Source organism: Epinephelus lanceolatus, chromosome 17 (genome assembly GCF_041903045.1).
Source record: "Epinephelus lanceolatus isolate andai-2023 chromosome 17, ASM4190304v1, whole genome shotgun sequence".
Lineage (NCBI taxonomy): Eukaryota > Metazoa > Chordata > Actinopteri > Perciformes > Serranidae > Epinephelus > Epinephelus lanceolatus.
In genome coordinates this window covers 30,415,498-30,557,990 of record NC_135750.1, presented here as the reverse complement: position 1 = coordinate 30,557,990, position 142,493 = coordinate 30,415,498, and the positions used below count along the sequence as shown (strand labels likewise).

At 40.5% G+C, this 142,493-nt stretch overlaps 9 protein-coding genes across 13 annotated transcripts; 3 read left to right on the top strand and 6 right to left on the bottom strand.

Moving 5' to 3' along the window:
- Positions 1-39,574: 39,574 nt before the first annotated feature.
- Positions 39,575-43,794, bottom strand: emx2 (empty spiracles homeobox 2). Its single transcript, XM_033612709.2, has 3 exons — positions 43,087-43,794; positions 41,746-41,930; positions 39,575-40,356 (listed from the first exon to the last, which is right to left on the bottom strand). Exons 1-3 carry the CDS (start codon positions 43,475-43,477, stop codon positions 40,189-40,191), a joined length of 744 nt encoding a protein of 247 aa, XP_033468600.1. The 5' UTR covers positions 43,478-43,794; the 3' UTR covers positions 39,575-40,188.
- A 2,728-nt stretch (positions 43,795-46,522) lies between these two features.
- On the bottom strand, positions 46,523-59,185 carry eif3s10 (eukaryotic translation initiation factor 3, subunit 10 (theta)). Its single transcript, XM_033613331.2, has 22 exons — positions 59,013-59,185; positions 57,513-57,703; positions 57,289-57,425; positions 56,635-56,798; positions 55,202-55,401; positions 54,728-54,936; positions 54,469-54,640; positions 54,141-54,245; positions 53,877-53,975; positions 53,656-53,772; positions 53,187-53,372; positions 52,660-53,007; positions 52,454-52,558; positions 52,265-52,378; positions 52,023-52,145; positions 51,685-51,838; positions 51,153-51,334; positions 49,534-49,625; positions 48,976-49,415; positions 48,732-48,864; positions 48,345-48,616; positions 46,523-47,418 (listed from the first exon to the last, which is right to left on the bottom strand). The coding sequence occupies exons 1-22, from the start codon at positions 59,059-59,061 to the stop codon at positions 47,246-47,248; spliced, it is 3,765 nt and encodes a 1,254-aa protein (XP_033469222.1). The 5' UTR covers positions 59,062-59,185; the 3' UTR covers positions 46,523-47,245.
- A 2,459-nt stretch (positions 59,186-61,644) lies between these two features.
- Positions 61,645-67,007, top strand: dennd10 (DENN domain containing 10). Its single transcript, XM_033613659.2, has 10 exons — positions 61,645-61,800; positions 61,886-61,940; positions 62,196-62,392; positions 62,515-62,594; positions 62,681-62,829; positions 63,925-64,036; positions 64,121-64,221; positions 64,359-64,466; positions 64,572-64,666; positions 64,764-67,007. The coding sequence occupies exons 2-10, from the start codon at positions 61,895-61,897 to the stop codon at positions 64,929-64,931; spliced, it is 1,056 nt and encodes a 351-aa protein (XP_033469550.1). The 5' UTR covers positions 61,645-61,800; positions 61,886-61,894; the 3' UTR covers positions 64,932-67,007.
- Positions 65,343-70,068, bottom strand: sfxn4 (sideroflexin 4). Its single transcript, XM_033613660.2, has 14 exons — positions 69,906-70,068; positions 69,720-69,785; positions 69,578-69,634; positions 69,458-69,484; positions 69,143-69,197; positions 68,642-68,667; positions 68,514-68,567; positions 68,361-68,423; positions 68,205-68,273; positions 68,005-68,095; positions 67,699-67,814; positions 67,523-67,608; positions 67,329-67,446; positions 65,343-67,253 (listed from the first exon to the last, which is right to left on the bottom strand). Exons 1-14 carry the CDS (start codon positions 69,945-69,947, stop codon positions 67,176-67,178), a joined length of 948 nt encoding a protein of 315 aa, XP_033469551.1. The 5' UTR covers positions 69,948-70,068; the 3' UTR covers positions 65,343-67,175.
- A 1,020-nt stretch (positions 70,069-71,088) lies between these two features.
- On the top strand, positions 71,089-78,887 carry prdx3 (peroxiredoxin 3). Its single transcript, XM_033613139.2, has 7 exons — positions 71,089-71,230; positions 74,163-74,274; positions 76,721-76,862; positions 77,120-77,255; positions 77,501-77,604; positions 78,284-78,449; positions 78,717-78,887. The coding sequence occupies exons 1-7, from the start codon at positions 71,195-71,197 to the stop codon at positions 78,765-78,767; spliced, it is 747 nt and encodes a 248-aa protein (XP_033469030.2). The 5' UTR covers positions 71,089-71,194; the 3' UTR covers positions 78,768-78,887.
- A 252-nt stretch (positions 78,888-79,139) lies between these two features.
- On the bottom strand, positions 79,140-97,204 carry tm9sf3 (transmembrane 9 superfamily member 3). The gene is made up of 15 exons (XM_033613138.2): positions 97,008-97,204; positions 95,764-95,959; positions 95,504-95,626; positions 93,072-93,232; positions 92,886-92,963; positions 92,305-92,436; positions 91,931-92,097; positions 91,420-91,514; positions 91,165-91,295; positions 90,106-90,245; positions 86,543-86,611; positions 86,309-86,455; positions 83,939-84,022; positions 83,731-83,807; positions 79,140-80,788 (listed from the first exon to the last, which is right to left on the bottom strand). Exons 1-15 carry the CDS (start codon positions 97,107-97,109, stop codon positions 80,721-80,723), a joined length of 1,770 nt encoding a protein of 589 aa, XP_033469029.2. The 5' UTR covers positions 97,110-97,204; the 3' UTR covers positions 79,140-80,720.
- Positions 97,205-100,558: 3,354 nt separating this feature from the next.
- LOC117248049 (lysophosphatidylserine lipase ABHD12) lies at positions 100,559-109,476 on the bottom strand. Of its 2 annotated transcripts, none has more exons than XM_033612771.2 (13): positions 109,277-109,476; positions 105,451-105,566; positions 105,252-105,357; positions 105,007-105,126; positions 104,825-104,855; positions 104,675-104,720; positions 104,233-104,362; positions 102,754-102,791; positions 102,582-102,661; positions 102,391-102,473; positions 101,584-101,662; positions 101,328-101,449; positions 100,559-101,223 (listed from the first exon to the last, which is right to left on the bottom strand). In XM_033612771.2, the coding sequence occupies exons 1-13, from the start codon at positions 109,366-109,368 to the stop codon at positions 101,202-101,204; spliced, it is 1,065 nt and encodes a 354-aa protein (XP_033468662.2). In that variant the 5' UTR covers positions 109,369-109,476; the 3' UTR covers positions 100,559-101,201. The 2 variants fall into 2 exon arrangements, with proteins under 2 accessions (XP_033468662.2, XP_078016787.1); XM_078160661.1 differs by lacking the exon at positions 109,277-109,476 and adding an exon at positions 107,542-107,678.
- Positions 109,477-115,861: 6,385 nt separating this feature from the next.
- Positions 115,862-124,886, bottom strand: mocos (molybdenum cofactor sulfurase). Of its 3 annotated transcripts, XM_033613478.2 has the most exons (15): positions 124,502-124,886; positions 124,324-124,413; positions 124,150-124,216; positions 123,398-124,042; positions 123,212-123,288; positions 122,884-123,083; positions 122,659-122,775; positions 122,202-122,573; positions 121,933-122,095; positions 121,728-121,815; positions 121,225-121,346; positions 116,873-116,969; positions 116,586-116,727; positions 116,389-116,490; positions 115,862-116,264 (listed from the first exon to the last, which is right to left on the bottom strand). In XM_033613478.2, exons 1-15 carry the CDS (start codon positions 124,611-124,613, stop codon positions 116,160-116,162), a joined length of 2,499 nt encoding a protein of 832 aa, XP_033469369.2. In that variant the 5' UTR covers positions 124,614-124,886; the 3' UTR covers positions 115,862-116,159. The 3 variants fall into 3 exon arrangements, 2 of the variants coding, with proteins under 2 accessions (XP_033469369.2, XP_033469370.1); XR_004500913.2 differs by lacking the exons at positions 115,862-116,264; positions 116,389-116,490 and having other exon boundaries at positions 116,676-116,727; positions 116,873-117,082; XM_033613479.2 differs by lacking the exons at positions 115,862-116,264; positions 116,389-116,490; positions 116,586-116,727 and having other exon boundaries at positions 116,827-117,082.
- Positions 124,887-128,534: 3,648 nt separating this feature from the next.
- On the top strand, positions 128,535-142,169 carry LOC117248712 (poly(rC)-binding protein 3). 2 transcript variants are annotated; one of them, XM_033613938.2, is made up of 14 exons: positions 128,535-129,140; positions 130,471-130,511; positions 134,016-134,126; positions 134,306-134,329; positions 134,458-134,490; positions 134,591-134,707; positions 134,937-135,068; positions 135,492-135,620; positions 136,434-136,523; positions 137,147-137,188; positions 137,602-137,677; positions 138,621-138,673; positions 140,363-140,532; positions 141,812-142,169. In XM_033613938.2, exons 3-14 carry the CDS (start codon positions 134,049-134,051, stop codon positions 141,846-141,848), a joined length of 981 nt encoding a protein of 326 aa, XP_033469829.1. In that variant the 5' UTR covers positions 128,535-129,140; positions 130,471-130,511; positions 134,016-134,048; the 3' UTR covers positions 141,849-142,169. The 2 variants fall into 2 exon arrangements, with proteins under 2 accessions (XP_033469829.1, XP_033469828.1); XM_033613937.2 differs by having other exon boundaries at positions 140,865-142,169.
- Positions 142,170-142,493: the final 324 nt, after the last annotated feature.

Here is a 142,493-nt window from a genome sequence, read left to right as displayed (position 1 = left end):
AAATCCCAGAATGCATCACTCTGCGGAGGATTGCTATACTGATGTAGAAAATAGACAGCTGTTGGGACTCTGTGGCACACTGCCCAGATGGAGCCTAATCCTATCTATACATCAGCATAAGTTAACCATTTCATTAACCCTGCTGTACTAACCAGTGCTGTGGGAAGGCTGTGCGGCTGCATTGTTTTGCCATGACACCACTGTATGGGAGTTTAATTGGCTATTCCATTAATAACACGGGCAAACTAATTTAGTAGAACCTGTCCTCTTTAAACCGCGGGAACAAAGAGTAGGAGGGTGGAAATCAATCTCAGCTTTGTGCCTGAGCCACTGACCCGTTCATGCTTTGAAGATTGCTGCTGTAAAAAAAAAAAAAAAAAAAAAAAAAAAAAGCATCTGAGAAGTTATTTAACTACAAACAGAGCCTACCTTGCCCATTCCAGCTGCATAATCAGGCATAATAAGTGACTGCAAAGGTCCACTTAATGTATTTCTAACACTGGAGACCTGCTAATCCTGTCAGGGGGAGTGAAATGGAGGGGGGAACCGTGCAGAAGCCCAGCCATGGAGCTGAGCATTTAACTCCATAACCATGCAGGCAAATGCCTGGGCGCCTTTCACACAAAAAGAGAAAGAGAGGGAGAATAAGCCCAGCTTCATATTTCAACCCAAAGTGGGGATCCATTTTTCCGCTTTAGTGGCCATCGAGGAACAGTGGGAATAACAACAACAGCAGCCGCAGCAGTAACAGCCTGTCTCACTGGGCTGAGTCCTCATAAACCTATGCCATTATCACTCTCTTTATGAGCCTTTAAATAGAGAGCCCTTCAGATCAGCCATGTGTGCTCGGCTAGGTGAACATCAGCCCCCTCACTTTTCTGCCATTTGTAACAAGACATTTAATGCTTTTTTGGGTTGGCCTCTTTGTCAATAATCATTTTTAAAAATGTGTTTCTTGCAGACATTGTGTACAGTATCCATCATAAGTGTGTATGTATTTGCATATCTATCGTTCATGCACACATTTTATGTAATCAAAATTTTATTCAATAGCTTTTCCAACCTCTTCACAAACTGTTTATTACTCCTTCGTTATTACATTTATTTACCTAATGTATGGACCAGCAAGTTAAATAAAATTATGCCGCAAATGATAGAAAGCAAAATTGAACATAACCAGAGGAAAATGTTGAGCCTTCCAGCACGGATGCCCTGTGAATAATGGAAGCATAAAAGGGAAGAAAACAAACAAAGAGTCCCAAATCAACAAACACACTGAGACTCATCAGATATCGCGTTTTCCCCAGCTCTGTTTGTCAAAACACCTTTTATGGCAGTCTTTGAAATTCAGGGGCCCCATTAACAGTTCAAGCATATAATCACATCTCCGTAATGAGGTATTAATTAAGCGAGGGGCATCTATTGGCCCGCTAAACAGCCTCATAAACAATTGACAGGAGATTTGTGATTTTTGACTCCCTGACACCATTAAACAAATCAATATTGGGTTTTGCAGACATGCTCTCCGGCTGGCTCTCTCTGGTCTTTGCCAATCAGCTCTGTGGAATACTAATGAGGGAATTAACTGCCTCATATTCCGCATGTGTCCCATCAAACAGATCCTTATCGAGTGAGTCTCATTTGCATGGAAGAAGACTCTGCTTTGTAGGTAAAGATTTCACAATATGTCACTCATTATGCCAGCCCACCCCACCCCAACTCAATCTCCTATCCCTCCACTTGTCTCTTATTTTCTGTCAGACTCTTGAATACCCCCATGACCACCAACACACACACACACACACACACACACAAACACACACACTATACATTCATGGGCTCTGTTTGGTCTTCGAGTCCTGCAAAGAAATGATGATGTAACATAATAAACAGAATAATGGTTTTCAAGTGGCGTGTTTATCCTCAGTATTTCTGTTGAGATTTTCTCCCACCATGCCTACAGTGTGTTCTTTGAAATGACTGTTTGTTGTCGCCCGCCATTGCGCTCCTTTTGAGTGCTGCAGTAATCTTGTTTGATGAATATTGCGCTTAGAGTGCTTAATGATGTTTGCTGTTCAAATTACAATGGTGAGTCGTCCAAACCTGCTTTCCCATTGAGTGTTACACAGTCTTAAAATAGTGTCATATGCTGCGGCCGCCTTTTTTTTCACAATGTGAGGCAAACACCTGTGCTTAAAATAAGAGAAGTAACTAGTCTGCAAGGAGTATCTATGGGTGGAAATACAATTTCCCTCAGAGAATTAAAGGTACTCTTTGGAGTTTTTGACCACTAGTAGCACTATGGAGCAATGTTTTTATGAGTAGATCCCCATTTTCTTGAATTATGAATGTGCAGGAGGATGCATGTGCACACGTGCGAGCATGCAGGTGGCAAAGTTTACAGTAGCATTCAAGCTACTCTTGCTGCTCAACAGTAGCAGTACCGTAGCAACAAAGGCAGCAATGTGTAAACAAATTCAACGACGAAGAAGACCGCTAGCTAGCAAACATGGATGCTAACAATATACATTTTAAAATAGTGTAAAAATCAGCTTTGCAAATGTTTGATGATATTTTTGTTAGAACTCAGGGATACAAACAGTGTGTTTTGGTGAAAAATCCTAAATGCAAAAGGAAACTAAGGAGGAAGTTCTCGACATATTTACGAGTCTAATACTACATTATGAACTTTATGATCCTTTCTGAAGTTAACGGTACCCTTTGGAGTTTTTGACCACTAGTAGCATGGAGGAACATTTTTATGAGTGGACCTCTGTTTTGTCTTATTTGAAGTCTGTTTAGCTGTTTCAGTTTCTGGCCCCTGGTGTTATGCATGCTAATCTCTGTAGTGAAGTGTTCTGGTTTCTGTTTTCAGTCCATTTGTAGTCCTAATAGTGTTTACCAATCACAATTTAGTGGTGTTTACCAATCACGTTTGACTAGTGTTAACCAATCACATTTGAGCGGCAGATAAACAGTCTGTGTGAAGAGGCGCAACTCATTGGCCCAAATGCAATCTTAGAACCCATCTATCTATCTATCTATCTATCTATCTATCTATCTATCTATCTGTCTGTCTGTCTGTCTGTCTGTCTCTCTATCTATCTATCTATCTATCTATCTATCTAAAAGAGGACCTCTTAGCTTGAATATTCACTGGCCACACCAGATCAGCCTGAACTATTTGCCTGATATTGTTTGTGAACACAGAGTTTAAAGAGGCAACAGATAGCATTTTTTCCTAAATATATCATTATGAAAATAATGTGGGTTGCACAGGGCAGTGGCCACTGTAAAATCAGACTATCAGCGTTTACATAGGTTACTTAGTGGCTTTGCAATCTTTGTAATAAGCTTCTGCCACAGGCTCGAATTTTCGCGGAAAAAATCTGTTTTACGGCAGGAAACGTGTCATGTATTGCGAAACTGGTTGGTCAGCCAATCAGGGACTGGAGCTGGTCCTTATGAGGAGTTGGGCATGAGATAGTTGAGTCACGAGCACAATGGCAGACGGACAAAGTTTGGAGACAAGTGAAAAACGGCCTAGCGAAAGAAAACGAGCTCCTCTGTCTGAGGAGGCAAAGGAGAGCAAAAAGGAGTGATACAAGAAGAGGAAAAACAAGAGTAAACCTCAGTCAGGCGTTCAAGAGATGGAGGGAGCTCCATGATCAAGGGAGGCTTCAAAACCGATGTCCAGCTAGCTTTCTTTCTAATGGATCTGTAAGTAACATGGCTAAATGTTAGCTAGCCGAGAGAGTACTGTACTGGCTGCTAGTTCATTCCTAGCTGGCCAGCATCGCAAATTGCTGCAACCAGGGACCGGGTTGCCATTCTACGGCAATCCTCGGGCAGTGATACCCCCCCCATCTGCTCTCCCCTCACGAAGGCAGCTATCAACGGACATCGCCCAGCTAAGTTACGCCCAGCTGTGAACACTGGACTTTTCACTGCAACGGCCTTAGACTGAGGAGCATCAAAATCAGTTAACGTTAGTCCACACAGCTCTCCCAAGCTGGCCTGGAGAGCAGGGAGATCATGTGAGGGCAGTCTTCGCAGCTACTGGGCACCCAGCATCTCCAACCGGGAGAAGTGGAGTAAAATCCTCTCCTCTGCTCCCGTTTGTCTGGTGAACGCCTCTCCTCTGTCAATACACTCTGCCAGCAATTTAATAATATTGATGCCAGTTGTAACATTTGAATATTTTAGTAGTAAGCCATGTTCTAAGCGGGATAATGTATAGTGAGCCGGTGACTGTTGAAAAATAACTCTGCTGCGCGTCGGGGTTCCATTCCCCTTTCGGGAGTTATTTTTCAACAGTCACCGGCTCACTATACATTATCCCTTACGTGTCTACTGTTGTTTGTACTGATACTGTACATATTGGTATAATTTACTGTGAGCTGATGGTACTGGTACTGTGCATTCTGGTATAATTATTTGCATTACTATTTGTTTTTTCTTCAGATAAATCTGATAATTGTTGCTCGGTCCCTTTACTCATTTATTTAGTATAGTGTCCACACACCTTCTCATTCTACATATACATAGAGCTCTACTGGTGGCTTTACAGCCTTCATTTTATTGATTATCTCTGATCCCCACGGTCAATTTGGTCGTTGCGACAGTGCGAGCAACACCTCTGACGCTAGGTGACACCAAGCTAAAAAACCCTGAATCCTATCCGTTGCCTCTTTAAACCTGGCCCGTCCTTACTATACTGTTTGTACATAAATTGCAAGCTACTATTGTAGGAACATCACATTTGTTGTAAAAGAAAAGCTGATACTTTAGCAAGCTAACTATGCTAACCACCAGCACCTACCTGTCCAACCCCAAAGTCACTCTAGTTTTGGAGCGGTCTTTGTGAGCTATGTACATGATTTTTGTTGCCAATGCTTTGATGCCTCCTGCCTACAGTCTGACACCTGGTTACTACCTTTTTATAAAGTCGCACCTCACCTGCGCGCTGTGCCCAGGAATGTCTCAAACACAACAGAATAAGAAGAACAGAAGGCAGAGAGTCTCTGAATACACCACCGCACACTTCTAGTGCATCAAAAGTGATTATCATATATCGTATACCTTTAATGTTAGTTTAATTAGTAACACCTAAAATGACAGCTTAAAATGTCTGCTGTGGAAACAGGCCTACTGTGTATGCAGGATTGTATTGCATCTATTTCTTTTGGACACTACACTGAAATTATCGCTGTGATATGATCAGATGTCAGACAGAGTTGGAGCTACATTCATAGCATTTCCTTGCAGCATTACATTCTCAAAGTTTAGGTTTCAGCAGGTGAGCCCAGAAGGACAGAGCATCTAATTTAATATATCTTGGGAGTGCTCTCCGCACTGCTCACCCCAGGAAAATGAGTGACAGGGGATGGCCTGTTGTCTTTGTGCTGTGTGTGTGGCCGCGGGGCGGTGAGTTAATGCAGGAGATTGACTCTTAATTGCAGTGGGGAACGCTCATCTTTTCTCATTAATGAGACGGAGCCAGAGCCTGGAGATTTTCTCATCACACAAATACTCTCCTCCACCGGCCAGGTTAAGTGCTGTTTAGATTATTGGCTTCCTTGCATATGATTTTTCCCAAGCACTAATGTCTCAGATTGTGAACACAAGCAAAAGATGAGATGGGAGTGAAGCAGAGGTTAAGGGAAGACAGTTGTGTGCATATGTGTGTGTGTGTGTTAACTGGGGGAGGGGAGGGTGTCTCTGAAGTGAGGCAGTCACATGTGTGATACCAGTCCAGAAGAGGCAGGGCTCAATCCAAGGGGCTGGTGAAACCTCTTCATAGAGTCTAACAAGGCAGATGAGAAGGCCATTTATGGGATCATGTTTCATTTGCATTTTGTCCAGCCTCCAGATCAAAAGACAATCTTAATTTGAGGGCTGCACCAATAGAAAGTGAGTGTTTCCTGATGGATACAGATGTTGTGGGTGAAGCAGAGCAGAGGCAGTAGAGGAGAGGACTGGAGCAGTGCTGCGGGTCTGTCTTTCTGCCTGTCTGTGTGTCTGGAGGTGGGGGTTAACCTCCGCCTAAAGAACGACCACTGGCTCACCATGATGCATAACCGTGAGGGATTAGAGAGCACAAAGCAGCAGACTGTTTGGTGGAGCACTAAAATGTGCTCCTCTGGGGCTCATTGAAAAATGATTGCCGATTAAGTGTTTGAAGTCTGCCAAAGACGAGTGTGCGTTTTTAGTGGGACGACGATGAAACTCTATCTTTCCTGCTTATGCAGGCAATTTTCCCTCTCTTTTTCCACTAACTGTACCATGATGTGTGTTCTCTTGTCGTGCCTGGAGTTGAGGTTGCCAAACTCATTTCACCTCTTGGACCCCAGCTTGACTGGAAGCCAGACAACCAAAAGTGATAAGAGTGAATTAAGCTGTTACTCTCCAGCGGGAATGTTATTATACCACCAGAGAGAGGCATTGATTTCCTTACGAGAACAACAGGTGAGCTTGTAGAAAATAACTCAGACTCTACCTAAATAGCAGGTAATACCGAGTCTACGAAGATAAAATTATGTTTATGTAAATAAAGAGGATAAGGCTCAATAACTCACTTCACACATGATAAATTGGGTCATGTCCTAATACCATATTTAGACCTCCATAATAGTCATAATTTCTAGGGGTCTTGTTTAAGCAACAATTTAGATTGCTAAAATGTTTTATTTTTCAAATAGTATTTTTCCAACATGATTTGCAGTTTTCTCTGGTATTTACACAGTGTGTAAAGCAGTGAATTTTAGCATAGAAAAAAATCCAAGAACAGAGTAATGAAGTATCTCCACAAGTCCGCAGTGATGCCGGGGTCAGTCGGATTCGCCCTGCAGAGGCATATGGAACCGTGCTTCCTTTGATTAATTGAACCCCTAAGAAGACTAATACTCTGAAGTGAACTGGAGGAAATAATTTGTGCAAGAGACAATGTCGAGAGTGATGACAAACATAGCTTAGTGTTTCCCTGGTTGCACCTCAATTCCCCGCGATGTCAGCTTTGAAACTGCGGCACTCCTCAATATATTATCATGTTACACTCATTTGTTTTCATTATTGCATCAAAGAGGATCTGGTCATGCAGCGGCCATTTTCTGCTGTACAGAGGCCTAGAGAACAAATGTGACTGCGGAGTCACTTTGGGGTTATACAAACAATGAGGAATCTGCAGTTTAATAAAGGGTTAGACTCACATTCTTATGTTACTACCTAAAGAGAGCACCAGCCACTGGACTTCAGAGTGAAAGAAGTCCTCAGTGTTGCCTCGTTTTGAACTAATATCTTATCTGTATGATGTTTAAGTTAATTCAGAGCTATGGTCACATCCTATAAAAACAGTAAACTTCTCAAACTTTTAAAAGCAGTGTGTTGCCCGAACAATGTTGGTAAACAATGGCAGAGTTTTGTTTAAGAGCTGTAAAAGGAGCTGAGCGGGGTATGTTAAGTAGCCTCACCGGGAAGCTGGAGGGCGAGGGGTGAAGGGAGAAGCTGGCCCCAGCGGACAGGTGGAGGTAAGCTGAGAGCCATACCACCCAAGGGGAGGATGAACTTGAGACGTGTCCCTCACCGTCCTGTGAAGGTGGAGGTCAGCAGACAGCCACGCTGATCGGTCGAGATGCCCCAGTCAGCAGGAAGCACCGGACCCTTCTTCCCTCAGATGAAATGAGGCCTCCAGCGGGCCAGGTCAGTCACAATTAGGACTCATAAAATATAATCAAAACCTCAAAAGCTGGACTGCAATACTCGGGTGGTCAGGACAGAACAGAGCACATCTTTGTCCTGTGAGAGTTATTACTCATGCGTGAAACAGACACACCTTGTTCCAATGACTGAGATGTATCTCTCAATTGACTCGGGAAAGCAACCACCTTGAAAGTTAGTGCCGTTCTTCTTCTTCTGCTGCTCCAAAAAGCAAGAATTAATTAACTTTAGGAAACTATGATTCACACACTTTTTAAGTGTCACAACCCCTGCATAGGAGCCCTTTCCACAATATATGGGGCTTTTACGCTAATCTTCCTAAGACATCAGAATATGGCGATAACTGTCTGTAAGCCCAGAGGTTGTTTGTTTTCCACCAGCATCTCTATCTAAGGCAGATTTATTGTTTGTTTTTGAAATCTGGTAATTAAGGCAGCTGCAAATTTGTATTTCTGTTGTCTGAGGCCTCGGGCCAGGATTAACAGCATTTAGCATTGTAGAGTGTACCCCGCTCCCCTTAAATAGGGTAGATAAAAAACATGGAAAGATGAGTTTGTGTTGTGGTAATATACACAGAGAAATGCTGTTTGGCATGTTTATGTAATTGTTCAAAAATGAGTCACTCATTAATTGATCCTTCACACATACTCGGTTGTTTGGTAAGAAAAGCAGGTTGCCAGTAACCACTGCATGTTGTAATTACTGAATGTACTATGCGTGTACTCGCTTATGAACGCAGTCAGTTTGATCCAAAGTTTATCCAGTTCCTCTGACAGATCAAATGTATAGATGTGGAAATGACTAATAAGTAATATTTATGTTTCCTGTACTTCAAAGCTCACAGCTGACATAAATCACATATTCTTAAGTGAAATAATTACAGCTACACCTGCGTTTGGATTGTGGTTTTAACACCAAAGTGACGCAAGTTGCCAAAAGGTATTTGGAATGGCCATTGCTTTTTGACACTCATTACCCCGGTATTACAAGAACACGTCAAGCACGAACATATTTCCCATTTCTGCAGTACAACTCGAACAAAGAGTTACATTATATCCCAGGAATCCTTAGACGCTCACTAGGCCTTATTCGCCCCAGGCTGCACCCATGGGTGACATCTCAACTCCCTGGCTTATTACACCTGCCTGTCAAAACCTTAGCTCTCAACCTCTTGCTCAATAACAAACATGACTTGAGCTGTCACTGCGAATGACCCGCTGTACAGACTTGCTTACCGGGTGGAAGTTTTCTGTTAAAGACGGTGCTTTTGAAAGCAAGATGAAGGTGATAAGCTGGATTGAGCAGGTAATAAGTCATTTTTACTGATTCATCAGTTAACTCATTCTGACGTGCTGATATCCATACTGATAATATCTGCTACAAATTATAGGCTAGGAAAAGATCAACTTTACAGGTTCACTGATGTGACAGTAAGAGATTTTGCCTGTAGATTATGAAGCCTCAACTATGCCTCTGCCTAGACCTCGCTTTACAGAAGGTCAGAATTTACATATTTGCAGCCAATGTTCCCTCACTATAAGGAACAAACTTTGTACCCCCAGCAGCAACTGTACATTTCAAACTGAGAAAAGAAAAAGGTGACACTGTAGTATATGTTCCCCTATTTTACAGTTTGTTTGTCTTCTTTTCCATGTTGTAAAATGGAGACTTGAATATTTCAGACTCAGGTGTACAACTAATAACAGCAATCCACATTTTCAACTACATGTTTACACTGTATGGGAGAAACAACACAGTCCTTATGGGTTAGGTTAAAGGGGACATATTTAGGTCATTTTCAGGTTCATACTTGTATTATGGTTTTTACTAGAATGTGTTTACATGCTGTAGTATTCAAAGAAAAACACACTGTCTGTGCAGGAACACCTGTATTCACCCTGTATCTCAGACGCTCCGTCTCTTTAAAGGTATACTATGCAGGGAATATTAATTCTCTTTGTAAAGAATATCACCAGCAAAAGTCAGCCATAGATTTGCGGGGGGATTTTCTGCACTTTATCCGCTGTTTTTGTTGCTTACTCTGGGATGCATGCTGCTTCCATGCTTGCATGCTTCACCTCACCTGTGTGCAATTCCCAAGAACCTTCCAAACACAGCAAAATCAGAAGAAAATAAGAAAATAAGGACATAGGGCAGGCTGTCTGCAGATGATACACTGCCACTCACTTTTAGTGGGTCATGAGTGATGATTGAATGGAATTATTTTTGTTTGAGTCTGTACATAAATTATTAAGAAAATTCAGCATAGTATTAATCCCCCCTCCCGAAAAAAGTCCAGTATGCGCTGATTGGTCAGTGTTTCCAGGTCTTCCATATCTCAGCATCTCTGCACCCTCATTGCAGCCAATAGAATCACTGTAATCGGAGAACAGGAGCTCTTTCTACCATGAAAAATCACAAAGAAAAGCTTCTTCACACAACAGGACATGTACCGGATGGGATTATGATCTGAAATCGGCAACACTGGCTATGAATTCCATATTTTCCTGACATTAGCATGTAGCTACACAGAGCAGTATAGGCCATAATGTAAACACTTGCGGTAGTGTGCCTGGAGCAGATGACAATATGAAGAAATCCATCACAAGCTGATGTCAGCTTGTCTCAAAAGTGGCAAAAACGTTGAAACCAGTATTCAGAACGGTCTGAAGCCTGAGGCTTTTGCTCACAGGGATAACTGTTAATGTATGTTTACCTCATTATTTAAAACTTGTGCCACACTTAACATCCGACACTGCAGCATTATATATATATGACAAAAAATATAAAAGCATAATAGGTCTTCTTTAAATATACATCAAATTAATAAATGTCAGTTTCCACACTCTTTCCAGGTAATAGAACGCACATCAACAATGGAGCCTACAGTAAACCCAGCTTATTACTGTGTACGCATTTGCTGTTGTAGCAGGCCTGTAGTGTGAACAAAATAATAAATTTTGTATTTCCTGCAGTTGTGGTGTGTTTGGGGTAAACAAAGGAAATCAGCAGTTTATACCACCAGTGATGCATCACAGCAAAGATGTTGCCGAAATTACTGTGCAATTTAGATTTGCATTTTAACTGTATGTTTGTCGTTTGTAGTTCTAGTTATGTCAAGAATGTAACCTGTTTGAAGTCGTGAAGCCAATGTCAGGCTGCAGGTTTGTAGGTCAATGGGTGTTGCTCTGAGTGTTCCTCTTTGGAGTTGCAAGCTTGTCTGTTGTTGAGATGAATGGAATATGTTGGGTAAACTCAGAGCTCTACTCAGCATGCTCTGCTTGTCATTCACAATCATGCTAAAAGAGCAAAACTTGTAGCACACCCAGCAGATCCTATGTGACCAGAAATGAGGCAACACGTTAGAAGAACAAGTGAAACAGACCAAAACGAAAATTTATGCTGTGTTACACTGATGTGGAACAACTAGGGGACACCAAATCAAATTCCTGCAGTGTATGAGAAACAAAAATATGACTTAAAGGTGATTCACTTTGCATAGGGAGATTGTTCATTGATTCAGTGGTGTTTTACCTGATGTTAAGTAATTCAGAACTGCAGACATCATTGCAAAATTGCAACAGTTAGTCCATTTAAATTATTATTTGTGTAAAACTGTATGACCTCAGATTAACAAATATGAAGAAGACCTTCATCACAGTACATGAATGCATACAGTTGGGTTACATTGTAAATCTGCAAAGGTAGAGAGTGTGTGTGTGTCAGAGGAAAAGTTTATTTTTCCTCATACATTCCTCCACCTTAGCTCTGTCATAAGCTATTTTCTGCTCCGCTGCAAATCCTAATTGATCGAGCTCAATCTTAGCTTTACATTACATGGGCAGATGACATCACTTGATACAGATATTTTGCGCCGCTCTCACAGGCTAATGTTGTTTTGCCAGCTTTATGGCAAGGCACGGTCTAGACAAAGGCGTATGTACACAGAAATCAAGTGTATAAATGTTTAGACAATCATTATTTTAATTTAAAAATTTTAAGGTTGACTTGCCTCTGGTGGAAGGTGCCAGTCATTGTTGGATGGTGGCAGCGGGAGTGTTATGCTAAGGCCTCACGTGCTTTGGTGTCTTTCAAGCTCATATGCTTCAGGAGGCTAAGTCAAGAGTGAAGAGACAATAGTCTAATTTATTAGATAGCTGAAGATCACTCTGCTGGCTCTGCTGTCAATCCTGGCATGTCTCAAAGGTTATACTGTATTCACCTTTATTGTTTCAGTTATGAAGCAATGATGGAAGTAATTTTGTGTCTGTCATTTCTGACAGTCAGCGTTCTCATCTAATAATCCTTTTATAATCCTCCAGCATTTAAACACATGACGTGATTAAATGGTGTGGAATAGTTTCTCATGCAAAATATTGCTGCTGGGTAAAAACCAGGTATCTCCCAACTGTCAGTTTTTAGTTTTTCTAAAAATGCACAGGGGTCTAAGTTTATCTGCCGGGTTTTATAATTTAGCAATAAACCAGGAGAGGCCACGATTTACAGTGATTTCAGAACAGCTAAAGGCCCTGACACACCGAGCCGACAGTCAGCCATTGGTCAATGTTGGGCTAACGGTAAGTGTCTCTCACCCTAGGTGGTACGGTGTAGCCTGGAACGTTGCCCCTTGTCTGCTCCCATTGACTTTTTTTTTTTTTTTGGCCAATTCAGCATGTTGAATCAGCAACAGTGGAGCCCGTTGGTAAATAAAATCACTCTGATTGGCAGTTCAGCTCAGTGCACGAGAAAGAACGAAAGAACTAAAGTCAAGAGAGGGTGAGACCGAAACCAACTTGTTAAACAAGGTAAGATTTTTTTTCTTTAGCCATTGAGCTCTTTAGTAGAAAAGTTTTGTGATAGTTTGTGTTATTGTTCACTGGTGCACGGTAAATATGCTTTGTTCTTTCAACATTGGATTGTGTTGTTAATGTGCTAGCATCAAGATGGTCTCCTGTTTTCCATTTTTGAATGATGATTACAGACTACTCTCCATCTGCTGGCATAGAGTTACTTCCTCTCATGTAGGTGTAGAACGTACATGCTGGTTGGCCATCAGCTGTAGTCTTTGTGGTGTGTTCATGTGCAACTTACTGGTGGAGATACAGCAACAGCCTTTGCCGCCTCAAGTTCTTTGAAGTCTGTTTGGTGTGTCTTTGCGAGGCACGACATGCCTCACATACAGTATACCTGGTAGTGTTTCACAAAATCAACACACAGCAATAAAAAATGCAATAATTTATTGATAACAAATAATCTTTCTTCCACCAAGCAAAGTAGTTTGGAGTGACATTTAGCAGAATGGTCGCCAAGCAACACAAAGATGCAGTGATAAGTGCTGGCTACTTTACAAATCCATGACAACACTGAGCTGAAGAAGTTCACCCCCATGGGCTCTAGTATACCTGAAGTTAGGAGAAGGAAAAGGTTCTTATCATGTTACAGTTACATTATAACCATATATGTATCTAACATCTGTAACTGTTATGCTCATGTTCCCCAAGCTGTTGTCACCTGCAAGTGATATAATGTTTGTTACAGAGTAGCACAGCTACTTGTTGAGTAACCAAGCTACACTGTAAAAATTATATTGCTAACAATTGACAACATAGCTGGAGAAAAGTGAGCAGAATAGGCTACAAATTAAAATAGCAAACTAGCTAAAGTTACATCATCAACTTATCATAGACTGTTGGTGTAGTCTGTCTGCTTTGGATGGAGCTAAAAGGCCATTAGATTGTGCAGCAGTATTAATGTTTCCAGTGAAGCAACAGAATACAGTGGCTGCTCAAACATAAATCCCCATAGGATATGTTTGTTTCTTTTGCAGCGTCTTTTGGATTTTTTTGTGCATTCATTGAATGGCGGCATTGCGTCCTTTTGACTGTTCTGGCAGATGACAAATGATTCAGGTTCAAGTTGACTGCTGCCCTCTTTAGCTCTGTGTCTTATATGACAATAGGTGACTAATTGGTGCAGTAGTTCTGAAACTGCGACACGGTCACAGCTGTGTGTTTTAGAGAAGCAAAGTCCCTCACCTTACGGTGTCCCCATGAGACCTTGTTTTTGAAAAAAAAAAGGGACAGTAGTCAAGATTTTGGAGTAGACAGATACTTTTTTGATCCTGTTTTAATTGTGCCATGAATTACGAACTTTAAAACCTTTTGTTTTAGGATTGTTGTAGTCCCATTTAGTTTTGTGTAAAACTGCTCAGTGAACTGTATCTCTTGTCTCGCACAATATACGTCAGCTAGCTAGCTAGTGTTGGTGTTGTTTATTATGAACATAGCTAGGCTAGCTATGTGTGTTCCAAGCACAAATGTAACGTTGTCTTCCTGGATGTGTTCTGTCCAGCAACTCCTGGTCTTTTTATCAGCCGGGAAGCAAAAGAACGAGCCAGACCTGTTGCTCATATGAGTACATCTTGCTATAAAACACCCAGGCATCAGGTAGGTTCAGCGAAAGAGAAAATTATCACATGGCTTATGCAACTTGTGTGGTCTTTCTAATTACGTATTTTTCCAGTCTTATACTTCAACAGTTTGACGACAAACTGCATTTTTTTGCTTGCAAAATAATCTTTAAATTGACAAACTTCATATGTGTAATTCATGGCACAGTATCAACAGGATCAAAAATTACTTGTCTCTTGCATTTAACTACAAAACATATTTCTTTCAAAATAAGGTCCCATGGTTTTTCAGTGGAAGAGGAGGGATTTTGCCTCTCGACTAAGTATTTTGCAATGGCTTAGAAAGCAGCTCAGCAAATCATAATCAAGGACTCAAACTATCCGTTTAATATGGAGAGACTTCTCAGCTTCTAGATTACTTTCCATAACTTCAATTTGAGAGTGAAGTTTTTCACTGCACAAAAATATTGTTATTATTTATTCTGCCATTGTGATCAAATACGAATGCATTTTTCAGCTGTAACTTTTTCGGCAGTTTGTTTTTGCTATGAAAACTCACAGCACCAAGAGCAAATTTTCTTCCTGCATACCATAGTCTTTCTTTTTAACAAGACAATTAAGACGATCTCAAACATCAGTCACTGCAGGCTTTATTGGCATTCATTTCTTCGGGGTAGTACAGCAGCCTCCCAAAGGGAATGCTAAATCAACCTTAAGACCTAAGACTAGTGCTTTAACCCCTTGACTACCTCTCTCCAACTCCTCCCCCTCTCAAAGCTTGTCCTTTAGACATTTACTAATAAACAACAGGTCAGCACCTGCGATGGCAGGTGATTTATTTGACCCTGAACAGCCATGACAAACGCGCAGTGGGGAGGGAGGCGGGGTGGAGGTTAAGGAGGGGAAGATCCTCAGCAGAAAACCAGCTCCACAGCCCCCGAGGCCTGGAAGTCAACGCCCCCACTGTAAAGCACTTACTGCTCACTTCGTTCTGCTTCTCATCTGACTGTTTTCTTTATTTCCCCTGTAAAAGACGGCAGAATTGTTCCCGTTTATCACCATGAGCTCATAAAAAGCCTGGAGGATGAAATAATCACTTGTACGGCGGGTGAGGAGTTGTTGAGGTGTGTCCCCAGTGTGTGACATCACTGAGCCTGACCACATTGTCCGACCTCCTCCCAGCAAACTACAACCGGTCCCCTACCTGCCAGGCCAGTCACACAGGGCCACCATGTCGTGGACCAATGATAAAGGATTAAAGCATGTTTCCCCCGCATCTGTCCAATGGATTGAGCTGATCAGACAAGGTATAGTGCAGGATGTTGTCCAAGGACCTAACTAGAGGAGAATTATTGAGTAACAGGAAATTAAAAAATTCCTGCGATGCCGATCCACCACTCAAAGCAATTCTTTCGCAATCTGGCCTGCCCCCTCTCTGAACTCCAGCCATTGGGGGTTCATTTTTTTTGTTGTCGCCGCCAAAATATCTCTAGATAAAAGACAGAAAGAGGAAAAGCAAAGTCATAGTACCTTTGCTTTTTTCACAGTTCAGTTATTATATGCGTTGTTACAGCACAGTATGATTCACATTACTGCTTACAGGATCCCAGAGGGACAACATTGGGCCTGAGCAATAATATAGCCCCCAAAAGTTAATGAAAATGCAGGGAAGTTTAATGATTGCATTTAGTGAGATTGGAGGTTGTCTGGTTCATCCATTTGGGGTGTTTACTTAGTTCCTCTTGCCAAATGCAGATAGCTCTCTAGCTGTTAATTCCCTGCATAATACATGGGATAAAGGCCTAAATGTTCCACTGTTCCAAATCTCCCCTGAATAATTACACTGAAATTTTATTCAACATTTATGCCTTGTAGAGACTGATCCTTTTCCAGGAATTACAGGAAAGGGAACTAATTTCTAACAAATCAAACCTCATCTTACCATGTGGGCAGCTTCCTTTTGAGTCAGGAAAGTAACCGTGTTACCGAAACCACATTGTTTCGTATTTCACCCATCAAAGCCAACGTGCATAGCTGGATGAAAATAAAATGCCTTGACTGTAACAGACATGTTCAATCAGTCATATATTTTAAGTTTTCTTTTAACATGAACAAAATCAGACAGATGGAAAATTAGCACACCGTGAAGTGACCTCCGAGTTAGACTGTGTGCTTTTATGTGGGTGTTGTTATGAGTTATGTGAACACATTACACAACCACCTATAAGTTAGACCAGTCAGTGACTGTAAAACTGTAAGCAGGTGTGAATGAAAACTGAACAGAATCAAACTGTGACCGCAGGCCTAAGCCGGTCTTTTAGAATCAGTAACGTCGACCTTAAACCTGTGTGTAAAATATTAACAAACGGAGGAAAAATTACAGGTGCATTATTTGAGATTTCAGCAGCATGTGGGAACAGTTACTGCAGCACCACCACTAATGTGGGCTAGCTGGCTGCTCTCATTAGCAGGATGACTGAGGCGGCAGGGCTGTGGGGTGATGGAGAACATCCAGGCCTATTTGTTTAAGACTTCAACGCACCTATATGAGGATTTTGTGAATTCGCTTCCTGCTACGATAGAGAGCCACTCCTCCAAAAGGCAGCGCAGCTGGGATCACGCACATGCTCCATCAGTCCTCTGTTACCTCATTTTAACCCTAAACAGAGCAGGGTCACGAAGTGTGCATCTGAGAGCACCAGATGGGTGGGGTTTACTCGACTGGAACAGTCCAGACAGCGTCACAAAGTGTTTAATTCACAGTTCTTTCCTGTTGTAGTCAAAACATTTTGGTAAAACATTGTTAATGTTTCATCTCTCACCTCATATGCCCTCAAGACAAGACAGATGTCATCATAAAGGTCAGAAGATGAAACATTGACACTAGAATAGTCTACAATTATTTGTGTGCAGCAGTAAATTTTTAATTTTAGAGGCTACATCACCTCCAGCACCACAACTGAGACGGTCTTGGGAGTGTGCGTGTTGTTTCTTCCTCTTCAAATTGTTCTCTGTGGTTGACAGTTTTGGAAACCTTTAACAGAATCCAGTTTTTTTTAATACAGTACACACAATTTCACACCACTTGCTTTGTTACAGGAAAGTATAATAATAAAACTGATCTGAAGCTTACTCCATATTATCTCTACAATAACTTTAAATCTGCATTTATTGATTTATGTGGCCGCTTGTGAACAATGCAACAAGGACTAAACACACTAAAAGGGCAGGTTTAAGCAAATGCAACCAGATGCAGGTCTGCTACTGAACATGACATTATCTGTGTTTTACAATTGTTCTCGCACACGTGGTCGTTTCAGTCACTTTTATTTAAGCAAAAAGTTAAATTAGCTTGCTAGCGAGTCAAACTGTCCAACAATCTGGGAGCACTTTGCCCATATGACACCAAAAAGCATTTAATATAGTGGTGTATACTTAATGCCTCATGCAAAGTATAGCTGTGTTTGGTGCTGTCATGTACATTACATCAACCTCACCCTAATTCTGTTCCATCCAAACAATCATTTGGATTAATTGTCAAAGAAAATCTCCCGTATACAAACACGACTGAACTCCTGCCCTGAAAGCTTGTGTGTGTATGTGTTTGTGTATTACGGCGGTAACACACAGTTATTTTTCTCTCTGTCACAAATGTGAGGACTTGAGTGGAGTGTGAGTTGTGTTTGAAAGGTGGTAAACCTGCTGAGGCTCTTTAATTTCCCCCCTCTTCACCGGCATGAGGGATGGTTCAAAGGGTGACTCTCTGACAGGGCATGTGATCGCTCCTCCGTCCTTTATCTGCCTCCCCACATTAGCACGTAAATGAGGCTGCACTTTGGGTTTTGGGAGCTGAAGCGTGCTCAGTGTAAACAGGAGTTGTACTGTTATCATTATTGGACAGATTTCTGACATCCTAACACCTCCGTTTCATTAACATTCAAAAGGGCTGGGATTTTGACACTGCCTCTGTTTATACAGATTTTTGAATACTTTGCGGTGGGGATTGTATACAAAATACTGTATACATAGTATCTCCACTGCTGAGTGGCGTTATACACTTCCATATTGGCAACTGAAGCATTGTGGTGTAGACGGATGATTGTCCCCCGAATGCTGAATGTTTAAAATGTTTCTTTGCTTTTCATGACTCAAAAGTCAAACCCTACAGATGATTTGGAAGAAATGATCACTAGAAAACCGAGTTTTTAGTGTAAGTTGGATCCAACATTGTATGTCTAATTAGCTACAGTGCTATATTTCAATGCAGCTTGCATATCGGTGTTGATGTGTATGCTGGAGTGTGTTCTCAGGCCTACAGTGGGGTGACTGCAGGGTCCTGAAACTCCATTGTGATTTGAGCAGAGCTTATCGCATGGGAGAGAACTGGCAGCCTCTTAAAAGGTATTATATGTGCTCTCGTTCTCCTTCCCTCTGTCTGACAGGAGCCCTTGGGATGAAAGGGAAAAGCAGTGGAAAAAGAGACATCGGTTCCCGACATGGGGAAGTCTTTGTTTCTATTCTCTCTATCCCAAGTCTCTCCAGGAATCCTAATTTCCACCATTCACCTACCTATCGGCAGATAAAAGCTGGTTGAAGGGGGGGATTTCCTCAATTGAGACAGCTTGTAACCAGTCTGCATAAGGGGGAAGCCGCACAAAGCTCTGGAGTGAGAGGAGGTTGGAGCACAGATTTCAAATCGCTTTGAATTCGAACACACTGGTGAGCGAGTTGTTCTAAAGGACGTTTTCACAGAGGCTGATCTGAAACCTGGCTGGGAATCTCTGAGCTGAGAGTTTGGATAAGAACTGTGACACACGACATGAGATCTCCACGAATCCTAAATATTCCCAAGAATCGAAAGCGAAGATGTTGACACTGCTTGTGAGAAACTGAGCACGCCATAGCCTTGTTTCTCATTATGTCAGTTTCTTGAAACCACTCTTATTAGGGCTGTTTTCTTTTTGGGGGGATGGTGCTTAGATGGTGATGTCCAAGTTCAGGGAATGCCAGGCCTGGCAGCTGACGTCCTTAATGCGGCTGCTTGGCATTAGAATGAGGGAGGGGAAAGTCCATGCCAGTCTCTAGGGAGTGGGAGGTGTTAACTTCTAATGGCTTTCTCTGCCACAGCCCTGACATCTGCAGGGCTCCCAGCAAAAGAGAGTGAGGCCTTTTTGAAAAATTAATGGAGCTGAATGCATCTCACAGCAAGGAGAGGGCTGGATTAATCAGCACATTAAGGGCTAGCTCCGGATTGGAAATAATTATTGGAGCTGACAAGGTGCAGAGGTGCCAGTGCCAGCTCCTTTCAGGAATGCATTTTAAAAAGCAGTTTAAAAAGCCTTCAGATGTTGGCATTATCTTGCGTGACCAAATTAGGAGCAAATGAGAAAAGTTTATCTGGCATTTTGGAGTATTGAAAGAGCTTAGGCTTTATAAATTATACAGTGTGTATTTGTGTGCGTCAGCGTGTGTGTGTCTGCATGCGTGTGCGCAAAAAGGGTGCAGATGTGTTTTCTGCAAGTAGTGGGGGGAAGGGATGCAGGCAATGAGAATTATGGGCAAATCCTTTTTCACAAAAAAAAAAAACACCATAGGTTTCAGATTAAAAGTGGGTGGTTTGTTTTTTTCTAGAGGGACTGCACAAAACTTTAAGGGGGATTAATTTAAATGGGTGCTTGAAACTATCATACTGTTTGTGCAAATGAAAAGTGGATGTCTTAACACCCTGAAAGAGCCAGACGGTAAACTGATTACTGTTGACCACCCATGAAAAGCATGAAGAAGGGGGGGAAGAGAAATTATTTAATAAGCGGCATGTTTTTCTGCCTTTCAGAAATAATCCTCTATAATTTTTCCAGAGAAGTGATTGGGCATGCGTTACAGTCATCATTAATATTCTCTACATTTTCAGACATCATTTGCCAGATATTAGCTGCTTCCATCTGAACAGAATCAAGGTGATGCAAGCCAAGTCAAATATAAGACCCATTTCTGTCAAAAATGTTAACCATTGCAATTGTTTTTCATTTATTTACATTTGTGCAAAATAAAGTCCAACAAATAATTATTTAAAAAGCGGGTAACATAAGTTTGTGAGAGGCTGTTGCGATAATAACATGCCATTTGTATGCGTAGAATGGCAAAAATCTAACAAACTTGTGCAGGAATTTCTCAGATTGGAAAGGATAGCTTTTTAATGGAACACTGAACTATTGCTCGTAAGCAAATAAAAAAAACATTATGGTCTGAAAGTGTTCCCTATAAAATCTCCAGTGAAGCGAATGGCCTTTAGCTATGCAGCTACACCTTTTGATTCCTACACATTTTATACATTTTCACTTTTTAAACAATGTTATGAATGGTCCCTGATCTGAGCCTTTCTTCTGGCTCTTAAAATGAATTTGGCCTTAACCCTTAAAGCAAACAGAATATGACCAAATGGATTAACAGTAATAATGTTTACATCTTCATGGTGGTATGAAGACAACACCTTTGAAGAGAGGCGGTCCACAGCATCAAAAGAAACTCCGTGAGGAATGCCAAATGTTTGACTGACTGTTTGATCTTTAAAGCCCCTCGATCAGATATGTAACCTTGGATAGAGATCTCCATTATGGCTGTTATTCTCTTTTAACTACAACAGCTCTCCAGGTAATGGCAATGCACTCAATGACAAATTGAAGGGGGCTGAGTGGCAGCAATCATCTTTACAATCTCTGTTCCACTACAATGAAAAAGTCGCAGAATTCAGGCAGCAGTAGAAACTTTAACACTGTGAACGAGCGATTACTTCAGTCAATATCGATGCGATTCTGTTGTCTCAAGTGCCGTCTCCGTCCGCGGCCATGTAATTACACAAAGCATGACTAAAGTCAAACCCCAGAAAATAGGTGGATTTGCAGATGCAATCAGGTTTGTGATATACCCAATTCAAGGGATACAAATTTGATTTAACTATTTCCAGGGGTGATGTATGGAAAAAGATATTACTGAAAAGGCACGTAAATTGAAAAAATAAATAGGAAAGAGATCATCTTAATTACCTTGAAATTAGACTCATATTCCATGGTGTAGATATCAGAAATTGACATAGGTTAGAGATTTTTGTTATTTATCCACCAGTTGAGTTGGTGATTGCCATAGATTGCATATTACAATTTGTATTTTCATACGTATCAGTGAAATTGTGTTTGTGTCAAGATGTAGCAGATTATCCAACTAAAGGTGTGAAAAATACACAACTGAATTGCTTAATATTGAAAACTAAATCACTTCCAACGTAAGTGTGTGTGTGTGTGTGTGTGTGTGTGTGTGTGTGTGTGTTCGTGTGTGTGCTCGCCTCCTCTGCCCCGTAGCCTGTGGGTGTAATGCTTAAGCTTATACATTCGTGAAATCCAACAGGATATTTACCACCTGTAAATGCTTACATTTACGTGAAACTCTAATTTCCCCAAATCCATGTGTGTATGATTGTATTTCTGAGACCTCACCTCGGCTTCTGCGCCTCAGGGGCCGAGACAGGGGCAGGGCTGAGTGCACTGTAACACCAAAACTACTGAAACTAAACTGCCTCGGATTCACTGCTTGTCTCTTTATTACGGTACTTATTAAGGATTACAGTGGAAATGTTGAGTTGCTTTTGTAAAGAAAGATCCTTCAGGTGCAAATCATGTAGTAGGCATCATGTTCCTCCATGTCCAAAATAATTCTAAAATCAGTTTTATCTCAAACTTTAAATGGAGGCCTGATGCTTCTAGAAATGAATTATGCCTTCAGGAAATGACAAACTTCACAAAAGTGGGCGTTTCGAGTAGACATGTAGAGCTTGTCATTACTGCCTATCCCACCTACTAGTTTCCCCCTCTGTCTACAGAGCAGCCCATCTCTGCCCCACGGCCACAGCCTTAGGCACAGCATTCTGGGTGGTGTCTGAACACACCTCTCTCCCCTCTGTTCAAAAGCTGTTTAGATCCCAGGAATATTTATGGATCCCTTTTGATATCTTTGCATGTACTGTTGTGTGGTACACACACAGGAGCACACACTCTTTGTTAATTCATCCACACTTAAAACAGAAGTCGTTGGATTAATTTTTGTAATGGATTAAAGAGCTATGAGAGCGCCGTGTCTATAAGAGAAAAAGGCTCTTCTTGGAAATGCTCAACGTTTTTTGCTGTGATAATCATTGTCATGTCGTTGCATGAACAGAACAAATCAATCCTAGTATCCATGTTCACACATCACCTGCTGGGCAGTTAGTTGCCATCCACCTCTAAGGTAACATCCCAGACTAAAATTTTGTGTAACAGAAAAAATAAAGAATAACAGAATTGCAGACATTGTACAGTATTTATAAACTGTACAACAATTAAACCATTTTGCTGATATTCAACTGCTTTAGCACCATCTGCATTTTTCTCAGTTTTAATAATCCCTTTCCAACTCTGTCGTCCCTCACCCACATCTTCTGCTCTGTGATCAAAACATGCCGTACATTTTTATGTTCAGAAATACACCAAACAGTGTAAATGCATGCAAACCATGAGAAAAAAATCAGTGTGATCCTCACAATAGCCTGCAATTAAACTTTCTGAAAGCTACCAAAAGAGATTTCATGAAGGTCAAGGGTCCTAGACTGGCACCCTGGGTGCTGAGGGGGTGCTGATGGTACAGTATGGTGGTGAGGCAGAGCTGTGATAAAGGGCAGCTGCCGGCGATTTAATGAGGGAGCAGGGGATGTGGCCCCCCACCGCAACTCATCGCCACTTAATGGCACCACTAATCCCTGCAGAGACGGTGCTGTACACACAATTGGTCTGCCCTCCATGTGGCGAAATATCCCAGCAACACTTTCTCACACCCGACATCACCAGTTAGCTGTTCACAATCACTATGAAATGGTGCCTGTCTCAAAAACATTGACAAAAGAAATGATGAGCTGGCTCCTACAGGTGGAACACAGTCTTTTGAATGTTGTTTCTTGCTAAGACCACCACTTCATCCAGTTTAAAACTAAAGATTTGGCTTGCAGGTGTGAAGGACTGGAGGGTGTAAAGATGTGCCTATTATTTTTCACTGCAGGACTCTTGTGTATGACTGCTGTTGGCGACATAAACTGCAGATGCAAGGCAATGAGCGTTCATACTTAGGCTACATCCACAATCATATGTTTTTGTTTTAAAGCACATAATGTTGCTACTTCTACTCCTACCGTCCACACTAGTCCAGTGTTTTGGAACCCCTAAAACGGAAACCTTTAAAAAACGCTGCAGACTCAGTTGTAGTTTGAAAACTCTGGGGCATGGAAATGATGATGCAGACACCCACTTTTGCTTCTGAATATGGTCTTATCAGTCACAGCTTGTCAAGTAAAAACATTATAGCTAGGTCTACATTGTGATTTCATCCTTCTTCTTTGGGTAATCCTTTCCTATTGTTGCTGTTATATCCAATAGTGTTTCCCTCTCGTTAACACATAGCACCCCCTTCGGTGGTTAGAGTTAGGGCTAAGGGTTTGGTCCAGCTTTAAGGAGTAGGAAACACATATCAACAGGGAAACGGTCTTCAGCACAACACTGGTACCACTCTAATATTTCTCTGTATTTGCTTTGTAGCGACTCCCAATATTTTTTCCACCGACTTGGCCACCTTATGTTCATGTTACTTTCAGTGACAGTTCCACCTTATTGTCGGTCCAAGCAAAGAAATCCCTGGTCTTACTTATCGCCCTCTCCGTACTTTTTTCTGTAATGAAGCAACCAACTGCAGAGTAGACAATCTACTTCCTGTTTACACTGGCACGCACATGTCCAGCGTACTTGGATGGTCATGTGACGTGCGCTTTCACTTGTGTTAATGTGGATGGAGATTATTCTGAAATGGTACCACAACACTTGTGTGTACAGATAACGTTTTTGATTTGAAACGCTGTTTTAGAGCAAAATTATTAGTGTGGATGTGGCCGTAGTGTTAAGGTTTGAGACAGCTCCATCTCTAACCTCTGGTCATGTTCAGATGCTCTGGATGTTCTTGAAAGCAACCATAATTGGACCAGAGCGTGAAATGTGATCTGTGATCTGCTGGTTCACTTGCTTTTCACAACACTGTGCTGTTATAAAGTGGATAGTCCCTGACCTGTTCGCCTTGCCAGGATTTATGTCCTACATTTTCTCTTGCATCTATTCAACAAGAGCCTCAAGCCGCAGCGAACACCAGCGATGTGCATATACAGGCCTCCTTTAGTTCACTTGTCAAACACAATGATTTCGCTTTGTTTATATATGGCACGAGCAATTCTCCTGTCTATATTTGAACAGAGTCTCATTAGAATAACTGAGAGAAAGGACTTGAATTTCTGGTACAGCATACCACATATACACACACATACGCATTACCCTCAGAATTGTAGTCCTCGCAGTTACAAAGCACAGACAGACATATGGAGATTGATTTGCAAGTGAAATTCAAAAGCATGAAAATCCAAACCACACTCCACAAAAATATTCCCTGTATGAGTTTGGCGGTCTTGAGGAGAGGGAGCACTTTGCAGTGTCACAGATCCTGAAAGCTAATGTGTCTAGCAGGAATGTCAAAGCAAGCATGTTTCACTTGTAAAACATCTCAATATGTTAGCATGCGTGCGCGATTAACATGACTCATTTAAAACACACACATGTAGAACACAATCAATTTCATTCCCAACTGGGAGCTCGCCTTGTTTTCAGGAAGAGAGATACTTATTCCCCTTGTCTGGATAATAATTTACAGATTTGCTGTCTTGCAGAATACACTCATTCTTTGACTTAGGTTGATATTTAAGTCTCAGTGGGACTCCTGGCCGGCGGAAACAAAATCTTTATGATTCTTTGCTCCTCCATATGTTTTTGTTTATGAGCAGCTACCTCTGCCTGGGAATTCACCCCGTCATGTTGGGACACAGAGGGCATTTTCTTCATAGTTTAGAGGATATGCCCATACATGTAGTGCTGCCCACCTGCCCAACACACACAAGCTCTCCGTCTATATACATAACACACACACTCACATATCCCTCCCTCAGCCTCGGATCCAGATGTGCTGTGCTCCCGGCGCAGTCTGAGCTGCCAGCTGAGGCGAGAGCATTACCCTGGCAAAGAGCAAAAAGGCCAGATGAAACAGACAGAGGCGGGGGATTAATGCTGTCCTCCCATCTTTATTGGGAACCTGCATTTGCAACCACTCACCACATACAGTGTGACAGACCCATAATGCATTTACAAACTGGCTAGTTACTGACTTTAATGTCTTAATGCCATGGCAACACACTACCAAAATATCTTGTACATGTACTAAAAAATGATTGTTTCTGAGTTTGGCAAAGTTATTGATTTAGACAACATGTTTGTAATTCTGTGTTAAATCCTCGTAAATTACTGTTTATGATTATTGTTTATGGTATTGGGGTTTGTGGAGACAGTGCTGACTGCTCTGGATCTTAGTGTTTTATGGTGCAAGAAAGCAAGGAGCTTTAATCATTCTGGCTTTGTAAGTTCAATGAAAGCTCATGATGGCACAGATGAATCTTATAGTGCACGAACAAAGGGCCAAAGAGCGCAAACCTCAAGGGGTGGTGCTTCATATTTCTCTCCAAGGGGATTATGGGGGATTTTGTACACAGACACCTCTCAAAACCAAAAAGGGGCCACGGTGAATCAAATATGAAGTGGTGGAGGAAAAATATATTTGCCTAATTTTTTTGTCTGGTGTGTTACATTTATTTTGTTGTGATAGTGTAATTAAGGAGATAAGGGCTGGAGTGTGTAGGACTCAATTACAGATGGTCTACACACAGACGTATGTCCCTACTGTGATTTTCATTCTCCACATGCAAATATGCAATTTGTTTGCATTTGGAAAAGAATTACTGGTGAAAAGACAAATCAGTGTAATCTTTATCCCGTGGCTGTGAGTGCATATGATGAGTCACCAGTGAAAACAGAAATGGAGTGAAGCTCTCACTGCTATTGCCCCCATCATTCTTGACAAATGGAGCAGCAGTAGAAAGGCCTCTTTGAGTGAGTTGTAACTTTCGGCAGCCCCTCGCAGGTGTGGGTGATCTTTCATCCTCCCAGCCCTCCTCCTCCTCCGCCTCGACGTCCTATCTCTGGCCTCCATCAAAAGTGAACGTGCTGCCCCAGGTTCAGATTAACTCCACTCTGACAGACCAAAGGCCTCCCCTCCTGCCCCTTTCCACCTCAACTCACACATCTCCTACAACAGGGGAAATTAGGGCTAGTTTAGCAGATCTTACAGCACCACTAAACACCGCCCCAGATCGCTCACTGATTGCCTGGCTCAATCCATTGTGTCCCCAACCACCACCACCACCACCTCCACTCCCCTTCGCTTATCTTTGCCTTCGGCCAAAAGCAGCTTCTCTACTCTGAACCCACCTACCCTCACACACACACACACACACACACACACACGCACACACACATACACACGCACACACACACATAAAGACACACAGAAACACACAATCATCCTTCCAGCATGTCCAGAGAAAATATGTAACTAACTTATTGTGAACAGTCTCACAGCAGAGTCAATAGATAATATCAGTTAGACCGTTGCCATGTTGCAATGTTTGTTTTGTGATTTTGCAGAAAAACCACACTCAGAGTTAATGTTTCCTGTAATTGCGGATTAAAACGAATGGTTTGTTATGTTTATGACAAACTGTATGAGCTTCTTTATAGGTTAATTTCCCCGAGTTCAACCCAGACTTGCTGTAACAGATTCACCTGGGCTGAGATCGCTCTGAACAAAGTGGTTACCTAACTCGGTGGTAGACAGTGGAAAATTAGTAATTGAGAATATACAGAGCTGTGGTAATTACTCTAGGAAAACTGCTCCATTATAAAATGAAATCTCCCAAGACGTGTATCATTTAAAGTTCTTCTTTAAGTATTAATCTTGCAGCAATTATGGATGATCAACCTTTGTGGCAAAATGCTTGGGTGAGGCCTATCATTTGTCTCTGTTGTCAGTTTCCTGTTTTCCTGAGCAACTCCCCTGACCTGGCTGGCAGGCCCGCCTGCCCTGAAGAGCACTTTCCCTTTCCTCATCCTGCATTGGGCCGGCAGGGAAGATGGGAGGGAGGGAGGGAGGGAGGGAGGTGGAGGATGGGGTGAGGGAGTGGGGGTCTAACTTAATCTGACCCATTGCTCAGGTCAGTGAGCTGCTTACCGGGTCTATCCAAACATAGGGGCTTGTTTTGCTAAAGCTGTGGAAAGAAGAAGTACCCTCTTAAATCAATGCTTTACTCAGAGCTGTGCACATGCAAGGTTGTTATGCGTGAAACCACAGGAGGCAGAGCTGGCACACAACCAACAGCGTGCTCCTCTCCTCTGTACTCCCCTCGCCATGGAGGCGAAGAAAAAATAAAACTCTCCTCCGTACACGGCCAAAAACTTTTTCAACATTACAAGCTGTATTGCTGCATTTTTTAAAGCATTGCTGAAGTCTGTGCATCAATTTCCTTCCAATTGCTATGGTGCACTCAAACGCAACAGCATTTTCATTTAGGCCTTACACAGCGTGTGCTCTTCCTATGACAAAGGGGAATTGCACTCTAAAATGCATCCAGCTGTATGTACTTATCTTTTTCTCTTGACATATTTTCAACAAAAACGTCCAGCCCTGATCTAATCGTGACGCTGCAGAGAGACCAGACTGAGCAGCGCACATGTATGTTTGTTGTGCGCAGACTGGAGCAGTTTGAGTTTTAACTCTGCTGTTCAGGTATCATATGATCTAAAGAGGAATGTAGAAATCAGCCAGATTTATTGTTCCTGTTTGACTTCGCAGAGGAAAAGAGAGAAATGTTTCCTCTAGCTTGAGGAGGCATTTAAGGCATCTTTGAAGTAGCTGTAAGACTTTTCAGGGCACTAAACTGCCTTGTTACAGAGAAGACCAGATGCATTACCCTACAGAGGTGCATTGTCATTTAGATTGATTTTTTATGAGCGCCCAAAGGCACTTCTCTCAGATGGGCTCAAGTTTCTTTGTTTTCAGCGAGGTAGGGTGTTGTGAGGCTGTCCTGCCTGACACTGGAAAGAATTTACATGATTTTATGTCTCCTGTGCAGTTATAACTAAAACACCTGTGCGAGGTATGTTCCCAAACTCAAGAATCACAGGTGACTAAAGGCAGCGCTGTAAACTTGAACCCAGGTTATATGGGACTTTTTACAAACATGGCCACTGGTAAAAGGCTGTTGTTGTGACTGTAAACAAAGGCTCTAATTCATCATAATGGTTCTATGGGTCCAATGCTCTGGGAGATGCAATGGCCAGTCTCAGTAGCTTAATTATCTTTCTAATTTGTATTAGCACTGGCTATCCTCTCAGGGATAATTATGTATCTAGTGTGTGAGCGAGCTTAATGAGGTTAACTTAAGTCTTTACATGGAATGAGGGTTCAGTCACCTTATAGAGAGAAAAAAAAGCCGCATTGCTGCTGATTGCCGTGTTTTTCCTCCTATATAGATGATGACCATGAAGCCTGGTAAATCCCAGTGGAGTGCAGAGGTACAGTGAACTTATTCTCAGTGGTAACACCGAGAAGAGAAGACAGGAAGTTAGTTTGTGGTTCTGGATGAAGGATGGTCAGTTTAATCGGTTAAGAGTGGCGCTCTACAATAGCTAAACCTTTTCCATGTTGTCATGTTATAGATCAAAATCAAGGAATGTTCCTGTCAGATCAATATAACCTTACTATCATTCAACACATTGCCTCCACTCCCCCCCTCTGGTGACATTTTCAGGAAATCTCAGCACTTCTACCAGCTGAAAGTCACTGTGCACTGAAGTGAATCATGTTTAGCAGATATTGATAAGGCTGATAAGAGCTCTAGCCTGCTTCTTGATATCATCTGAATTCCCAAAGTCCTGTGATCATGCGCCGTTTCCCCCCCGCAGTTCATACATGATATACTGTGCACCACCAGCACAAAAGACTACATATTTCCTCTTATGACTGAGTGTAATCCACGGCTAAAGAGCCCTCATTTATTTGCTGCACCCCTCCCATTTTTGCTTGCTCAATACTTAGCTGTTTTTACTGCAGGTTAGGAAGGGAAACCATCTTATCTTTGACTGGGGGGATTTATTAGTGCGAAAAAGATAATTGCTATTCATAGGCCACTGGGGGCTGATTTACAACCACTAATATTTAGGATTCCTAGAGCCGTTTTTCAGCTTTTTTTTTTTTTTTTGTTTTGTTTTTTTATCTCCAGCCCTGCCTGCAGCGCGGAGGGGAGAGAGGTCAGGTTGGACGATGAGGGATGGGCTGGGCAAAGCCTCCACTCAGAGCAATTTAGCTGAAGACTAATTTGTGAGGAAGTAGCCAACATGAAAAGGCCTCGTCCACGTAGGTCTGCCTGAAGCTGACAAACACCTGTTCTACTTAACCTGTAATGAGTCTGCAACTCAGATCTGTCTTGTCTGTTTTTGTCTGCAGGAGCAATCCTAAGAAAACATGAAACGGCAATAAAAGGGAAATAATGTGAAGAACAATATTGCTTTAAAATCTCCCCACTTATGATTAAATATATAGAACAATATGTGGAATGACCACATCAAAAGATATAAAGTGAACATTACTAAAATCCCCCCTTGTTCTCTATTTTCCTCCTGGCCCTTGTCTTACAAAACTGCCTCGTGAATTTGCAGTGAAAACATAACTTGTCCTCATAAAGGTCATGCCTTGGTTATGTTGATTATATTACCTGAAACACAGGTAGGTTTTTTTTAGTATTTTGGGAAGGGTTGGTTGCAGGCTAAACAGGAAATGAAGAGTTTTGGGCCTGTCTGTCCACACTGATCCTCCAGCTGACCGGGAGGCAGCAGGGGCTTCAGTGAGAGCGCTCAGATGTGAGGTCATGGGTTCAAAGCCCAGGTGTTGTGCCTTGCAGCAGGACACTTCCCAGTCTAAACAGTGTAAATGATTTTAGAGAATGTAGAGGTAAATCTGAGATCACAGAGATCCACCTCTGAAGAGGTTCTTTCTACTGTATCTGTCAAAGACATTAGTTTGTAAACACGCTCTTCTGCTCCTGTCTGTTGTGTGTGTGTGGTTATTCAGTGTCCTTACTGGTGATAACATGCACTGTAATAGTGTCTAAACACACCAGCTGTATATTTTCATACATACTGCATCACTGCAAATTTAAATAGCAACTTCAAGTTCATCTCAACACTACTCTACCATGAACAAATTTGATTCTAGATAACTTTACATAAGAGTAAAACAATTATCAAATTTAATTTTCAATTTGTTGTCCATAATGAAAAGAGCATATCAGTGGATATAAACTGTGATATTACAGCAGAATGTTAAAAAAAAAAAAAAAAAAAAAAAAGTACGCTGCCGGAGAATCCCAAGAACATGCAGCCACTTCCTTTTGATTCCCATTTCATTGATTTAATTTCTCATCCTTAAGAGATGTCACTTTGTCTGAAAATGTATTCATCCTGCATATGCGACTCTTAATAACGCTAATCTTTTTGCCAGAGCAGAAATCTCATGGAGGGATAATCTGAGATAAATATAGTTAATTGAGGCCAGGTGAACTTTCTTTATCAGCAGCACAGTCAACCAATCTGAAGTAAATGTGATAATTAGAACGGAGATGTCTTCACCGAGAACAGAGCGTGGTCCTGTCCCGCAGCCATTTCCCTCAAATTATATCTGATTTCACAACACATCAGAAATCTATAGCAAATTAGTGGGCTAACAAATGCAGTAGTTTCCCATAGACATATGTAAACATGATCATCTGGAAGCAATAAGCAAGAGAGACGTCCCCTACAGTTGTCTCTGTGCTAGCATTTTTTTCTGATCTTAAATGCCATTGCAAATATTTAACATAAATGTTGTAATATAGCAAGTGCAGCAACAACAAGATGTACCCTCTCTCTGAAAGAAAACAGAGCTGAGAAAAAAAAACGAGTCCTCCTCTCTCCCTTTCGTTTCCTGGTGAAGTATGAAAGGGTGCTCTCTTTGGACATACATGCAGCCTGTGCTCTGCCTGACCACCATTAACACCCCTGAGAGACCGCGTCCTAATTACTCATTCAGCCTGACAGAATCTCCTTAATTACAAACTTCATTAGCCTGCAGGACTTTGTTTTTCTCCAGAAAAGGAGGGAGCAGGGGACGGTTCGGGCCAAGGTGCAGTGGAGGCGAGGGGTAGGGGCTTTAGCACCTTATTCCTCCATGCATTTCTTTTTTTTTTCTTCTTCTTATTTTTTTTCAAAGGAGATGTTAAGACCTCAGTCAGAGATCTAATTAGATTCATGGTGAGAATCAGACACCTTTTAACTAGCCTCTGGAGTCCCCCTAAAAGGACAGCGAGATCCAGGGTAAGAGAGGCACAGAGAATTAAATGGACCTACTACTGCCTTTCATGTGTGAAGTGGTCTGATTTGCCATGTCCTCACCTCCAAATACAAAATAACCTGCAGCACTTACACACCCTGCTACCATTACACCTCGCTTATAAACACATAGGACTGCCCATGGGGGGAGGGAAGGACAAAAGCTACAACAAGACCATGTGCAGTGGCTTTGGCTCTTGCAGTAATTGGTCTTGAAAAGACATATATTACCATTACCTCATTTATATATTCTACACTCAGCGTTGCACCTGTTTCTTCTTACTGCTGTTTTATAGTCCGGGATCATTAATCTGTGATGCACACCAGTACAGATCATCACACATCATCAAAGTCACCTGCCAGTCATTTCTGTGGGTTACATGCATTTAGAGTTCATATGTTCACACTGCATCCAATTATATGGTAGACAGCACTTTAGCCAGTGAGCATTACCACCAGTTAGAGTCAGGTGAGGCACAGAGCACATCTCAGTTGCTGCTAATGCATAATGGAGTGCTGCACAACCGTCGATGTTGGAGAGTTCCCAACCATTGCTGGTCGAACTTCAAAGTCCCTCAGTGTACGAGGAGTGCTGCTGCTGCTGCTGTAGGAGTAATTATTTCACCTTAAGCTTACATAAACCCTCCGCAAGAAGTTATGCTTGTTATTAATTAGAAGGCGGCTCTGGGAAACTCCACTTGAGATCGTTAGACAATGTTAGCATCCCTCTCCTTCAATGGCTAAGCTCTGCAGTGTGAAGGAAGAACATTATGAGTGAATGAGAGTGAATGATTAGCAAGTATAATTTGGGTTAGTTTCTCTGTGGAGGTGTTAAGGAGTTCACTGGCCCATAATAGATGTCACAACCTGAATTACTACTACCAATCATTTACACCGTCTGTCAAGCAATGCTCCATCTCTCTAAGCAGCCATACTGAAACCTTGTGTTTATGCTCAGAACAAGTAACTAAACACCTTTTCTTTTCTTTCTACATTGCTGCTTTTAGATGTCAGACACATCAGCGTACTGTAACATGTTTTGAACACATGGCTGCACTTTTTTTTACAACAGGAAATTCAAGAACATCTGCCGCCAAAGGAAAGACGTAAACATGAACCTTCTCTTACTTTTTCCATACTCGAGATCTGTATATTACTTCCATACTTTGTGTCCAACTTGTGCTTCATCTCTGCTGGAGTCGCAGCCTTCAGTCCTCCAGCTTATGAGACAAAACCACTTCTTTAGTTAGGTGTTTGTGCTGAACATACACTCCAAATGCTTTTCGCCACAAGCGAGGACATCCAATTCCTTGAAACAAACCCACAGACTATTTTGTCGAACAGCATTTTCACGCTAGAAGGAGCAGAGAATGCAGGCATACCCACTGCCTACCCACAAATGCATTTGTACACATACAAGAGACGCCCACGCAACCCCCACGGAAAATATTGTTTGTGAATATTAGTCATGTTAAAACCAACTTCGAGCGTTTGCTGCGCACGGGGAGCGGGGTATTATGACAGCACTGACCAGAGAATTGGCACGGCTTTGCATCGATGCCACAAATAACTTGAGTTTTATATGAAAAAGCTAATGAGAGTTGGCGCAAGAGTTGGGTCAGCATTCATGAAGACGCTGCATGAAGCTGTGGAGAAGTTGAAACTTCATCAGTTATCATGTCATGAAACCCCTGCTTGTGTGTTATGAATGCTGTCTGTTGTAAATCAGGCTTCAGAGGGAATAAAGTGCTCCTTAATGTTGGTTGTCATTCTCAAGTTTATGCAGCGTTAACGTTCTTATCCAAATTAAAAATATAAAATAATTTATAGCACTTGTCAGTATTTTAAGTTTGTGCAAGTTACTTTTTAATGGCTCACATATGTATGCACTAAACTACTATTTCTGCAGTGTCTCAGTCTTCGATTTTTTTTTTCTGTCTTGACATAATGAATTACAATGTGTATTAATAAATAATTTTATATTATCCACAGTTTGTAAAGTTAAAATGGCAAGAAGCACCACTGTCGGGTATGTTTCAGGCAAATGTTTTGTAACTTCACACAATATTTTTTATGTTAATTTTATCGTATTGCTGTTTGTGTTATTTTATTGTTTGTGTGTTACACTGCATTTGATCTATTTTGTTGTTGAGTTTTGTTTATTTGAAAGGACCATCCAAATTTGGGGAGTAACTAATTAGATGTAACTAGTTACAGGAACTAGTTACATGTCATTACTTATTAATTAACAAAATAATTGTAATTGTAGTTAAAGTTACTGAGAAAAAATATGTAATCAATCAAGAAATTATGGTTACTAATCAAAGTGTTTGTAATTACAAAGGGGTTTCATTAGAATGTATTGTTTTTGGTAAAATGTTTATGTATAGAATGTAACATCCATTTTGTTGCTTTGCGTTTATTAAAAAATGAATCATAAAGACCATTGCAAACCAGCTTAGGGCTATAAATGTTGTGGCATAGGTCACTGGTCCATACTTGTCCCTATGAATAAATGTATATTTATAGGGACAAGTATACATATATATATATATATATATATATATATATGAATATATAAACACACATATAAATGTCCATTGCAAGAGTTTACAGCTTGTTTAAATGTGTCTGGAGTTAATATGGGACACACAAGCTGTGCAAGCTCATGTCATAGTAAAGTGTAATAATTTTTTTCTGCAAAATCGTGCATAACTTACCGCAAGCACTCAGACAACAAAATATTAAGAATATTTAAGGCTATAAAATAAATCCTATTTACTGATGTGGGTTTATTTTAGTTTTATGTTCCACTTAGTCAACACCAATCTATTATGAAGCACTTAATGAAAAATCCAAACTTCTAAAATTACTCTTTAAATATGTGTCACAGGCTCAGTTGACTCTCATGCTGAAAAAGAATAAGGGGAAGCGATGCACCATCCAGTATCCACTCCTGTCCAAGAAGTCCACCAGTAGTATTTTATGCTGCCTCACTTTCCAGACACTAAGCACTCAACTGCCTCAGACTCGGCCAACAGAAACTTGATATTTCATGTTTTTTGGGGGGTAGATTTTTCTCCCTCCCAGCTACCAAGAGGGGGAGACACAGCAAAGCTCAGATGGGTGCAAAGCAGGGACAGAAGAACAGGTGCCCACAATTTCACCTGTCTATTCAATAACCCACACTCCAGCAGCTATATTGCATTTCAGCTCTAATTGTAGCCACATTTACAGCACTTTCACAGAGATGAAACTGCAGAAGAGAAGTGGACTCCAGTTTTATAAGTGGGCTAATTTCATTGGATGTGGTCATATCCTGACATGGAACAATGCAAAACATGGATCGAAGAATTAGTAGCCTTCATGTGGGTTTAACAGAGCCAGACACAAGAGTGATGTAGCCTCAACAAGCCATACTCCTACAACCTTTTTAGCCTGCAGCAGGTAAAAACAGGAGCCTCTGAAATCTGTGGTATTATTTTCAAAAGTACCTGCTGGTTGAGCCATGGCACTGGCCAGCGAGCAGATAGACGTGTATCAGTGCTGATGATGTGGGAGGGGACTCACAGGTCAAGAGACACAAAATAGCTCAGCAGGCACATGTGATATATTTAGTGAGGCCATTGTTTGTTTTATTTAGGGAGCGAATTGAGGATTTTCCAAACTGCAGGGCCCCTGAGGTATTTTATCAGGTGTACAGTCCACCATATGTTACACATTAGTGTGCTGAGGGGAATGCTGGTTGCAGATACAACCTATAAAATGTTTGGAGTTTGGAACTTCAGAGGACAGGGGGTCGACAATTGCTCTCTTCAGAGCTGGTGCATATGTGGGAAACACTTATATGCAAATGAAACTGCATCACATTACAGCCCAAATTCCCCCCTATCATTAAAGAAAATAAACCCTAGGAATCTCTGGGCAAGCAGCAGGTTATAAGAATATTAATGCACTGAAAATAAATGTTTAGTATTGCAGCCGGTGGAAATAATAAAAGGAAAAAACAGCTAATAAAGGCCTTAAACTTTCTGAGTCTTCCCAAACTGAGCTGTGCCTTGTTACTGCATGGAGCAGGCCGAGTTCAGGCAGATGCTGGAGGTGTTTGCGGACCGCGCATGGCATTATGGGACCGAGGCCAAGAAGAAGCCTGACAGAGGGAGAAAAAGGCGTCTGTTCAGGTGGAAAAAGTTTAGTGTTTCTGAATCGTAGCTCTCGATGAATATTTCATCGTGAAATGGCCATTTGTCACTTGTAGGTCTGTGACATCTCTTGGTCATATTGTCTGCGTGGTGACCTCCGTGAACATGGGCAATGGAGCACCAAACCCTACTGAGTGAAACTCAGCATGGGTCTGTCAGAGAGGCTTGTAATGTGGCTCTTGGCTTCGTTCATCTATTAACAATCACATGGTGGTGCCAGCCTCTTAGTGTGTGTCTACAAGCTGTAACCCTGCTTTGAATTCATTAATTGTGATGGAGGATAAAAAGAGAAAAAGGGGAGTACACTTAGCAAGCTAATCAGGGCAGGGACAGCAAAATAAATAACTGTATTTAAATGTAACTTTACACATTAATGCCATCATTTTATATTAATTTATATTACATAAAATATTAAGTAGAATCAATTGTCTAACCCAATTAATTTATGAGTTTAGACTTTAACGTGGGCGATTCATGTCATTGAACGCAGCAGCCCGATATGCTCACTGTGTTTAATCGTACATTTAAACGCCTCATCTCCCTCACCATCTAAATTAGACATGAATTAAAATCCATAACAATAAAAAAAGAGCATTTAACTGAGATTATTTTCGCGTCTGCGCAGTCGTGTTGATGTCAGTAGAAAGTCAGTGTACTAGTTACAGTGCGAGTCAATAAGTGCTGACTGTTCCCGATGGCGAATTGGAAATTGCTGCGTTTGGAAAACATAATCATCAGAGCACATCATGGCTGCAAACGCCCCTCCCTCGTTATTAATAATAAAGAAAGAAACTGAAGCCGAGGCTCCGATGTTTAATTTATTATTATGTAAGCTATTTGAAGGATGATTGTATGGTAATTGCTCATTAGTCTTGTATATTTATCGCTGCACCTTATGTCAAGGCCAAGGGAATTGTGTGGGCTTCATTCTCTCGTTTCAAGGATCAATTTCAGAGGCAATTTGTGAAACAGGACAGATCAAGTTTGTGCCTGACGTCGTTTTTGTGACAGGCCCGGCCTACAGGTGCCACCTCAGGAGCAGTCCATCCACCCTGATGAGATGCCCCTTTGAAATAAACCTAGAAAGGCTCCCCGCGCAGGCAACATGTTGACAAACGATCCAAAGCCAATCCTTTTCAGAAGCCACTTCTCCCAATTTAAGAGATTTCAGCTCGATCAATTATTGACTTTGAGCAGCACTGCAGCCTTTTCCCTCCCTCAGCCACTATCCACATTAGTGGTGTCAGCGGGCGTAATTATACCTACTAATTGCAGATTAGAGGTTTTGGGTCAGTGGGGTCACTTGATAGGACCGACTACTCTTTTCAATGACGGATAATCATTTCACGTTGCAGGCTAAATGTTTCATGCAGCGGGGCTTAGGTCCAAAATGTCCAAACTGCCTCGGTCGTGAATATTTAAGGAATAATCCAACTGTTCGGGAGCTGTGATGATTTATGGAGAGTGTGGCCCCTGGACGGAGCGGAGCAGCTTAAGTTTAGATAAACGGGTCACCAAAGGTCCCCACAGCTGGCCCTTAACGCGCAGCACGAGCGTCTTGAAGAGGGATCTGATATGTGAGGGCCCCACTTCACATCATAATACACACACACTGTTTGAATTGTGCCCGCACCGATTACATTCATGTGACCTTAGTGTCAGATTGCGCTTGATCGTCCTTTAATAAGATGTGGAAAGAATGGCGCGTTGAAATTTTAGACCCTAAAGAAAATGCATCTACATACTGGCTCTTGCACAACTTGCATGCGCAATGCAATTATTATTATTTTTGCATTTCTAAAAAAATTGCCTGCAACCTTTATTTTTTAAATATTTTTTCTTATTTAAATATTTGGATGGGTGCCTTCACGGTAAGCAGTCATTTCGCAATTTAGTCGGCCATGACACCGCGCTCTTAGTTTGGTAAAATAGGGTTTTGCATTTTGCAGCACAACCTGCTAAATTCATCCGCAAAAAATATTTCCATAAGCAGAGCTGCCGCTGAATTTGAAAAAAAAGAGGTAATTCCAGGTTAAAAACAAACGCGTTTAAATGAATCAAATTGTGCCAGGCTCTAATGAGAAGCCTGTCCTGTCTCCTGTGTGTCCATACAGGCGCACAGAGGGGGGGAGAGTGCGCCAAATTTGTTTGCGGCGGATCAAGGCTCACCGCCTCCACTGCACTTTCTTTATCTTAATTCCAACTTGAAAAGATATAATTATCTAGTTTGAACAGGACTGCTATCAAATCCTTCTTTAGAGGCAGGGTAGGGAAAAGCTCGAGTGGATTGTGAAGCTCTGAGCCGCTCGGTGTTGCCCGAGATAGGAGTAATGAAGTTGTGGAGTCCGGAGATACAAAGGGCATTAACCTCATTAGCATGAAACCTTTTCTTCTAACTATTGTGGGACCCTTTCAGTCCTCTAATCCCCCCTATTTCAAAGCTGGGTTTGTAATAAAGCTTTTAGGTTTTTTTTTTTCAAAGCTAATGGTATTCTCTAAAGATTTTTATTGCTGTTATAATCTATGGACCGATTAAGAATTCCCTATATGCCATGCCCTCCCCCCCCCCCTCCAACCCAAACCACAAAAACAGCTCCATTTTAGTTTATGAAACAATTAAACAAACACCTCGCATCAGAAAACACTCAAGTTGGGCTTGTTGTGTATTCACAATAAAAAAAAAATCATAATCCAGTTTAAATTTGTCTGACTTTTTTTTAAACTGCATTGTTTTGCTGTTGGTTGTTTGCGTGTAAACAGAGTAATTTCCTGCTGTAAATAGCATCTTTTTTAGTTTAGCCTACAGGCTCCTAAAGAAGTCCTATAATGTTCCCGTTCAGTCCAAAGCAGCAGCTTGCAGCATGATGGAGCCTACAGGACAAGATTTTAAACAAAGATCCCATTTTGCGGCACATTGCAACCTTCCCTTATCGCGTCGTGAGGGGTAGTCAGATTGTACTAAATTATGTCCAACCAAGCCCCCTTGGATCCGTGGATTAAGAGATTAAAGTGGACCACTGGGCAATGCATCCCCTTTCCCCCTCATATTACTCGCATGATAATTGCCCAAACTGATTTGCACTTTCACAAAAGCTTGTAGGGACTCTTTGTAGCTGGAGCGGAGCAGACGCTGCAGCCCCTCAAAAATAAAACTAATGCCGTCTATATCAGACTGAGAAACAAATGCAGAGCTGAGGACAACAAATTACAGGCTGCAGCATTTTTTTTCCTGTGTGTGTGTGTGTGTGTGTGTGTGTGTGTGTGTGTGTGTGTTTAAAAGTGAAAGTGTCGTAACGCCACATCAGCAAACCTCACTGTAAATCCAAATCATTCTCTTTAAAGGCACAACATAAGAATAAAGATCATCGCCCTGACAGGCCTTCATTCAGCTGCTCTATAATCAATCAATCTTTGCTTTTACTGCGCGCAACATATTGATAAAACTTTATTGACAAAATATTGACAATTACATACTTCTTGGAAGTATACTTTGTGTTAAAATTGTAGCAAACTTAACACAAACACAAAAATTATTTACATTCTGTAAAAGAGGGTTTAACAGAAACATTAACTTTTAGCATTTCTGTACATGGAATACGCTCAGTGCTTGAAGTTTTTTTTTTACTCTCAATTCTTGCATTTAGTCCTTCGTGGCAACTTTCACTGGAGGGTCAAGTCCTGACAGAAGGCTGCGTGGGGCCACAGCGACACATTGGTAAAGCTTTAGGTTAAAGGAATGTCCTGATACCTTCCCTTTAAAGTACTTTATCTGTGGCCTGATTCACTTTTTTAGAAAGGTTTTTTTTTCTTAAATCGAAATTCAATTTTTTTGTTGAGTTTTCTTTAAAAAACACTATAACGCAGCACCGCTACTTCATATGTTTTCACAATCACTTTTACACGAGAATCATTAATTAAAGACTGCACACTTTGTAAAAAGGAAGAAGCACGACATCTCTGTTTGAAAATAGAGTTAAAAACAAAATTGATATTTTTTTCTTGGTTGGAGAAAAACTTGTCAAATTAAAACAACTACCAGGAAAAACTATACCATGCAATTCAAGTTTTACAAAAGCAGTTTGGTGTTTTGGTATCTTGAGTGGAAACGATTTTTTGTTTAAAAAAAAAAACCTTCTGAAGTGCAAACGTCCAATATGAATTGGAGAAAAAATAATTAGGTGGTGGTAGATGGGAGATTGTAGTGGTGGTGGTTGGTGCGTGGAAGGGCTCAGGTGGGTGGACTGAGACACTGTCAGTCACATTTTCCTGACAGACCCACACGGTGACAGCAGTGCCACCAGTCGGGTTTCTCTCACCCGCAGCTGCCGATCTCCGGAGATCTGAAATGTGACATTGGCTTTTTACCCCCTCACTGTCTCTACACGGCATCCTTTATCCATGTCCTCCTTCACTCAGACGCTTATATAGTCTTTTTTTTTTAATCGTCCGAAGTGACATCAATTTCCTCTGGGCTCCCCTGTTTTGTCGCCAGTCTCCACCGGTTTATGTGATGCGATCCTTTCTTCTTCTGCTGAGACTCCGAGCCCTCCTCCTCCAACTTCTGTCGCTTGAACTTCGTCCTCCGGTTCTGAAACCACACTTTTACCTGCAGAGGGGAAAAAAGAGAAAGGAAAGAAAAAACCTGGATCAGTGTCACGAGATAAACCGCGATTGGCCAGTGCGTAAAACCACGCGTAAAAGGGACACATTGTTTTTGCAGCAGGGGGCTAAATGCAAGCAGGCAGCGGTGCAGTGGAAATAAAAAAGGTAAACTGTGACCTGCAGTTGGTGATCACAGAGCAAACAACCGCCAGAATAAACACAGATCACTTATATTCTCAGGGAAGCCATGTATTTAAATCCCCAAATTACAATTGTTGGTCTAATATATCAAGTTAATTTAACGCATAAAGTGTGCGCAATGTGCCCTTTCAAATAAACAATGGAAATAGAGTCTTTCTAAATTTGGGCTCACAAACATCTGTTGTCTGGAAAAAAAAAACTTTTGACGCTTCATCTAAAGTAGGTCACAACATTGTTCCCCCACAATGAGCATTTTTGCCTGCACGTGAACCTTTAAAGATATACAAGAGTCACATCCATGTCTCATATTTAAAACCTGTATTTCCACACATAAATCGACTCAGCTCTGTTAAGCGATGCCGTAGGGAATTAACAACATCTAAATCGATAAATTGTCTGTTCCTGCTTTGTCACTCTGCAGTCCTTTTAACTCTTAAATGGCAACTGAGGTGCATTTAATAAGCCTTCAGTGGGCTAATTAAAGTAGGTGATGGTTCATTTCTCCCTTCAGTTCCTCCAAAGGCCCCGCCGTCCAAAGGAGACACAGCGGACAAAAGACAGCGGCTGATGGGCTCAAACGGCATCTTAAATATGGCAGGGGGAATTCACTGAACCCGCCTTGCTCTTTGTATCGCCTATCCCATAAAATGGTTAACTGGTTAATTTGCCCTCCATTTTGAAAGGCAACATTCTCCCCCCAAAACAAAGTAATTCAACCCCTCCTAAAATGAGGTTAGGCCTATACAATGACGGTGGATTTGATCCAACAGAAAGCCTCTGTCTTCGATTGACAACATGCATTTATGGACCCTGGTGTGTAGAAGCAATTTGGTAGCTGATTATTTAAAATTATTATTTTGGTGACTGTATGTCTATTATTTGTTGTCAAACGTTAGCATACATTCATATTATAGCGGCCTGATTTTAAAAACCTCCATGACGCACGGTGCCACGTTAAAGAAAACACAAAAATAACACATATAGTTCACTACATCAGCCATAATATGAGAAATGTCTTTTTATAACAGCAATAAAAAGGACTATAAAGTGCACATGCAAAGTTTTAATAACCAGGAGGTGACACAACACACCACAAAGCAGTGTACACATTTCAAAATAAAATACGCGCACTGCAGGTGACAGAAAACGACAGCTTGTGGAATTTAATGTTGAGAAAAATTTTGTGTCTTACCTGAGTTTCTGTGAGGCTAAGGCTGTGGGCGAGCTGTTTTCTTTCTGCTCCCACCACGTAATGGTTTTTCTCAAAAGCGTGTTCGAGCCGCAGGAGTTGCGAAGGTGAAAAAGCTGTCCGGATTCTTTTGGGCTTTCTGGCCAGCGCGTTGTGCAAAAGGAAGCTCTCTGGACTCGTTTCATTACCTGGAGACGAGCAGAAAACGAGTATCCGTCATGAGTTTTATTTTTTTAATTCTACAATATATTAAATTATCCATACCAAACAGCAGGCCAGCGCACAGCTACATATATGAAACAGTAGTCTGCTGAGGGCAGACTGGAAATACGGCATGATAATAATGTCTGAGGAGAAGCTGGACATCAGTCAATAAATTAAGATAATTTATCGAACACGAATATATTTTTAAAATATTGCTTATTGTATTAATTCTTCATCTGACATGTGTGAGAGCACGGCATAATGCACAGAGAAGAACAACACAAAGCAGAGGTATAATCCTAGGCCTAATTAAATTAGCTAAGAAAAACTGCCTTTGTAAACAAAATGACAGATAAACTGAAGCAGCATAACACATTTAAATAAACAGCAGCCAAGAGACACTTTGGAAATTAATTTCGAAAACATTCCTATAAAAAATGCTAATTTTGTTTTTATTTGTCAGGAAAAAATACAAGTAATTATACACATAAATGTCATAAAATGAGTGCCCAAAAGTAAAAATAACAAACGAATTTTCTTAGTATCGCAGGTCAAGGCAATTTGGGTAATAAAATCTAAATTAACCTAAATTTGCTTTAGAAAATTAGCAGCAGGCTGGTCAAATAACCAGCTGAATTGTTTTATTTTTTTCCTTTAAAAACAAAAATGGATCTTTTTAGTTGAATTGTGAAAACTGCAGAGCAGCGAGATACATTAGTATCGTTTTTACGCATGAAAATAGATCATATATATCCAATGCCAACAGTGTACAAACGTCAACATTTCTACTGCTATATTTTTTGGTCCTGGATAGACATATCAGGCAGCAGACAGCTATACAAGCCAAGGCAACATTTTGGGTTTTTTTTACTCGAGATTTGTTTCTTTTTTCTGTAAATAAAAAATAATAATAATTACAGGGCCATTTCTTGAGCGAATTAATCCATTAAATTATTGTCTGCTTTGGCCTGAGAACTGGAGCTGCTAGGCTTTAAAGCTGCTCTGCTACAGCCTGACATATTTTTAATTCCTTATCCATCCTGTTGTCTGCACTGATGGGGAGAAATCAGTAACCATTCTCCAGCCGCTCGGTGCGTTTCGTGCGTAAAAGAGCCAAACGAAGCATTTTTGATAACTTACCTTGAAATCTGTGACCCAAGTACCTATATCTGTGTAATAACCAGGGGTAGAAAGTTGAGGGGTCCCTTTGCTGGCTGGCAAAAAGAGGGTGCGGACTGTGTGAGGACGAAAGCGGGTGAGCGGCCAGAGCGTGCGGCGGGGCCACCGGATGCACCGGGACGGCTGAGTTTTGCGGATGAGAGACCGCCTCGGCAAACACCAAGTCCGGGTTAGAGTAGACGCCCCTGCCGCCGGAGTGAAAGCCGTTGAGGAAGGGGTTCATCTGGCCGGAGTTTGCATAGCTGAGAGCCGCCGGCCTGATGGGCTCCTCGGTGCGGGACGCCGGTACAGGATTATCCTTCGCCACCAAAGACTCTATAGTAAAACACCTCTTGGGTGTAGGTTGAAACATGGTCTGATAGTCCAGATTCCCCAGTTTAAGTTAAAGTTGTCGTAGGCGCTCTCGCTTAAAAAATACTCCACACCCAAGAAAGGGGGAAAGTTTCTGCGCAGTAAATAAGTTGGGAAAAGGCGGCAGTGTCGAGAAAGCCAAAATAAAAAGTGCTCGGCTACTCCCAGACTAATCCATGGATGTGATCGTTTTCCTCGCCGGGTTCGTGCAGGCAGATTTGTTAGTTCATGAGCCTAATTAGCGCTGCAGTCCCATAAACAGCTTCCTCTGAAGGCTGTAATGGCATGGTGATTGGTCGCTGCCGCTGCTGCTCGCCTTAAGGTGGAGAAGGGGAAGACGCTTAAAAAGTGCGTCAATGGGAAGCAGGGGCGCGGAGAGGCGGACTCGAACGCGCAACACGGAACGGATTCGTCCAGAGAGGAGCCCCCCACACGCGCGCGCGCACATACCCACGCGCACATATCTCCAGGACATTTAACACACTCATCTGAACCAGTAGAAAAGCTCAAGGTAGCCTGCTTATTTGCATTTACGGGCTGTGACAGGTTCAAACTGATTTTTTAAGGGTGGGGGCGCGTGTAGTGGTAATACTAGCCAGTGATTATTTTTAATTATGCACAACAATGTTGCGCAAACATCAGATCAGCTCCATTAAGGTCTATTTTCGATGCTGTGAGCGGGGATAATATTGAGTTTAATTGGCTATCATTCGGCCTTCATTTATTTCTCAATTTTGTTCCTGATTTTGTTTTTCTAACTGGATTTATGTACAGAAACTGTTCTTGTTGCGTCCCTGCTCGTTTCCGTTTTCTCCAGATTCTATTAGGATAAGTTTCAAATTGAAGACTTTTAATTTCTGCTGGATGGATGGGATGTCTGGGAGACACCGGAGACACAACAAGCTATAGATTCAGAGCTTGTGTTTTTCCGCAACTGTGCGGGACAGTGCGTAAAGGCTGACACTCTTGAAAATTCAATAACGCTTTCTCACTGATGAGTCGCTGCTTGTCATTCAGTGTTATTCAATGTAAAATGCTCAGGTGTTTATTGGAGGAGCTACCTGTGACTGCAGGCTGTCACCCCTGTGTGTGGATCAGTGGCTGAGAGCAGCAGCACAAAGCTGCAGCCATGGCCGCGCACCGAGGGCCTCCATAAAGACATGATACACACTAATAGCACGCGGAGTTACAGTCAGGAGGCTGCTGAGAAATGGATACATGCAGCCCTGAAAATTCAGATTGTTGTATAGTATTTGAAATTGTAATACATGTTTATTTCTTTTTTTTCTTTTTTAAACTTCTTTTTTAAGAGACCACACGAGCCTGAATGGTAAACATATTTATTGAAGTGTATTATTATTATTTTTTTATTATTCTAATCATAATAATAATAATAATAATAATAATAATAATTATTATTATTATTATTATTATTATTATTATTATTATTATTACTATTATTGTCGCAGTCTAGGATATATGCTTGCACATTCAAAGCTTGTGGACCAGTCTACTAGGGTTGTTATTTGTGCGGGTGGGTTCAGGGTCTGTGTGGAATAAAATACAACCTAAAGACTAAAATGGTTTGGCAAAGCTGCCAGAGCACCAGCAGCGGTGCAACACTATATACGCCTGATTTAACATCTTAAAAACGTGTCAGTCCAGATTACATTGTTACAATAAAGAATCATTGGGAGTGAGTTGTTTTAGATGTTTTATTTAAACTCGCCTGAGTTCATTAAGGTAAAGCCTTTTATTTTTGTAATATAATCGCCTCATAAATAAAAATTTCCTACCTATTACACACATTATTATTTTTATTATTATCACGACTACTATTAGTGTTGTTATTAGTATTATCAGCATTATCATTATTAAAGTGCATCGTGGATTCAAATCGAAGCAGTGCAGATCATTTTAAAGTCATTTGTTGTCATGGAAAGCTTTTTTTAAGGAGAAGTTAAGCATGGTTAAGGGTTTCTTTAACAATTCTTACAGCATGTTACCGGTTTGCTAATTGCCTGCACACTGACCACTGCCTGCACGTTCATATTTTCCTGAGTTTTACACTCGGTTAACTGCTGATCATGGAGATGAACCAACACACCGCCTGCTCTCACACGTTGAAGCGTGTCGGTCCTCTCCACGGAGCTGTACCGACCTCTAGTGGTAACATGCTGGTACTGTGGTAAAAATGGTACCAAAACTGGGGGTGATGAGTTGTAGGGTGCAGTGAAAGTAGAAAGATCTAGTTCAAAACGACATAAAGACTGGTTGACTTTAATAGTGTCGCACTCTGTACAAGTTTGAGCTGATGATTTAACTGTTGGGATCAAAGTTTGCTCTTTGAGCACCTCCAGTGGACACGGGCTGCCAATACAGTTCCCTGTCAAGTTGTATTTTCACAACTGAAGTTAGTCAGAGGGACTGATATATGCTAATATTTATGACTAACACAAATACAGGAAGATATTTCAGAACAGAATCAGCTATTCTGCCCCATCAGGTTTATCCTCTGATCACCACACTGGGAGCAGAGTTATTAGATTTTTTTTTTTTTTTTAAACCATTCAGTTTGGTTCCAGACTGGGTTTGATCATTTCAGTTTAGTTTTCATTGCATAAAAAATGAAACGCTATGTTTTAGTTTAGTTTTTATTAGTCTAAGTATGTTCAAGGTTTTTTTTTTTGAAAATTATAATTAGGTGGTATTTGTCGGGGTACACAATTAAAAAAGTTTAGAATGGGTATTACAATACAAACACTACATGTTGTGAAGGCAGTTGACTCACAGTCCTGTAGACATCCCAGTCTCAAACATATGCACCAATGTATCCTTATGCTTGTGTTGACACATTTGACCAAACTCATTAAAACTTAACATATTTCCTGCATAGTTTTGTTATTTTATATTTTAAAATAAAATATAAGTATACAATATTGTTGCCCACTGTTTTAAGGGACCTGTTGAACACCAGACTTAAACTGCTAAGTGTGCTGTGATCTTAAATGTTGATATAGCATTTGAGACAACATGAACCATTAGGTGGTGAGCAAACATATTTATTAATAAAGGCTTTATCTGTACACATGCAACCTGGTTTGATACCGCCGATTGCAGCAAGATAGAACCACACACTGGATATCGAGCGAGACCAATTGAATACTCTATGCATGCACATCAAAATGTTAAGTCCATTCCACTAGTTGTTAAACAGGTTAAGAAGCATCTGAAACATTAGATGAAGAGCAGAGATCACTGAAGCAGATGACAGATTTCTAGTCATTGCCATTAAAAGAGTTGTGGATCTGTGGTATTACGACATAAATGCAAAGGTCAATTATTTAAAAGAGGCAGTTGGTGATGCACTGAGTTTGCATTGAACATTGGAGCAGGTACAGTTTTTCAGTTTATCCAGTTTAATTTCTTCATGTAAGGTAATAACACTCCTAACCACTGGGGCAGTCATGTTTACACTGATGGTTTGCATGAGGCCTAAGTGCACACAAGTTCACTGGCTGATGGTGTTTTGGGTGGTAAGGAGCCTCTGTTTCAAAACTGCTGAAAGTCAAAATAAAGAGAAGAAAAAAATCCCCAGGAAAACTACTGTCTACAAATATTCAATTCAAAGGAATTATGCACAGGAGTATCAGAATCTTGTTGCCATTAAATCACCACTGTTGCTAACTGGCTGATGGGATACCGAATATTATTTTTTTTCAAAACCAATTTATCATGAACTGAATCTATAGGATGCAGAGATTGTAACTCAGCGGCGGACAGTGGTCCAGCCATCATCATCTATCTCGTTCTTGGTGCGGCGAGGGTTTTCTTTGTCTGAACGCCAACCCTTGTCTCCCTCAGGCTCACGCTCCCGCTCCCTCTCCCTGGGCCGCTCCTCACGCTTGTCTTCGCCTCCGCCTCCGCGACGCCAAGAACCTCCTTAGAAAACAAAGACACTCATTAGGACATGTTAAAGCAAATACAACTCTATTTTAGAAGTTTGTGTATTTACCCAACCTGGGGCCAGATACATAAAACTCTGTGTACTTGTGCGCCTCCACCACTCATTAGACCTGTCTCTGAGGAATACGGTAATCAAAGTGAAATTTCATCACCCATTGCATCGGTGAGGTTCTCCAATAGAGTTGGAGCAGTTGTCATTACGAAGGGCTGTGGGTATTTGTAGCAGCCGTATCACTAATTCATCACATTTCTGCAAACCATCATCGTGGTAAAATCTTTATTATTATTATTATTAAATGTCAGAAGGATGATCAATGATTCATTCATAAAGCTCATGTTCAAACAGACTTTACAGAGCTTCACATGATAAAATCAACACTGATGAAGGTAAATATGTGTGAGTGTGTGAGGTGTGCACATTCTTCGTTTATAAATACCAGTTTATTTGAGGGAAAAGATGTAGGCACAGTTTTTACATGTACCGACCTTTATGCATCTGGCCCCTGCTGTAGCAAAAGTGACAGTGACCCCTGCTGTCTGAATGCAACACCCCCCAATACCCATTAGTTTTGTTAAACAGGAAAGTTCACACCTACTTTAAAATGTATCTGTTCTATTTAGTAACCTGGTGTCTGTATTTGGAGCCTATCAGGATGGTGTGAACTTGTGACTTGATTGCTACAATGTTTTTATCATAGTCACTGATCTGATGGTAACTCAGACAAATCTGAAGCCTGATGGTTGCTGAAGGTTCTGTTCAGCCATAAGCTATGTTAAATAACATACATATGCGTAGGTTTTGGGTTTAAAGAGAATTACACCCCACAGCTTTTAGTGGGAAAATGGTGATGCCTCCTACAGTGTATGACTGATGTATGTAACTCTCAAATCCCACTGCTTACCATCATCTTGATCTCTGGGTGGGCCTCTCAGTTCACGGTCATCCCGGCGCTCTCTATCACGAGGTTCATCACGGCGTCCAAAATCACGGCGCTCACCACGACGATCATCACGGTCACGGCGTTCATCACGGTCACGGCGGTCATCGCGGTCACGGCGGTCATCGCGATCACGGCGGTCATGGCGGTCATCGCGGTCGGCATCTTCTCTGCGAGACTCTCTCCAGCTGCTTCCTCCTTCCTCTGCACCTGCTCTCCTCCAGGTATTGTCCTCTCTGTGGAAATAAAGTGATACTAAAAACTTGCTGGAAAGGTAACTGTGATATCCTCTGTCTGCATTTATGACCAAAAAATACACCAAAACTCTTGGCATAGGTCTATCAGGCCCACCTGACTGGACGACGGTCTCTGAAGTTGTCGCTGGGTCTCCTCTCTCCTTCAGTATCATCTCTTTCATCACTGGCGTTATCACGAGGAGGACCCCAGCTGTCCTCTCGAGCCTTCTCCCGCTCACGCCAACCACCTGCCACATAAGCATTTACTCATCATCCCACATTCCGCACAGAGCTGCTGAGCAGTCTGATTACTGAACGAACCATTCTTCAATTAAATAAGAAATCTCTATCAGGCTTACCAGGTCGGCCCAGGGGCTTCCAGGGTTTGGCGTCATCACCACCACGACGTGGCCCATCATCCATGCCTCTCCTTCCACCTCTTTCATCATCTCCTCCTCTTCTGGGACCCCAGTCATCATCAGCCCCACGCCTGGGACCCCTGGAGTCATCCATGCCTCTTCTGGGACCTCTGTCGTCATCAAAGCCACGCCTGGGACCGCGGTCATCATCAAAACCACGCCTCGGGCCACGGTCATCATCAAAACCTCTACGTGGACCACGGTCATCATCCATCCCTCTGCGCAGAGGACGGTCATCATCACCACCACGGCGTGGACCTCTATCGTCATCAAAGCCGCGACGGGGTCCTCTGTCATCTCCGCCCCTGCGGAGACCTTCTCGCCTAAAGGGCCCCTCTCTCTCCTCTCTGTCATCTTCACGGCCCTCCTGTCTCCATTCCCTAGAGAGAGCACAGCTATTGGTAGAGCAGCTCCTCATGGTTTAACTGGGTTAACAGTTAAAAAAAAAAAAAAAAAAAAAAAAAAAAAGTATGATAAAACACAGTTACCAACACCTACTTGTCAGGCACAGGACGACGCCATTCTGAATCACCTCCTTCAGTACGCCTCCTCCATCCTCCTCCATCCTCCTTCTCTTTCTCGCCCCAATCCTGTATATGCAAAACATACCAATTAAGTCACATTTTGCTATTACATAAATAACACTCAAAGGTCTGTACAATCATTTGTTCCTACAAGCTACAATAATATTGGGTATTTAACTCATCTTAAAAGGGATAGTGCACTCAAAAATGAAAATTCAGCCATTATCTACTCACCCATATGCTGACGGAGGCCCTGGTGAAGTTTTAGAGTCCTCACATCCCTTGCAGAGATCGGCGGGGGGGAACGGCTAGCACACCTAATGGCTGACAGCGCCCCAGACCAACGTCCAAGAACACAAAATTGAAACCACAAAGTATCTCCAACATGCTCATCTGTAGTGATCCAAGTGTCCTGAAGCCCCGACATAAAAAGTTGTTTCGAAAAACATCATATGAACTCTGTTTTTAGTCTCACTGTAGCCTGTAGCTCTGACTGCTTCTCCATGCTCCGCGCTCATGTGCACGTGCCTGCACGAGACCAGTGAAAGCATGAGCTTTGCTTACCCGTGTTTACATCACGTGACACGTGCACCGCAGGGGGAGACAGCAGTAACCACAGTAGCTAAAAGATAATTTGCACTACGGTCTTTTAGCAAAGGACAGCCCAACATGTCTGAAGACTTTGAAATTGAGGAGGAACAGCATTTCTTTGTTGAGCCGTATTTGTTTGAGCCCGAATATACGGACGCGGAACTCAGGCTACTGGACGAAGCAGCCACCGCAGCTCATGAGCCTAACCCTCAGCCAGCCGCAGAATACCGAGTCGAGCACTGGAAACCTGGTGGTGTAGTTGTTTCAAATGCAAAGCAATGCCAACGGATGAGGAAAGTCTTTGCTGCTCAGACTGGGAATTGGCGATGCCTGCACTTGAGAATCTGAACATCAGTACTGACGAGACTGCTGCTATTCAGAGACCGTGCATCACCGATCACCCTGAGCGCGCACACGTGAGCACGGAGCACAGAGAAGCAGTCAGAGCTACAGGCTACAGTGAGGCTAAAAACAGAGTTCAAATGACGTTTTTCGAAACAACTTTTTATGTCGGGGCTTCAGGACACTTGGATCACTACGGATGAGCATGTTGGAGATATTTTGTGGCTTCAATTTTGTGTTCTTGGACGTTAGCCTGTGGCGCCGTCAGCCATTAGGTGTGCTAGCCGCTGCCCCCGCCGATCTCCGCAAGGGATGTGAGGACTCTAAAACTTCACCAGGGCCTCCGTCGGCATATGGGTGAGTAGATAATGGCTGAATTTTCATTTTTGGGTGCACTATCCCTTTAATTCTTATTAAATCCACTACAGCAACACTAAAGAACACCTCTTGTAGATTAACTTTATAAATTAATTTCACATAAATTACTGAATAATAGGGACAAGTCAACACATTGCTGACCATCAGATAGCTATACAATAAAATCTTGTATGAAGTACTTTAATTCCCACCCCTTTGTATTCGCATGAAACTTCAACTAACTGTCAGACTCAATAACTGTGGGCTCTGGCCATCAGTAAAAAAAAAAAAGCTCATTCGTACCTTGGATTTCTCCTCCTGGGGGACCCTTTTCTCCTCCTCACGTCGGCGTTCTCGCTCCTCAATCTCCTGCTGTCGAGCACGCTGCTTCCGTTCCTGCTCTTCAAGTTTGCGCAGACGCTCCTGGTACTCCCTCTCCTCCTCTTCTCTCTGCTCTTGTTCCAGGCGTTCACGCTCCTCACGCTCTGTAACAAAGGCAGAAAAATAAGGTGGTGTGTTCAAACTACATGAACTTATAAAGAGTACTGCATTATGACCTGATTAAAAATCGCAAGGTGTGACATACTTGGAGTGGTTCCACAATTGGAAACACTTTTTCCTGACTAAAAAACTCTTGTGTCCAACTTTACTTAACCTGCAAAAGTCAGTCAAATAAAAAGTCCCAGTAGTACTAATGTCACTCAGAACAACCACCTTAACCACCATTGCCAACATTTCTACCACAATTTTCTTCTTGGTGGTAACTGCCCCTCCTTTATCATGACTAGTTGGCTTACAAGTTCCCAGTGCACATGTGCAAATATAAATTAATTACCTTTCTTGAGCTGCTCCTCATGGATACGCTGTGCTTCTTCCTCTTTCTGACGGTAGTAAGCATTACGCCTGTCCTCTTTGCGCTGCTTTTTCCTTTCTTCCATGCGCTTCTTTCTCTCCTCCACCAAGCGCTCCTGGAAAGCTTTCAGTTTTTCCTTCAAAGACAGAATATTTTTTTTTTTAAACCACTGCATCAGTCACATCTCTTTGAGTAGGGAGGTAAGATGTTTTAAGTTTACTATACTTTATTAACACACTATCCACCTTGCTATGATACAAAGCTGGTATAAAATTGGCACAGTATACCTTTAAATTGATGGAAGGACTAAATGGCCTTACCTCATAAATGAAGCTACGGGCAGCAGTTATTTTGGACAAGAAGTTTTCTTTGTCCTCCATCATCCTGGACATGCGCTTCTTGTGCTCCAGAGCCTTCTCCCGTTCAACTTTCATGTTACTGATCTACAACAAAATGAAAAAAAACAATTTGTACATTCTGGATACTCACCTGGGTGTATTACATTTCTCTGATCTATGGATGTATTTTTTCAATCTGAGGTTGTTGTTTTTTTTCTACATACTCTATCCTCCTCCTGGAGCTCCCATAGTTCCATGTCCTTGATACGCTGCTCCTCATAAGCCTTTTTGATGAGAGGAATCTCCTCGAGGCGTTTTGCTCTTTCAAAGTAGTCAATCTGGAGAGAAAGAAAGGTAAGTGTCCAATTCACATCTAGATGACTGATATTTTCACTGATGAATCACTCAGTTACCTTCTTCTCCTGGTTCTTCAGACGCTCCTGAAGTTCCTTCTTCTCCTTCTCCAGCTGCTCCACCTGTTTGGCCATGATGAAGTCAGGATCCAGCTCCTCAAGGTCCTGTGCCAAACAAACTTGTTAGTCTCACCTTTCAACTTCATATTACAATGACCTATTTCTGCAACATGGAGTTCAACCTAGTGAATCAATCAAAATTTCACCTCAATATCAATATCTTTAAAGGCTTTGGCTCCAAGTTCAGTCTTCTTGATCTGTTCCAGCCGTTCACGGACTGTCTTCTTTTTGATCTGCTCATGCTCCTGCATGATACGCTCCTTCTCCCTCTCTTTGGCCTCCTGGCGCAGACGCTCCTCCTCAGCCTTACGAACCTTTTGCATCTCAGCTTCACGCTGCTCCAGCTCCTCCTTCTCACGCTGAATGTTCAGGCTTTCCAGGCGTTCCTTACGCTCTTCGATGGTCTGTCTACGAGCCAGGATGCGCTGGTGATCCTTGCGGGCATTTTTCAGATAGGCAGCGATGGCCTGCTGGCTCTGCTCCTCACGCTCTTGCTGGGAGGGGAAACAAACATCAAAATGCAGATTAGACTTGAAGAATAAAAGAGAATACACAGTAATATGCAGATATGTCTGTTTGTATTATGTGTGACTATGTAAAAAGCTAACGTTGGTCACTGAACATGTGTCTCTCTGTGTCTACATATGAGAGCTCAATAAGAGGGTGAACTCACCAGGATGGAGGCAGGTTTGATGACCTGGATGGCTTTGGCCAAAGAAGAAGACATGGCAGTCAGCTGGTTCCTTATCTGTTCTGAGGGCATGTTCTGCAGGAAAGGACCAACAGGGGCATCTTCTTTGGTTGAGTAGTTGAGGTCAGAGCCAAAGCTCAGTGTTCGAGAGGTGTGGTCTATACGGACCTGCAGGGAAAAAGGAAATGTCAGATAAGACGTTAGAAACAGTATGATAAACGCTGTTACACTTTTAAATAAAGAATACACACTCCTCCTGTTGCTTTCCTCTCTGTCTTTTGCCCCTCCCCCTACATGAGCATGGGCATACGTCCCCTCTCTCGGAAATGACCTAGGAGTCTCATCATGTTCTAGTGCTATTTTTGCAAAGTTACACCAAAATACAACTGTCTACCCAAGCTTTAATGTTTTTAATTAGTTAATGCATAATCTGTCATGATGTTGACCTTACCTGCAGATCACAGTGCCGGGCAGCATCCACAATGGAGCGCTCTAGCTGGAAGGCGTCCACAAATGGAACCAGGGAAGCCAGACGGGTGAACTCGATGCTTTGATAGATCTGTGCAACCTAATATAATGGATGTAGAGTAATGAGAGAGATTTGTACCATTTCATTGAAGAAATGATTTAAGACAGCATTCTAGGGTAATGAAAAAGATTAAAGAGAATTACCTGTTGCAGGAGCCTCAGGATGGTATTACTCTGCAGGTGAGGGACATACTGCTGCAGATCAGCCTCCTTCTCAGCCTGGTCTCTCACCCAGTTCAACACCTAGTAGCAGAGTAGGTTTGTTACCATATGCTGGTATGAGAATGACCAGCTTTAATCAATTTAATTAATTAAATAAATATTATTAAATTATTATTGCTTCTAAAACTACAAAGATGGACTATATATTTGGATTATTGCCACACTGGTTGCCACCAGATTGTATACCTTGGTCACTCTTCCACTCAGCTTCAGAGGATGAAAGTCAACTTCAAGCCAGTTGTAGAGTTCTTTCACATCAGGTACAACATACTGGAGCAGGTTAAATCTCACCTAGACCGCAAACAATAAAATATAAATTTGTCAAAACATCTTAAAGCAAATGTGAATTAACAGTTTTGCAAGATCAGGTTAAAAGCAAAGTTTCAAACTAATTGTCCTTAAAAGGATATAAATCTCTTCACAAAAGCAAACAAGAGCTTTTTCTACTAAAGTATTCAGGGGCACTGTTGAAACCTCAAATACCTAACAAAGCTTTCTCATGCAAATAACGTACCATATCATTGATGAGACTCTGCCGGGTTGGTGGAGACTGCAGGCCCAGGAGGGTGGCCAGCCTGCGGTGTTTTTCTACAATGATGCCATCCATGTCCAGCAGCCGAGCAATGTCAGTACGCTCAGGGGTGATAGGAATAGACAGTGTAGCCAGGAGGACTCTGGTGGACATCCTGAAGGTCCAAAGTAAGCATCATTAACCATTTGGTCACTACCAGAGTAAATTTTGTGCACTTATCTACATAAAATGAATAAGATACCTCTGCATCTCATCTTGGGTCAGATTCTTACGCATCTCCCTTGAGAGGTGATAGAGCCGGTGGAGGGTGCAGGCGTGGAAGAGAGCATTCCCAGACTTCCAGAACACAGTAGACACCTTGTTGTAGTAGTTGGCCATCAGCTGGGGTTTGGGAGGCTTCTTGGAAAGAGCAAACAGTCCATGGATGTCTTCAACAGCCTTGAATGCTTCCTGGTAAAAACAGTATCACATTAGTAACAATATCATCTTCACTTTGACCATGTCTCACATATTTAATGACACCGAAGGACATTAAAATACTATACTAGTGTGATGTTCTCCTACAAGTCATACACTATAATTGTACATTACTGTTGACTATTTTCTAATGCATTACTAAAAAAAATGTTTTATGCATTTAAATTTTAGGTAAGCAGACAAAAACATGCATGCATGCTGATATCGTCTTTTGAGAGATTCACGGTTGTAGACAAACCTGCCACAGCTCCATGCTAATGGCGCTGTCCAGCTGCACCAGGCGTGTCTCCAGGTGCATGGACTGACTTTCAGGGTTGTTCAGGTTGATAGCAGTGCTCTGGTTGTGGTGACGCTGGATCTGACCCAGATGCATGCGCAGATTGTCACATAGCTTGCGAAATTCTGCTTTACGGGTGTACTGAAGGCAGAACTTGAATGCTGCGGAAATAAATGTCCAGATATTATTTTCAACATTTAGTGTGTAACAACATGACATTTACAGCAGATTTTTATTTAATGACTAGTCTTCTGTGTAACTTTATGATGCCATTACACTGTACAATAGGGGTGCAACAGTACAGGTACCCACGGTATGGTCCGTACCTAGGTTTTTGGGCCACGGTTTCCGTACGTGTTTTGTGCGTAAAGAGAACAAATTTCCCCCCCAAAATTATCACTTTATTTTGCTTGACTTTGCACTTGACATGCTGCTGTGTTGTGCTACAGCCTATTCAAGTGCTGGAATTTGTTATTTACGTGACAACGCCTGAGCACAACACAGGCGCACTGGCCGGGCTCGGTTATAATTGTCGGGCAGGAAAATGCAGCCTGGGCCATGCTCTTGTGTGCTCACCTGTTTCTGTGTGTGTGTGTGTGTGTGTGTGTGTGTGTGTGTGTATGTGTGTGTGTGTGCGTGCGCGCGCATCGGGGCCGAACTCCACCGTGCGTGACACAGAGAGCCGAGGAGAATTGTAAACGTGCACCGTGTAGAGACAGAAATGACATGCCATTGTGTAAATAAGATAAATAACATAAGGCTATTTAGTTTGTTTAATAAAAGGACAAGGTAAGGGGCGGGGCACCCCCCTAATATAATGGTAGGGGAAACACTAGACATGTTTCAAGCAATGTTTGCAGACAGTGAAATTTCTGTTAACTCTTTTCACTCCCTCGTCGTTTTATTCAGCAGCGAAACTGAAGTGATCCCACACTGGAGATTTGTATGAAGCCGGTGCTTCTTCAAACTTCTGTCTCGCAACTCCTCAGCTTGCGCTTGCCATGGCTCTCTATGTTTGTTTTTTCCGCTTCTTTTCTGTGTGGGGCGAGTGTCACTTTCCCCAATTCCATTAACAACAGTGTGAGGGGGTGAGTGGGCGGAGCCACAACAGTGATTGGACATTAAGTCGCGGGGAGGGCTTTTGTGCAGCAGGCTGACTCGACCATTCTCTTTACATATCCATGGACTCGGCCTGTGGATAGGCGCGCGCACACACACAGTGGCCTGTAAAGCACCAATGCAAAATTAATTGCAAAACCAAAAACCCATGGTCCTTAAGGGCATATTGATCTGTGCAGGGCAGACCGAACGGTTCAATATTTTACCGAGGACTACAGACAATATAAGATTGAATACAAAACGTTCTTAATAAAATATTCAGTGTGTGTCACTACCTTGCTGGGCGATGTCATGGTACAGGCGCTCCACCTTGGAGTTGTTCCGCAGAAGGTCCAGGCACTGACGGTAAGACTCCCACAGGAACTTCACCCAGGGAGTGAGCAGCAGGCGATCTGTACGATCCTGGGTGTCCTCTCCACTCACAGCACTCAGGAGAACACTAAAGTCGCAACAAGCTCAATGTTAATAATCCGTATTAAAATTTTCAAGCACATGCTAATTACCTTATACCATACCATGTATTGTGTATGAACTTGAGTTGCAAATTATATTGGGCCTACAATAATGTGTAGGGCAACCTTAAGTGCCATGTATAAACATAACTTTTTATTGTGAATACAATACAAAGTGACAGATTGAAGACAGAACAAAAAGCAGCTTAAAAACAAAAATATTTTCAAACAATGATTTGGCATCCCCCATACAGTGACTCTGAGGACCCCCTAGGGGTCACAGATCCCTTATTGAAGACCATGCCTTATACTCTTAGCTGTGACATCAGTATAATTCGAAACACACATTCATCCGACTACAATGGGACATGAGTTAAAATTCTGTATGAAGTTAAAGGAAATCAACAAACATGTACGGAGACACCTTTATGCTGTAAAGAGACACTGTTTCTGCATCTGTCATTTGAGTATCCTCACCTTTCAGGAGTCTGGATGTTGTCCAGATCCTCGATGTCCAGGACCATCTGCTGGGACTCCTCCTTGGCTGTCTCAGTCTTCTCCTCTGCCAACTTCAGGTAAGCCCTGACCACATCCTCCAGAGATTTGATATTCACCTGAAAGCAAAGACAGACGCTACACTTTGGCTCCAAACAAAAACAACTGCCCAATTTGTGCAAACATCAAAGTTTCTCCTCACACACCTGCTGGCAGATGTTCTTGTACTGGTAGAGACCCTCCTTGGCCAGGTGGCTCTTGCGAAGATCCACGCAGAGCTCCAGGTACTTGAGCATGATGGGCTCGTGGATCTTCTGCCATGTTCGATGTTTCTTGCTTTTGATGACATCGTACAGAACATCCAAAGCTGGCTGCTTTTTGCCAACCTCAAGAAACTCTGTAAACACATCAAGAAATAGATCAACATTACCTCCATCACAAGTCAGTGTATACCAGGGGTGTCAAACTCATTTTACTTTATGGGCAACATACAGCCCAATTTGATTTCAACTGGGCCAGACCAGTAAAACCATTGCAGAATAATCTATAACTAACAATAACTCCTAAAGTTTCCCTCACGTTTAGTGTTAACAGGTACACATACATTCTGAAAATGTCCACGCTTTTACAGAACAGAAGATGAACAGCCTGAAATTTATTAAGAAAATTAAGTGCAATTTCGCCAATATGTCAGTTTTTCCATATTCACTGAATCTACTACTCTCATGTGCATACATTTCCACTCCTATGTAGTAATCCTGACATCACCACACCACACAAAAGTGGAAGCTATTGAGAAATGAGTTTAAGTTATCCACTGCCTTACAAACCATTTACAAATCAAAAGTTTTGACAGTGCCACCAATATTGTATTGAGATAGAAGTCTGATGCAGATTCTTTTGCACTAAATTCACTAGATTCACAATATTCTGCAGAGTGTTCAATATCTTTAAATATGATCAGTGGCATAATAATAATAATAATAATAATATATATTAATTTGTTTTTTTTCCAGAGAACTGTATTATAGTCAGGGCGGAACAGCTTCTTAAGAAGCATTTCACGTCAAGTACGATGCTTATTGTTTAACTTGCTGCTGATACATGGCACCTCTTAGCCTTTACAGGTGCATCGATATTAGGTGTTAAAAGTCATCCGGTGGGCCGGATTGGACCCTAGACGGGCCAGTATTGGCCCGTGGGAAAATGTTTGACGACTATGTTGTACGCTGTATAAATATTAGCTTTGGCATCTCGCACAAACTCCACAACCGTGGTTAGCTAAATCTGCCTGACACTGTTAGGCCCATGGTGCCTGAGGAACGTGACATTAGCATTAACGCTGCAAGAAGAGAAAGCACTAACATCTAGACAATAACGTTAACTAAGAGGCGTTGTCAGTAACGTTTTAAAGATGTAATGAATGTTTAAGATCGTCTAATATCCACCTAAACAACATTTCTAAAGTGTCACCGACTTAGTCGATGTCATTACCACAAAAATGGCCCAGCCGGTTAGCTGAATACTAACGCAGCAGTGAGAAACGATATGGCTTCCCCGCCAAGCTAGCAGTTAGCCTGACTAGCTACGCCGCAGCGTCAGTGACGATGCGTGTGAAGGCTAAAAGTTAGCTAACGTTAGCTTACATTAGCTACTTAGCACAGATGTCTGACATTTGTATAACTCGAATCTTTGTTTCTACTCACCGTTTGCTCGTTTCAGGGCATTTTCTGGCCTTTGGAAATACGCCGGCATGTTGGCGGCGTTCTAGTGAAACTCAAATTGGCTGACTTGAGTAAATTTTGAGAGATTTCACCAGTCCATCAACGCCACGCACTCACCCGCTCCAACGGTGCTGGCTGAGAAAGGAAGAACCTCGTGAGCGGCCTAGCTAGGGTTGCCAGGTGCGTCCCACACTATCCCTCTATCACGGTGTCTAGCCCTGTCAGCAGACCATGAACTGAAAAACTGAGTGCTGTTTTGTTTCAACCAAAAGTTACAATTAATGTTTAAGTTTATGTCGTTATTTTCTTTACCTCTCTTTGTAAACTGTTTACTCTCTTGCTAAGCACATACATTTTACCACAACACATTCCTGTTACATTCTCTATATTCATGCAACTACTTCATATTTTGTTATTTTTTTTCCTGTTTTGACTTGCACTACTTCCCCATATCCTTATACTTAGTTTCCCTTGTTGTTTCTACTTGTGTGATTTTAGAATTACTATTATTAATTATTTTTATACATACTTAAATTGCATTGTTGGAAGAAGTCTATGACCCAAATTTTTCAATGGTAACGACTGCTCTTGCTATTGTTGTTCATTTGACAACAAATAATCTTGAACACTGATTTGCAATCAAATATTAACATGCATATTGTAAACTTAAAATCACTTTTTTTTTACAGATGATTCTGTAAATGTTTGCGCTGACTTGTACAAATTGTAGCTCCCTAAATGACCATATGTTACCTTGATATATCTGATACAGATATAATGATTTGGCATGTCCTTTATACATGGTTACACACTTCTATGGCATCTGTATGATTATTTATCCTGAATTTACCTGAATTTATTCTCTTGATGTATGTGCGTGATATATTTGACCCATTATCATTATTATTAATTTTGCTGCCACATGTATGCTCATATGTATTTATACAGGCTATACACTTTTATGTACAGCACACATTCAAATGTGTACATAGCAGTCAGTGTTTAGGGTAGATACATGTTAATGTTTACTGTGTTCAGCTCTTTTATCCTTATTTTTAGCTGTATGTCGATTCATCTATGCACGCTGAGAGCAACTGAAGAACTGAGTCAGATTAACTGTATGTGCGCAAACACACCTGTCAAATAAAGCAGATTCTGATTAGGAAATATCATCTGTAACTCATTGTAGCCTATGTGACCATGGGTGTCAATAAAAAGTATCAGATAAATAAGTATATGAAATACGGTATTGAGATCTATTAGGCATAGCCTAATCTAATATTATTTATCTTGAATAAAAGTTTAATATGACGGTAGCATTATTAAGTAGATAACAGCGACACAAAACCTACAAACGGGGGGTTTCAACAAACCTGGCAGCTCTGGGTGTATAAAGTTCCCGTATGTGCTCCATTGATGGTGTGTTCAAGTAACCCTCGTTAAATGTGAATTAAATCAAACTATTGGCTCTTGCAGGTTTGACTCAGCATCAGCAGGTACCTGAAATTAAAGGATGGGGTTTAAAATATGATCTGGAGGCAATCCCCATTTTGACCGAGCCTGTGCTATTCAATTTTTTTTTTCTACCACAATACCGTTAGATACCTATTGTAGCGTAATCAGTGTGCATGTATCAGCTGATGTACAAAGTCTGATCTAGTCAGAAGTGCAGGCAGCAGCATTTGTTTGCATAGCTCAAGATATTTAAATGGGAACTATGTCCATTTCCAAAATTCATAAATGTTATTTCTACAGTCCTGGACAGTACAAAAATTTTTTTAAAAAAAACATGAATGACTTTCTCTCAAATCCAAAAGATAGAGTGCTAAAAACTCAATTTTGTGATGTCATAGTGCAGGGGTGCCCAAACATTTTTGAATGGGGTTCAGGTTAGATAATGTAATGCTTCTCCCATCATATGACTTACCTTTTTAAAAAGTCAGATACAAATGAGACAAAGGCGACTGTTTTAATCTTTCAGTGAAAAATTATTAAATGTTCCACCACTGCTGAAAGTGGTGGCCCTTGATGTCGATTTAACACTTTTTTTTGCTGTGTCTGCTACCTTGTCTGCTGCAAGGTAACCATGCATCTGCTTGTTTAGCATCTGTTTAGACAACACATGAGTTCTGTCTGTGTAGCTCCTACTGACCGTTGCATGCCTGCAAACTGTATGATAGTCCTGACATCATGAGGTAAATGGGAAAAAATGCAAAGTGATCTTGCTAGATTAACCAGACAGGCCACATTTTGAAGGCAAGCCCACAGGCCACAATTAGCCCTGGAGGACTTGTGATATGCCGGTCATAGAGTATAAAGTCTGGAGCTGCTCCATGAATAATGAATTGAAAAAGATGTGATAGATGACATTGACACATCACAAGTTTAAGATTTACTTCTCTGGTTTCTGGCTTTGAGAGAGAGAGAGTAGCTCATGTTCACAAATATTGATTAAACTTTCCTGGGCCATGGAAGTAACTTACAGGACTTCCTAGTTTAGGTGATGTTCCTCTTTAAGTCTGTATGTACAGTTGTGTAATCCCAGTAACCCTGAACGCACCATTACCGCGGAAGTATCGCCTGCTCTGATTGGTTGTCAGCAGCGTGACTCCTCCCGTCCCGGAAGAAGGAAGAGAATTCGCCCAGAGAGGAAAGTCTGTTGACAGCAGAAATCCCACCCAGGCCACTGATAAGTTTTAATATATTTACTGTCTGATTAAATCTGTTCAACGTCGCATTCTGCTGTTTGGAGGAAGCAGGAGCGCTCAAGGTAGTTCACAGTTACATTGGTGTCCACAGAGAGAGCTGGTAGGTGTCTTCTCTGCTGTTAACTCGGCTCTTGTGAACTCTTTCAGGTATGGAATATGGCAGCAACTGAAACGCAGCTTATGTTAAGCGTCGGACTAATCGGTAAGTTTCAGTTCAGAGGTCGTTTCGGCTGGTTTTCAAGTAAAGTTGTCGCCTCAGATTCACTGTACGTGCAGGAGGATCACATGATATCAGTGTGACCAGAAAGCGTCTGATCAGCAGGTCTCCATGTCCCTCACTGGTTTATTACTCTTGCATATTAGGCAGCATACACGGTCATGGATGGGTTCCTAAATGCATCTAGTAATACAGGCTCCATTGTGATTTTCAGTTTTGCTTTATATTTCCTCTGCCCAGAGAAAGATGTGAATGGAGACACACTGTGGGTATGGTGCTATCCCTCCGTGGGCTCAGACCTGAGGCAAGTCCTGCTCAGGAAGTGCTGTCTGACACAGGACAGCAGGGATTTCCACACCTTTGTGTTCGGTCAGTACTGTCGCACCTGGTACTACATCACCACAGCAGAGGTGCAGGAACCCACAGCACTAAACAAGGTACAGTGTCCAGAGACTCTGCTGACATTCAAATCTCAAACAAGGAACGACAAGAGTGCAGTATTTCTGTCTAATATCTCCATAGTTGAGTTTGACTTTGGTCTCTATTTTCTCCCTTAAAGGTCACTCATTTCTCAATAGTTGTTACAGCGAAAGACTTCAACCCTGAGAAGTATGCTGCACTCAGCAGGATACTCTGCAGGTACAGAGCTGAACTCAGGTAACATTGTTTGGCACACTTTTCTCTAAAGAATGTTTTTATAACTCGAGTGCTGTGTTTTTGTCCAGGATGTACATCAAACATGGCAGCCCAGTGAAGATGATGGAGGCTTATGTCACCGTCCTCACCAAAGGAATTTGCCAGAGTGATGAAAACGGCTCATTTCTAATTAAGGACTATGATGTTCGGAAAGCATACTTGGCCGGTTCAGTCAAAGGTGAGACATCCTAGTCATTAAAGGAAACCAGTATTTTGTTATAGATCGTTTTGGTGACATGTCTGACTTTAATGCAGCAATTAATTTAAATCCAGGACAATTTCCTCTTTCGGTAGATAATAAAAAAGCAAACTTTAACACTGAAAAAGGTCCTACAAGGAAGTAAAATGTAGCACATCAGTAGGTTAGATTTTGATCGACTGATTGGTTTTCTTTATTTCCATGTCATGCACACAAAGTGCCCAAAGCTCACTAGTTTGCTAGACATCAAAAGTGTAGTTGCATTGGTCAAACATTAAATTTAATTACAAGATTGCAGTAATTTTACAGCTCGGTCTCAAACTAAGTATTTTGCCCTCTCTTCCAAGATTGCCACACAAAATCAGCTACAAAAAAGATTCCATTCCTGAACGGGGATGTGCACATTGGTTAGTCAATTAAATGTTGCTAAATATTTATTTTCCGAAAGAATATTATTTTCAAGAAATATTATTTAACTTTTATTTGGTAAGTTCTTGTCATTTTTTCTGGGATGATGTCCAGTGTTCATTGTCATAGTGTAAAGGGCCACACAATTTATTTAAAATATGATTTGGTTATTGAAAAATGTGATTAACAATTTCAAATGGCTCATGTAAGATATGCAGTATTTATTTTTTTGGACAATGTTTAACATTATAGATTGAATTGTGATTAATTTTGACTGTTTTCTGATTGTTTTCCTGCTTTTAGGCAAGTCGACTAGTCTAACTTTAAACTTACATTGAAACGTTAAGCAAATTAGTTGTTAGGAACATCCCTATTCCTGAAGCACAAGTCAGGTTTTTCATGGTCACCCAGCCAAAAGAAATCAGCATAAATGGATGTCACGTCTGTGCTCCTAAACAGGACAGTAAAATAAAGAATTAACCTCACTCTCAATTTTATCTAGCTCCCACAAATGTAGGCGTTTTCATCACTTGTTCACAGTGATAACAATATTTCCCAGGAATTGATTGTGGTTCATAAAAAAATCAGTTGAAACACAATCTAGATTCCTTCAGAGTAAAAGTGGGTTATCCAGTTTACTTCCAGCATGTTTGTGTTCTACCTCAGATGTGGTGTCTCAGTTTGGTATGGAGACGATCATCCTGTATACTGCTCTCATGCTGAAGAAGAGGATCGTCATCCATCATCCTCGGATTGAAGCGTTGTTGGAGTTTACAAGGTGCGTTTAAGACTCAAATTCAAAACATTTGGCTTGAAACTTTGACACTTCATAGTGGAGAATATTATCATGTGTTTTCCCCAGAGTTCTCCCGACTCTGACGTGGCACAGGAAAGACTGGTCCATCCTGCACCCGTATGTGCACCTGACTGATGCTGAATTAGAGGATCTCAAGAAATGCCCTGGTGAGGCTACCCTCCTGGTTTATTCACTCTAATTTATTTCATGGTTGGTAATTAGCCACCATCTGCACTGTGATCACTGTGATCTTGTGATGGGGAGATTAATTATTTATGCACCAATATGTTCATTTTCTCCGCAGGATATGTAGCAGGATTTGTGGATCCGGAAGTAAGCAACAGATCGGACTTGTTTGATGTGTATGTGAACCTCCCAGACAGTGTCATCACAGTATCCCAGAGTGCCAAAGGTACAGTATGTTCAAAGAGACAGCAGTATGTCTGTAAGAGTGCTTTGATTCTTGCTAGAGTAGGGCAGCATTTCCCTCAGACTGATGTCAAGTTTCGCACCACAGAAGCCATGGCTATGGGGAAGTTGCACAAGGACATTGGCCACCTTATCGTCCAGTCTGCCGAGGATGCTGAGAAGTCAGACAGTCAGGTCATTAAGGTGAGAAGTCCCTCAGAGCACACATATCTGCGTTCAGTCCACAGTTGTAAGAAATGTAGTTTTGAATATATCATGACAAACACACATTAATTCACAGGATATTTCCATCAAGACAAAAGAGATCCTCGCCAACTTGGTGGCCCTGGCGAATGAGTGTGACGACTCTAAAATCACATTGGAAGGTTTAAAGCAGCATCACTTCCCTCCGGCGACAGAGAACTTCCTCTTTCATTTGGCAGCTGCCGAGCAGCTCTTACGGATATAGACTTGTTGTCAGATGCTGTGCTGCAGAAGCATGGGCTCTGCTGTTGTGCATATGTTGGGATAATTACTGTTGCCTGAAAGGCTTGTGCACAGTCTCACTGTTAGCATGAGTGTGTGCACAAGGAACTTTCTCATGGTGATCTTTAGGTGAGGTAGGAAAGTGGAAGTGGAAGTGTGTCACTTGCATCCTGTACCAATAGCAGGATGTTTTACGTCATAGAAGTAAAGGCTAAGTTTGGCTATATATGGGTGATTTCATGTCATATCAGATAGAGGTTTTTGTTTATGTATATGCTATTTGAGACCCAAAAAATAATTTTGTAAAGTATTTTTTGCTGTATTTTGAGAATAGTTTTTTGCCACTGGGAATGCTGTCATTTTTGTCTCCTAAAAAAAGGTCTTAGGCAGGAAGCCATTTTCAGGGTTTAATATCTTCAGATGCCTTGAAATTTGGTAGAGACACAGACGGACTACAAAAACCTCTGTCTGATTTGACACAGAATGACCCATATGGGTTTTTTTTTTAATTGCCAACAAATCCCATGAAAATACCAAAACAGACAATGAATCGATCCTACTAAGTTTTGTGTCAAGTTAGTCAGTTCTGCTGTCATAAACGTTCACTACAGCATGTGGAAGAGAAAATTGTTTACAGTTCTGCAGCTGGTTCAGAAGAATTTTCCTTGTTCACAACAAAGCTGTAGACTTCTCTCTAAAGATCAACATTCAGAGCAAAGTTTTACACTATTACATCAAGGCCAGCTTAAAACAATGGGTTGTGTGCAGGGCTAATCAAGAGGTCTGATTGGCAACAGAGGTGAATAAAACTCAGGAAGTTCTTAACAGGCTAAATAACAATCCAATCTGATTCAGTCTGCCCAGATCCCTTCAACACCCCGAAGACTGTCTTTCTGCACGAGTAGCTAAAGAATTACACACAGGGATCTGTTCATCAATGTTAAATAGCTGGTCTCAGTAAAATGAAACATCACACAGAACAGCAGGATCTTAATCAGTGAGAAGGAAGTACGATAAAACTGTGAGGTAATATATTTTCCTTTACAAACACCAAATGCATGTAAATCCGCAGCTGAAAATAGTCCCAAACAAATGGACTATTTACTCCTGTTTGAGTTACATTTGTTAAAAATGACAGTGCCCAGCTGTTTTGTGGAATTACCTTTTTTTTAATGAAAATATTTGAATATTTGTTACTTGGAATTTGGTGACAATAAGAAAACAAACAAGCTAACGCTAGCCTTGCTCTGTGCTACCTGTAGTTATGGACACAGAGCTGCAGTATTTGTATTACTTTGTGAAATGGAGACAAATAAGCTGGTACTTTTTCAGCTGGTACATCTGGTAGTGCTTTCCAGGAGTTAGCTTCCACTCCACAGTGCAAAGAAACACTCAACATACATCATCATACATGTTTTTCCTGGTCCGAATTATTGGGTACTCACTGAGAAGAGACTGACCCAGATATATACAAACATATGCAGCAACAGCAGCTGAAACAACTCGGACGTAACAAGCAGTTATTATTAATGAGTGTGTTGATAGAAACTACATCATGTGTGGTTATCAGATCACAACTGCAATAGAGATTGCACAACATGTTTGTTTATTTTTTATTTTAACATTTTGTATTTTACTAATGACTTAAATACGAGCAAATTGTGTTGTGTTGTATGAGGCTTTTTCATACAGTGTTTTATAAGAAAAAGTTGATAGGTAGAAAAAGAGCTGATCCTCATCAGTCTGCAACTGATCAAATAACGATTGGTGCTTCCATGTCCATGTTGATTTATACTGCATCATGTGTGTCTTACTGTTCAGGTTCTTTTTTTTAATTTGAATGTATAGTTAGCGCTGTTGTTTTACAGTCGAGTACATTTTAACCACATTGCCAAAAGGATGGTTTTGTGCCTCAGTATTTCAGATAATACGCAGAGTGCAATACATAGAAATGCTCGTGTAACTTTGAAAACTAAATGTATTTTCATGAATTGATGTAATATTTCCTATATATGAAAACTCATAATATTCCAACTAAATAAATTTACTATCAAAAGTAGCTTCTTGCTTGTTTTAGTGCATTAAACAAAATATTTCACATGAAAACTGGAGGAAAATAAGTCTGTTACACGCGTCATACATTTTCAGCTGCATCATGTTAAAGAAGACATTTATCAACACAGCAACACGTTTTGATTGATCTGTGTCCGCTATATAAAACAGCTCCTCAGAGTCCTCTATGGTAGTATAACAGGTTGCCGTATGCTGCCGCCTGGAGGTGCTCCTCTACGTATTCCTTCTTTATCTGTAAAATAAGGCTCAGTGTCAGCTGAGTTCATCACAACGAAAACATTACTGCACAGCTGGATCGTGAACTTACCTTTCCCAGTTGTGGAAAGCGACTAAATGACACAGGGACCATGAAGCACCAAACGGCTACAACACTAACAGCACGGAGAGGAGTGACCAGCCCAGACGTCTTCTGGATAACTCTTAGTCTGCAAAGTCAAATCTGCTTGTTAACGTCTGATTATTCAGTCCAGGTAAATGGACCTAAATGTAAAAGTGACTGACCTCTGTAACAGAAAAACCAGGCTATCCGGAACAAGAGCAGTGGCACCAAACAGTAGCGCTCTTGATAATGCAGTTTCACCCACAGCCTGAACAAACAGAAAACATTTAACACTACAAGTTTTCTGTGAGAAGCCTTATTATTGTCCATTTGCACCTTCTTCTTTTTTTTTATTTACCTTTTGTCCTGCTACTTTAGAAAGGCCGACAGGATTTCCATTGAAATCAAACACTTGGATCCCAGTTTCTAACTCCTCACTTCTGACGGTTAACACATTAAAGAAGGCCAGAGCAGCTGGAGAGAGTTAGAACACATATTAGTTTAAAAAATCCTGCATCAACACCAGCTGACTATTCAATCAAAAGAAAAAAGGGAAAACCAGCTAATCATGTAGCATTTGTGTCGACATTGGGGTGAATTTACAATTGGCCTGACATGCAAAAACAAAGTATTCTGATTTATGCTGCAGTAGATAGATACTTACCTGAGAGTGGGAATGGTAAGAATGATCTGAGAAAAGTCTGGATTCCTGCGCTTCTTATACTAAGTCTGTTAATCAAAACCTGAGGAAGGGCCTAAAGAAAATACACAGGAAATAAAAAAAACATTGTTTTGAGAAGCCACTTTTTCAAATATCACAGTTCACTTGTTACAGTCACCATGGCACAATCAGGTTATACATACCCCTGCAACTGTTGCACAAGAAACTGTTCCGGCCATCAACAGGAACTGCTTCGAAGGCATCGCCTTACGCTGGTGGTGAGAGATAAAGACACACAACGTGAAGCAGAAACAAAAAGAGGACAGACTGAAGATTAAATAAGGATTCATATACATTACCTGCTCTGATGAAGAATTTCTGTTTGCGTAGCTGAACCCAGCGTTGTAACTCTGCAGCAAAAACTGCAAGGATGCATTGTTTATATCATTAATGTAAAGTGTGTTAAAGCCACAAGCTGTGTCTTCATAAATATGATGAATATGCTTTGTTACCTGCCAGAACAGAGCGTGTTTGACATGGGTGTGTGGTAAAAAGGTGGCCGCCACCTGAAAAAAAGATTGTTAGTCCAACAGCCATTATCAGAAACAAAGTGTATATATTTACTGGACGACACACGTACCACAGGTGCTGTTATTGGAACCAGTGCTAGAAAGAAAACGACAGAAGTGAGAGCATCAGCATCTCTCTCACAAATTAACTGTTTAAGTGATACAATTAATGTACACAGTGTACACACTGTATATCCAAGTTTCAGAAACATAATTGTACTGTGTACATTTGCTTGTCTACGATATAGAAAAAGACACACCCGGACGAAAAATCTCTTTATTTTTGTTATTTTCAAAAAGGAGATTTTTTTTTTTAAACTTCCATTTAAAAAAAAAAAATGGTTTCAAGTTTCAATTATAGTAATAAAATATTTGTTCAACCAATAATAACCCCTCTGTTTTCATTCCTTCAAGGGTCATTTTGAGTTATAGTAATAATAATAATTCTGTAATTCCATTTATCATACCATGAAAATTTCAAAGTTTTAATACATGTTGATATAACATGACATGAACGCAAATACATTTTAATAATGGATGGAAACTAAAATAAAGCCTAGATTTGACTGTACCTGGAGGGCGGAAAGCTAGTGGAAGAACAGCTCCAGAATCAGCGTGGACAGATGACTGCAAAGCAGAGCAGTCATTGAGACACATTAAACTCCCTCAAATCACAACATCTGGACACCACAGGATCCAGAAGATAAAACATCTGGACTCGTTCAAAGATATAAACACACTGGTAATGAGATGAGTTCTGTTTGTGCATTTGTATATTATCATTGTAGAAACTGTGGATGTTCATGCAGAAAATGATGAGTGAATTCTGATTTGTTGGGAGATGAATCCTGTGTTACTTGCAGTTTTCTGTGTCCTGCAACACTTACAAGCGAGAGGGTCAGAGCATGCCTGTCCTGGAGAGAGAAGACAACAAACACATTTTAATAAATCTGTGACAGGCTCATAAAGCTGACTGACTGACCAACTACTGTGCAACATAATCTAACCTTTTCACTGAGTTTCTCTCCACTTGCAAGGCTAGCGTGGGCTTTCTGTATTTCAGCCTGCAGAGAGCAGTGTCATTATTTAAACATCACACATTCTCTAATCATCTGACAGAATAAAATCACTGTGGTGTCTGCTGCTTACATCAGAGGACAGCAGGAAAGTTGGATCAAGGATATCAAGCCAGATCCGGACTCGACTGAGGAAGCCCTGAAAAATAGGAGAGGTACAGTTCAAAAATATGACAGGAAGTATTGTGCACAATTTCATAGACTGACTGGATATATCTTTATGTTCTGCATGTGACAACACTGCTGTGTGCACAGGTACCTGTCGCTGGTTTTTCCAAAACAACAGATTAGGATCCATCATAACAACGAGTACATTTACTTCTTCAACAACACATGTTTCATCAGCGAGTATTTTGAGGTCAAATTCGAGTTAGAAATCACTTCCGGCTTCACCCACGTGTTCAGCTGTGGGCGGGGTTGTGTTTGGGGGCATCGGAAATATCAGGTTATACGTCTGTCATGTCCAAGTTGTGTTCAGTGTGCAGTAGTTGTTGTTACCAAGAATAAAGAAAAAAGTCAGTCCCATCATCTTGGGTTTCATTTATGATGAAATTAATTGGCAGACAGCTGGGCTGATTAGAGACAAGGTCTGCCATCTTGCATCAAATATGTTCAGTAAAAAAGACACTAAAGAGATTTAGACTTAATATTAAATCTTCCTGTTTTTTCTGTGAGTTAGAAGAAGAAACAATCTGCCATTTGTTTCATTGTATGTATACCAGAATATTCTGGGTTGATGTTGAACTTAATATAAGCAGAATAACTGTGCAGTTGATTTTGTTATTGGGAAAATGTCAGATTGACATTCAGAGGTGGGCAGACTCCAACCCGGATTTTGAATTTTTCTACTAAGAATCTTAACAAAATGGCACTGTAATAAGATACTTTAGATTAAAAACGCAAAATAAACTGTGTTTGATAAATTTCATTTGAACGTATGACAGTATTTAGATTTTGTATTACTATTTCATTATTTGCCTTTATTTTTCCTCTTCTCCTCTGTTTTTTTTTCTCTGTATATATGTACCCCTGGTATGGTTAGTTATGTGTATAGGCTATATAATGTAATATACGTTGATGTTTGTTCAGTGAATATCTAAAAAAATGTGGTCATGTTATTGAGGAGGAGGCACAGGGGCCGTGTGCACAGTTAGTGATAGACGGTTGGACAGATAAATAACACACAATTTCACAATAGCTTTTTGTTGATGACTTGAAGGTTTTTTAAGGTATAATTCTCAGAATGTTATTTTTCCACTGCTCGAAAATATACATATATTTTTCCCCAAAATGCTATTTAACAGCGTTAAAAGCTCCAAGTTCGACTCCCGAGGAGCTCACGAGCACCTGAAGGCACCATGACATCGTCTTTTTGTGCATCATTTGCAGTAACAGTCTCGCACCACAGTTTTTAGAGCCAAATGACATACATGTGAATATTTTAGATATATATGTTTTCAGAGGACAGGTCGGGACAGCTTTGCGTTGAGGACGTGCGTAAATGATGCAACAAGCTGCTCACACCGCCTTCCTCTGACATAATCCAAAATGGCGGCCACCATCGGAAGAGTTCTCAGGACGTCTGTAAGTGCAATTTATTTCAACACAACATAGAGTTTATTATCGACACTCTTTCTCTTTAGTTTGGTGTTTATTAATCAGCCATTTATTGAATATTATAGCATGTAATGTGGAATAATTCACCTTTGCACTGAGGCGCTGTCATGTTGTGTGTGTCGCACATTGCACTGACACTGAGGTGATAAACGTCTGGTCCGCGGTCGCTGTGTTGGACCAATATGCTTCACAAGAAGTACTTAATATTCTTTCAAGCTGTCTAGAAAGTATTTTTTTTCCTCCTTCACTTAAAACAAAGCAACCTAAAGTAGCTTATCTTGGCGGGTTATTCAGTAAACATGTGTTGCATGGTGCTGAATCCCATTGTGTCTGTGACAGAGTTTAATTATAATGAAGAGAGTCATTAGTGATGAGTCACCAGTCACCATTCTAAAATCATGAGATTTTAGGATTTTTATATTTGCTGCGTCATAGTGATGATGCAGGACTCTTTTTTCACACTGCATGTCACAGCTGGGCTGGGGCCATAAGATTATATGCTGATACAATACCATCACGATACTTTGGTGCCGATTCAATATGTATCATGGTTTGTAAGTATCATAACTCTACAAGTATTAGTATTTATTGAGATTTTTGTTTCCTTCTTTAACACCAGACATCAGGAAAAGAATTGAATCATTCACTCCTATAGACTGTATGTTATCATATTTCCAAAAACAATAAGTATTTCTGGGTTTTATTTTAGCAGCATTATTACAATACTGCATATAAAAGAAGTACATAAAATTCCTTTTCAAGTGAAATGCAAAATTGAGCTAGTCCTGCTCATCAAGCTGGTGACAATAATAATAATTAAAATAAGATATTAAGTCAAAATGAATAGAGATCCTGAAAACTCCACATAAATGAACATTCTTCACATATAAAATTGAACTAGAAAACTGACCTTTAAAACCCTGGATGTGACTGCATATACAAGTGGTAAATAAAATGTAAAATATAATTGATTAAAAAATATATTTTTTAAAGTTAAGAGCAGCATTTAGTTGTTGCTGCTCATCAAGCTAGTGCTATAAAATTAACAAATAAAATAGAAAATATAAATATATATACTGCAAAGCTGGAAAAGCACCAGAATATTTAATGACATTAATTAATGGGTTGTAGCCACGCTAGTCAGCAAGACAGGACACGTGTTTGTGTGATGTTTAATGAGATTAACTCTAAAATGTTTGAACTTGAACACTATCCTGGAGCTGACAGCTATAAATAAACACAACAGCAGCATAAAGGTATAAACTGTAGTTTTTTCCAGCATGAACAAACCGGTCACCTGTAGGTTGTGTCTGTACAGTCTGACAGTTTGTCTTCTGTTTATGTAACAGTCTGTAGCTTAAAATCATACAAAGAGCGACTGTAGGCCTTGAGCACTATTATACTGGACAAACATTTGTTGCAACAGAGCAGCTCTGGAGGAGTTAAGTTAAACATTTGTAGGCAGAAGACTTAATACAGTTATCAATACAATAGGCCTTTTCCCACAGGCATGTCGACATGCATTGCATTTTTTCAGGGTCATTGAGTTGTGCATGCTGGTGGCTCACCGTCACACTTTCATGACTTATTGGGACATTTGAAGAGAACAGAGCCATTGTTAATTTTATCAGTGACACATGCCTTTCAGAATATAAAATGCAAGTCTATTAAAACACACAAAGTTAGCCAAAGGATGCACTTATAAGAATATAAGAATAAGAAATTTAAAATGAAAGGAAATCATAATTCATTTCATTTAAGAAAACATGAGTACTCTGGTTAAGTAGCCTGTCGATATTCGTCACTACCACAGAGTTTTTATTCCACAGCATGAAATCTGCATCAGACCTGCAGACCTATTTTTAGAGTTCCTGTCTTTACTCTTGTTAATTGGAGCTTCAGTGTTGTCACAGCAGGTATTCTGCCCTGTGAGTTGATGGAAGCCACCTGCTGTGATATCACTGTTTGGGTTGTGGTCACAAGTGCTTCATAGCTGACTTTTACATCCACAGAGCAGTGCAGCATCATCCTATTTTGGCTATTTTTGGAATCACCCTTTGATATCTCAACTAAGCATTTTCTTTAACACATTTATAATTTTCTTGCCTGACAGTGGTGCATGTTAGGATGACAGTACTGGACCAATCTACGATCCTAATTACACAAGTAACTCCAAAACTACTTGTGGACATTAATTAAAAATAAACAATGACAAAGGTAATTCAGAATTATTTTGTCATAACTGATGTTATAAGAAATGTTGCTTTAAAAACTTCATGTCCTGTTGTATTTTAAATATATTTTGTATCAGTATATTCTTCATAGCAATAATAATGTGTATCATTTTAAAACTAAAAGGGAATTGTTAATATTCTATCTACAAATATTGAATATGTAATACGGGATTTAAATGCCTCAGTCTCACTAATAATCAAAACGGTAGCACTTGACTGAGGTTTAGCATGTCATTCATTTTTTAGTACAGGATGTGGCTTGGAGAGCCTGTTGGTGTGAAACCCGATGATATCCCATCTCCTCCCTCATCCATCGCTTCTCTTCCAGCTCATAAAACACCCTCACATTCATTCATGTTTCTTTAAAAGCCCTGTCAAACATCTCACACATCAAAACCTTTGCTCACTAGACTCTGAAGTGCTGGCACCAAAAAGAAAACTATGATGGATGAAGGACACATTTTTTCCCCTCATGGAGGACAAACTCAGCTGATAAACTGTCGTAGTGTGTTTTATTATTTTAGACAGACCTCATGTTGGGGACTCAAAACATGGCTAGTTTGACCTTAAAACATAAGTTATATCAAGACGCTTACCAAAATAGAAAAGTATTTTTTAAGTGTATTTGTGGATTCCTCATATTGAATTGATGTCTTTTTTTAAAGGCAAGAGTTGCAGCAGGAGGATTGAAAGTGACAGCAGCGTGTCAACATGGAGCGTCTGGAGCTGCGAGGATCCTCCCCGCTGCTGCACTTCAGAGAGCCTGTTTCTCCACCAGTACGTACAAAACTGAAGCCAGAGGATATACAGTCGATTTTGGCGAGAAGGTTAAAGCATAAGCAATAATTTGTTTCATTTAAGAATCAATCTGCAACAGTTTTAATAACTGATTAATCTGTAAACTGAATGCCTTTGGGTTTTGGACAAAATGAGCAATTCAAAGACATCAGCTTGGGCTCCAGGACATTGTCGTGGGATTTTTCATTATCGTCTCACATTTTATAGACAGAGTGATTCTTCAGTGAATCAAGAAATTATTCAGCAGATCTAGATGGTTTTCTCAAAGCTGTTGCAGTGCAAGAGGAATTTGAAAGCAGAATACTATTTACTGTTCTGTGATGTGGTTGTTATTATTATTATTATTATTATTATTATCATTGTTATTTTGTTTCTGAAATGTCTCCATTGTCACTGCAGGTCCTTGAAAAATGTCTTAAAATGTCTTAAATTTCAGAATATTAGACCTTCAAAGTAATTGAGTAGTCTTAAATTTGAATTTGCGAGGTTTTAATTGATTCACAAACATTTTATTTACTTTCATCTATCCATCTTTTAGTTTCTTTTATTCATATGAGTCAAGCTCTTTTGTGTTTCTGATATTGTGAACCTTTAAACTTAAACCAGAGACTGTCTTTTTATTTTATACCTGCACTTACCTGTTGGCAAACTGTGAATTAACCTAACTCACTCAAATGACCATATTCCTGCATAAAACCTGCCTCTGCCCAGACTACACATATACTACTTACCTTTATACTTACCTTCAATGCTAGACTAAGAAAATGATTTGTCCGGAGATCGGTCTTAGATTTGGTTAGAAATTATCTTGAAAATGTCTTAAAGAGCATCACACCTAAGTGTCAGATTCAGTAGACAGCTGGTATTACATTTATTAAACAATATGCTCTGTCACATATAAAATATTCAAATTGATGTGATGTAGATAATAAACTGATAAGAAAAAACAAACTGTTTGCATGTATAACAAAACCCTCAGTTTCTCAATCTGTTAGTTGAGATTTGTAGTTGATATGATATAATCATACAATTGTAATACAATTCCACAGATGATATTCAGCAGTCAAAGGAATACTTCAACCACAAAATAACCAATTGTATCTCAATTATTCCCCTGTGCTATGTTGTGTTTGTGAAGAAAACTGATTTTCCTGCAAGCCTCCTCGGTGAACAAAAAATCCAAAAATTAAAAAAAGCTCACAAACTCTCAGACAACTCGTGCAGAATAATCCAAGCCTCATTCGGTACTTCCCAAACACATCCATCTTCACTAAAACCAAGGAGCACACCTCATCAATTCAGTGTAATGCACAAGCAGAGTTCAAACGCACAGGCTTGCCCATGCGTGCTACTCATCCGCGCATGAGACCTTTTATAAAGAAGTGTTTGATATCAGAAGATTTTTAGCAAAAATGTATGTCTCTAGGAAGTTCTGAGCAAAAGACTGGATAAATGTGTGAGAGTTTGTAAACCAGCGTTTTTATATACACTCAGCAGCCACTTTATTAGGTACACCTTGCTAGTACTGGGTTGGACCCCTTTTGCCTTCAGACCTACCGTAATTCTTTGTGGCATAGATTCAACAAAGCACTGAAAACATTCCTCTGAGATTCTGGTCCATATTGACATGATAGCATCACACAGTTGCTGCAGATTTGTCGACTACACATCCATGATACGAATCTGCCGCTCCCCCACACCCCAAAGGTGCTCTATTGGATTGAGATCTGGTGACTGTGGAGGCCGTTGGAATACAGTGAACTCATTGTCATGTTCAAGAAACCAGTTTGAGGACAATACTCTGTAAACCCTAGAGATGGTTATGTGTGAAAATCCCAGTAGATCAGCAGTTTCTGAAATACTCAGACCAACCCGTCTGGCACTAACAACCATGCAACGTTCAAAGTTACTTAAATCAACTTTCTTCCTCATTCTGATACTCAGTTTGAACTTCAGCAGGTCGTCTCGACCATGTCTACATGCCTAAATGTATTGAGTTGCTATTATGTGATTGGCTGATTAGCTATTAACGTTTTTGGATTCTTTGACACATGCAAGAACAACTCACAAATTTTTCTTTACATATTCAATGAAACATGGGATAAGTTATTGATATACAAATGGTCATTTTGTGGGCAAAATATTCCTTTAACATTGATATTGTTGCTTTTATGACTGTATAATGTGTCAAGTTGTTTAAAAAGGAATTTAAAATTGTTGCATGTCCCACTTCAGGTCCTTTTTAATATCACTGTAAATTCCTCCCATGATCATCAGTTATTTTCCCCTGAGATGTAAAGTGAGATTGTATAGAGATGTATAAATTTGTCAGTGTGAATTCTCTGTGCTCCACACTGTAGGTAACCTTGGTTTTACCGAGCAGATAGTATGAATGAATCAAGTGTGCTTGTCTTGTCTATATCAGGCTCTTCCAGATGGAGCCCTGCTGTCACTCAGCCTGCTCCGGCTTTTAAGGGCACAGCTGTCCACAATGGGGAGTTCAAGGATATGAGCCTCGCTGACTTCAAGGGCAAATACCTGGTCCTCTTCTTCTACCCGCTGGATTTGTGAGTATTTGTGACCAGCATAAAAACAACATGATGGCTTTCCTTACCTTTGATTAAAATGCACATTGAGTAGTTTAAGTTTTTTAAGTTTAAGTTTCTCCACTGATGACCAGTCCCACAGGCCCCAGCCCACACCCCACATAGTGCTTTGCGGCTGTTGTTGCATCTGCAGATGTTCTGTGGTTATTGTGTGACTGGGTCAGTAAACATTGTTCTCACAGAGCCTTTTATTTCTCTCTGTGTTTGTCACATTGCAGCACCTTCGTGTGTCCGACTGAGATCATCTCATTCAGCGACAAGGCCAGTGAGTTCCACGACATTAACTGTGAGGTGGTGGGCGTGTCTGTGGACTCTCACTTCACCCACTTGGCGTGGATCAACACTCCACGCAAGGTACTCTCCATTATTTAATAATCAATTCAGTAACAGACACATGGTGCAAAGTTCAGCTCTGTGAGTTTTTTTCATTCATCCTTTGATGTGGGGAGCTTTAGTAAATGACTGACCAACAAGGGCTCAATGTCTGTTGTGTTCACAGTACTTTGTAATGCTGGAATAAACTGAAATGTAATTATTAACAGTATTAGCAGCAGTAATGTGTCAGTGTTAATCTAACAGGTGTTATTTCATGTTGTCAGACTGGAGGCTTGGGCAACATTCACATCCCCCTGCTGTCTGACCTCACCAAGCAGATCTCCAGAGACTATGGGGTGCTGCTGGAGGGTCCAGGCATTGCACTGAGGTATGCTCATTATGTGATCCATTCACAGCTGCTGTTACAGGATGTGGAAATATCACAACTTTACAATTATGAATATGATCCTGTTCCCTCACTACTGTTACTTTTGCTACCACCTTCTCTGGTGCTGTCATGTGGCCAACGTCACCGTCACCCGCCACTGCTTTAAATAGAGACCTTTAAATATTCTTGGTATCTTTTTTTATATGTTTTCATAATGTTGTTGCAGGGCTGTTTTGAATTTTTAAAGACTGATTCCCCAGGCCTTTTATTAAATTTTATTTTGCCAACTCAGTCCGTGCATCCAGTCCAGATGTTCCCTGAGTAGAAGGGAAAGATGTTGGCCATATGTTGCATATGGCTGTCAGCCTGCTACTGACAGCCTTTGGTAAACTTGCACAGTATCAATACTGGAATGTTAGAAGATAAAGGTGTACATGTGTCTAGTTAATAATAAGTTTGGACCCAATCGAAGCACATGAAGAATACTGTTCAGCCCAGAGCTGCTGCCATTTATTTTTGAATCCATTATATTTGCATATTACTACTATTATTACCACTGTCACTGTCGCTATTTCGAAACCTGACGCTTTTTGTCTGTTTCACCTTGATAGTTGTGAAGAACTTCACAACTTTTATTTAGAAAGATGTCTAATAATTCATTTTTCACGTTGTCCTTCAGGGGCCTGTTCATCATTGATCCAAACGGTGTGGTGAGACACATGAGTGTGAACGACCTGCCAGTGGGCCGCTGTGTAGAAGAGACGCTCCGTTTGGTGAGGGCATTCCAGTTTGTGGAGACCCACGGCGAGGTTTGTCCAGCCAGCTGGACTCCCGAGTCCCCAACGGTGAGTTCCTTTAATCTCTGACACCATCTGTAAATGAGTTTCTCAAACGCTGCATGCTTCTTAATCCGTTTACTGAAATGTTTCTATTTCTTTTGCAGACTTTAATATATTGCCCACTGTCTTTATTTTTAGTTGGTTGTGTTATTTATAGTTGTGTGAGTTTAAAGATATGGGGTTTGAAGCAGCTGTTGCATTAGGTACATCAGTCTTTTGTAAAACAGCCGCAGTGGAAACTCATGTTCAAAGTTCATTTTGTTTTCTTTCCAGATTAAACCAACCCCAGAGGGATCCAAGGAGTACTTTGAAAAAGTCAACTGAAGAAGACAAAGTTCACAACTCGTACACCTAAAAATAAATGTACTCTTAGTTTACAGTTTGAGTTGTATTTAATCGTACGCCACTGGATACACTAAATAAATCTATTCTTTATAAAAGGCAGCCCTTTGTTTTGATTAATGTGCCAGACTGTGGTGTAGTGGTCTGTGTTTTAAGCAGGAGTTCAGGCTGACTGACCTGAAACTGTTTTATTCATGGCTGTTATTTTCCTCCTGGATTTAACTCACCTCACCCTGACACTGCACATAAAACTGTGCTAATTTAAGGTGAGTGTGACTGTGAAACACATCTACATATCATTTAATAATTCAGTTGAAAATATTTACCCTCAAAGTCAAAGCCACACTTAATAAACCCTGTACATAAACATGTTTATTTTCTCTTTTTACAGCAAGTTAATATGCAGGTTCAAAATGTCTAATCAGACATTGGTACACAACATGAGGTGCCAAAATCAACTTCAGTGGGGGAGAACTGGAAATTAGAAAAAAAAGGCATTGCCACTTCTCATACAAGTAGGGTACATACTGTATTTACACAAAATGGAAAAAAGCATTTGAAACACTCCGCAGCACTGTGTGTGGTTATGAAAACATCTAGTTTTTAAGTGTACATAAACTTCACTTTGTACAGTATGTTTTGCGGAAACAAAGCAATCGCCTCATTCCTTCTGACATTCACAAATGATGTTTCAGGTTAGGCAACGAAAAGAACATGAGGGAAATGGCTTACCAGAAGATGTAGAGCCTTTTAAAGCTTTAAATAATATATGAAATTAAAACTAATGCATCCATAAGCAGGCCTACTGGTCATCAAAATGTACCGTTACACTTTGAGACAGAAGTTGCTCACAATCAAAAAAAAAAAAAAACAAACAAAAAAAAACTGACAGCGCTGACTGAAGTGGAATTCGATGAGCAGATGGTTTGGTGAAAACTTCATGCAATTTCAGGCAAGATGTAACAGCGCCACCAGCCCCATCCCAAGCACCAAACAAAAAGAAAAAAAAAATTTTTTTTGTTGTTGTTTTAACTGAATGATTCGTTTAAAAAAAACACCCTGTAGTAAATCTGTACAACGAAAATACATTTGGGATCTACATCTAAAGGTACATTATTAAGGTTATATACACTCCCACCCATCCATATATTATCTTTACAAGTAGACTTCATTCAAACCCAAACATTAAGAAACCCCGACTAAATGGGGGAAATGGGATCACATCAAACATCCATTTAAAAATCGGTTCTTACTGTACCTCAACCGTTGATCAGCCCCTCTGTTCTCGTCTGTACAGTAAACTACAGCAGGACTAAAATCTCCCTCATCAACTGGATGGACTGCTACTGTAACAGGGAATTAAGAATCGTCACAATGGGGGAATGATTCTCGAGTGACGACAGCTTTTTATAATCATCTTTTTGCAGTGGAACTTAATCGGAACAAACGACTGAACTGTGTATTAACGATATTTCGAGTGACTTCAAGAATACAAAATAGAAATCAAGTCAGAATACGGGCCAACTCTCCAGTATTCTGACCCAATAGAACAAAAGGCTTTCAATACACTTAGGCCTCTTCACTGAAGAGAGCTACACCATTCCATCAATAAACATTTATTTTCTCTGGTCTCAGGTGGGTTGAGGGTTGGAAAAGAGAAGCCATGTCAGCCTTAAACACTTGCCCCGACGTTTTTGTTTGAAAGCAACCAATAAAAACAGAACCTTGTGTTTGAGATCTCTTCCGCAGATTTGCTCTTGTTCTGAGTTGCGGCGTTGAAATTCATTCAGAAAATGGAAAAACTACATTGTACAAAGTGAGATCCTCACAATCTCTTTGCAAGAAAGAAAAGTAATAAAGAATGACTTGTGCCTGCCGTCTTTCAGGATACATGTAGGCAAATCCGTTAATATCCCTGTATTGCTGCTTCACTTCTTAGTCAATTTTCACATTTGTGTAGATCTTCCTCACGAAGGCACTTGTTCCCATGTATCCAACGGCACCTGGAAAACAAACGTGACTTTCTTTTAGGTGGCCAGGCAACAGCAGGATATCACTCTATGCTGACTTTGCAGGTAAATCCATCACAGGACAAAAAGATTACAGGTGAAAGTACCCAATAAAACTTTTGAGGAAGAAAAAGCACATCCTACGTCTACAAAATGAACAGCCAGACATCCAGTAAACCCAGAGGGCACTCTAGAAGTTGTGCTGATTAGAGAAAGTTCCTCAAAGGTGCTCTGAGGTGCAAGGTGCCGGACGTGGCTTATTACTCTTCAAGATGAACAATGAGTTTGGCTTGCAGCTGCTGAGGAAAAGTCTACTTAACTGCACTTCAAGCTGAAGAACTGATGTGGAAAAAATTTTCGGGCTACTCTGAAAAGACATCAGGCTTCAAGCAAGAACTACTGTACAGATCAGTTCCTCAGTGGCACATGTAAGTAAAGTCTGCCTCTCTCCACGGGGGGGGGGGGGGACCAATACATTTTCTGTTACTGTGTTATCATTATGGTTTGAAAATTTACTTAGTTTGACTTTCTTTCTTTTTTCTATTTTATTGGAATATTTTTACATGACATTTGGTGTCACTGTCCAGGGGAACATTCTAGATTGCACCCAATAGTAACACCACCTGCTGTGTCATATTCTCACATCCATCTCCACGACTGTCCCTTTAACCATCTCCCATCTGAATCATGGGCTGCCTTGGTTTAGCAGGATGTTTTTTAGCACCCAACCGCAGGTCAAACCAATCTCTCTCTCTGTGTCACAGTGCCATGCTGCTTTAATAATATGTTGTTTTGTGTCCTCTGTGATTTCTCACACTGCTACAATTGTTATGTCTCTGTCTGCTGATGTCTGACAGCAGGACTTAAAGCTCTGCGGTGTGACGTTCCTCTCCTTACTCCTCGGTAACATTTTTGTGAATGAAACTTGTCCATATATACTGAGGTAAACAGGGAGGTTTATATAGCACAGTTAAGAGGTTTTAGGGAGTCTGACTCTGAACACTAAACATATACAGTGCCCTCCAAAAGTATTGGAACAGTGAGTCCAATTCATTTACTTTTGTTGTAGACTGAAAATATTTGGGTTTGACATCAAAAGATGAATATGAGACAAGAGATCAACATTTCAGCTGTTATTTCCAGGTATTTACATCTGGATCTGATACACAACTTAGAAGATAGCATTATTTGTAATGGAACACAAAATTTTTAGGTGAGCAAAAGTATTGGAACATATAAACTTAAAATAGATTAAAGTGAATGAGACTTAATATTTAGTTGCAAATCCTTTGCTTTCAATAACTGCATCAAGCCTGGGACCCACTGACATCACCAAACTTTCTTCTTCTCGTGATGCTTTTCCAGGCTTTCACCGCAGCCTCTTTCAGTTGTTGTTTGTTTTGGGGGGTTACTCCCTTCAGTCTCCTCTTCAGCAGGTAAAATGCATGCTCTATTGGGTTTAAGTCTGGAGACTCACTTGGCCAGTCTAAAACCTTCCACTTCTTGCCCCTGATGAACTCCTTTGTTGTTTTGGCAGTGTGTTTTGGGTCGTTTAACAGACAAAATGTTTCTGTAGACTTCTGAGTTCATTTTGCTGCTGCCATCATGTGTTACATCATCAGTGAAGATGAAAGAGCCCGTCCCAGAAGAAGCCATGCAAGCCCAAGCCATGACATTCCCTCCACCGTGTTTCACAGATGAGCTTGTATGTTTGGGATCATGAGCGGATCCTTTCTTTCTCCAAACTTTCGCCTTTCCATCACTTTGGAAAAAGTTAATCTTTGTCTCATCAGTCCATAAAACTTTTTCCCAGAATTTTTGAGGCTCATCTCTGTACCTTTTGGCAAATTCCAGCCTGGCCTTCCTATTCTTCTTGCTAATGAGTGGTTTGCATCATCTGGTGTAGCCTCTGTACTTTTGTTCATGAAGTCTTCTGCGAACAGTAGATTGTGATACCTTCACTCCTGCCCTCTGGAGGTTGTTGCTGATGTCACTAACAGTTGTTTTAGGGTCTTTCTTTACAGCTCTCACAATGTTTCTGTCATTAACTGCTGATGTTTTCCTTGGTCTTCCTGTTCGACGTCTGTTGCTTAGTACACCAGTGGTTTCTTTCTTCTTCAGGACATTCCAAATGGTTGTACTGGCTATGGGCAATGTTTGTGCAATGGCTCTGATTGATTGTCCATCTTCTCTCAGATTCACAATTGCTTCTTTTTCACCCATAGACAGCTCTCTGGTTTTCATGTTGGTTCCACCTCTAAATGCAGTCTGCACAAGCAAAACCTATCGTACCCAATCTGAAACTGAGCTCAGACATCCAGTGCTATTTATTGTTTGAATAATCAATGTAATTGGGAGACACCTGGGCAACAAAACACACCTGTCAGTCACATGTTCCAATACTTTTGCTCTCATGAAAAATGGGTGGGTTCAAACAAAAGGTGCTATCTTCTAAGTTGTGTATCAGATCCAGATGTAAATACCTGGAAATAAAAGCTGAAATGTTGATCTCTTGTCCCATATTCATCTTTTGATGTCAAACCCAAATATTTTCAGTCTACAACAAAAATAAAGGAATTGGCCTCACTGTTCCAATACTTTTGGAGGGCACTGTATATACTACTATATATATGTATACTCAAACATTTGCATGAGGCCAAGTCTTTAAGAAAACTGCCACAAAATATTCAACAGTTTTGTGTCCTTGCTAATTAATATTATCGACTGTTTGCCAAAATATCTTTGACATTGATTTTAAATTAACTGATGAAGTTGTGTCAGTATACTCCACATCTCTGGTGCTGTAACAGCCTTTGCAATTGCACCCTCTTGACTAAAAAACACTGAATTCTGTGAATATTATTAGTCACAGAGTCGTGAATTTCGTCAGTTCAGCACAGTTTTACAGAACTCAAACCACTGGGTGGAGGACTTACCACACATGATTCCTAGGGCGGTGCTGAACACAGCCATGTAGCCAAAGTAGAAGGATGTCTGGAACAGCCCGTACATCCTGGAATACAACAAGGATAAAACCACATGTAAGAAATGGTTTAGGTTTTTTATTTATCAATTTCATAATTTTTTTAATGAGCACTTTACGGAACTCATGTGGGTTTGTGGTTATTAAAGCCGAAAACTTACTTAGTTTTGAAGAAGTAGTAGTAAAAGGAGTACATGTAAACATAAACAGCAGTGGATGCAGCAGAGAGGAAGCTTGTCCATTGCCTGGAAAGGACAGGATAAAAGTAAGTAAACAGAGACTAACAAATTGCATAGGTCATTTCATTGAGTCACTTATTATTCTTCAACCTCTTGAGTAGGGACTGAGGCAGAACATGAGGGTTATGAAATGCAGGAAGATTATTCTCTACCACTAAACTCTAGGGGTTGGCGATGTATCAAATATACTCGATATATTAAAATATCATTCTATGTGCGACATGGCGAGCGCCCAAATCTTTAGAGAGCTTCCTAGCACATTTTATTATTTTTTTATGTATTAAAAGCAGGGCATGTTTACATGGAAGAAAGTCACTCTCCCTCTCATACACGCACAGACACCTCAAACTGATCAACCACAGCCACCGGTTTAACCTCCATCACTGAGTTCACATCACTTCAAAATTGAGGAAGAAACTAGAGTGGGTCTATTATCTGTAGGCGGTTCAGTTTCATGAGGGCAGAGGTGACACAAACTACTATCTTATGCCACAAATCTGTTCCATCACCTAAAACACCACCTAGTGCAAAACACTGCAATCAAGCCAGCCTCCACTTTGAAAAAGACGGTCAAACTAGCACCCATGTTGTTTTGCAGTATGTGTATATACAGTTGCAATCAAAATTATTCAACCCCCATTGCATATTAGGCCTACTGGCAAAATATACAATTTCTCAGCTGTTTGCAATAAACAGATTACATAACTGTTTAAGTAGTTCAGTGAAACCAATATTACAAAAGGTTTTGATCCAAATTCAACACAAAATGCTACTTTTAATGACTAATGCAGTCTCAAAATTATTCAACCCCTTCATGACGAGCATCTTCAGTACTTAGTAGAGCACCCTTTTGCTGTTATGACCTGCTGCAAACGTGATGCATAGCCAGACACCAGCTTCAGACAGCGTTCCTGAGGAATCTCAGCCCATTCCTCATGGGCAATGGCCTCCAGTTCAGTAATATTCTTGGGTGTGCGTTTTGCAACCGCCTTCTTCAAATCCCACCAGAGATTTTCTATGGGGTTCAAGTCAGGCGACTGTGACGGCCACTCTAGAATCTTCCATTTCTTCTTCTGAAACCAAGCCTTGGTGGACTTTGAGGTATGCTTTGGATCATTAACCTGTTGGAAGGTCCAATGACGCCCAAGCTTCAGCTTCCTCACAGACAGCATGACGTTTTCACCTAAGATTTCCTGATACTTGACTGAATCCATCGTGCCCTCCACACGCTGCAGGTTTCCAGTGCCAGAGGCAGCAAAGCAGCCCCAGAGCATCACTGAGCCACCGCCATGCTTCACTGTAGGCAGGGTGTTCTTCTTCCAACTGTATCTCTAGGAACATTCAGAACTTTTGCTATCTTTTTGTATCCTTTTCCTTGTTTGTGCAAGGCAGTGATTTCCTCTCTGAACTTTCTGGACAATTCTTTGGACTTAGCCATATTTCTAACATGCAATCAAACGTCACTCTCAACAAACCCTTAGCCAGTCCAGGTATTTATGTGTTCTATCTCAAGCACACCTGAACTAATGAAGCCCTTGATTAGTTGCACCAGGTGTGCTTGAAACAGGGGGTTGAATAATTTTGAGACTGCAGTAGTGGTTAAAAGTAGCATTTTGTGTTGAATTTGGATAAAAACCATGGTAATATTAGTTTTATTAAACTATTTCAACTGTTCTTGTCTACTTTGTTTATTGCAAACAGCTGAAAAATTGTACATTTTGCCAATAAGCCTAATATGCAATGGGGGTTGAATAATTTTGATTGCAACTGTACTAGGCATTTCAGCAAGAGCGTGTAACAACTGACTTCCAAATAAAGCAAAGTAGCAGTGAACTTGAGATAATTTCACATGAAAAAAACAACAACTAGCGACTGTAACCTGCACTTAGAAGAATCAAATTTCAATTGCATGAATGATTACTCAAACTTAACACTGAATACATTTCCAAACACCACGTAGTCTTCAAAATGACAGCACACCACCTCAGAGTGTCACTCAGACAATATCTGGACATTCTGATGTGGAATTTCAAAATTACAGCCCACTAAAATGTCATATACGAGCTGTGTTACCTCTAAATTCAGAAAACTTCACTAGAATGATCATGCTAGTATAATCATACACATCGTTTAAAAAGTTATGTTATTTTAGAGAAAATATCGATACATACATACTGCAGCAATGCCTAACAACATAGTGTTATTACATATAAGCTATATCCCCAGCCCTACTAAACTCTCTGACATTGCTTTAACTGTACAGCAAAGTCAGTAAAATGCGTCCACACTCACCATCTGTAGTCCTCAGCGTTGAGCAGGAAGTACGTGCACACAATGGTGACACACACAGTCACGATGCAGAGGATAACCAGGACCAGCATCATGAAGCCGTACACATAGTAGATTTTGTATGCCCAAAAGGATGTGAAGATGAAGTACCTGAAGAATGAGGACATGAATCATGTCACATGCTCTACAGATCACCGCACAAAAAACAAACCTCTCTGTATTACAGCACAGACTTACATTTCAATGAAAATAGACCCGAACGGAAGGATTCCTCCGAGGCAGACGATGACAGCCGGCTCCATGAACCTGAAACACGAGGTTCAACATATTAATGACTGCATATCCTGATCCCTGTACACAAGTGGTCACATCAGATCCCCCCCTCCAGGGCAAAGGTGCACAGCTTATTGTGTTGTGGGAAGGAAAAAGGAAAAGAGAGACACGGATCAAGCAAAGACTGACAGCGGCCTGAAGTCACATCGACCATTTCCTGCTGGCAACTGGCCACAGTGTTTGGCAGAAGGTTGTAAATGTTAATACACTCAGTTCATCGCTTTGCGATCTTTTATTATTCAGAGACTTTGTTTAGACAGCACAGCCATTTTCTACTTCAGACCTGACGTCTAACACTTGAACACAGGCGCTACAGCACTTAGGATTCATTTCATGCTTTAACTGATCAATGATCAGTCATTACGCTCCTCTCTACAATGATAAAAACACTGTCTGCCACATTTGAAATCACGCTGGATGCTGCACAGTAAGGTTGTCAGAAGTATCAGTACTATGTTTTCAATATCAGCTGTTCAAAACAAACAATGTTAATTATATATATAAAACACTATTAAAAGTGTTTCAAACAATAAGATCTTGGTTAATTTTACATTCAATATTTACTTAAGTACTGAGGCTATTAAAAAAATCAATTCTACAATCTGATTTCCATCCCAAGGCTGCACAGATGAAACAACAGGGAAGAAAATCAACTGGTCCTAACCTGTGGCTGTTTGAGCATTCTCTTTCTGTAACAGCACTGTGTGCACATTGTTAATTAATAAAGGGGGGGGGGGGGGGGGGGGGGGGGGGGGGTATTGGGTATTGGGTATTGGTTGAAAGAGGTATTGGGTATCCTGTTTTATATTTGTATTGTTTTGTACTTAAAAATCCTGGTGACAACTCCACTGAGCAGTAGTACCCAGATCAGATGATTACTCTATCAATACACTTAGAGTATCTTACGTAACTAATTAATTTATCTTCTAAAAACCTCCCAGATTTGCTGCTTATTTGCTGTTTTTCTCCATTTCATATCACTGAGACATGGACATGTAGTTTATGAGGCTCATCCTGGTCATGATCAAATTCAGGATATGGTGTTTATATGAGTACAGAGAAATCAGATTATTCACATGCCCTGTATTCATAAAAAATACTAGTAACCCAGTTACTGATTACTGCAGTCCATTTGCGCAGGCACTGTGATGTTTACAAAAACCACCTGGCGATGGGAGATGAGAGTGCCAGGAATTATTAAACACTACACTTTACAGTTACAACTTTATAGCTTAACTGCTAATTTCTTCTCTGCTGTGAACACCAACAGCTGTCTGCTCTGAGCACATCCACGTCAAGCTTATGTCCCCTCTCTCTCTCATTCAACCGCACACGTACATGCGATGCAGTTACTCCCCAAACGTCATTCCTGAAAGCAGCTACAGTTGCAATCAAAATTATTCAACCCCTGTTGCATATTAGGCTTATTGGCAAAATGTACAATTTTTCAGCTGTTTGCAATAAACAAAGTAGACAAGAACAGTTGAAATAGTTTAATAAAACTAATATTACCATGGTTTTTATCCAAATTCATCACAAAATGCTACTTTTAACCACTACTGCAGTCTCAAAATTATTCAACCCCCTGTTTCAAGCACACCTGGTGCAACTAATCAAGGGCTTCATTAGTTCAGGTGTGCTTGAGATAGAACACATAAATACCTGGACTGGCTAAGGGTTTGTTGAGAGTGACGTTTGATTGCATGTTAGAAATATGGCTAAGTCAAAAGAATTGTCCAGAAAGTTCAGAGAGGAAATCATTGCCTTGCACAAACAAGGAAAGGATACAAAAAGATAGCAAAAGCTCTGAATGTTCCTAGAGATACAGTTGGAAGCATAGTTCGCAAGTTCAAAGTTAAAGGAACAGTGGCTACACTACCTGGACGTGGTGGAAAGAGGAAACTGTCAGCAGCTGCCAGCAGATTCCTGAGAAGGCAAGTGGTCAAAAACCCTCGAGTGACTGCAAAACACCTGCAGCAAGACTTGGTGGCAGCAGGCACTGAGGTTTCAGTTTGCACAATAAGGCGCATACTAAACACTGAAGGGCTCCATGCCGGGACTCCAAGACGTACACCACTACTGACCCAAAAGCACAAGAAAAGACGGCTCCAATATGCTCAAAACCATATAAATAAGCCACAGAAGTTTTGGAATTCTGTTCTGTGGAGCGATGAAACAAAACTGGAACTCTTCGGGCCTATGGAACAGCGGTACGTCTGGAAGAAGAAGAATGAAGCATATGCTGAAAAGAACACCCTGCCTACAGTGAAGCATGGCGGTGGCTCAGTGATGCTCTGGGGCTGCTTTGCTGCCTCTGGCACTGGAAACCTGCAGCGTGTGGAGGGCACGATGGATTCAGTCAAGTATCAGGAAATCTTAGGTGAAAACGTCATGCTGTCTGTGAGGAAGCTGAAGCTTGGGCGTCATTGGACCTTTCAACAGGATAATGATCCAAAGCATACCTCAAAGTCCACCAAGGCTTGGTTTCAGAAGAAGAAATGGAAGATTCTAGAGTGGCCGTCACAGTCGCCTGACTTGAACCCCATAGAAAATCTCTGGTGGGATTTGAAGAAGGCGGTTGCAAAACGCACACCCAAGAATATTACTGAACTGGAGGCCATTGCCCATGAGGAATGGGCTGAGATTCCTCAGGAACGCTGTCTGAAGCTGGTGTCTGGCTATGCATCACGTTTGCAGCAGGTCATAACAGCAAAAAGGTGCTCTACTAAGTACTGAAGATGCTCGTCATGAAGGGGTTGAATAATTTTGAGACTGCATTAGTCATTAAAAGTTCTTGTGTAATCTGTTTATTGCAAACAGCTGAGAAATTGTATATTTTGCCAGTAGGCCTAATATGCAGTGGGGGTTGAATAATTTTGATTGCAACTGTACACTACTCTTACATCAATTTTCCCACAGTGGTGCCGGACTGTCGCTGTCATCGTGTATTGGTCAGGGGAGCAGAGCTTTTTTGTTTTTCTGTTATGTGACTTGGTGAAAGCCGTGCCTGCACAGGTAGTTTGCAGCCCTCATTAACCGTGATGAGGTGTATACATGCAACAATATCATGATTTCTTTTAAAGTACTCCAGGTAGCATATTCAGGTTATTTATAAGGGCTTATCAAAGTTTCTAGAACAGGATATGTCTCTCATAAATAGGTTATTCATGCCCGTGTAAACGTACTCATTGTAAATTGATTATTCGTGACAGTGATAATTAGAAATTAAATTAATAAAGCTTTTTTCCCCGTTATAAGCATAGAAAAGGTTAATTGAGAAAAATAATTATTATTATGTGTTGTCTGTGATCGACAGCTTCTTTTAATTGATGTTTTTGTACAGTGTCTTACAGCGTAAGACTTTGAACTGTCTCCAACTCCACTCCAGAGAGTCTTCACGGGAAATTCCTTAACATTCACCATACATGGAGACTAAAGTGACCCTGACTGTGTCGGGCCACACCTACCATTTCTTCTCAGGGATGGGTCTCGGCACAGCATTCACTCGGCAGGGGAAGTTCGGCTGGCCAGACAGATTCCTCCCCAGAATTGTTCCCACGAGGTTTAGCGGCAGAATGACAAAGAAGCAGATACAGCAGACAGCAACCTGCAGAAACAAAAAACATTAACATTCCACTGGGTGGTCCAGCATCCAGGGTGTTCTCAGATCCATCATCATTTATCTCAATTTTCCTTTGACTGTGTCCCAGGAATAGTTAGTTCAGCTCAATGCCATAACATAAACTGCTGAAATAGAGAGGTGCTGGATCTCTTGATTCCCAGATTTTAATAATGCTCTCATGCTCGAGAGGTATCATTGCCAAAAACACCAGTGCTCTTTAAATGAGAGGAACAAAGAAGAATGCATCCAGGCTCGTGGTTATTATCAGATGACCTTCAGGTTTGGCCATACTAAAAAAAAAAAACATAACTGCCCCAGATTTTTTCACGTCTGCTGAAATAACAAATTTGGCTCATGCAGTTGGAACATTTTTTTCATTTTCTGATTTCAAGATGGTTACTTGACACTTATGATGGATGTTATGTTGTGCTGACAGACACACAACAACTCTAGAGTGCTGTGTTGAGCCAACAAACAGCCGTTTGCAATTAAGTAACGGAGGAATTTCTCTGGAACGCGTTCACGTTTTTCTTTTTTTACTTTTCAGCTAGGAAACTTTGGCACAAAATGCATGAGTCGATTCAACAGAGCAGAGAAACTGTCTCGAGTCAGAGGAACCAGTGTCATGTGGAATGTGTTTTATAGGATGTGATGTGTTTTTAATGTTCTTCAGATGAGGCAAAGGGTCATTTTCTAGCTTGAACCACAGACACATATTTTCAACATACACTGTCTACACAATTTTCATTTCTTCAGTTGTCTATCAGCTCCATGACAGGCTACTCTATCATATCACTTCCACCACAGTGCAGCAGAGCCACCCAGATAAACCGAAGCTGTTGATTCCAAGGATTGTCTTCATAACTCTGTGGTTATTAGGGAGGTGTCGCTGTGTCAAACCCACCATGGTGCCGAATGGGATGGCTCTGGAGGCGTGGTAGTAGATAGCGATGAAGTTGATGAAGAAGGCGGTGCCGCACACCATGGCTGGGATCAAGAAGGCCCCAATGAACATTTGCTTGATCCATCTTCTGCCTGTAATATTCACACAAGTCAAACAGCATAATGTGAGACATTCATGATAGCTTTTGAAAGGAAATAAAGCTGATGGTATCAAGACAGAGAGAGAATATGTTGCACACACTTCTTTTTATATTACCTCCTTGTTTTGCGTACAAGCTTCCCCCAAAGTAGCCATTGACAGGGGAGGTGGCGGCATACACGAAAATGGCTGTGCTCAGCATGGATCCTCTCCTGCAGAGAAAAATGATATGAGCGGAGCCCTGTGAAGTCCACTGCTCTCTTAGTGTTGGGCTTTATTCCCCTTGGAGCTGGTATTTCATATTTATGGTGTTTTCCTACACTAACGTCTCACCGTATATTTTTTTCAGCTGCATTTTTGCAGGGAGCTTGAATTTTGCCAGACAAAAACACAGAGATGTCTTTTTATACAGTTTCCCTCTGATGGATTGCATCTTTGTTTTTAGCTCAATGATTTGGCATTACTCTTTGGCAATATATTAATGGAGAGGAGATGAGATATTTGACTATTCCACTCGGAGTTCAACACATCTACCTATTTTACTAACATGGAACTGGATTCAAAATGGAAGCTGTTATCTGACCCCAACAATAGTTTACAACCAGGTAGTTAGCTGCCATCTACTCACTCTGTGTACAGATCCTCCACCATAGCGACAATGATGACGATGAGGGAGACAGAGAAGATCTGGCAGCCAGAGCCAATGAGCGAAGAGAAGATCAGTGGATGGCTTGACGGCCGAAACACATCACCATGTACCTGCTTCCACCCGTACTCATCTCCCAGGTCTCTGTCCTGATGGTGCATAGTGAGAAGGAATTTCAAAAAAGTTCTTGCACACCATAAAGCTACACCATCTATCACTTGCACCCAAAACATTCCTGTCGCTAAAACTCTTTAAAATACGATGACAAAACCAAAAAATGTAATCTTAGTAACAATTCTATATACAGCAAATAACAATGTGCTCAAGTGCAAACTGCTAAGCTAATAAAAAATTACCATGTCATCCATTTCTTCCTCTTTGCTGTATCTGGCATAATCCTTTCTTAGTGTTCTCATCAGAATCATGGACACCAGACCCACCAGGAAAATGACCATCATGAAGGAGTTGAAGATGGAGAACCAGTGAATCTAATAACACAATGAATAAAAAAACAAGTTATTTGAAAAAGTAACTGTGCTGTTAAGATTATTAAATCATAAAAATAATATATCACACAAACAATGGCTCATAAAATAACTGCTCTAAGTGTCCTCAGCTTGACTGTACAAGTCAGGGCAGGAGACAAACGGTTTCATCAACTGGCTGTAGTCACTGGTGGGTTCTAATATTCAGACTCTTAAATCAGCCAAACTTCCTTTTGTAAAAAGCCCAGCTGGATTCTTGCCACAGTGGCAGGTAGAGTCAAAGAGTCAGCCAAAAGTTACCAGACTGGTCAATTACATCTTACCTGCCAAGGTACGAGGCTCAACTTGTACCTTGTGAAAAGTCATACTTGAGTAGGCTGTTACAACAAGCCACTGGCGTTTTTGGTTTGCATCATGAAGCACAAATACCTGAGAATTAATACTCAACTCACCCTGTGCTGGAAGAAGGATGGATCAAGGTACTTGTCGAATCTGTCTTCAAACTTTACATCTGACTTCTTCCACTTCACCTGTAATGGCAAAGATTCACATTCATATAGATTACAAGACACACACTGCAGATGAACAATGAGTACTAACATTATAAAAGGACCACAAATTAATCATGCCGTACTCACAGAATAAGACATTGCGATTCTTGTGTTTGGCACAAGTCTGACTTTGCCTTCACTGGTCAGATTTACATCAACAATTCTGTTGCCATTGAAGCCGATCTCCAGTTTCTTGTATGTCCACAGGTAATGATCTTCTCCGTTTTCATCTGCCTCACCAACAATACCTTAAAAAAAGAAAGAAAAAAAGACATGGACTGAATTAGAGATCTGGTCCTTACGGCCAAATGGACAGGTGTAAACACTGAGCCCTCAGTTATATTAATTAATAATCAGGGTGTGTAAATGCCAAATAAAGGTCACTTGCTACACTGCTCATTAACTCTGTTAACAACATCATCTGTATTCATCTGTTACATTCAGTCTTTAGACTTCAGCTGTTATCAAAGTTTGTCCCTGCTAGCCACTGTAAACAATCTCTAACTCTGAGCAAATCAGGCTGATGCAAAAAAATCACTCCTAACTGGCCGCCTGTTTTCTAGGTCTTGAAAAACTGCATATTTATCCTTCTGTTTCTCGACTACATGGGGCCACGACAAATTTAATGTTAACATAGAAAGTCAACGCTATTCCCTTGTGGCAACATATAGCCTAGCAGATGTGAGGCCACTAGGCAAAAAGTTTCAGTAATGAGAAAGTTTTACATAAAGGTCTAAATATACCTATGCCTCAAGTGATCACACTGCGTCTCATTATAGCATTGGTAGCAGGTATGGTTATATACTTCTATGAGAAAGCACATTATTCTGGATGACAAATTAATCTTGGCAGGCAATGTTTTTAGTCTAGTTTGGCAACCTTGGGCAGGTGAGCTAAAGCTAACTTCATACACTGAGGGAAATGTTGCTGCAAGTGTGTTGTCAGAAAAAAAGTGATTAACTAGAGATCTGCTGCTCCAGGCTTGCTGTGAACAACCCTAACCAAACGTGTCATTGTCCCAGACAAGATAAGTGCACTGGTTCAGTAACCATGCTGGCAAACCGGACATGAGGCTAAAGTCTATATTTATTTATTGTGATTAAGGCACGACTGTGTAAAATACAACATGGAGATCTGTGTGAGTAAAGGCTTGTGCCCCACCCACTATCAACATCAGCTTACAGTTATGTTTGAGGAACTGTGGGAGTGGCACCACTGTACAAACTATTACGGCACATGCAAGTGACCACACAGACAGTTAGAGAATCAAGAGGAGTCTGTAATGACAGTGGCTCATTAATATGCTTCTAAACAACAATGGAGCACTTCCTAGTCAAGGTTGGCATCAAAAGCTCTTTTCCACCTGTGAAAGCACCAATGCTACAAGTTGTAGGAGTGCAATTACTCACAAGATTCAAGGTTTGATTTGGTATGTCCAGCTGGGTTTATTATCGACACATTTTCAGTAAAGCAGAAATAAGGAGTGCCCTTAAACAACAACATTTTAAGTGATTCTAGCATTTCAGTTTATTAAAATATGTTGCATATGTTTATCCATTTTTCTGTGACCACTTATCCTGTAAGGTTGCAGGAGGGCTGACACCTATCCCAGCCAACATTGGGTGGGAGGTGGGGTACACCCTGGCCAGGCTGCCGGACTATCGACATATAGAGACAGCCAACCATTCACACTCATATTCACACCTACGGACAATTTGGAGTCGACAGTTAACCTAACCTGCATATCTGGACTGTGGGAGGAAGCTGGAGAACCTGATGAAAACCCGAGCTAGCATGGGGAGAACATGCAAACTCCTCGCAGCCAAGCGAGCTCGAACTTGAACACTCTTGCTCTGAGGCTACAGTGCCACCCACTGCACCAGCATGCCGTCCAAAATTGGACATTCGTGACTTCATAATTAAACAGTGCAGTTGTATCTGATTGGTGTAGAGTGGTTTCTCGGCAGCTTATATCACAATAGATACAGCTCTCTACAACATAACAACAGCGACCGGATAAGATGACGGTAACTTAAGAAAGCAACTAATCACCCCAAACACTGCATTGTTCAACAGATTCTGAACAAAAAAACATGCTGAACCCTTGAGAGTCAGCACATGGACTGTGTTGAGTTGCCTTTCACTAAGCCATTTCATACATGATATTGGTGCATTGTTACACCCCTAGAAGATTGGTCAAGGATGGAATGGACAGTCCCACCCATGAATAAGAACTGGTTTAACATCTCCAATATCAAGATAATCACCCCCATACACAAGAGACCAGTGTCACTGCATACCTTTGGAAGAGGCTAATGAGCTATTAAGCGAGTCAGTAACTCATAACAGATGCATAATGGAAGACAGATAGTCAGAAAATACTACAGTAATACTCCAAATCACAGGGAAACTCACAACACAGAGATTCAGTATGTGGTCAGTTCTTTGACGTCTTTCAAGCCTATTAGGCAGTTTAAAAAAAAAAAAAGAAGAAGAAGAAGAAATGGAGTATCACTTACCCCAGATGGGCAGGTCATCTATGTACATTTGGTACCAGTAGTGATTCTTTATGGCATAGACAAAGGCATCCCGTTTGGCTTTGTCCAGTTCAATTTCACAGTATGTTGTCTGCATGACTTCATCTACAGGGATCACAAATACAACATTATTTTTGTTGTGTGGAAAAGAATAAAACCACAGATGACAAGTGACAACTTGTTATTTCAATGCTCTCATCTGTTCAGATGTATTCAACAGGTGAAAGTCGTTGACACAGCACCTTTGAACTTGATGTCAAGCCCGCTGAATTCAAGCTCCACTCCCTGCAGAGCCTCTCCAAGTGTTTCATGGTAATGACTGATGGTCTTCTTGGAGCCCGCGCAGAAGGGCAAAGAGAAGTACTTGTATGTCTCCTGTCGGTTGTGGTAAGGCCCCACTGTGTTCATCCATAAAACTACCTCCTCCTTATCTGTGTACTGCAAAGGACAAACAAGGGCTCTTATTGTAATGTCCAGGCATGCTACACCAGTTCTTCTTGTCCTACTGGTCTCATATTTTGGTTATTTGACATTTTACAAGAGCACTTCTGAGACTTACACATAACTTTCAACACACGTTCACCCTCATATCAGTAACAAAACAGGTACAGATATATTTGATTTTGACACTGAGATTAAAAAAGATGAGTTATCTAGAGTAAGGTTACCATCACATTCCCACTAAAACTGACTATTGCATTCAAATTTATGCAAACATAATAAAATGTAACACCTTTATCGCTACGTGAGTGTGACACGTTATAAAAAGTGGTGATACGTTGACTGTTTGCTGACAGTCAAGGAAGTTAACTTCAATGCTACGTCCGCTTGTAATTGATTGACACCTCTCACGCACTAGACAGTGGCATTTTGTGCAGAATACAATGTAATACACATGATCAACTTTTTAACCAGTTGTAATAAGGGTGTCTCAGTCTGATAAAAGCGAATAAGAAAATAAAAGCCGAGAGGCCCTGACGTTTAACCGGTGTTTCTGCATAATGTAACGTTCGCTGATATAACAACCATCGCAGTCACCACTTCGGATAAATCCTAATCGTTTGAATTCTCTTAAGGCTAAAAGCTTTCCACGTACATTATGCCATTAGTTGAGATTTTGTTGAACAACTAACTAACCCTAGCTAGCCTAACTTGAGCGCAGTTTCCGCCGGTGCTCAAGGAAAGCTTGTGAAGACCAGTGTGGAAGACGTGCTAACAAGCTAGCAGGCAAACGTTAGCTATAAGCACTTAGGCCGATAAGTGGTGACAAGTTAGCTAGCTAATTGATAGCCTATCTGTTCAATAGCTCACCAAGTATCGATAAATAAACCGACAGGCCGAGCAGTACAGTCTATCCTGTCTGTAATTATGTTGTCTTGTAGGCAGCTAGCCGTCGCAGCTACAGTTAGCAGGTTACACAGAGCACAAACGTCCATTATTTTCAAGGCTCCCCCTTTTCAATCGGCCTCTCAAAACGCCGTCTTACCGTGTGTTCATGTTCATCTGCGTCGACAGGTAATAAAGAGCCCACTATAGCGAGAAAGGCCGCCGCTGCTACCTTCCACCTGGAAGATCCCATTATTTTCATAGAAAGTATGCAGAAAGATTGGGGATGTTAGCTTTGTAGGGCTATCCCACCTTCTTCCTGGTTGTATGACAGAGGCAATTTTAGGGATGCTCTCGTACGCATATGGCGTAAGCGCTTGACGAGTGCACATCGCACGCGCGTCGGATTGGCTGAATAGAGTCACATGACTCACAGCCACCAGTCACAGCGGAAAGCGATGGAGCAAACGGTGAATAAAGAAACTCTGTCGGCATCGTCCGCAACCTTCAGCCACGTCATCCGACTGCCAAGACGGGAGCTTCTCCTCACCTTTGACAGAGCTGGTGCATGACACATGATCCGCGCGCACAACAAGTCTGTTCACTGTCCGATGAGGCTTGAAGTTGTCTCAACAATATCTTATGCATTGTTATGGGCAGTTCAAAGCATTTAAAACAACATCAACCATTCATGTTATCTGTTGGGACTGCATTTTTTATGCTCCTCTGAGGATCAGGGGCGTCTTAGAAGGGAAAAAAGTGGGGCTGATTGCCCAGAGCTCTATTTGGAGGAGGTCCTCGAAAAGCTTGGAATTAAAAGTTTTCTTTGCAATCTCTTATTTCTAAGTAACAAGTACCATAACTAAATTAGATTTGGAAAATAAGTCGGTTAAAAGACTGAACTTTGTATCAAAAAGTAGTGGAAGCTCTCTAAGGGTTCCTCTCACTCCTTTCAGGTGCAAAATGGTTTAGTCTGCCCCACACTAGGATCTAAACACAGCTAGAGCCCAGTGAGTTGCTGCTGGAGCACCAGCGTACACTGTTATTTCTTTTCCCCTGAAAGAAAAGTTAGAGTTCCAAAAAAGAAAGGAAAGGGGAAGAAAGCAAACTGACTTTGAAAAAAAAAAATCAAATGTAATCAAAATGTAAAGGGGAGAGACATGGACTGCTCAAGCATAGGGCCAAGAATTTGGTGCTCCATCCCTGCTTGAAGTTGTTTGAAAAATATCAATCTTTTCATGCAAGCATTCAAAGCATTCACAACAAGCTCAGCCATTTGTTTTATCTGTTTGGGTTGCATTTTCATACTGCTCTGAGGATAGTGCAGATAATACCACAGGCTAAGACCTTCCAGTTAACAGATGTATTATTGAGAATATAATATAAATATCTACCAAAGAACCTACTCCACTAAGTCATTGATAAGTTGGTTGTACTTCTCTTATCAGAACCACAACACCCAAGTATAATAAAGTGGGCTTCATGTTTAACAATGCTTGTTTACAGCAGTAGTTCAAAGGTACTCCGATTTTATTCTACTTTGAAGATACCATTGTAGAAATGTGGGACAGCAGTGGTCAAACCTTGCCTTTGTAGAAGGAGACAGATCCAGCTTCTTTGACTATTTAAAAGTCAAGGCAGTAATTACAATGTATACTGGGGGGAGACACACTTCACCCAATATTCAAATATGTTTAAAATACCCTCCCCAATATATTGATAAAAAACATTTGCTAAGCTTTGACAGTATTACACAGTGCTATCCAAAGTAATCACTAGCAAATCTTACTATATAATGATGAAAACTCTGTCTGTGGGTGTATGGGTGTGTCTGTTCCACGTTTTTCTCCTCACTGACTTGGTCAATCCATGTGAAATTTGGCACAGTGGTAGAGGGTCATGGGAGGATGTGAATGAAGCAATATTACATCAATTGGCCAAAGGGGGGTGCTATAGCAACCGATTAAAATTGCAAACTTTGAATGGGCATATCTCATGCCCCGTATGTCGTAGAGACATGAAACTTTGCACAGAGATGCCTCTCCTCATGAGGAACAAATCTGCTTCAAGAACCCATAACTTCTGGTCATATAGATTTTCCGCCATTTCGAATTTTTTGAAAAACACTTAAAATCGATCTCTTCCTAGGAAGTTTGACCGATCTGCATGAAACTCTGTGGACATAATCTAGGGACCAATATATAAAGTTCCCTCTTGGCAAAAGTTGGAAAACTTACTAAAACTAAGCTTCTATAAGGCAATGAATATTGCGGAGGGCGTGGCTCATCACATAAAGGTGTATAACATCTCAAGGGTTTCACCAGTCACCACGCAACTTTGTAGGCATATGACCACACATAATCTGAGGGGACCCCTCCATTATTGACCCAATCAAACAAAATGGGGGCGCTAGAGAGCTAATTTCTTATCTAGGCCTAACCGCCATATCAATTTTTACTAAATTTGGTAGATATGTAGAACAGGACGCCTCAAGGTGACTGGAGAAATTTAACTCTAATTGGCAACTGGGTGGCGCTATAACAACAGAAAAATGCTTAAAAATGGCTAAAATGCAACCGATCGCTGTGGCTCCCCCTGTGGCCGAATGTTGTTGGGGTTTTTTTCTAATTTTTGGTATGACTAAGTCATGGTATGGTATGCTGTACATAATCACGGAAACTGTCAGTGTGTCATTCTGTCAGTCAGTCATTCTGTCTGTCCCACGTTTTTCTACTCACTGACATGGTCAACCTATGTGAAACTGCACATAGGCACTGAGGATTGGCATAGGTAGAAGGTGACAAAGCTACCAATGGGTATGATCTAGTCATAAATAATTAACAAGTTGTCATTATTACTACTGGTTTTAGTATTGCATGTTGGTGTATTGCAGCTCTGCATGTTCATTTATTGCATATTCATATAGTATACTGTATGGCTGTATTTGCTTATGATAATAAATATAATAAAATAGGGATTAGTTTTAAAATTATAATTTTTTTTCTGAGCCCCAGACTCTGCAGCATATTTGGTCTCCCCAGTGTTGACTCCATGGCTACGGCCTTCTTATATGTGCTCTTGATTTTTAAAATGTAATTTCATATCTACAAAATGCAATAACTGAATTTGAAATTCTAATGAGAGTTGAATTAATCAAAGAAAAAATCTATTTGACCTCAGTACACAGTATGTAAATGTAGATGGGTGTCAGTGCAAAAAGAGGTTGTAAGGCCTTATGAAAGGTACATCCTTTGTACATTATAATAATCTTCTACGATTTATAAGCAGGACCTGGTTCATCAACAAATGTGTTAAAAATACAGTGTAACATATAGTAGCTAATTGGATAAGGTATGCATAAAAGTGTTCTTGACATTGAGAGAAATCAGCCCAGACTGAGCAGATTTTTTTGTTCAAAGGAATACACCTTCGTGGATGTTTTACATAATCAAGTGCATTTGAACACACCCTAAAGCACAGGGACATTTGCAATGTTGTGCGTGCAACTACTCTTTAGTCACTATAGGTTTCCCCATTAATCTGTAAATTTTAGAGTCACAGAAGAACCGCAGTGTTTAAACAGACTCAGCAAGGCTTCTACTTTTATGTTGAGTTACTTGAACTCTGCAGGATGGCTCTTTCCTTCAGAGTTTTTCCTAATGAGACCAATATGTTAATGTGTGTTGTCTTAGAACAATGATCAGACAGACAGACAGGTAGTCAGATTTATTGTAAGTGAACTGCAATGACATTTAAACTTAGATTCTTCAAACATATCTGAATGCACTTTATATTCTGTCATTAAAGTAAAAGAATTTCAGCACCACAGACATTCCCCAGCTGCTCTCCTTGTGTTGCTCTGAAATGTCACTGACACTTAGACATCTTAAGCCTTGGATTACTGAACTCATTATCCAGTATTATAGATGAGCATTAATACCCCACAACAATGTCCATCAGAGGGCACCTATTAAAATGGCTCACACAAATTGCACTTCCAATGGGAATTGCTGTTTCCAGTTCTGATCACTTACAATAAATTGCCCACAGATTGAGGGTTGGGTAAACAGGCTCATAGCAAGTGAATCTTATTTTGAACAACTGTAACTGATCTAAAAACACATTTTAAGATCAGTTTGCTTGAACAATTTTTGCATTTATTCTTAAAATACCGGTAATGCAAACAAACATTCTGGATTCATAAAAAAATCAAGTATTTAAATCACATAATTATTATGCAGCATATGTGCAGACATAAAGACAAAGCAACAAATCTGAATGAAGCATGTGATCAAATGAAACCAGTGCATTGTGTCTTAAGTCTGTCAAGTCTTCTTCAGCCATCTTTCCAACATTACAGTGACAGCACAAACTTCCTGCAGAGGAGACATGATGAGATAAACATGATGTAGCAATAAAACAGATACATATTTGCTGAGTCAGAATATGATCAGTGTTCCAAGTGATCTCACTATCTCACTTTATGATATCAGGCAGACGGGGGTCTCTGTATAAGCCATTGTGCAGATACCCGAGAGAACCTTCAAATGACACCAGCCTGACTCGTTCTGCATTCTGGGCACTCGCTGCTACCTGGTGCATCTGGGAGAGAGAAGGAAAGAGTATTCTGTCAATGCTATCTCATAGAAAACACCTAATCGGTTACAGTTATAGGAAAAATACAACCTCAGTTTATATTGTATCAGATGGAAAAGTGCTTTCTGTGCCAGTAATACCTGCTGAACATCATGAATGGGAGCCAGGTGATCATCCTCTGAATGAAGAAAAAGGATTGGGCTTCTCATTTTCTTCAAACTGCAGAATAACAAACACACATATTAAAGGGAAAATCGGGTGTTTTTCAACCCGGCCCCAACTGTCATATGTTTTTGGGTCCAAGTGACAAATGGGTACAGCAATTTTTTAAACTGGCCCGGTGTTGAGAAAGAGAGCGCTGTAGCTGGCAGCCGCAAAACAGTAAAGTCCTGTGGCTGCGGGGCAATAGCACACCGTCAGCGTAAGTCTACTGAAAGGGTTTGTTTTTGCCACTGACAGGCTCAGACTGGTCTATACTGTGAGTGTCTGACAACATTTTGGAAAGGATCCCTACAGAGAAATAAAACATTTTTCTTTACATTTCACAAACAGAGTGAATCAAAGATAGGTAAAGAAAAAAGTTTTATTTCTCTGCAGGGTCCTTTCAATAATGCTGCCAGACACTTAAAATACCAATCAGAGCCTGTCAGTGGCAAAAACAAGCACTTTTAGTGGACGTACATTGACAGTGCGCTACTGCCCCGAATGGATTACACTGCAGCCTGTATTGCAGCTGCTGGCTGCAGCCCTCTCGCTCAGTATTGAATCAATTAAAAAAAAAATTGTTCCCATTGGTCACTTAGACGCAAAAACTTAGAGTCCCGGGAGAAAAATTCCAAAGTTTCCCTATAGATCATTGCATTTTATTGGTTATAACAATCTCAATAGCTGATCAATGTTGGATATAATGCATCATTATTGCATGTTAGTATTTCATGAAAACTTACTTTTCCACAGTAGGAAAGACAAGCTTGTTTTCTGCCCATGGCTCCGGGAACAAGTATCCACAGCCCGGAAACTTCCAGTAATACTTTAAACAGTGAGCAAAATAAAACATTGAGAGGCTGTGCGGACTGTGTGGCAGCTTAATTAAATTTGACAAACCCAATATGAAAAGCAATATGTTAAATGAGCTTACCCAGCTAAAAGCATGAATTAGCATTTCATGTTGAGTAGTATCAAATGCACCCTCCAGCATCACACCATCAAAAACCTCACCTGAAAACAACAGGAAATGATCACTGAATTGAGATGTTCAAATTATTTCCTCTTATTCCTATTTGCCAAATCTCACTGGAAGCAAAACCTACCTTTCTCAATCAGTTTTGCTGCAGCGTTAGTGGCCACTCTGCAAAGGAGAGCCACATCTTCATTGTTTATATAGTTTCAACTAACAGTTTCCCCTTCAGCTATTCCTGAGGATAAATGTAGCTGTGGGCTAATTTCAATCATTTCTGCCATGTATGAACCATGTCAATTAAATCATTTACTACGCAAGCAGAAAAATTAAAGGTAGCTAATTACAGCTAGCTGATTCATGCGGGTGGTTTAATTTTCTTTTTACAGTTTCTACAATTTCTCGGAGTAGCATTTTCTAAAAATTGTTTTCCTACTTTGTATGAATTTATATCTTACTGCTAGACATGATCATATCAAATATGATGAGATATGTCTGCAGTTTATATCAAGATCCTGCTGTAACACACTGTATTTTTGAGTTTCTGTGAATATCTGCTACCGACATCTTTCCAGACTGGATGTGACTTGCCTCAGTTTAACACTAAGAAACCTTTTCTTAAAGGAAAACTTCATCCATAAAATGATCATTTCTTTACCACTTATTCACCCCATGTTACCCTGAGTTCATGACGATAGCTGTGCTTCTCTAGCACGCCTGCCCGGTGAACGAAGAATCCAAAAACAGAGAAAATTCCTGATGAATTGGAGTTAAGGGGGCCATGTTTAACATCAGCAAAACTATATCAAAACATCCTTTTACAAACTCACACTCCTCATAAACAGTGCATAGATGAGTACCGTGCCTGTGCTGTTTAAGCAGAAGTGTTTTCAATAGTAACATTTTAGCAAAAATGCACATGCTTGGGATGTACTGAGCATATGACTAGATAAATGAGACTTGGATTACAAGTTGTGTGATAGTTTTGTTTTGTATTGCTTTGATATAGTTGAGCTGTCATTAAATGCAGCCCCCTGTGATTTTCAATCTTCATGAATTTTCTCCTTTTTTGGCTTCTTCACTCACTGTGGAAGCATGCAAGAAAAACAAAGTTTTTTTCATCAATTCAACTCATCATAGGGTGAGTAATTGATGGACAAATGATCATTTGGTAAAGTACTACTTTAACAAGCTTCAATCACAAACCACGACAGTGACAGTATATATCAAACCAAACTGTGTAGCTAATTACTATTATTAGAGAACTTTTTTGGCTCTTAACAGTTTTTTTGTTGTCATTCTCTGCTGAATGCAAAGTGTTTTGCATTGCACTGATTTCCTGTTGATATATTTTGTGTTTCTGTGTGGAGCTCTTATGACGATCACTGCTCATGCTAACTGCTATAGGTTGCTGCTGTATTGTATCACCATCACCTATCAAGGAGTAAATGTTGCAGGCTGTCATGTAAAATTTTAATATTTCAAAAAAGAAGAGCATTCAATGCATATCCAAAACAGTGACCTGAATAGTTTTTACTTGTTTTACTCAAGTAGAGAAACTCTTTCTCTACTTGAGTAAAATGCTGTGGATTGGAAGTCTTTCATTACTGACCCAGTGCCAAGAGAGTGTCCCCAGATGACAACCAGGCTGTCTCCACTCCGTGCTTTGACCCAGTTATACAAGTAGAGGGCATCAGTGGTCAGACCGGCTTCAGTCGGCTCCCCGGTGGAATCTCCAAACCCTGCCAGAGTTTCTCACATCAACTATTGCCCACTGACAGATCTCAGAGGTGTTCTTGACGGCCACCAGGTGGCAGCCACTCAGAGGAAAACCAGCACTAGACACTGACCTTAAATTGAACTGTTCTTCTGACTGCCTTAGAACAAACAACTCATCAAGCAGAAGAGCATTACTCTACATGTAATCGTATGCCTGCACATTATATTAAATCAATGTGAGAAGGTTGTGTGTTACAAATCAATAAGAAGGCAAAGAAGCGCAGAGACGGAAAATATGTTTAGACAAAGAGTCATAAATCTTCATTTTCACCAACCTCTGTAGTCAGGCACCAGCACGTGGTAACCAAGTGTGCTCAATATCTGTTGACACATAATGCTTATTTGTCATCAAAATGACTATTAAGGCTTTTATATCTTTATCAGAGATTCAGAAGATGAATACGTTCGTGTTGGTGATCACTCACTTTTGACACTCCCACCCGATGAGGAGCCGCCCTGTTGGAATGATTCACAGACAACACAAGTGCCAATAAGTTGGTGTTTTGGGAAAAAAAAAACATTTAATAATTTGTCTAGCTGTTTTGAACTTTTACTCTCTGCTTCTTCAGGGAGCCAGCTATAATACAAAATGCATTATTTATCATACCTTGTGCCTGTGTTCCCATGAAGATATATGAAAACCGGATTTCCATTGCTTAAAGTGTTCTGGTACCATGCCAAGTCCTTCCCCTGTGCCTCTTTCCACTGACTTTCAGGGACAGTGTGCCTTGAACAGTTCAGAACAATACACCCGCTTAGAGACATGACCGATAACTGGATCATTAAAAAAAGGTTCTTAGCCTCTATATATCTGTGCTGGAAAAAAAAAAGTTGAACTTGGCTTATACTCACCATACGCCAAGGGAGATTCCTTCCTCTGATGTTAAGTACATGTTGATGGTGTGATTAAGGGAGAGATCAGCAGGTTGGCTGAGGTCAACAAAGAACGGTAACCTGACTACAAACAGGAAAAGAAAAGAGGTGGGCCCTTTTTAGTGAGCAACTTGAAGATTTACAGTACTTCCCAAAGGCAGAGAGGGAATTCGCTTACTTCTGTGAGTGTAAACAAGGTGCTGGATTAATTCTGGGAGTATTTTCTGCAAGACAGGCACCAAAATAAAGATAAGAGAGAGGGGCAATAAGCCTCTTTTCAGCCACCATCGGGACCTGAGAACAGAGAGAAATAAAATCAATGTGACTACTGACATCTGACCATTATCTTACATAACTTGTGTCAGTAAAGGCAGAGACCCTCTAGGGGCCTTTGGGGTCTCCAGATCCTCTACAAGTGAACTCAAAACAATATTGAAATTTCTCTAACTAAGCCAAGTAAGAACAAACTACAACTGATGGGGACTAAGATCACTATGCATCACCATCTGTTAATTGAAAAGTAGTTATAACTGATGACTTTAAAGGAGCAGTGTGTAGGATTTAGTGGCATCTATCAGTGAGGACTGCAGATTGCAACCAGCTGAAACTTCTGCCACGTGCCCAAAAACAAACAGACCTGGTGATAAAAACTGATAAAAATGCTGAACTTAGGTGCACATTAGCTCAGTGGGCAGTGCAAGCTTCCCATATACAAGGGTTATGTCCTTGCAGCAGCAGCTGCGGGCTCAGTCCCAGCCTGTGGCCCTGTGCCGCATGTCATCCCCGCTCTCTTTCCCCCATTCACACACGGCAAAAGGCAAAAGTCAAAAAATAACCTTTAAAAAATGCTGAATTAAGCAGTTTCACATTACAAATCAGTGTTTCTCCAGTGCCATTAGGCTCGTCGCCGGTGGGCCACTAGCCCAGCACCTGCTAATGTGTGCTAACCTTTCATCTTTGATAACTTAAGATCCAGATGTTCAGAAGGTCTTTACCTTAAGCCAAATTATCTGCAGAGGTCTCCTCCTCTCTAAAACAAATCAACTCTGATAAAAACTGGTAAAAATGCTGCTAACAATTGTGGCTGGTGCATGAAAACATGAATGGCCCGATCTAGAGCCAGTGTTTGTTTTGTTTGTTTGTTTGTTTGTTTGTTTGTTGTGGGCTATTGTAGAGACATAATGTACCTATGTAGATATAAACAGCTCATTCTAAGGTAACAAAAACATGACTGTTCTCATTTTCAGGTCATTATAAACGAAAGAAAACATACTTATTATATTATATTATATTCAATTTCTGCCAGTATATACCCCTAAATCCTACACACTGGACATTTAAATCCCCTCTTTTGAACCAGATCAGCTCACACATAAAACATGTCCAGTATGAACAAGTGTCACAACACCATATCAATACTACTTCAACAACGTTTCACCACTGCCTCTCTTCTTCATCCACTTTAAATCTGACTTCAGTTGCAACTCTGCTTTATTTCAACTGCAGAAGTTTTTGGATGACTCAGCAATCATGAGGGTGCTGGAGGTGAAATTTACGAATCACTTTGCTGAACTGAATCATAATTCAGTTCAGAGTCATTGTCAGTGACTGACTAACTATACTTTGTTCACTGTTCTATTGTTCAGATTTGAACAGATGTACATGGGAATGTGCACTCAAGTCCATTGGCATGTACCGAGCTGCTCCGCACATGTCCTACCAGTCTGTGGTTGCAGCACTGACATGGAAACATTAATATGGGAGAGAAGGACTGAATAATCTATCTAATCAAGAAGGCAGGCTGTCATTGGACTCAGTCTTGACTCCCCAGAGGCTACAGCAGAAAAGAGGATGCTATTCAGACTATTGCCAATTAATGGACAATACATCCCACCCGTCCATTAACACTCTAATCAGCCAGAAGAGTCCTTTTAGTCCAAGACGGATTTCTCCACACTGCTCGAGGGAAACATATAGGAGGTCATTTATTTCAACAGCCATCAAACTGCTGCATCATCTGTCCAGAGTTAACACTTTTACTTTACTATTCACTTCTAACTCTTTCCTAGATGATGACCAAAAGCTCACACCAGATTTTTAATGAATGCACAACTGCAGTGCAATGTAATGTTAAGCTTTAATTTTATAGGACAACCATTTTTCTATTCATTTATGTGGTATTTTACAAAATAAATCATGCACTGTTGTCTTTTAAGTTTCTCCAACAGTTGTGAATATATGAACCTTATTATTTGTGACTTATACTCACATTTAGAGATACTGGTCTTTACAGATTTTCAGAACACTTCCAGTCCTTGACTGTCCTTCACTTCCTTGTGTTGCAGTGGGAACTTATCTATCTTTAAAAGGGTCCTTTCCCAAGGTGTCTACAGGTATCAGGCACTTACATTTAAAGCTATGAAACCTTTCTTAAGATAAATTGTATCCAAATTTAGGACCAATTTTTGGACAAATCTTTATTCAGGCATTGCAGGTAAATAAAGTTAAGTACGTGGTCTTGTGCAGAGCTAGGTTTTAAGTAGGAATATGTTTTTTAGAGTGAGTTAGGTCAACCTACATTTTGCCCACAGGGAAGTGCAAGTATAAAGTAAAAAGACAGTGTTAGGTTCAGAGGTGAGCTTAAAAATATGTTACATCAAAAACTTGACTTTCACACAGAAGAGTTTGACTAATTTTAACAAAAAGAAATTAAAAGATGAAATAAACTAAATTTGATAAAATGTCTGTGGTGAATAAAACCTTATCAATCCAATTATTTGACTATCAACTTTTAAGGCCTAATATCAACATTGAAATTAAGACATTTTAAGACCATTTAAGGACCTACATATACCCTGCTTTCCACTTTTGTTCATCTGTTTAAGACATACTAGGCTTCGGCAGTATCACATTTTTTACACCTTCATTCCTTCCTGACTTTTTCCCGGGGTATACGGTATATGATGGTTTTTGCGTTAAAAAAAAAAACGAACATTAAAGCTGAGCTACTGGTGATAAAGTCACTGACAGACATGCAAATGTATGTCATTGTCTAGCTTATAATGCTGTGTTTCTAATATGTAATTTGCCTACTTGTCAAGTCTTCCTGGGCTTAAATACTTATACCCTAAAGAATAACAAACAGATAGGAAATAAACGCCCCCATGACACTCGTTGCCATGGTGCATGCCGACACATGCATATGCTGAATGGCGAGGATGTGTTGAGTAAAATTATGTGACCAATAAACTGCTTTTGTAGAAATCATCTTGAGATAAAGTTATATCAGGTAAATACTCCCAAACAGGAGCTTTTCATAACTTCTCTAACGTTATCACAACCAATTGCAGTTGCTGTCTTTCTCAGCTCAGCTGCCTGTTCCACCAGTAAAGACTGGCCTCTGGCAGTGCATGCTGTGCATTACATCAGCTAAAAACAGCATCTCTGTATCAGTTTAACTAAAAGGGGAGTATCTTAATTTTTTGACAGTATTCAAAATCATATCTACAGGAACCCTTAATACCCCAGTGTATTGTAATATGTTGACACTACTTTAATCTATTACATACGCATTTCCTACATATCTAAAATATGTATTAATAAGTATTTGACACCTTTGCCCCACTGAATTTTAGATGTTTAACAGTCCTGGAGATGCTATTCTAGGATTTAGGTTGCACATTATGTTCTATCACTTTCTTTTTTTTCTTGCTATTGCTACATGGTTCAAACTTAAGTTCAGGGCTGTATTTTGACCTCCTACATCAGAATAAAAAAATCTAATCTTGCAGAAATGCAATCATAAATCTCTTTAAAATCCAACTTAGTTGATCAGAAAGTTATTGTTACTGGCCAAACCAGACGCACAGACGGACTTCCTTCACATGACAACCTGACAGCAACACTTAACTGCAAATTAGTAACAGCAGAAAACAAGCATTTGCAAAAATATGCTACTAAAACTCTAACCTAAGTGGAGTATGTTATTGAACTCGCTAACTCACGGTGTCCCCTTCTTCTGGACTCTTTCAGACTTCTGAGCTTTGCTGGCTGCGGAGGACGAACCATCCTGTTTGACGACCCTCTTCCTGGTCATGTTGGCGTCAGTATTGGGCAAATAAATGGAGATAAATATATATTCAGCCTCTGTCCAAGTTGCTATGTTTTTCTGTCACATGATTATCGGCCAATATTTGGTTTGAGCAAAGTACACTTTAATCGTGCTGGTTTAAGGTGGCACTGCTTTATATACTGTTCAGCTTATTACAAAGCACAATACATGCAACACGTGACGCCACCTTAAACACAGCACACATACAGTAAAGTTTGTACTGTTACTTCTGGTCATTATTCTTAAAGACGCTGGAATGCAACCTGTTTTACTACACTAATTAGAGTATAAAATTACGTTTGACAGTACATGTCTCAGTTGACAGACTTTTAAGACTGCTGGGAGTGAAATGTGTTTTTATTTAATTAAAAGAATATACATTTTGCTAGGTTCATGCAAAAGCCCAAATGAAAAAAGTAAATAAATAAAACATACATGCATATATGGGGCATTCTACCGAATGTGTGCAAAGTTAGGCTGGAAATATTTTGAAATTTTGTATGTTTTATTTCCAAAACTTTGTCCCTATATATACTGTACCATATGTAAAGGTCATATATCTAGTAAAATGACTGTAAATTTTTATATTGTATTTTCAGACTGTTTTGGAATGTTTTTCCTCTCCCAAAATTTGTCACTACCGAAACATATAGTATTATATTACACAAAAAAATATATATCAATCTGTTATGCTTGTTCCTTCCCTTGTTTAAAGATTTAAATTTTTACAAATTTTGACTGGAGGTTTTCACAATTAAATTTATAAAAAATAATATTTTAACAAATTTTGAAGTTCAAATTATAGAATTCTTCAAAATCTAAATGCAATCTTTCTTTGTAAAATGCATAACGCTGATCAGATTGATTTCAGAGTTAATAATTGATGAAACAGAACATAAATGTATCCGATTAGCATCATAATACTTTAGCTGATAACTCAGTATACTTTATTTTTTACAAAACACCCAGTGTTTCGGTAGTGACTGCACTGTTTCAGTAGTGACTGTCCTGTTTCGGTAGTGACCATTATACTGTTTTTAAGGTTGCATCATATTTCCTCAAATGTATGCCTTATGGTGGGAATTACAAATTCAAAGACAAATGTTTTGTGGTCAATAAAACAATTTAATTTTTGAGAGGGCAGAGTAGAGCAAAGTAGAGCAAAGTAGAGTAGAGAAAAGCAGAGTATAGTAGAGCAGAGCAGAACATAGTAGAGTAGAGCAGAGTAGAGCAAAGTAGAGCAGAGTAGAACAGAATAGAATAGAGTAGAGAAGAGTATAGAGTAGAGCAGAATAGAGTAGAGCAAAGTAGAGTAGAGTAGAACAGAGCAGAATAGAGTAGAGCAGAGCATAGTGGAGTAGAGCAGAGTAGAGTAGAGAAGAGTATAGAAGGGTAGCATAGAGCAGAGTATAGTAGAGCAGAGTAGAGCAAAGTAGAGCAGAGTAGAACAGAGTATAGAGTATAGCAGAGCATAGTAGAGTAGAGCAGAATATAGTAGAGTAGAGCAAAGCAGAGCAGAATAGAGTAGAGTAAAGCACAGTAGAGAGTAGAGTAGAGCAGATTATAGAATAGAGCAGAGTATAGTAGAGTAGAGCAGAGCAAAGCAGAGCAGAATAGAATAGAGTAGAGTAGAGAATACAGCAGAGTATAGTAGAGTAGAGCAGAGCAGAATAGAGTAGACCAGAGTAGAGCAGAGCAGAATACAGCAGAGTATAGTAGAGTAGAGCAGAGCAGAATAGAGTAGACCAGAGTAGAGCAGAGCAGAATAGAGCAGAGTATAGTAGAATAGAGCAGAGCACAGCACAGCAGAATAGAGGAGAATAGAGTAGAGTAGAGCATAGTAGAGTAGAGTAGAGTAGAGCAGAGTATAGTACAGTAGAGCAGATTAGTGCAAACTAGATCGGAGTAGAACAGAACAGAGCAGAGTAGAGCAGAGTATAGTAGAGTAGAGCAAAGTAGAGCAGAGTAGAGTAGAGAAGAGTAGAGTAGAGTAGACCAGGGTAGAGTAGAGTAGACCAGAGCAGAGACTTTGGACCACAAAATTATGGGGTTTAACTACTGACCATTCCATTTTGTCACTACCGAAATTATCATGTCATTGTTTCGGTAGTTTCGGTAGTGACTGTTTCGGTAGTGACATTCCTAGCTATTTTTCAGGATAACTAAAGAATGCTAGCAGTCACATGGCTAACAAGCACATGTCTGAAGAGTTGTTCACACAGAAAAACATAATATTTTGCATAAATCCCCCAAATTTTTACATAATTGAAGAGAACATGTGTTCGGTAGTGGCAACTTTAAAAGTTACACACTGATTTTCAGACTTTGGAAGACATTTATGTAAAAAATGATGGGAGTCAGCAGGAGTCATGGTAAGTCGCTCACTCCCATCATTTATTTAAAAAATGATGGGAGTCAGCGACTTACCATGCAGCCATGTGGGACGGGGGTGCAGTACTACCCCCCTTCTCAGAAATTCAGGGGTGTGGCTAAAATCCAGACTCAACCAGAGCATTAAAACTCTTGTGTTTCGGTAGTGACATGAAAACAAGGGACACTATTTTTTTTAGCATAGTTTCTTAATTTAAAAATGAATCCCACAATACATCTAAATCGTTCAACTTCTGTTTAAACTTAATCACAAAGATGTTTTAAATTAGACTTTTGAAAAAAATATGAAAAATGTTTTAAGTGTTATTTACATCATTTGAATTTTAGAGGTCAGGGCTGGGGACAGCTACTTCCCAATAGAAAGTACCCTATAAATGGTGATTTTGTATATATTTAGCTTATCACTTTCTCATTTAACGCCCTGGGTTTAAATAGGCCATAACATAATCTTTGTAAATATCTATGTCTGAATACTCAATTTTATTATTTTTGTTGTTTTTTTGGTAAGGGACAGCACTTTGCACAAAATCGGTAGAATGCCCCATATAAGAACAGAAAGCAAAATATCACTAAATTAAAAACAATTAGAAACTTCTCAACAAGCACTGTCACAGTGCACAGTCTAGGGGAGACTGGGGATAGCTGCATTGCATTTCTCTCAGTCACGCAGAGATTATTTAGACTAAACCAACCTTTATATATAAACTAAGCACAAAAAGTAAGGAAATTTGTGTTTGGTAGATTATTTCTTTGTTGTAACAGTGCAATAAATCTTATTGGAAAGCCTTTTTATTTCCCTTTTTAATGGTGCCACATTTGTAAGGAACATGCATTTTGTGGGATGAGCAGAGAGCAGCAGCAGAGACTATGTGGGTTGTGCCCATGAAAAATTTGCCAAATCTTCTCTGCCAATGCCAAACAGCGTTTTTTGCTGTTGACTCATTTGGTGGATTGGATGACTGAAGTATGAAGAAACAAGACATATTGGCAATTTAACAATTTATTCATTTAACAAACAGGAGCCTCAGTGGGGTGTGGAAGAACCATACAGCCTGGCACCTCCTTCTCATACTGGTCACCAGCCTGGTCACACACTGCTGTGGGATGGCATCCCATTCTTCAACCAGCATTTGTCGCAAGTCAGCCAACATGGTTTTGGCGAGGCTGCCTCCAAAACAGAGTAAATCATAGGCGTTTCTAGCCCATTTTTGGGGGTGCTGAAGCACCCCTAAATTGAATCCCAGCACCTCTAAAAATTGAGAGATTTTTTGTTACTGTATGTCCTTTTTTAACAAGCTAGAAAAGTGTCAAAACCATACAGTACTTGGTTGAAACGTAATATTTTCACAACAAAAATACAACAGCTTTTTTTGAAGTGTATTTTTATTTATGTATTTGTATTATATAATACAGACAAGAAGGAAAAAGGCAGAGACAAACATTGAAAAAGTCAATTACTGTTAGTTAATGTTACATGTTGTGCATTTCATTTCAAATTAAAGTCCAAAAAATAAGCCCAAGGTCCATTTTTGGTATTTTTGGTACTCACTATAGGGGGCTGGTTTACTCCAGAAACATACATACTGTTTATGTGTATGTTGAGGAGTTGCTGTATCAAAATGAGTTGTCTTCCCCCAGAAATTAGGGTTACGATACGTTTCTTTTATGATTCCAATCCATTCCTCTTTTGCTGTGGCTCAGCATTTAAATAACCTTTATCAGATTTGATGGTTTAGTCACAGACTTTCCCAAAAAGTGTTGTGCTTTTTTTTCACAAATGTGGGAATGAAATTGCATTAAAATGTACAAAACAGTGAAATTTATCTTGCCTGGCCGGGCAGCTCTCTGGGTGCTCAGCGCCCCTAAAGCTCTGATCCTAGAATCGCCCCTGGAGTAAATCCTCATAGACACCCACGTTTAAATGCACAACTTTATTGCAGACATAAAAAATGGTTTTAGTCTCTATAGCTAATTTTAACATTCATGACAACAGTACAGGGTGTTATTTTTTTCATAATGTACCCATTTACATTTCATTAAAGCTCAAGGTTATGCATATTCAAGGGCGGGGCTGCTACCGTGACAGGCCATCTGTAAGGCCTTGCTACAACAGATAACACCACTCACTCCTCCACAGCTCCAACCACTCGTCCAAATAAAGTCACTTCGGGTTAAAAAAAACCCCAAAATGACGATGGCCGAAATGCCGAACTTGAGGCTTCAAAATGGGAGTTTACAAACCAGTGGGTGACATCATGGTAGTTGTGTCCATTATTTATACCATCTGTGGTTGCAACTGATCTCAATCCTGGGGACAGTTCCAACAGCTTGTTCTCATTCCAAAGTCATCAAATACCGTCGCTTTGTCAGTGATTTTGACCTCAGATTCCTGAAGCCAAAAGCCAGCTTTTGTGGTGGTACAATATGCGGCAGGGCAGCGTGAGAATGTAACTGGACGTAACCTTTTGCAGTGTTATGATACACTGCCCGTCTGCCAGATGGCACCTGTCACGGCTTTATGATACGCCTCTGGACAGCATCAGGTTGAAACTCTGCCCGTAATGACGTAATATAAGGAGCTGGAAAGTCCCTACAGGGTGGGTGTGAGGGTTGGTGGATGGGTTCAGCAAACCCCAAACTTTCACTCAGAAGCCAGGTGGTTGCCTTGTGAATGTGGACCCCAAACCAAGATGTTTTCTTCATACCCAACGACATGCTGTTGTAGCCTGAACCTAACCATGTGCTTTTGTTGATGTCTGCGTTGGTAGTGGCATTCTGGAACGTTAGTTAACAGCTGACGCAGAAGGATACCTGGTGCATAATAGGTAGACGTAAACGACCACTGACAAACAGGCAATATGTGACGTCTTGGGATGAAAACGTGTTGCAATGTGTTAAAAATGATCTTCTGATTGGAGGAATAAGAGCTGTTGCAACTTCCCCGTGTTGTAACAGGCCCTAGTCTCCAGAAATTGTACCAATGTTTGGTGCCAGGAGGAGGAAGAGATGGATGTTAATAAAAAAGAAGAGTCAATAAAGTGTTTAATGAGTAGCTATGAAAATGCTGTGAGTCATATACTATACCCTGTAAAAATCACGTGAGGCGATATCTTTTGGAAGAATGGTGTTCATCCCTCTAGCAGCACTGAAGCTGTCCAAGTTTGTTGTAGTCCAACACACTACTAAGACACTTTGTACAGTCATGTCCTACTATTCCCTAACATATCCAATCTATTTCTATGTAGAGCTGCACAATATGCAAGAAAAAAATCACATTGTTTATATTTTTGATAGATACTGCAATGATGATATGAGTTGAATTTTAGTGGGAATAGTAATTCTGCACTCCATTTTCACTGATAAAAATACAGAAATGATGATGTAATTTTTTGCTGGGGTCTGTATGAAACAAGCATGATCCCTTAGGTCTGGAATATGATTTGTAGGCCTGCTGCGATTTGGATATTGCACTTGGCCATACTGTGATTTTGATAGTATTTCAATTAGTAGTGCAACCCTATTTCTGTGCACTATGCAGCTTGAAATGTGAACTCACACATACTGGCTAACATCCTTTAAGCAGCACAAAACCCTGGGACACACAACAGCCACCTCTTACAGCCCTCTATAACAACACCATAGGTGAGCAATTTACAGGGACAATTTACTGCCAGACCTTGACACATCATTTGAGCACATACGTATGTGCTTCATGTACAAGCATGTCACCCTGAGCACATCATTTCTGGTGGCCAAGATATCTAACTTTACTCCCAGAAAATACACATTTTCTATCCTCTCTGCATCAAGTTATTACTTTCTCTGGCAGAACATCTGATGTCCAAGTCTGCACCACGTTGAAAGCATACACTGAGTGTCTGGTAGGTTTTTCCATTACAGGGAGCAATATGTTTTAGATTTGTAGCAGCAGTAACAGCGGTGGTGTGTTTGGAATAAATAGCAATATAATCCTCCATGGGAATAAACAGAGGAGGATCAACTGTCTGGGAGGTTACCATGAGCAGCGATTATTGCATCAAGGCTGACATGTTTTGGCTCAAATAATAGTCATGCATTCAAATTATAATTGCAATTAATATATCCACTTTATTGCACACATTTTAAGAACGTAACCACTGGGGAAGAAATCTAGAAATCTTATTCATTTCCCATCAAAACAGACTCAGACAAAATGAAATCTGAATGCCCTGGTATGAAAAGGATACTTGAGAGGACAAAAGCCACCAGGGCATCACAGACAAATTAAAGAGCAACATCTACAGAAACTCCCCGCAGTGTTTGACAGGTGATCTTTAGGACATGCAGTGCAAAAATAACCACTTAGGACCGAAGACAACACCAAAATAAAGACGCAGATGACTACTTCAAGAACTGTGCGGCACTGGCTGTATAAAGGAACCAGCAGAGAGAACACAGGCTTCAGTGGAGCCCTCTGGTACCTGATGGGTGAGGTACACACCGAAAGTGACCTAAAAAAAAAGTATAAAACAAGGAAAGTGATTCACCTTATATGCACGTCCTACACACACACACACACACACACACACACACAGAGCATCTACATAAACGAGCAGTTAATTGTTTTTGACTGACCTTATTGCGGTAGGCAGAGAGAGACATTAGTGGCTCTTTTGTTTTGGTCCCAGTCTCCTGGTCTACTCCGATCATCTGGCATCTTCCACACTGCCCTACGACCTTGTGTTAATCACACAGAGAGCACATTCATTTTTGAGATATCCGCTTTTAATGCATCTGAAGATTTTATCATGTATCTCAAAGTGTCAGCTCACCATGAATCGAGTGTTGCCAATAATCAAGTGTGACCAATTATCCTCCTCAAATGGTTCTACCCCAGCGATGACTAAATTGGCTCGGAAGCGGCTAATGACATTCTGTGTGTCAAGGAGCTGATCGCCCTCGGAGTCGTCCTGCCTGAGAAAGGGAATGTGCAAATTGCATGTTATTTTGCAGCGCTACATAAATTATCCACAGTAATGTAAATGTACAGGCGTTGACGGATCCTGATACTTTTCACTCGAGCATTGCGTATTTTGAATACCACATCATGTCTTCAAACCTGCTCCTCATTAGTTTCTGAATGAGCTCCACACTGGCACGGTTGATCATGAGATACTGAGCTTCATTCACGAGGGAGAGGGATGTGGAGGTGGCAGCTAGAAGGGAAAGACTTTATATTACCCCAGTGATTTGTTCAATTTGAGGAAAACATTGTGATCTCTGGTTTGCGCAGCCTGCATCCTCACACAACCTGAAAGCTGAGGTTCTGCTGTAATACAGAGGAAGAAAAAGTGAGTGCGACTTGAAGAGATTTGTCAATATTATTAAAAACTCACAGTTAAACATACGTGATGTGGAGGTGGACGATATGGATACAATTTTCTACCACTGTGTATGTAATTTTACACAGCAATATCAATCTCAACATTTAAGCCAACAAGAAGTCCTTGAAATGCTCCAAAAAAATGTAAAGTTGAACATCTATAATTCACTGATAACCAGACAAACTCCACAAAGATTGTGCGATATGATCAAAAGCTACAGAACAGCTACTAAATGGACCTCGTTATGAGACATTCTGTCAAATAGCAATATATACATCATGATATGGTAATTATTATGGAAATTGAATGGATAAATTGTTAATGGATAAAATAACAAGGTGGAAATTAGCTCATCCAGTGAAAAACCTGAATAACTGAGACAATTCATCATATTGATGTTAAAAAAAGAACCCTGTGAATTCAACAATGCCATAAAACAGAGCAGCTCATTGATCCAACATTACCAGCAAAAGCATTATACAGTTATAGATATTAAAGGGACATTTCACACATGAGGGTCAGTATATTTGTCGTGAGGAGGACTAGTCAGACTGTGAAAATAGTTACATAATGTCTCCCGTGGCTCTGAAGGGAGATTTTTAAAGGCTGAGAGAATAATCTTGATGATGTCATCTGGGTTACATCAGCTTGGATTTGGAGTCTACAAATATTTAACAGAAAGCCCGGCATTACAAACGATGGAAGATATGGGCATTTATCAGACAGGCTGGGTCAAATGAAATGATGTATTGGCTGCATAATGGGAAAGGTACGATCCAGCATGACTCATACCAGGGACTGACAGTCGAAATACATAGGACATGGATGCAGCACAACACATCTGCTGCAACACGCCCACGGCAGAACGTATGCATTATAATCAACTGAAGCTGATACACTGACCACAGAAGCCACACTTGTCCATGCGGGCCCGGAGCAACTCACCGCAGCCCTCTAACAGATAAAAACGACATAGATTTGTGTAAAATACATGTGCAGTCAGTTTAAAAAAGATTAAAATGAAAACCTCATTGTACCAGAGGCAATGCAATGCAGCAGAGCAACCCTGTGGGTTACTCTACTACAACTCCCAAAGTTTTACCCCAGTATCTATGTATTTCTATGTCCTAAGCATTTTCATTACCTTGTTACTACAAAATAAAATCATAAGATTTGACGAATTAGTGGTCCTAGCTCGCATGTTAGATCGTAGATCAATCATGTAAGGGCAAGTGCAAACGAGTGCTCTCAAAGTCGCATTTAAGTTTAGATTTCCAGTCATGCCCAGGCTGCATGTCAGATAAGAGACCACCTGCTAGCGACTACATTCCACTCGACAATGAGACTGACTTGATGGAAGCGGTAAATGGCGTCCCACAGCAGAGAGGGTGAGTAATGATTCAAGGTGATACAGATTTGTCACAGGTAACTGCGCGGCAACCTGTACAGGGTGTCCCTGCCTCTTACCCAATGTCAGCTGGGATAGACTCCAGCCCTCCATCAACCCTGAACAGGATAAGCGGCTGCAGATAGTGAATGAATGAAGTTGTAAAGCAGACCTTGTTTTTATATTGTATACATGTTAAGAAGAAATACACTTCATAATCCTCAGAGTTCTGACTGCTTGCTTTTTTATTATTAGCATTTACTTGTATTTTTACTCTCAGTTCTTAAAGTACGGTAATATCAGACACTTTAACACTTAAATATTATTCTAATAGGTGACTTTAACTTTTACCAAAGTCATTTTCTGGTAAGATATCTGTACTTCTGTACTCAAGTATGACCTGTAGGTACTTCATCCACCACTGATTATATTTCACATTAACATAAATCAATCAAATCAGTGCATCCTGTGGTTAAAACGATCCAGTGAATTAATTCAGTACCAATTAATATAGCCTACATGCTTTCGAACCGTGCGTAATCAACTGCATATTAAAGGGAAATTTCGGTTTATTTCAACCTGTCTCCTATCGTCCTAAATTTGTTTCAAGTGACTAGTGACATAAAAATAATAGTTAGCATGTTAGCCGTTAGCCTAGATACAGCCAGGGCGCATAGTAGCGTCAGACCTGTTAAAACATAAGTGAACGGGCATACTTTAAGTGCAAAGTTAGTCCACTAAACAAGCTTTTTTTCCACAAAGACCGCCTCATATCGTTATGATAAATGTCAAAGAACATATAGAAAACGACATGTAAACGTGTTGTCTTACCTTACTGGTGTGGTGCCATGTTTGTTTACCATTTAGCTCTGCTTTCCAAAGCGTGGCCGAAATATCGTGAGAACAAACAGCGATTGCATACCCTGCCTGAAATCTCGCGAGAACAAGCAGCAACAGCTGGAAGGCAGAACCAGACAGTAGCCTGAAAAGTTCATTCATTTATTTTATGAAACATTTATAGAATAATGGCTGACTTATTGCCAGACTTCAACTTTGTGGAGGAGGAATTTGATTTTGCAGAGTTTGATGGCCGCCCTTATTTATTTGAGCCAGAATACACTGACGAAGAGCTTCGTGAAATTGAAGAACTGAGGAGGAGAGAGAGAGAGACGCAACAGGTAGAGGACGACAGAGGAGGAATGGCTGCTGCAAGGCTGAGTAGCTCTGGAGATTGGTGGTGTACCTGTGAATGCTGTGCCCCAATGCTCACAGAAGAGGAGTGCCTCTGTTGCAAGGAATGCGACCGGTTGCAGCCTTATTTTCAAGGTCTGGATATGACCAAGGACGAGACACCTCCATCTGGAGTAGTATCCAGCTGGGCTTTATCTAGAGCTCGCGAGATTTCAGCCACGGTATGAGATTGCTGCTTGTTCTCGCGATATTTCGGCCGCGCTTTGGAAAGCAGAGCTAAATGGTAAACAAACATGGCAGCACACCGGTAAGGTAAGACAACACGTTTACATGTCGTTTTCTATATGTTCTCTGACATTTATCCTAACGATATGAGGCAGTCTTTGTGGAAAAAAAGCTTGTTTAGTGGACTAACTTTGCACTTGAAGTATGCCTGTTCACTTACGTTTTAACTAGGGATGTAACGATACATCGATCCACATCGATACATCGATTCATTGATTAACGATCCAATTACATCAATGCAAAATGAAAACATCGATCCATATCATCATCTTAAAGATATACCTTTATTTTGAAATTCACATAGCACGTCTGTGTCACCATTTTAGTGAACAGGTCTATTTTTGTTATTTTTTTGTTACAGAAGAATACTGTTTTTCATTTAAATGCCTGATACCTGGAAGAGCTCAGAAATAAAATGGTCAAATCATATTCTAGTTGTTGAAATCTGTGCAGCACAGGTAATCCCAATTTTTAGTCCTTAGTTTAAGTCAAGCTCCAAAAACACAAGAGTCAACACTTCCCAGAATGCAACCTGATAGTATCTCTTCATTAGATCCTCCCTGGCTGGTAAATACTCACAGCTTTCAAATATTCTCATTGCCAGTTTGTAACGGCTTTGTGTTGAAAATCTCCCTCTAAGCCCAAGCTTAGCTATCATCAGGGTAATTTTCCCAGACTTGACAGAGCTCCTTCACAGGCTGAGTACAACAAACCATAACACAAAACCTAAAATACACATATAAAACTATCGAAGTACTAATGGCTACCTTGGTATATCAAAATGTTTTACAAATATATATTGTCTGATGGTATATATCAGTGCCTCCACAGCCCTATGAGAAAAACTCAAGTCTTCCTTCATAGACATCAGCAGTCAAGTTCCAAGTATGTTTATCTAAATGTGACAAACTAGATATTATTTAGCTATTAATGATTAATCTCACTGTATATTCAAAAATTAATATATATCGTTGTATCACACAACCCCAACCTGAATGTACATTTTCTTTCATGTAATAAAACGGATGCTTTTAAACAGAGAAAGTTGCAAATGCAGAAAAAAATAACATTTCTAAATACCAAGTGAGCAGCAGAAGGTAATGTAAGGTCACAACCACAACCAGGTAGTATTAACAGGATATGTGACCTGGGATGGAACAATATTACAGATAAATTCAGGGTAAAGATATAAGATCCTGGCAGAAAAGATTCTTATATAGGTACCTCCACTAGGTCTCTTCATGTCTCGGGTAAAATCAGGACTTTGTCTTATCAGGCGGCATGGCTGTCCAAGAAATTCTGAGAGCCATGATGCAGCCTCATCCCCACAGTCGACAGTCTCCACCCTGGGGGAAGGAGGAGGATTACTGTATGTTCTGGAGGCCCAAGGGAAATACAGAGTTTGATGCTGCTTGCTATTGGTGCGACATCTAATCCAAGAATCTGTGGATGAATAGCTTTTTTTTTAACTTGTGACTTGTCATCTGGGTATCTGAGGAGATCAATATCATCGCTTGCTTGTTGTTTGTTTTTTCAATAAAAGCGGTGAATAACATGATTTTTTTAATTAAATTGAGAGGAGACCTTATAATGCCATCCACTGTAGAAAGGCAGCATCAAGAACAATGGAGTGAGAGAATGCATCGATATGGGTAAAAATACACAACAAATGATATGTGTCACCGTATATCCTGCAGCTTTCAGATCTTTTAACATTGCCAGCTCACCTGTCACCGCAAACTTTACTCTGACACACCTGATACCTTGTGTGCATTTTATTGTTGCTTTCCAAGGGAACTGAAATGGTATCCATCCCTGCAGGGCAGTGGGAAAAAAATATAAATCCTCTTTGGCTGAAAATCCAACTGATTGAAATTTCTTTTAGTTAAGCAGTGTGTTTATTTTCAGTGAGCCACCGACGGACTGTCTGACCTGATGCCTGCAGGAGCAATTTGTTTGAGGGCAGGCAGACTTGTGGGTGAATGAGGCATAAGCGTGGCTCTCTCTTCTGACTCAGGCACACGCCGTTTCCATTCACTACCATCCAGCTTCTGTCATACAGTAAACCCAGTGGTCCCACCGGCCAGTTGTGGACCTGCATGAAGAATGGCACAGAGTCAAAGCAAAGCAGAGGGAAAGAAATAGGACAGAAAGGGACAAAAAAGAAGTGAAAGAAAGAATTGTTTGGGTTATCCTCAAACCTCGTAGGCGCCACATGATTTGATGGGATATATGAAAATGTTGGTCAGAGTATAAGCCTCTCTGTGTGAGTCTCTGTGTCCAAATCCTCTCAATGACGCTTCTGCAGGCTTCTCCTTCTCATCTACTTTACATATTTCTCCATTAGTGATTTTGATTCCTTCATTTAGGCTCTGGGTTGTTGCTGTGGCTTTTTTTAGCTTCTCTAGTCTCACTTGGTCCACTGTGACTGGTTTCTCCACAAAGCACTTGGCAACAAAGTTCAGGAACTTTTGACAGTCTTCAAATGTCGACATGTAGCCAAAGGACACACGTACAGATCCGGTCGGCTGGCCGTCCACCAGGTCGATGGTGTCTCCACAGACATGGCCAGCCTTGAAGAGAAAAAGACACTGTTTTATTCTACCTTCACATGATCTTAACAGACTTTGACATTTTTCCTACTCCACGATCACTAACCTGCAGGTTCCTCCTCATCTGCTGATTGGTGATCCCAAGGAAAAACTGACAGGCACCGGTGTTACAGAAGCAACCTGTGCGCACATGGATATTGTAAAGACTGGCCATTCTGTCCACCTGAGGGCAACAGAGGAATTGTTTTCATTTTCACCAGCACTGCCTACGCATAAACATGCAGTAATTTAACTACAGTCAAACAGAAAGAAATCCTTTTATTGAATGTACCTGAGAATATCCAATTATCTGTCCGTGAGAATCCTTAATGTTGAAGTTAAGGATTGCGCCCTGTGTGCTTGGACTCTCAAACTGGCCTTCGGTGTATATCTGAGCCACTGGTCGCCCGTTGCCATGGCAAAGACTTGACAGCAGCATGTAAGTGTAGCGTGCCAAGCCAAATGTGTGCTGTTGGATGTTGTGCATGCCCCCTGAAGGCAAAAAGGGAAGATGAAGAGATACTATTGATGTTAACCTGAATCAGATCATGAGTAACTTGTATAATGATTCTGCTATTAAACAAGTGTTTAATGTTTTCCCATGAATGCTCTTACATTACCTGTGATCCTGTTAAGAGCTTCAAAACCATGATTTAAAGCAATGATATCTAAGAAAGAGACAGTCCCGTCTTCAAATCTTTATCAAGAAGGGAGAAAACAGTGCATTTTAGACGACAATGCAGCAGCTATAGAAGTGTAAGCTTTCAGAAAATAGCCAAGATTTGGCAGGCTGTATAGTACTTTACCTGTCAGAAATGTTTGCCACCTGCACATAATAATCTTCTCCAGAAAGGTAAGCTGCTGCTGTGCCTCCTCCAAAATAAGTCTTTTTTAGTATGCCTGCTGTGTCGTTACGGACAAGAAGGGCCCCCAGACCTGTGGGGAAGCCAAACATCTTATAGAAGGAGATGGGAATGAAATCAGCAGGGCACTCCTGTAGGTTTAGAGGGGAACAGCTGACATGAGATGCTGCATCGAGCAGCACAAACCAGCGGCCGTGGTGGCCACACGCTGGGTAAAGGCGTCTCGCCTGGATGCCTTTCACATGGCTAAGGGGATACTTCCTCCCTGAGAAGTTGCTCTGTGCTGGATAGCAGAAGAGGTGCGGTGTCTGGCAAATAACATCTTCACCTTGAGCTTCATCCTTTGCCCTGTTTTCCACTTCCTGCGGGGAGACAGGCAGGGCAACCACCCCCTGGCCAGAACTCAGTCCTCTTATGCCGACTACAGAGGTATGGCTGTCAGTGAGGTAGGAGAAGCAACTCCCTGCTTCGCTCTCAGTCTGTGGTCTCCAGGGAAAGCTCTCAGCCACTAATTTGAGTGTGGCTGTACAACCAGAAGTGAAAATCACAGAGTACTCCTCAGGGGTGGCGTTAAAATGCTGCAATACCCTGTAAGAAAATGTTCTGTTTTTCACTCATTTGATCCAGCAAAGTACCATTCAAAGGAGTCGCAGGGGCCTATTATAAATGCTTCTGAGGGCATGAATGGAGTTTACCTGTATCTGACCCTCTCCACTGTGTCATGCGTCAATCTGCTGCTGGGGTTATGGCTGTGAGGGTTTCCTATTGGGACATATAACAATACTTAAATGCTTTGAGTTTTATGACTGAATAAAGAATAAATAAACTCATAAAAGTAACGTTTGAAAATTTAATGTGACTTCTCTCACCGTACACATTCCTTGAAATGTCCTGGAAGTAGTCCCTGACCAGAGACTCAGGGTACAGAGTAGTTGCTGCATGATCCAGGTATGTAATTCCTATTTGCAACACAAGAGCAGCCATGTAAGCGGTCAGACAGCGACACCGAGCCTGTCACTACTGCTCATGACTGAACACAAACTTTACCTTTAATCCGTGTGAACTCCTGCTCAATCACGTCTTGGAAGTTTTCTCCATAACCGTAGTGACTCCACAGCTGCTTGAAGGTGTCAAAAGTGCAAAGTTTTTGGAAATCCATCGACCGCTTTCGGCTGCAGAGAGCTACGGAGCAGACCTTGGGGCAGCTGCAGGCGTTTCAACACAAACAACTACTTTTATACTCATTGACAATTTTCAGGGTCGAAGTCCGGTGATCAGCGGCTGAGCTTTAAAGTCCTCCTCCCTTTGCAGCCCTCGTGCATGCAACCCTCGAGACTGTTTACTGGCATGACAGTGGTGTAGCCATGTTGACATAATAAGATTTTGTCGAAGTGGAAACTCGGCTGTAATGGAGCCATGTTTGTAGTAACTACTTCGCAATCACGTGACAAGCTTTTTATTTTTTTTAAACTACATTTCCTCCACTACCATGGGCGGATTATGATATAATGGGCCCCTGGGCACAGATATGAAAAGCCCCCCCCCCCCCCCCCCCCCCAACTTCTCATAGGAGCAAGACACACAGACTTGTGGTGGTTTTGCATCTCCTTGTAACAGTTATGCATCGTTTTGTGGTTTTGTGTCTCTTTATGGCCATTTTGTGTCTCCTTGTGGTTGTATTCTCTTTTTGTAGTTCTTTGGGTCTCTGAGGTGATTTTCTGTTTATTGAGGTAATTTTATGTCTCTGAGGTAGGGTTGCGGCAATATACTGGTTTTAAGGTATACTGTGATATAAAAGTTAATGGTTATCATACCATGTACATTTGCTTATCTACGCTATTGAAAAAAAAAACCCCATAATCTCCCTTTTATTTTTGTTGTTTTCAAAAAGGAGACCTTTCACACATACTTCCATTAACAAAATGGCTTCAAGTTGAGATTATGGTAATAAAACGTTAATAATATTAACGTAAATAACCCTTTCATTTGTCAGTCATTGAAGGGTCTTTCTGACTGATAATACTTTAAATTCTGTAATAGCGTGATACTGTGAAACCACAATGTTTTCTGAGACAGTTATCGTACCATAAAAATCTCATACTATTGTAACCCTACTCTTGTTTTTTTGTTGTTGATGTTTCTTTGCGGCTGTTTGGTCCATTTTTTAGTTATTCTGTGTCTCTTTGCAGTTTCTTTGCATCTCGTTGTGGTCATTTTGAGTCTCTTCCTGGTCTCTCCTTGTTAATTTCAGTGACATTTTGCAAGTGAAGGCCAGGGGCCCCTGACACTTCGCGACCCCGGACCTGTGCCTTGAAGGCTCGTTAGTAATCCATCCATGCCAACCATAACTTGTTATATTCTTGGGATAGTTTTTAGCATTTTGCTCTCAGGAACATTAGATAGTGTTAAATAAAGTGCAAATAGCAGCTAACCTGGCAGAAAAACACCAGTGAAGAGGAACAGGAAACTTATTTTCAAAATGGTAGTAAGACAAGTGATTATTTCACATCATTCAAGTGTACATTATATTAATAATATGTAAAAAGTATGGGTATGTATTTTGAAAAAATATGTGTTTCACACACTTAACAACTTAAAGTATGTGAATCTGAGTTTTTGGCACAATAATATTTATGTCTGTAATTCTGATGTCCATGAATGCAGGAGTGAATATTTTATTTTCATGTCTCATCATTTACACGACCTATCCCTCATGGGATTATTCAGACACTAACCAATAATGAACCAAACATCCAGTAAGTAAACCCGCCATCTTCCAACAGCACAATACATCCAGACATAAACACAAACACTATCAAGTATGCATCAGCAATATATACCTATATATTCAACATAAACATAACATAACATAACATAAACATAGGCTTTATAGCATCTATTGTAATTTTAAGTAATATGAAAATGTGGCTATGCAGTACTTTACAGGCATGTACAATATGAATAGCAATAATGAAGAGTCAGATACATTTTTCAGTGAGTTCTGCAAAATGTTTGAAAAGACAAAGTATCTACTGTGTTTGTTCTTATATGTGTAATGGTACATACACAAGTAAAGGATACTGCAGGATTGCAGCCTCAGAGTAAGGTATGAAAAACTTGTTTCTTTACATCAGCTCATTTATTTAATCCAAAGCATAAAGACAAAATAATCCACACACACAAAAAAATGTCATATTTTCAATATTTTGGGATTTTTCCTTCCTTATTAGAGATCCTGGTAATTGTGAAAATGCATTGGACATACATGAAACTTTGATAAAAAAAAGTTTAAATTTAAAAAAAGAAAATTTGACATCATCATATACATGTACACACATATATGACTCATATGCTTTGGATATTGATGAGAAACAAATATTGATACATAAGTCATTTTGATACATGCTGATATATCAGATTTTTGAGTGGGCTACCAGGCCTGAAAAGCTTTATTATAGCGAACCACAAATGATGATAAAAATCAATGTAGGCAGACCTACATTAGGTACCCCTCCCCCTCTTTTTTATGGGTCAGTTGTTATTGATCTTCATTGTTTTACCCTACTCCTAACCTAAACCTGATGCCCAAATGCACAAAGTCTTCTAAAATATAAAATTAAAAAAACTATTACTCTCACTTTCTAGATTAACATTCATCTTGCAGTCCTCACAGGCACTTTACTCTTTTAATCATGATTTGGTATAGAAATCCTGAGGAGTAAATGTAAGGTGACCTACTGTCTTCAGATATCTATTAGACATTAAAGTTAAACACAGATATTGACCCACATGAATATTATATTTATCCTTCAAAACCATTCATTCATAGTAGAAGGATATCAACTATACTCCCCTCCCCTCATTTTTCAGGCTATACATTTACAGAAATGTGAAATTTAGACTCAGTAACTGCTTTTAGTAACTGTAGTAGATTATACCAGCAAGTCACAGTAACCCCAATACATATCATCCCTGACTCTTATTCTCATTGACACACACAGCACATTAATGAGTAAATTAATTTCAAATGGTTTGCATTCAAAATCTTATTAAAAATTTATGGTTAGAAAGTTTATTTTAGTGCAATGATTACTACTAGACCTATGGAGTGTTATTAACGCTAATGATGAAAGAACCATGTGTATATTATATTTATCCTCTACTTTCTTTCAGTTTAGGTAAATTGGCGCAACTATGACCCCTTTCCTTTCATTTTTCAGGCATTCTTGATCTGAAATCTACCCTGCTTTCAGTAACTGTAACTGATTACACCAGCACGTCTCTGTAATCGCTCCACAGTAATCCCATTACATATAATCCCCAACTCCTAATCTCATTGACACACAAGGTACATGAAGGAGAGGAAATTAGTCACAAATGATTGGCATGAAATGCCTGATCATCTCATGGTCTCTGAAAGGATAGAAATAACTGTCACATACTTTGTCAGATGCCCATGCCCTTGACAGCTTTGATAGCTTTGTTGTGGATTTTGTTTGCAGTTTGGAAACAAAAATACACTGTTGTTCAAGTTTTCAATTATAGTTTTCTTGGCTGTTGCTGACCTTTCTTTAACCCCCTAATTCCAACCTAACCTGGTCTTAACCCTGGAAAAGTCCCTTAAAAAAGTGGAAAAAGTAAAATTCTTTTGCTTTTCAGGACTATCTGCATTTTCATGTTCTCATAAGCACATTCAGTCCTTTTAATCATAGAAATAAAACTTGGAAGTTGTATTGAAATCCTAGTTGAGAAGTGAATGTGGTGTGGCCTGCTTAGATGTCTGATAGACGGCCATGAGGCTCACAGCAGCCGTCATTGTCCCCGTGCAACGCAGTGAGTAGTAATTAAATATGCCACTTATGCTTCACTGATTCATTTCCCTCACAATTTTGAAGCTCAGCTGAATACATTTTTCTGTGCAGAAGGGCTGTATTGTATCCAGTATGGCCTCATTACAAGGGCAGAAGGGCTTGGTGTGGGGGAGGGCAGAGGCACAGAGGGGGGAGAAGCACCCCATGAAGACATTGTGCTTAACATCACTAAATACCTCAAACGCCACATTGTCCTTCCCAGCCCTCAATTAGTTGGGGTCCTTGTACAAAGCACCGATTTCATACAGGGAGATTTATTTTTAGAGAAAATCCGGCCCTGTGCAGGCAGGAAGCTCTCTGAAAATCTAATGAAGAACACAGCAGTCATGCAGAGTTGTTAGTCTCAGAGCAACATCGGTTAACAAAGCTTCTCTTCAGTGTCTCTATGTGTGTTTTTGATGACTGCAAAAGGCTAGACTTCTCCGATTTTTTGTTGTGGCGGCTCTAACTGTAGCCTGCTCTATCTGAGCTGGACAGTGTCCAGTCAAAGAGCCTCTTTGCCCTGCCCTCAGGCCTCTTCAGCTTGTGGATCTCCGTGCGGAGGAACGCCTCTTTGGTGGCTGTGACAGAGAGAATTAGGCAAGAGATGCGGGTTCACTTGCCCTGCGTAGGGGCTTATCTTGGGCTAAGCTGAGGGACTAATAGCAAAGCCAGCCTCCGCTCCAGCCGGTCTGAGGGCACAGGGAACCATCTGTCCACTCTGTGGATAGCTGACAACAAAGGGGGCAAACATTGAACACGGACTACAAACTAAAAGGCCGTTCATTTAGGTGATACCAGAAATACAGAAGAGGAGCAAGTATTTTGTATATAAGGTCAGTACTTTGGAACTAATCATTCTTGTTGCATTACAGGCCTCTCACTGAGCCACAACTACAAGTGCCAGACTCCTTCACAGCTTAGTTTCTACTGGTAACAATGCAGACTGTAGTAATGTAAGGGTTTAGAAAGACACAAAGTTGAAGTTTAACTTTTAATTCAGTCGCCCTTTTCGGTTCTGTACATTTAAAGGGAAACAAAGAGTCCGTTCTTCATTTTAATGCACCACTCCTGACTCCTATTAGTTAATTTGTGCTGGTTGTGTGTCCGGACTCTGCTGTGTTGTAAATGCATTTTGTTGCACTGTTAACTTCAGAGATAGTTTGGGCTACAATGACTTATCACACTAAACCAAACATGAATCTGTGATAGTGTTACCTTTGTGTTGAGGGAGGAATGCCATGCTGCGTGGCCCCATGCTTACAGTCTGATATTTGATGGTTATTAATAGGACGTTACTTTAAATATTTAACAAGTGATTAGTCATGGGTTAGTGGAAATCTTTCATTATGATAAAGATAAATAATTTAACACGTTTCAAGATATATAGAACAAAGTCTGAATTATTGTCTGTTTGGGAGCTTTGCTCACTAAACAGGAGCTCTATTGTATGCGATAATCTTGTAGAATACAATAATCTTTGCATTACAATTTCCAGAATGTAAAAAATCCTTTGTTTTAGCCTCAAATATGGAATATATTTTCTAATGAAACCCCTCAAGTAATCCACTTAGACAATGTTCTCCATTTCCCTCAAGGATTAATGCCCTGTTTTTTTATTGTCTGAAGCACATTTCTGCCTGTCAGTGCTCTGGGAGCTGGGTTCCTGTAGATTATCTGTTTTATCATGTATACTCTGCGGGTGCTGTTGTGCACCAGTGTTTTGTTCGGAAGTCTTGAGTGGGCGCTGACGTGCTAGAGGTGACAGAAATGGGTCAAAAGGGTCTTAGCATTAACTAAACAAATCCCAGCCTATAGGATTAGACAGAGATGTTGCTGTTTATCTGATGTATCCACTGTAACTTTATAATGATACATACACAGAAAAGAGAATAGCTGCAAGTCTTGTTAGCAGTAAGATATCCTCCACATATTCATGACATCGTTTGGAGTAAGTCCTGTAGCTCAGTCTGGTATTATCAAGAGTGGTATGTGCTAGAACAATATCTTATTGTAAACTTGTCTCTGCTTCTGTTAAGCTATGTTTTATTTACTTGGTATTTACTGATATTGCCACGTTTCATTGGATAATTAGTGAGAATTGTGTTATCCTCAGAGTTAGCATGCTTGAGTCAAACCCACACTCATTTTTGGTCTTTTTTTTAGGTGTGGAATGGCGGCAGAGAGCTCTGTATTCATTGGTTTGTGTGAGTATCTAAGCAGGGGTCTGTGGGGGGGGGTCACATGTCATGAAATAGTCTGACATTTTGGGAAATATGATTTCACTTTGTTACAGAGAGTTAACTGAGAAGATTGATACCACTTTCATATCTGTCTGTTATATGAAGCTTCAGCTAGCGGCCAGTTAGCTTAGCATAAAGACCAGAAACAGGGTAAACAGCTAGCCTGACTGTCTGAAGGCCACAAAATCCAGCCCCTCTACATGAAGACATTATATATTGTTTGTTTAATTTGTTCAGGGATTAAGTGAAGTGTAAAAATTGCATTTCAGTGTTTTGCAGGCAGTTATGTGCTGGACTGGAAGCAGTAACTCCTTGGAGCCTCCACAGTTTGCTTGGCTGCTGGTCAGAGCCACAGAATAATCTATAACCCACACAATTTCTACACTTTGTTATGGATTTAATAAATGAGATATAACATGTTAATTAGTGAGCCTCACAGGTGCTGATAGGCAGATTTTGTTGCCTTTGGACAGAGCCATGCTTGCTGTTTCCCTCTGTTTCCACTCCTTATGCTAAGCTAAGCTAATGGGCTGCTGGTTACTGCTCCATATTCACTGTACAGACATGAGAATGGTGTCCATGTTCTCATCTAACTCTCTGCAAGATAGGTGTATTTCTCAAAATGTCGAACTGTTGCTTTAAACATGTCCATGTGCATACTGTTAAAACCCTAGAGTATGATGGAATTAAACTCTGGATTAACTGGGAGCACCGCACACTCACCAATATGGTGCCGGCATGTTCCCTCCCCTTTTTACCAAGCCCTCTAAAAGTAAATCCACTATTTGCATTAAGCCAATCGGTTTTAGGTGAAGTCTCACGTGTGATTGCTTAATCACTCCATGCAAGCAGTAACTTGTTAAATTACCATTTCTACATTTAGATTATTTTGTTAAGTCACAAATTGTTCCTCTTGATCAATTCAATGTCTGTGAAACACTGAGCTTTACCAAGACCTGTGTAAAAAATATATGGTGAAGGTATTTCTCAGAACCATGATGGTCTAATAAACAAGGTGACCTTGGTCCTTTGCAGACTTTAAGTCTTCTCTCTGTCTGTTATGGTGCAATAAGCTGCCCTTCCTACACTGCATCGAGACATTCTTTATTTGTTCTGCAAGTACAACCAATTGGATACGCGGCCACAACAGAGCCGACATTGTGTGGTGTGATATTAAGAGACAGTCACACACACATCACTTGATCCTCAGGCCGCCACAGCACAAGTGGCTTCCTTTGTATCTTATCTTATCCAAGGGACTCACACAACTTGTATTTAGCCGGAACTAAAGACACGGTCCCATGTGAAGATTGCACCTAGTGATAGGCTTATCTTCCCCCACTCACAACTACACGGTCAGAAGACAAACAACAATGATCCACAACTCTTCAGAGAGCAGCGGCCCCTTGATAAATTCTATAAAAGGGAATTTGGCTCCTCTTAGCAGCATAAAAATGACTCTTACAACTTTGGAGCATTTTACATTCCCCATGGTTAAGGTAATGATCCATAACATTTTTAAATAGAAATCTATTTTATCTCTGTTGCAGACAGATTTAACAATGAAGATGCAGCTTACACACAGTTCATGAAAGCTTTTACATTTTCTGTGTCTGGTAGCTCTTTCCCAGGAAAATCTTGTGGAGCACAGGAGATGATACATTTCACATTTCCTGCAGCTGCAGCAGTTTGGCTGTAATGAATAGAAGAAAAACAGAGTGGTTAGCATGATGATAACCACAATGGCTTAACAGACAAAGATTGGAAAAGGCTGGAAATCTATTGGAGCTTAAAGGGACAGTACACCCCAAAATCAAAAATACACATTTTCCTCTTACCTGTGGTGCTGTTTATCAGTCTAGATTGTTTTAGTGTGAGTTACCGAGTGTCGGAGATATCAGCCAGAGAGATGTCTGGCTTCTGTTGAATATAATGGAACTAGATGGCACTCGAAAAATACATTTGACAAACTCAGTGGCAATGTCTTTTTCCAGAAATCATGACCTGGATACTAAAGATAATCCACAGACTTTTTTGTGAACAGTTTATGTAGGAACTATTTGTTGTTGTTTTTTTTTGTTTTTTTTTTACTGAATTATACCCAACAACCCTATCAATGCACATGGGAGGCTTGTGCTCACCACAAAACGAGATGTAAACATTAATGGCGTCATGGTGAGCTGTAGCGTTAGTTAGCTCAGTGGTGCTCAGTGAGCTAGCAGTAGATGCACACTTCCTTCTGCGCAGTGATATGGTTGGTGGGTGTAATTTGGAAGAAAGAACATACTGTAAAACTTGAATTAATAACCCAAGCTATTATTTGCTTAAATCACTGAACTTAACAGACTTTTATTTGGGACAGGCCTTTCATTCTTTTTACACAAAACTGTTGCTCAGCAAAGATGAGAAAATACAATCAAACTATTTGAACCAGTATGAATATTACTTGGAATAATACATCAATTATGTATCATTCATTTGACAGACAGGGCATGACACTTGTTTAACGGCACCCGTCATACCAACACAACACCACTTAATCCTGTTAAAACAGTATTCATAACTTGGATTACTTTTTATGAAAAACTTTTTTGATCTTTTTGTTCAGTGGACCTTTACAGACTAAAAAAATATAAATAACTTGTTGGGTAATTGAGGAATGGACACATATTCTGCCTTTATGACAGCGACAGAAGAAGGGAGTCACCACTTTTTTTCCGGCCCTCTTGTTTACCATGGCGGTACATCTAAATGAATTTTTCTTCAGGGCTCATGGTTTCAGTAAAGTGAACTGAATGACTGAATTGTGGAGAATCTAATTGAGCTTAAGATGTGTAGCATGTCTGTTCTGATAGTTTAAACATATTTGTATGTGCGATCTATACAGGTATCTAACGTTTGTTCAAATGGGTAGCCAAAAACAAGGTTTTATACATCAAAAAACTATAAAAATGAACTGCTTGGCAACCAGACCAGGCAGAATGTGTAGCAACACCAGGCTAGTGAAAGGGACTCAGCGTTTAGGGACCAGGCTCTTAATTGAAGTTTTACAGGTAGTTCCTACATGAAACTGCTCACAACAAGTGGATTATCTTCAGTAATTAGGTCATGATTTTTGTAAAGAAACATTGCTGTTGAGTTTTGATTGAACATATTTTTCTGGCGTTTTGAGCACCACAAGCCGAGTGCCATCTATTACCATTACATTTGAGTGAAGGCAGACAGCTTTACTGCTGATATCTACCCTGCAACTTAGACCAAATCAGTCTGAACAGATAAACAACACTGCAGAGAAGAGGAAAAATATTTAGTTATGATTTTAGAGTGAACTGTCTCTCTTATACCCACACATAGTTTGAAATCGTAATAACATTTGTTTAAAAAAACAGGACATTGTAGATTACCTCACATACTAGAGCTCTTTTTATACACAGGAACTGTGTTGAACCATTTCTTTCTTTTTTGCAGAGGGTTTACTTTAAAGTTTGGAAAACACAGAGAATGTCTGACAAGGAAGAAATGGCTTCAGATGGGAGTCTGAATGTTACACTGACACTGAGGCTGCTGATGCATGGAAAGGTAATAGACAAATGTGGAAATAGCTGAGTGTTTCTTTGTAGTAACATCCTAATGGTCTGGTAATAGCATGTCGTCGTTGTTAAAATGATTACATCCTGCTCTAAATGTGAAAAGCTGTTAAGAGAAAGTCTTGTGTGTTGCCACTTGCTTGTTTAGCGCTGTTATCTTTTCATTCACAGGAAGTTGGCAGCATAATTGGAAAGGTAGATTTATTTATTTTTCAATACATCAGCAATTTTTTATATAAACTGTTTTTTTCTGATTGTCTTGTCTCCTCCACTTTACGAAGCTAATCAATCCTACTGATTTATATTTTCCTACATGATTCCAGAAAGGAGAAACAGTAAAGAAAATGAGGGAGGAGGTGAGCATTGACTACTGTGAAAACACGTACAATTTAATGTGTTCTGGCAGATCAATTACAGCAAATCGAGGTTAAAACAACTGTGGATTTGTGTTTTCAGAGTGGTGCTCGTATTAACATATCAGAGGGATCATCTCCCGAGAGAATTGTCACCATCACAGGACCCACAGAGGGCATCTTCAGAGCTTTCTCCATGATCGCACAGAAGTTTGAGGAGGTACAGCAAAACAAACGTGCAACAAACTCTGCTGCAACATATCGTCAATAAAATCAGTTTAGAAAAGTTAAAAGTTTAAGAAAGATTCTTTAAAAGATTTTGTCTGAAATGTGAAGGACACTGAGTGCACCTTTTATTGTCTTTAAAAAAAGAGAGACTTGTCAAATAAAGCTGAGGTTGTTACAGTCAGTGCTGAAAAAACCCCAACATATTTTGAATCCTCCCTCAGGATATTACCGCAGCAATGACAAACAGCAACGTGACAAGCAAGCCACCTGTGACACTTCGTCTGGTTTTCCCAGGGAGCCAGTGTGGCTCACTGATTGGCAAAGGAGGCTCAAAGATCAAAGAGATCAGAGAGGTAGGAGCCCTTTTCGTTTTTATTTTTTACCAGGAAGTTGTTTTTCTGCACCCAAACAGGGACAGAAAACCTCCTCCCTGCTGCTTTGACACCTTGAGTATCAAACACTCCACTCAAACTTTTCTTGTTTTTCTCTGCCTTAAAATGTATGTATTTTTTGCGGTTGCTACTCATGAAAATCCCACTGATTATTCCTGTAAAGATCGGCGGAGGCTGAATACTCATTCTGAATGGACAATATTTGTGTACGCCTCTTCAAATATTGGAGCACACATTGCTATTTGGCTTGCAGCTGCTCCCTGCATGTCAAAATGTGTTCGGGGTAATTTGCGGGTGCTTGAAACAGCATTTCAATTTGGGTGATGGTGTGCTCTTTTCAGCAATAAATAGCCTTTGTTTCTTCTGTTGTCTGGTGATGTTAAGACCACAGGCGCTCAGGTTCAGGTGGCAGGAGACATGCTGCCGGACTCTACAGAGAGGGCTGTCACAATCTCCGGCACTCCACAGGCCATCACTCAGTGTGTAAGACACATCTGCTCTGTCATGCTGGAGGTAAGCACTGTCAGACAGCAGATGATCTTCACGTTCAACAGCTCTATTTAGGCGTCAAGTATGTCACATTTGTTTATGTGGGAGGTGGTAAAAGGTATTCAGTGGCACATTCAGGGTATTTTCAGTCTCAGCGAAATGTTACTCCTGCAAGGCTACAGATTTGTGTTCAGGTTGTGGTTGGTCGTCCTCATGAGATGTGCAACAACAATAGCACTATTTGCTATGATGTCATTTTTTCTGGTAATCATTTTTTCTGTCAGGCATACATCCAAAGACCTGTCTAAAGATGTCAGTCCTGTTTAACACAAATATGTGAATATATTTTTTTTCAATCAAATCATAATTCCTGTTTTTTCAGTTGAGCTAGTTGAGTTAATTAGTTTTCCACATATCCCCTGTAACTGCAGAAGTACCCTCTTGGGTACAAATACCCCTGGATAAGAATCCGTGATGTATATTATACTGTACAACACATTTTAAAATAATTATTTATGTACGATTGAAACTGTGGGTAAAATGGACTCCTAAGTAAGACGGATGACTTTAGATTCAAGTGCAGCATCCACCTATTCTTGTTGTATGGTTAACACATCCTCACCAATACCCTATTTTCAGGACTATTCACAGTTGTATCATAGGTTTCTTTGGTCCAAGGTCTCATGTAACTTTCCCAGCCGATGAAAGGAGGAATAAAAAGATTCAGCAAGCGATATAAAAAGGGATATAAAATGCATCAGTGCCAGCAAGAGTTCTTTTCTCAGTTGCAGCAGTGTATAAATTCTGCCTTTTTGGTTTGCATGACTGTGTTTCTAGTCTCCACCGAAAGGAGCGACTATTCCCTACCGTCCCAAGGCCATACCTGCTGGAGCCCATGCAGTATTAGCACCACAACACTCTGCACAAGTAAGTAGCAATATGGGAGTTATTTAGCTGTGATTTTAGCAGCTTTGTTAAAAGCATAACAATTGAATAGGCTTCTCATTTTGTGGGAGCTCAGTCGCGCTGATCATTAAGCATATTTCACCACTAGAGGGACACATCCATGTAATTATACAGCAATAAGCTCTTCATTTTGTAATGCTGTAAGCAATAAGATGAGGTAATGATCACATTAGAAAGTATTCAGCCAAGCTGTAATGTGTCTGTGATATGAATAACAGTCATTTACATTAATAATCCCCCTGCAGTCTGAGACCTGAAAGATGTCGTGACTAAAGCTCATGTTTTCCATGAGCTGGCTAGTCGCTGTCCTGAATTTGGCACAGTCTGCTCTGACCTATCAGACATCTGTTTATGTTATTGGATTTCTGGCCATGGTCAAAGAGGGGGAAAAACAGCAGATGACATTTAAATGAAATTCCATCAAATCCATACACATTAGAGCTATGGAGAAGAGGAACAGAATGGATTTTTAGAAATGCACTCACTGCACTGAGTTCAAACTCTGTGACAAATTCACATTTCAAGTGACATGTTTGAACATGTCTGCGTGCACATAACCACATCTTTTCTCTTATGCCTTTCAGGCCTTTGCAATTCCAGGGCAGTATGCTTTTGCGCATCAAGATGTAAGTATGCTCATTTGAGTGACCGACATCCACCCCAATGACCTACTCCTGCCCATTCCCTCCAAGCCACCACAATGCCCTCTGTGTACCCTACTCTGCAAAGATGAAACTTCAATAACCCTGATCTGTTGACATTACTAACACTAACACGTTGTAGCAGCATGCATTGATTGAATTGAAAGTGAAGATCCTAAGAGTTCATGATCAGTTGTAGCTTTGTAGCCAGAGATGTGACTGTATTTTCAGATGACTGCCATGAGAAGCCAGCATGCTTTCTGAAGGAAATGAATCTCTTCACACTGACACCATCTGTGATGTTTGTGAACTTCAGATTGGCTCTGTATTGTAGCTGTCAGCTCCTCTGAAATAATCCAGTTTGATTGGTTAGCTCTAACTTCCTTCCTACCCTGCAGTTGACCAAGCTTCACCAGTTGGCTATGCAGCATATCCCCCTCCCTTCCCTTGGGCAGAGCAACCCTACCTTCCCTGGTACGTACCCACGGCTCCCTGGGGAAGTCCATCTATCCCTCTGTCTTCACTCCTCTTCGAATCACACCATCAACACCCCTGTCACTTCAGAGAAGATCAAGGATGTCTTCATTCTCTCAGAGTTTACAGATGCTCTCACAGGTTTTTTATGGAAGGTGGCTTTACAGAGATGTGCATATAACCTGCATCGCATTGGTATTTGCATCTATTTACGCCAGAAAATAGATGAAAACAAAAGAACAGTGAATATGATTGTGAAGTTTTAAGGTTAAGCCACCAAACTAGTTTGTTATCAACAATCTTGAAAGTTAGTCACTGAAATATTTATAATCCAAAAAGAGTGTGTGACATATTGAAGCAGACAGAAGGAAATACAAAAGTAAAACAGCAGAGTTCTCTGAGAGGGGAATGTGAAAAATGTCAGAAATATTTACAGTTTAGTAAATATTTAACCATTTCTCACTATTTCTCATATCCTCCCAAAATAAATTCAGCTCCATTTGCCCAGTTTCCCTCTCCAAAACAAATCCTAATCTCTCGACCCCATCCTCCACCTCTGCAACATTTCTCCTCCAAATCTAACATTGTCTTGGCCAGACCATCCCTGACCTCAACCACCCCATGTACTCATTTACTCTGCCACAACTAACCGAGGACAAAACATTACAACATGTTGATTATACAGACATGATGGTGTTATGAAACACACTTATTTAAATGAAAACGTAGCTTACTGTAGTAATGTAAAATATGTGCATAGAATATGTGATGAATATGTATAGACAGTAAATGTGTCAGTCTAGAAGGATTTTCTTGCCATTTGCCATTTTCATGTCTCTACTTTAGCAGTGTAAACTAGACAAAGTAGGTTAACTTGTCATGCAATGAAAGTGAAAGCCATTAGTGCCATACTGTTGTTTGCATTCCTTGTTCTACTTTGCAGGATTGGATGCATCTGCCCCCACAAGTTCACAAGAGCTGGCAATACCTAATGATGTAAGTGCCACATTGTTTGTGTTCTTCCAGCACTAAAACTCGCACCGTTAATCCTCACGCTACTTACTCCATTAACACTTTCTGGGAGGACAGCTGTAATGAGGAATTTTTGGGCACAAAAACCTCCACCTGCTTTTTTTAAGCATAAATTATTGGATATATAAATCAAACTCATTGTAGTATTAAGTTGTTGTGGCATTTATAATACCAGAAGCTATTAATGGATCAACAATAAAAGACTAAGAGGCTTGAGAGCAGTCTATTAGCTGTACTCTCTTAGCCTTAGATACAATTATTTTCATGTATTATCAGACTCATGAATCATCTCAAAATTACATCAGTGGTTATATAAGTTTTATATTTCTATGGAATTACACAAAGTATAACCAAACATTTTCCAGTGTTTTAAGGGTTGTCTCTGGAAAATAGAGTCTTTTACTTTCTCGCAGGGAGTAGATGAGACGATCGATACCATTCCTGTGCTGTAAATATGAAGCTACAGTCAGCAGCTAGTTAGCTTCACATAATGAAAACGAGGAAACGACTAGTCTGGTTCTGTCACTATATTTTATCTGACATGCTTGCTTAATCTGTGCAAAAAACAAAATAACTTTTGGTGGTGCTGGACTATTTCCTGGGCAGGAGCAGTGACTTCCTGGAGTTTTGTAACACCTTGAGATTGCCAGACTGTACAAAATAATGGATGTAGTCACTGAGATGTCATCCACTGGTTTGTGGACTCCTGTTTTGAAGCCTCGAGTTTGGCATTTTGGCTGTCGCTGTCTTGAATGCTGCAGAGGAGCAGATTGAAGAGCAGGGTCAATCTGTCTCATAGATGGTCTATGAGACAGCCTGTCACTCAAAGCGTCTGTCCTTAAACTTTAATAAAATGTAAATGGGTGAGTTATATAAAAATTAACCCCTTTACAGTTGACTTTAATGGGTAAATTAGCTATAGAGACTATAGTACTGGGCTGTAAACATGTTTATTTCTGCTGTTAAGTCGGGCATTTTAATATGGAGGTCTAAGGGAATTGACTGACTCTTGGAGCCAGCCTCAAGTGGCAATTAGAGGAACTGCAGTTTTTAGCACTTCCCTGCAGGCTTCATTTTTATGTCCCCAGAGGGTGCTGCTCGTGAACACTCAGTTACCTCAGATAGTTTTGTTTACACATTGGTTTTTGAATGAATCAAACAAGCCAAATATAACATTATAAGAAGTGAGCTTTAGAGGCGCTGGATGGTGGCTGTTTTCCCCTGTTTCCAGTCTAGGTGCTAAGCTAAGCTAACCAGCTGCTGGTGATAGCTTCATATTTACCTTACAACATGAGAGAGCTCACATACAACTCTTGGCAACAAAGCAAATAATTGTATCTCCCAAAATGTCAAACTAGCCAGTGTCCTAGTGATAACATTCACAGTGTTGGCAACTAACCTTATGTGATCTTAGAAATACAGCATGGTGTGTATGTGATATGGATACAATGCATCATGGACATATTTTCTGCTGTAACAATAACACAGCTGGGGAATGAGGTTATCTTCTGTAGAAAACTACCAGGAGACTGTGGTGGTGCTGCTATCACCATGGCATTTGCTTCCCAACGCTGTTTTGAAATCTAATTCCTGAAAAGCATTAAAACATGAGCTGTTTTTCCATTTACATGTTTCTATTCACTCCCTTTCTAGTTTATTGGCTGCATAATTGGAAGACAAGGCAGCAAGATCAATGAGATCCGCCAGGTCTCTGGAGCTCACATCAAAATTGCCAGCGCCACTGATGGCTCAGCCATGCGCCAAGTCACGATCACAGGCTCGCCGGCCAGCATCAGCGTCGCCCAGTACCTCATCAACGCCAGGTAAGACATTACGCAGGGTGGCCACGTCCAGCAGGGCATCACATAGCAGCCTGATGATAAGACAGCCAAACACCATGCTATTGTATGAGGGCAGAGTTATTGTGCTCAGAGTGAGGCTGGATTTGTTCCGTCTCACCGCTCCGTTCTATGGACTGCATTAAAATCCTTATTGTCTCTGCTTTTTAACACATTCCTTCTTTGATACTTATGTTTTCTCCTCTCTCTCACCTCCCTTCTCCTTTGTCTCACCCATCATCCTCCTTCTCATCTTTCACTGTCTCCTCTTAACCCCTCACTGTCTCATCTCCCCCTCCAAACGTCACAACCTGCAGCTTAGAGATGGCTAAATACACCATGCAGGCCGCTTCCTCTGCGACCCCAGTTGACCTCAACGTGAGCTTCTCTCAGTCCGCTCCCACTGCCTCCACAGCTGCTACCTCTATGGCCGTCCTGGCGGCCACCACCCCAGCCCCCACCATTAACGTCCACTCTCCCTCCACCTTACAAACCATCCAAAACCCACATTATGCCGTCCCTGTTTCCAGCCTGCTTGGCATGAAAACTCTCCCTCTCCTGGCTGTCCACCCAGCAGCCGCTTCCAGCCTAACTCAGGGTTTATCCCCTTACACCGCAAAAATGCCAACCTCTGGCATCAAAAAATCTGAGCGCCAGAAGTTCGCTCCTTATTGATGTCTGCTTTTTAAGTCTAGTCAGTGTGTCTGACTGCTAAGACATTATTAAATGATGAGAAATTATTTAAAATTTAGCATAAAGGCTTAAAAATAGCTTACACCGGTGCGTGTAAGTTTTGCCCATGTAGCACTTGTTTTCCATAAATCAGGAGAATATTGGAAACACACTGAAAGGATGGTAGTATCAAAACATGTTCTCATTAATTAAAACAGGCAGCAGAGGTGCATATTAACTCAGTATTATCAGCAGACATGCATAACAATTAAGGTGGGTAACTCAGGCTTGTATTAGTATCCTAGAAAAAACTATTTTTTCAAATGGATTCATGTTACAGAGCTTTATATGAAGACTTACTCCAGGAGAGGTATCATGCATATATTTTCATTCACATGATGCAAACATTGCTGTAGTTTTCTTTCTGTGTCACTAGTTTACATTCATTCTTTGTTAGATAACGCAAACTAGAATCATGAGACGTGGTGCTTTGTTGGCAGCAGGCTGTTAAAATGTTTGTCTTGTACAGTAGAAGTCAGTGTGTCAGTATTTTTTAACAAGGATTGTCAACTTAACCTTTCCTTCACTATAGGCTCTCATCAGTGTTAACAGGCTTGGGTGTTCTGTAGTAGCGTTGCGCTGTTGCAGTTCTGATGGGATTATCCTAAAGCCACATGGGATTCTTGTGGATTTCACTCTACACAATAATCCTGTAGAGCGGGACTGGCCTAACTAACTCATTTATTGTTTCTGTATGATAGCATGTGTCTTGTTTATTTTCCAACCTAAATGACTGGAATGCTTCAACTTTCAGCATCTAAAATGGACTCTGAGCAATTATTGTGATAAATGTTTTATTCATGTGTTTCTGGAGTGGGTCTCCCCCCAAACAATGCAGATTTGTAATATTTGTTGATGAAATGACTTTGAAATAAATGGAACTTTTTATGAATACAGATTGGCTGTTTTGTTGTAATTTTGTCAGTGAAAAAAAAAATCTTTTACTTTTGTTGATTACTCTGACTCTTAAGTACATCTACTCTGATGATTTATTCGTTGTTTACTTTTAAGTGGCTTTGAGCTTTAATTGTATATTAATCAGAGCAACAAATTTCCACTCAGCCGGAATCACTGTTAATAACTTCGAGAGCTTTTTGTAGGTTTTTTTTTTGTATGAACAAGATATTTAAAAATATGAGTTTGTTATACTTTGTGTACACGTAGTGCCAGTGGATAAGGTATTTATTGGGATATGATGTGATAGTTACATAATT

Bases quoted from the DNA above. Each gene is read 5' to 3' on its own strand.
- emx2 (XM_033612709.2), bottom strand. From the start codon at position 43,477: ATGTTTCAACCTACACCCAAGAGGTGTTTTACTATAGAGTCTTTGGTG. The intron at 41,931-43,086 runs GTAAGTTATCAA...GCTCGTCTCCAG, and splicing joins CTTGGGTCACAGATTTCAAG to GTAATGAAACGAGTCCAGAG. The intron at 40,357-41,745 runs GTAAGACACAAA...TCCCCTCTGCAG, and splicing joins TTAGCCTCACAGAAACTCAG to GTAAAAGTGTGGTTTCAGAA.
- eif3s10 (XM_033613331.2), bottom strand. From the start codon at position 59,061: ATGCCGGCGTATTTCCAAAGGCCAGAAAATGCCCTGAAACGAGCAAAC. The intron at 51,335-51,684 runs GTAATTAATTTA...CCTTTGTTACAG, and splicing joins TGAGGAGCAGCTCAAGAAAG to AGCGTGAGGAGCGTGAACGC. The intron at 49,626-51,152 runs GTACGAATGAGC...TTGCATATACAG, and splicing joins CCCAGGAGGAGAAATCCAAG to GATTGGGGCGAGAAAGAGAA.
- dennd10 (XM_033613659.2), top strand. From the start codon at position 61,895: ATGGCAGCAACTGAAACGCAGCTTATGTTAAGCGTCGGACTAATCG. The intron at 62,393-62,514 runs GTACAGTGTCCA...TCTCCCTTAAAG, and splicing joins AACCCACAGCACTAAACAAG to GTCACTCATTTCTCAATAGT. The intron at 62,830-63,924 runs GTGAGACATCCT...GTTCTACCTCAG, and splicing joins CTTGGCCGGTTCAGTCAAAG to ATGTGGTGTCTCAGTTTGGT.
- sfxn4 (XM_033613660.2), bottom strand. From the start codon at position 69,947: ATGATGGATCCTAATCTGTTGTTTTGGAAAAACCAGCGACAG. The intron at 69,786-69,905 runs GTACCTGTGCAC...CCTATTTTTCAG, and splicing joins TTTGGAAAAACCAGCGACAG to GGCTTCCTCAGTCGAGTCCG. The intron at 69,635-69,719 runs GTAAGCAGCAGA...TGCTCTCTGCAG, and splicing joins CTTTCCTGCTGTCCTCTGAT to GCTGAAATACAGAAAGCCCA.
- prdx3 (XM_033613139.2), top strand. From the start codon at position 71,195: ATGGCGGCCACCATCGGAAGAGTTCTCAGGACGTCT. The intron at 77,256-77,500 runs GTACTCTCCATT...TCATGTTGTCAG, and splicing joins GGATCAACACTCCACGCAAG to ACTGGAGGCTTGGGCAACAT. The intron at 77,605-78,283 runs GTATGCTCATTA...GTTGTCCTTCAG, and splicing joins GGTCCAGGCATTGCACTGAG to GGGCCTGTTCATCATTGATC.
- tm9sf3 (XM_033613138.2), bottom strand. From the start codon at position 97,109: ATGAAAATAATGGGATCTTCCAGGTGGAAGGTAGCAGCGGCGGCCTTT. The intron at 92,964-93,071 runs GTGAGTACGGCA...TTGCCATTACAG, and splicing joins GAATCGCAATGTCTTATTCT to GTGAAGTGGAAGAAGTCAGA. The intron at 92,437-92,885 runs GTGAGTTGAGTA...TTGTGTTATTAG, and splicing joins CATCCTTCTTCCAGCACAGG to ATTCACTGGTTCTCCATCTT.
- LOC117248049 (XM_033612771.2), bottom strand. From the start codon at position 109,368: ATGACCAGGAAGAGGGTCGTCAAACAGGATGGTTCGTCCTCCGCAGCC. The intron at 105,567-109,276 runs GTGAGTTAGCGA...CTCTGTTCTCAG, and splicing joins GTCCAGAAGAAGGGGACACC to GTCCCGATGGTGGCTGAAAA. The intron at 101,224-101,327 runs GTGAGATAGTGA...TCTCCTCTGCAG, and splicing joins CGTCTGCCTGATATCATAAA to GAAGTTTGTGCTGTCACTGT.
- mocos (XM_033613478.2), bottom strand. From the start codon at position 124,613: ATGGATTTCCAAAAACTTTGCACTTTTGACACCTTCAAGCAGCTGTGG. The intron at 121,347-121,727 runs GTGAGCTGGCAA...TCCTTCCCCCAG, and splicing joins AGTAAAGTTTGCGGTGACAG to GGTGGAGACTGTCGACTGTG. The intron at 116,970-121,224 runs GTACCTATATAA...TTTCCCTTCTAG, and splicing joins CATGAAGAGACCTAGTGGAG to CTGCCACCTCCACATCCCTC.
- LOC117248712 (XM_033613937.2), top strand. From the start codon at position 134,049: ATGTCTGACAAGGAAGAAATGGCTTCAGATGGGAGTCTGAATGTTACA. The intron at 134,330-134,457 runs GTAGATTTATTT...ACATGATTCCAG, and splicing joins TTGGCAGCATAATTGGAAAG to AAAGGAGAAACAGTAAAGAA. The intron at 134,708-134,936 runs GTACAGCAAAAC...ATCCTCCCTCAG, and splicing joins TCGCACAGAAGTTTGAGGAG to GATATTACCGCAGCAATGAC.